The following is a 144,179-nucleotide window of genomic DNA, read 5'->3' as shown; positions in this document are numbered from 1 at the left end:
GTACCAAACAATTGCACAGATGCATTATTTGGTGTTCGTGCAATATTTTGGCAGGTGCTTCATGAACATCTGTGGTCTAGGGCCGGGAGCAATCCAGCTATCCTCATTAAACGAGAGCAGCGGTAGGCAGTCAGTCAGATATTCTGCTAAAGTTTTAACCATCCTCCACCCTCTGCGCAACGTCCTCAGTCAATGTCAGTGCCTCCTAAAATATGAAGAACAGAATAGAGACAAGTAGCTGTCATCCAAGAAGATTCAATAAGTCACCTGGGATTCAGTCTACCTCAGTATTGTCTATGCTGACTGACCTGGGAGATGCTTGGGATTGAACCTGGGACCTGTTAGAATTCCTGCTCCATGATTGCAGTCATGGGATTTTTGTCTATCACATGACGGTGTGTGTTTTGACTCCACAGAGTGGAAAGTGACGGAGACAGGATGTTTGTGTTACTGTGTTCCGTGAAGTGGGACTATTGTCCTTTGTTCTTTTCCTCTTTGCTGTCTGATGCTAGAGAGAGAGGGAGCCATGTTGCAGTGCTCTCTGTGTGTGTATATGTAAATAAAGTAGATTAGCCAAAATGCTGAGTTGCTGAGGTCTGTCATGCAAGATGTGCGAACTCTGCGGATCCCTAAGTGTGCCAGTGTCAGTTGGCATCAGTCGCTGTGATGTTCGGGCTGAAGAAAGCTTTTGAAGCTGCTGAATGATCAACCAGGAGGGAGAGAACATGCCCGTTGGACATGTGTCTCTGCCAGGGTCCTACTCGAGTGTAGGCTGAACTCCTGACAGGACCTGCATGCAAAGCAGATGCTCTACTACTAAGCTATGACCCTCCCCAAAATTTATAATACTGGCATATAGTATAGCATTAATGGAAAGAGATTGAGAGGGTGCCAAGCAATGCCAAGAACTTAGAGTTGTTACAAATGGTTGATAAACCATTGTTCTGAAAAACATGGGTGGAACATGAAGGAAGGAAGGTCTATATAAGAGGAAACAATTAGATGCAGAGCAATGGAAATATATTTTCATGTTTAATGTAGGAAAGCAATTAGTGAGCAAGGCTGAAATTTCTGTGCAAGATATTGTGATGAGAGTTTGGGCAATTTTGGTTTGAACGTCTTTTGACCTATTTACTGTTTATGGTCTGCTCCTTCCTGTAATCTCACAGTTAATGAACATCTATTCCCACCCCACTTTATGTTGATGCACACTGTCTATACAAGGCTAACAGGCACAGCCTATACACAGGGTGGAATGAAGTGGCAGATTGGACCATAATACTTCAGACTGCAGGGGGAAGAAGATCCAGAGGCATATTCCACTGTCTCTTGAGACAGATGAATGCCAACAAACCAGAAGGTGCTGAACCAAATAAGTACTGTGTCCAGTCCATGGAGAGGTCACTGAAATTAAAAAAATGAAATCTAACTACGTGGAATGCACCCCATTGGCTCCCTTTGTGCTAATGTAGCTAACACTTTTTGGACAAGAAGAGCAAACACATTTAGTGAAATAATGTTAGATAGTGTCATATCATATATCCGTTTTGCTTCCAATATTAAGTAAATGTTTGTTTCTTAACTTGTGTGGATCTGAAAGCCATTATGATTCAGAAATGGAATCCTGCAATACTTGAATAAACTTTCACCTAGGTCAACAGCCACTGTTTAGCAAACTGATCCTATAATGCAAAATGTGGCAGTGTATAAAAAATTAAATGGTTACAGCATGATAAACAGAGACAGTGCCAAGAATATCAAAATTGTTCTTTGCCTTAATAGAGCCAGAAAACTAACTTTTAGCATGTTGTAGATTGGCAGGGGGAAAGCCTCACTGCTTCCTTAGGATTTTATGAACCCAGAAGCCTTTTAGTCTTAATCTGCCTTTCTCTACTCGTACAGAACTCCCACTGGGAGTTCAAGGACGGGGCAGACTATTTGTTCAAAATAACTGAAATAAAGAAAGTACTAAAGCAGAAGTAAGCAAAATGTTTTATAGAAAGAAATTCCCTGGTTGCCGTAGTCAGCTGATGGATTGTCTATAAAAAGTGATGCACTTGATTTAACTTGACCACTCAGTTATCAGAATGATATTTGGTATGCACGTTATGTGGATGGGCGGAGGGGGGGATATAGTTTGGCCTAATTCACACTTCCTGAAACAATATATGAACTAAAACAAATTCAGTTCAAACTTCTCTGAATTTTCTAGTGCAGTTCTCCAACAAAAAAATTGTATAAAATGCAAATATTTGTGAAAATTAAATGCCATATATTAGGGAAACTTGCTTCCAGAATTATGTATATTAGGAGACTGGCACACTAAAATGAGTACTTGTGGTACCTCGGGTTAAGAACTTAATTTGTTCTGGAGGTCCATTCTTAACCTGAAACTGTTCTTAACCTGAGGTACTACTTTAGCTAATGGGGCCTCCCACTGCCGCGCGATTTCTGTTCTCATCCTGAAGCAAAGTTCTTAACCTGAGGTACTATTTCTGGGTTAACGGAATCTGTAACCTGAAGCGTCTGTAACCTGAAGCATATGTAACCCGAGGTACCACTGTAAATTTGGGTTTCTGAGTGATACTATTTGATTTAGGACAGATGTTGCTGGCACTACCTCTGGTGGCAGGGACTTTTGCATGCCATGCAGGTGCTGAGTGACAAGGAATATTCTTTCCATTGATTTGTTGTGCATTACTTTCACACGAAAGGGAAAACTCCTTGTAAGGTATGGAGATAAGCCCGAAAGGCAACACAGGTTTTATTTTGCGTCTGAGTTTACAGAGGTGTCCAACACACACACACACACACACACACACACACACACACCCTGAACTGGCACAAGTTCTTTAGGTCTCTGTAAGGCATGCATGGAGCCTCACCTCAGCCCCACTCCCACATTTCTCCAGTGAATTGAATCTTCGACTGAATATCCCGATGAAAGGAATCTAACATGAGTTTAGCAAAGGGCTCTGCATTTTATTATTTGTCTAGCCATTGCGGGACAGGAATGAGGGTGTGGGTCATTTGTGTGGAGAACATATGAATCCAGTTCTCCATGCCCAGCTGTACAGTGGAAATGTTATTACTTCAGAATCATGTGTTCATTTTTGGTCAAAGGCATGGTCTGCAATGTGAACAGCCATTGTTTAGTTTGGAGTTGAAAAGAGGAGGGCGAGACTGCTTCATTTGTGATGCCAACCCACAACCGGCTTTCACTGAGTGAGATATAAAATACTTCCAAGCATTTCTCAGGCCTGTATTCAATCACTCATTCAAACATATAAGAAGAGATGCTCAGATCTAAATATTATTTTCAGTCAGGAAGGCCACTCCCTACATGTGAGCCTACAAGCCTTTTGACTGAGCTGGAAGATTGCCTGCAAGGGAGTGTGGTACTTGGGCTCAAAATGGTTCACCTGCTGATTTATAGGTGGCTGCTGACTGCTTTCATCATGGGGTTTGGACCTCTGTATCTCCACTGTATCCAAACCAGAAGAAGCTGTGTCTATGCTGAACTGGAGGCTGGAGATATAATGGGCTGGATGAGGGCCATTACATTCAAGATGAATCTTGACGAGTGGGAGGTGCTGGTGGGTGATTGTTAGGTCTGGGAACTAGGTGTTTGGCCTGCTCTGGATTACCTCAAACCTCTCCTGAAGGATCCTCAATCCATCACTGTCATTGGAAGCCCACTTGGCTTCAATAGTCATGAGTGCCTATTGCCAGTTATGATTGGTTCAGACTTGAGATAGCTTAGCCAAAGTTTTGCATGCTCTGATAACTTCCCATCTCAATTACTGCAATGCACTCTACACAGGGCTACCATTGAAAACAGTCTGGAAACTACAGCTAGGGCAGGATTCTACTGCCAGAGTTATGACAAGCAACTCATGTGGTGCCATGTAACACCTGTTTGCGGATTATGCATTGGTTGCCTATATATGTGACTGGGCTCAATTCAAGGTCTTGCTGCTAACCTATAAAGCTGCAAGCATCCCCCCCAGATTGGCTAGGGCCTTCTCAGTAATTGTGCCTTCACTATGGAGCTCCTTCCCATTCGACGCGTGGATGTTACTGATGAATGCCATCACTTAATGGAAACATATCTGTCTCCCAGGCTCAGCCTTGTCTGGAGTGCAGAATTCTTTGTATGATATATTGCTGCTGTAATACTGCGATCTTTTAGCTGTCCTTTTGCTCCATGCACTGTGTTATTTTGTTTATCATTGGAGACTGCTTTTGGACTACATCTGCGGTGAAAAGTGGCCAACAAATTCTATAACTATATAAATATGTAACACTGATGGTTTTGTCATGCAAAGTGAAAACAGCAGAGGACTGTAGAATCACAGTAACAGCCGGATCCAAAATATATTTTTATTGGAAATAAAGTTTCCTTAGTTTAGCAGGATGGATTCCCCATTTTAAGCCCTTTCCCCCAGCCACTCTAGACCTCACACAATCAGACTGGAGGGGGGGAGAACCTGGGAGATGTTTGCAGGCCCTGCATCCTTTGTTACATCCCCAATGCTTGTGTTGCACATGCCAGGAGGTGATGATCTGCAGCAGGAAACCTGATGTACATATGTAGAGTCCCCAAATGAATCCTGCGTCATTAAGGTTCTAGGCATGCATACAGCAGGCTCTCTGTGGCAAAACTTGACCCTCCAATGTGGAGGCCCACATGACTAGACAACATGGATGCAATGGGTGGGTGGGGGAACTTAGGGCAAGTGAGCATGTGCCCCTCTCTTCCCTCACTGCATGACAGATAGAACACTTCTTTAGTTAAAATGGCAACCTATCTGTTTTGCAGACACCTGCCTGTCCTATGGCAAAATCTTCTTCATTCATTTCAGTGGAGGAAAGAGGTCTGTGCATGAAAATGGATGTGCGCACAGCCAAATACACATGGGGCTCTCATCTGAGGATGCATGAGAGTTTCTTTCTTTATCTTGTGCAAGATCCTTAGACAGATTGGAGAATTGGGTTCCGCCTCCTCCCCTGACCCACCCCCCAAGTTAACATCCACACCATCCATTTGAAGCACATGGCTTCCCCCAGTGAATCCTTGGGACTGTGGTTTGGTTTGTGTGCATAGTTTGCTTTTTCTGATGATTTGAATAAGCAATTGCTGGTGAAAAGAATCATGCCTGCAAACTCTGACGATAAGCCCAAATCCTAACCACTGTGTATCATAAAATGTTTAACACTCAGCCCAGAACATTTATTTCCTTTGCATATTCCTTTGGCTGAACATGTCATTTTGCTGCTAATGAAGAAACATGGATCCATGGCAGTGATATAATTTCTTCTTAATTAAGACTCAAGCTGGCCAAGTGCTTCCTGTTGTTTTGTTTAGCCACTCTTGTCTCCAACCTAAAAAGTCGGGGTTGCCAAACGTTATGTTGTTTTGGACCAGAAAATGGCACAAGGCATTGCTCTGTTGTCATGAGAGCAATACCTTTAATGAAAACAGAAATTAAATAGTTGACCCTCAGAGTCTTTCTTTTTAATGCCAGATATTGCATCAAAGACTTTTTGACGCTTATAAATAAATTAGGCCAGAATACAGTCTCATGTGTTTCTTTACTCATATGACATAATCTGCTTGTAAGAGTCCAACATATTTTGATCACTTGGGATTTATGAGAGTACAGTATGAAGAAAAACCTTCTCCTGCCCAGAAATCAGTTATTCCATTATTTTATAAAGTCAGATGGATTTTTAGTCTCCTCGTCTGTAGTGTCCTCCTAAAAATAACTGTTAGTTTTTTTAGTAGTTGATGAAAATGGATTGATTTGTCTGGGCTGCGGGAAATGGAGTCTCTTTCAGTTTTCCATACAGAAAAGTGTGTTGATCCACACTATTACCTGACTTACCTGTGCTGCAGAAAGCTCCCCCTGCAGATAAAAAAGTGCATAGTTTAAGGTGGTTGCTACACCCAGTCTAGCTACTGTCTTGATTTAGTGTAATGAGGAACCTGTAGCCTTCATAACGTGCTTGTGGCTGCAATCTGATGCACACCTACTGGGGAGCAAATGCCATTAAACCAGGTGGAACATACTTCTAAGTATATGTAGGATCATGTTGTAAGTATGTTAACTATTTGAAGTGTTTCTGAAACATACACATTTATTTGCTACATAGATGTCCAGCTACTGCTCACTTTCAGTTTCAAGGTGTGTAGCAGTGTATGCTCTGTTTTGCAAGCATGTTGGCTGCTATGATACAGTTTGCCACTGTTACAGAGCACTCAACATTCACACTTGAGTTCTTCCTCCTTCAGTTAGTCATAGAGAGTATGTGTCTTTCATGCTGGATTCGGTACATGTGGAGCCCTGTAACACAATGTTACAGTGGGGAATGTTGAAGATTCCGGAACCTCTTTTCCATCTCTTCCTCGAACAGTGTGTGCCCATTGAGCATGCTCAGTCCTCATTTCATAAAAACCAATGCCACAGAGACTTTCCTGCAGACCACAGCAATCCATTGGTCGCATAATGGATATGACTCTGGATCCCATTAAATGGGCCTAGATTTTTCACTCACTTTCAAAACATTTACATAGTCACTGTTACCTGGTATTGTGCCGCTCTATTATCAGCTGGTATGATTGTGGCAGCCAAGGTAGTTCTGAGAAAGTCTTAGAAAGGTATGTAAAATGCTAAATTCTCAGCACTGCCTCTATAAATTATCCAGCCCCTTTTCTGCAAATGATGACTGTGCCAGGGTTTATAATGGCCCGTCTCATATATGACACTGGCCCTTCAACATTCACACTTGAGTTCTTCCTCCTTCAGTTAGTCATAGAGAGTATGTGTCATTCACTCTTAAGCCAACCGAATTAGACACCAATGTCTCACACTCCCTGGAAAGATGTAGAGCTGCAACAAGCACTGGTTGTCTAGAGCTCATACACAAAAACTAAATCCTCTCAGATTTTCAGGATTTCCTGAACAGGGTTTCCAGCCCAGGAAGGGGATAAAGGATTTTCAGCGATGGCTGTGGAATCCCCACAATTCATCTCTTGCCGTCACTGCAAGTGTGATTAGAGTTTACAGTTCAATAGTTCAAAACATTTAGTCTACCATTTTTTTGTGAATAAGACTAATAAACATCTTAGCTAGAGTCTGAAATGGCCATCTTCCTGTGCGGCTGAGGTAGGGGATGGTCACTTGGTCCACCCACCTCTGGCCATGCTGAACCCTCCATTCAAGGTGGACCTTGCCCACAAGGCCAATCAGGGCAGGGGCATGGGGGCTGGGCCTTGCCCACCCCTGCTGTATTTAAGAGGGTTACCAAGTACAATCCCTCCTCTTTGCTGTATGTCATGGGATTTCCCACCCACCTAGTCTGTTAGAGGCCTACTCAGTGGGGTGGGTGGGTAAGTTGGCATATGGGCCTTGCTATGGTTTATTTGGTCACCATGGTATGGTAAATTGGCTTCAGGTTTGTGCCTACCTCATAGCCACTGTCACAACTTTGGTGGGCAAGGCATTGGGCTAGATCAGGGGTCCCCAAACTAAGGCCTGCGGGCTGAATAAGGCCTGAGGGACTCGTTTATCTGGCCTGCAGCTACCCTGCCACCTGCTGCCGCTACCCGCTCTTACCGGTGCTGCGCTGCGCTGCGCGGCTGCCCACTTCCAGGTTGAAGGAGCACCAGAAATAGCTTGTGCGCATGTGCAAGCGTTATTTGCGCATGCACACAAGCTATTTCTGGTGCACATCCGGGTTGCAGGAGGCCTGTGCACATGCACACAAGCTATTTCTGGTGCCCCTACGACCTGGAAGTGTGCCGGAATTAGCATGTGCGCACGCATATGGGCACGCGCTCCCCCACCCTCTGGCCTGCCATGTGCTTAGCGCTGGAGACACTGGCCCGAGGCGCAGTAAGTTTGCTGACCTCTGGGCTAGATCCTTAGTCGCAGGTGTATCCCATTAAAGGGGTCTAAAAGGGGTGACTCTGTCCAGGAGTCCACACAGGCACCTCTCCCAATGGCGGTCTGTGTGGGGTTGTGGCACCCGATCCATGTTGTGGGTCAACTCCCCAGCACAGGGTTCCCATCAGGCAGCCAATGGGCTACCTGATGCTGCCCAATACCTTAGCCAAACCTATTCTTACCTGTAATCAATAAACTTGTGGCCTAGTTCAACCCAATACCAGCCTTCTGTGTTCCTTCTCTCAGCCATCCTTGCACTGGCCACAGACATCATGTGCCTTTAGTGGCAAATATTATCCCCCGTCCAGAGCTTAGCAATAACAAATGAATATACCGTATTTTTCGCTCCATAACACGCACCCGACCATAACACGCACATAGTTTTTAGAGGAGGAAAATCCATAGGCATGCCACCCGTAGGCATTCCCTCCATAACACGCACAGACATTTCCCCTTACTTTTTAGGAGGGAAAAAGTGAGTGTTATGGTGCAAAAAATACGGTAATTCTGCATCAAAACTTCACCAGATTATAAGGGATGATCTTTTAAGAAGTTTTTTTTAAATTGGCAAATAATCAAATAAATCATGTATAAGCTAATGGGAATTTGGCCCAAATAAAACACATTTTTACTGGCCTGATTTTGCAAGTTTTGGAGCACTTCTTAGGCTTGTTTCTCATATTTCAAAGACTTGAAAGGACTCTCTTGGCCTCTCTGCCTTAAAAGAAATACAAATGTCTCCACTGAGCAGGCCGTGTATGGTTCTGGCTCCAAGACAGTCCTGAGTACGTCTGTAATCCAGAAAGGATCACTTCAATGGCCTGGCTTGGAGTGGATGTCCTTTGCCTCAAGTGGCAAAATGTTTTGAGCTGGCCCAGATGTCAAAGGTATACAGGGCTTCATATACAATTTGGCACAAGGCCTCCATTGTCACAACACACATAAATGTACTATTTGTCTTGTATATACATCTTTTGCAGCAAGTCACCATGTTGAATGTCTGTCTCTACTTAACTGCTCTGGGCCCAAGCAACAGGTGTGTCAGTACATCTGTGTGTCCGTTTGCAGCTGGCATTTTCAACTCCTTCATAAGAAAGTCTAAAGGATGCACTTCTGAAAACATGTGGCTTTAAACTGAATTAATTTAATCTGTGTTTGGTTTCTAGTGAAATGAAGCTGTTCCAAAGGTAGGGGGAAAGCCTTGTTGAAAAAAATTTAACCAAAGGGCAGTATATTTGCTCTCACACTCTGATGCAAAGAGCCACAGGGAATAAATGGAGAATTGGAAACTCTTACATGAATATGGCTCAAGTCCTAGCCATTTCTTAAAATATACATTGAATGGTCTACTGGTATGGAAAACACATCACTGTGAACTGCAAATGCTATTGAAAACCTTAGAGAAATGGCTTTGACCGTCCATAAATGGACAACTCATTTTTAACAAAGCGTATTTTGAACTAAGCAAGGGCTGAAAGGCTAGCAAAGGGTTCTTTTGATCAATACTTATTTACATTTTCTATTTATTAAAACATTTCCCATTTCCTCCCCATCCCTACCTATGAATGCAATAAAAACAAGGTTTTCAAAAGCTGACAAATGGAAGGTGAGTAAGTGGAAGGGCACCAGAGATGCTCTTCACCTGCAGTGCCATTTGGTCTCAGGCCAGCCGTGTCTTTTGGGAGTCAGACTGAGCCCCAGGCTGACAGCTGTCTATGCTTAATCTAGGGCAAAGCAGATAGCAATTACTACAAACAAACAAACAAACAAACAAACAAACAAACAAAACCCCAGGAAAGTTTTCAAAGGTATTCAGGGTTTTTGCAAACCTATTCTCATTTACCTAGAAGGAGGTTTTAACTGAAGTCCCTTGCAGTGGTGTCCAAACTTTTTTCAAAGAGAGCCAGATTTGATGAAGTGAAGGGCCATGAGGGCCGACCAAGGAGCTGACCAAAGTTGCTGACGGTTTTTTAGGATTGAAGTTGTTCAGCTTTTTTTAGGGTTGAAATTGTTGAAATTAACTGCCACAGGGGCCGGATTAAACCGACCGGCGGGCTGGATTAGGCCCCCAAAATGGATTTTGGACATACCTGCCATACGCATGTGTGTTTTTATAAGTACTCATTGCAAGGACGGCATAACACAAGCAACACCACCATGTTGTGTGTGTTTTTGCCACTTAAAGAGAGCAAGAAATAAAGATTTGATCGCAACAGTTGTTGGCCAAGCCTGCTTAGGAGCTATGTAAAAGCAACACATACAACCAATTTCCTGTTATTTTTCTTTGCAGCGTTGATCTAGGAGAATTTCTGGTTGCAGAGATTAGGAATGCAAAATTTTTCCACTCAGTCCTGTGCACTATTTAATCCCACATCTCACATATATGGAGTGAATAAACTTCCAGAGGGAAGTGCTTTGGAATGAATCAAGATTGCACTGCGGTATGTCCATTAGACTGGACACGGGCCCATTAATTAAACTGTCCTTAGACATATTGTCTTTGTCGTTCTATTTTATTTTCCACTTTAATCAAGTCAGAGACGGCAGCTTGAAGATAAATGTGTTTATAGACTGGATTTGGGCTGGTATTCCAAATTCCTTTTAGCTGTGAACAATGACATGACTTCACACATTGGCCACGCTGTCAGGCGGTGGGGTGGGGGTGGTGACAAAATATTGCCAGAAAGCTGCTCTGAGCAATGTGTACTGGTGCATATGGAATATTCACTTTATCCACACTGAGAATACTTACTCATGACACATCCCTCCACTTCGTTCGGAAAGCTCAGAGTAGCTTACGTGGAGTTCCCTGGCAAGGCTGGGATCTGCTTGATCTCAGCAACATCAATTCTCACAGTGTTCCTTGGGCCCCCATTCAAGCTACAAAGCACTTTCAAGAAAGCGATGTGCACAAAAGTGCAGAATCGCATTTTCAAGAGTGCACTGAAGTTTATTTCAGCTCCTTTCAGATGCTGCTAGTTTTGTATTCGTATTTTTAACTGCCCAGTTTCAACAGATAACAGAACTCCCATTGACATTTTATTTCTCCTAATTCTGCAGTCAGCTACTGTTCACAGTTCTCTCGAGCAGCTTCTATTTAACCTCTGTTTTTGCACAAAGTAATGCAAAAGGGAAGGGTGGATTTGACCCTGCCAAAATAATAATAATAATAATAAAAATCAAGTATTTCCAGACATTATAGAGTTTTGATTTTTTGTTTGGTTTTAAAGTTAGGGGGGAAATAGCCAGGATATAAAGAATATAAGTAGTATACCTTCAAAGTAAATGAATTATTTAATTGTACAAGACAGTGTTTTTACATTTAGGAATATTCTGCATTCAACCGAGATCCACTCAGACCAAAGTAGAAATGATACAGCCAAAGTTTGGGGCTTTTAAGTCACATTGACTGGAAAGTTAAGTAGATTCTCAAGTCTCTGCCACTGAAATGGGATTTAAAACCTATAATAACAACTAAGCAATAATAGCTTCTTCTGTGGAGTAAGCCCCTTTGAATTCAGTGAGACTGAGTTCCAAGTAAGCATGCTTAGGATTATGTTGTCCAGAATAACTTAAAAGTGCTTAACTTTGGTTGAGAAATGCTTTTGATTGAAATACATACATACATACATACATACATACATACATACATAGTCTATTTTATTCATCATAGCAATAAATAGCAATAAATTCTCTTCTATTGGTAACCTAATGTTGGTCGCCTTAACAGTAATATTTATCACATTAAAAGTCAAAATAAAAGTAAAACCAAAAACCCTTAGGTGCCTACAATACAGTTGGATTTACTTCATTTCTAAACAAAGCTAAAAATATCCCAAACAGATTTTCAGCCATATTTTTTTTTATCATCTTGCATAAAAGCAGAGAGATTTATATCTCCAAATCCTATGAAATCTATTTTTCCTTGTGGTTCACCCCTGCTGGGATATAATAAAACAGGTGTTTAGATATACATTCTTTTGTGAAAGTTTGTATGATAATTTGCCTACCCTAGGGCAGCTAGTAAAGAGTGAATGCTGGTTTAAAGTCCATTAACTCAGGAAAAAAGGCAACCTTTCCTTTCACACAAGACTCTACATTCCACCTTGGCATTGGTCAAATTGCCTGCAGGGTGAACTACGGACACCCAAAAGTACTTGATCTGCAGACAGCAATCTAACTGTCAATGCTTCCTCAGGTAGATCTGGGGGAAATGAAATGGTTAGTTACTCATTCTGTTATTCATCAGCCAAGGAAATGTTGGATAAAACTACATTGTGTTCATAAAGCTTTGTCACAGCCTCCTCTAGCCTATAGGCATTCAGGAGGAGTGTAAATGCTGAACCAATATAGCATTTTATGATATTTCCCCCCACTGTTAATTTCCTGTTTCATTTCAAAATGAGAAGCTACCTGGCTCCCAAAACCCATTTCAGCAGAGCCAATATGTTGTGATTTTCCTACGCATGTGACCATAAAATGCAATCAATCCTCTTGCTATTCAAAGGGGTCCCGGACAAAAATAATAGGAATTAAAAAGTGGCACTTCTGGTTTAACATGGAGGAAGTCCAAAATAAATTTCCTTTTTCTCACCACATTTGCTAGACTTAGAATGGAAATTATTCTCGTCAGCAGTTCTGGGTAAATGTTTTCATCCTGCAGAACATTATATATTAGGTGGTTTCTGCTCTTGTTTTTAACAACTTGACGACCATGTACAGTAAGTTGCCATTGTACCATAACGAGAGGCCCCCTTGGACACCACCACAATCCTACACATGTCTATTCAGAAATAAGCTAAGTATATGTAGAACTGGAGCCTTAATCTGCTTACTACATGCATGTGTTACACACCAATCTGTTCTTCACATTTCTGCCGCAGTTTGCAATTGGTTTTAAGAAAAGGATTCTCATGAAAATTCAACAGCATTTTAGTGCAAATTTCTCCTAACACATTTTTGTATACAGTTTTGTCTATTAGACATTTTCGCAAGCAATTTCCCCATCCACAATACATTTTAAATGCTATTTTAACTAATAAATCTGTTGTTATGCACACTTTCCACTACTATATGCATTTTGTACACACTGCGTGTCAGGACCCTTCCCTTTATGTTGAATAACAACACATGGACACCATATTTTAGGTTAATGGGGAAAAATTAAGCCACAACTTTATTGGTTACAGAATGTGAATGGTACAGTGGTACCTCGGGTTACATACGCTTCAGGTTACACACTCCGCTAACCCAGAAATAGTGCTTCAGGTTAAGAACTTTGCTTCAGGATGAGAACAGAAATTGGGCTTCGGCAGTGCGGCAGCAGCAGGAGGCCCCATTAGCTAAAGTGGTGCTTCAGGTTAAGAACAGTTTCAGGTTAAGAATGGACCTCCGGAACGAATTAAGTACTTAACCCGAGGTACCACTGTATTGGCTTAGGCACTGGAATAGAACCAACTATATTTGACTCCTGCCCACCTGCAGGAAGTCTCAGAAGTGTTAACCACCAGTAGGGGGAGCCCTGCTGATGCACTCAGGGTGTGACCGCACCCCTTGGATTCCTTTAACAGAATACCCTTTAGTATGGAGGGGCAGGTGATGGCCACACCTGCGCTCCCCCGAACAAGGTTTTACCAATGCCTAACCTCCAAACCTTACAAAGTTGTGATGATTGCTATGAGGCAGGTGAAAACCAAATGGCCAGTGCCAATTTGCCAAGTGGAAAAATTCCTGCCAGGCCCCTCAACGGCGTCTGACTGAGGTCCATAGCTGGAACAAGAGGGAGATCCCCTTGCCGCACTACAGTTTAAAAGGGGGTAAGCCACGCCCCCCGGCCGACCAGATTGGCAGCCGGGGGCCATGATGTGGGGCTTTGCCAGCCCCCGCTGTGTGTGGAGGCCAAGTGATCTGACCACAACACCATCCCACTCAGAAGTGGAATTGGTTTGTTTGGTTAGAGAACAGCATCATTCAGAGAAGTACGAATTTAGAATGAATTTTGAATTATAGACATGTTTAATGGACTGGTGATAACTGTCTTTGGGTGAGCGTATTAGTTAGAAAAACGTGAATCAGCTAGTTTCTCATTAAAATGCAAACAAAACCACATTCCTCCTCCATCCTTAGCTGTAGAACCATAGGGTGGAATTCAATACCCCATTCTTCCAATCAGCGCAAGCATTTCAGCTCGCCAGGTAGAATGATCCTCCTTTTGTCCGCCTGCACACTGTTCTGGGGGTTCTCCTGCCCCCCCAGCCAATTTTGAGAGAAGCACAAGGGGGAGGGAAACCTCATTGTTCAAATGGAAGTCTTTGCACAGGACTTCTTTTGATGAGACTGGTTAGGTGAATCCCCCCTCTAGTGTATTAACACTAGGCCCTAGTGTGGTGACATAGTTTAAACATTATGCCAGAGCCATGAAACCCTGCAGAGGGGTGTGTGTGTGTGTGTGTGTGTGTGTGTGTGTGTGTGTGTAAAACACCCCGAGTCATGCTTAAACCAGGCCTTATTCACATATGATTTTTCTAATTACATTGCCACTATAGATTTGATTCCCCTATCCAATGAATTTTGGTGCATGTCAGGAGTGCAAAGAAGTGAGTGGCTTGGAGAGGAAAGAGATAATGAGACTTTCCCACATTGGATGTGGCACAAAATATGAGATGAAGCCTTCACAAGTCCCATCTCATAGGAGGTTGCCTTGCATTATCCCATCTCAGACCACTAGTTTGTCTAGCCCAGTGTGGTACATTTTAATTAGGGTAGCCGGTTCACACAGGTTAAACTGTTTTTTAATGCTGGATTTATGAGATTTTCATTCTCATTTGGGGCATTTGTTTGTAAATACAGGATAGCATCCCAAGAGCAAAGAGTACTGGGGCCTCTCCAAAATGTCCCTTGCTTAATATTGACTTCATTTAGGCATGCAAAGTAGAAAATTACAAAGTCAGTTTAGGAAGGTATAATAATGTCCCCATCTTATGGAATGGCAGAAGTGTAAACTGAGATGGTAATTGCTCCCCACCACATTGCAGTGACATGTATTCAAAACCGGCAGGGAGCTATAGCTCCTATATTTCATGAAGAAGGAAACAGTTCCAATCTCTGGACTCTGCAGTGTGGTTGCTTTTAAAGAATGAGCTAGTGACTGATATAGAAGACATCTGCCTAGAGATCAGTACTGGTCAGAATAGACAGTACTGGGTAAAATTCTGGCCTAGTATGAGGCAGCTTCCTATGTATTTATGAATCCTTTGGCACACATGGAACCCTATCCTACACGTGGTTACTCAGATGTAAGTGCCATTAAATTCAGAAGAGTTTTCACCTAAAAGTGCATAGGATTTCAGCATCAAGCTTCTAGCTCTGTATGAGCAGTCACTCATATTGGTTTTAATGACTATGGACACCCAGTCCACCTAAAATTAAACACATATAAGTCTCATTCATTCTAGTGAGAAAGATTTAGCCACATATTTAACTCTCCATTTTAAAAAAGCTTGAGTTTGATTGGATTGTGTCTCATAACTGTCATTTTGGGCTATTTGATTTGTCAGCTGCATAAATGTTGTTATGATGAATAAAGCCCTTGGAACAGTGTTTCAAGTACTGTTGAACCAATGACAAAAAGAAAATGTCCCAGTACTGTAGATTAGGATCTGGACTCCAAAGTCAATTAACAGTCAGTGTTTTCCCTGGTGTTGGCTGAACAGACATGACCTCATGCTATTGAACGGCAGTTGCAAGCAAAACAGTTCAAAAATTATCAGACATATTACAAGCACATTCCAGAAATGAAGACAGTTGCCTTAACTGGACTGGGCACAGTTTTGTACAGAATGCCAAGTTCCTTGTTGCTATCCTTCTTCGTATTTGGAGAGAAAGGGCTTCCTTTGCATTATTTCTGGATATCTTTGTCTATAAGACATTGGATCAGGCCAGCATTGCACTCACTTGTCCTTGATGGGGATGGGGAGAAAGCTGGTTTAGTTCCCATTTTAATGTGACCTTACCATATTTTTCACTCTATAAGACACACCAGACCATAAGATGCACCTAGTTTTTGGAGGAGGAAAACAAGAAAAAAAATATTCTGAATCCCAGAAGCCAGAACAGCAAGAGGGATTGCTGCACAGCGATCCCTCTTGCTGTTCTGGCTTCTGGGATAGCTGCGCAGCCTGCATTCGCTCCGTAAGAGGCACAACATTTCCCCTTACTTTTTTAGGAGGGAAAAAGTGCATCTTATAGAGTGAAAAATACGGTACTTAATTCACACTTCTTCTTTTTAATATTTTTTATTAAAGTTTTCACAATACAATAAGATAATATCTAGATCAGATAGAATCAAATAAACAAGAAAGGAAAGAGAAAGTGAAATAGAGAAGAAGAAAAGGGGGGGAAAGAACAAAGGGAAAAGAAGGGGGGAATTCTGTTGGTTTACATTAGGAAAGGATTATTTAAGACATTCAGTCCATATTAGTAGCCATCTTCTCCGCTTTCTGTTAAAACATATTTCCTTAAAGTCAAAGTGTCTCATCAACATTCATTTCTTCTTCCCACAAGAAGTCCAAGAGGGAATCCCAAATTGTTATTAGTAGTGGTAACTAGCTTTGCCTCCTTGAAACAATATACAAACCGAAACACAGTGACCCTTCAAAATTAGCACTTCTATCAATTTAGTGACACAGTTCTGTAACCAAAACCATGTTGGTTCTAGGAACAAATAAGTATGAAAGAAGAATTCCCTGGATGCCAGATCCAAGTTTGGGGCAAATTCTATTTAGTGAGAGAACCCCAGCAGAGATTTAAAATCACATGCTAGAGGGATATTTTCACATAAATAAGTTTAACCCTCCCCTCCCCAGCTGCAATTCTGACAAAAATAGTCCCCACTCGTGAAGTTATTGGCACCGATGGGAGTTTTCTAAGCTAATTGCTGCATGAAAGGTGATTTCCCATGAGATCTAGGTTGCAAAGAGAAGAATTAAGTGCATTGCTCCCCTCCCTGCACTTAATACTGTCATAGTTTTGGAGTACCAGAATCTGTTAGTGAATGGTAGAAATTAATAAACGGGAGTATTTAGATAATATTTTGGGATATGAAGGGAAGATACAAGCTGCAGAACTGAGCTAAACAAGAAATTTCTGGGTTAGCTTATGCAAACCAGCTTGACCAGGCTAGCTAAGTGCAGAGCCATTGAGAAACAATGAGGACCCAGGTACTGGACCTCTGAGGTCATTGGCAATGCAAACAGCTATCCTCACCCCACCCCATCCCACTCAGAGAAGTGGGCAGAGACAGGAGATTTGGGAGGCTGCCAAGGTGACAGGGGGCATGATGTAGCAGGAAAAACAGAGAAGTTTGGAGAAGCAGAGGGGCCACTTAGCAAAGGTTATTGGGAAGGAGAAAGGAGGAGCCAGAACTCCAGGCAGAGGCCATGCAGGGCAGAACCATCTTGACAGGCTGGGACAGAGGCACAGAGATGATGTGCAGGATGCCTTGGGCTTCAGTGCTGTGCTGCTGTAGGGAACAAACCTCTCTGGAGATGTAATGCTGTGAACCCGCTTCCTCTACCTAGACCCAGGTGTATATACAGTGATACCTCTGGTTAAGAACTTAATTCGTTCTGGAGGTCCGTTCTTAACCTGAAACCGTTCTTAACCTGAGGTACCACTTTAGCTAATGGGGCCTCCCGTTGCCGCTGCACTACAGTGGCGCAATTTCTGTTCTTATCCTGAAGCAAATTTCTTAACCTGAGGTACTGTTTCTGGGTTAGCAGAGTCTGTAACCTGAAGTGACTGTAACCTGAAGCGTCTGTAACCCGAGGTACCACTGTAGATGTAAACCATATATCTCTGGCGTGCCTGAATTCTCAATGGAAACATAACCTGGAACCCCCTGGGATCTTGCTACCACTCAGCAGAGATTGGGAGTAGCATACAACCTTCATAACAATAATTGGGGAGTAATGTAATGTGCGGGACGCGGGTGGCGCTGTGGGTAAAAGCCTCAGCGCCTAGGGCTTGCCGATCGAAAGGTCGGCGGTTCGAATCCCCGTGGCGGGGTGCGCTCCCGCTGCTCGGTCCCAGCGCCTGCCAACCTAGCAGTTCGAAAGCACCCCCGGGTGCAAGTAGATAAATAGGGACCGCTTACTGGCGGGAAGGTAAACGGCGTTTCCATGTGCTGCGCTGGCTCGCCAGATGCAGCTTTGTCACGCTGGCCACGTGACCCGGAAGTGTCTCTGGACAGCGCTGGCTCCCGGCCTCTAGAGTGAGATGAGCGCACAACCCCAGAGTCTGTCAAGACTGGCCCGTACGGGCAGGGGTACCTTTACCTTTAATGTAATGTGCAGTTCAGTCCTTTCTGAAATCTAGATTTTGCCCTTCCTCCTGCCCTTCTCAGCCTGTTTCCCCTCTTCTCCACCCTTCGTTTTGCATCTACTCCTGGAACCAGCCATCTTGGCTATGCAATATACCAAGCCCCATGGGGGCAGTGGTAATGCTGTAGAAAATTTCCCTTCGCAGAATTATTATCAGTGTATTAAACAGGAGGGATATACAGCTTCCTCAGCAGACAGATAGGCTTATGTACTTTGTCTAGCTGAGATGAATACCCTGTCCTGTGATCCATCATGCCCCACCTGACCAGGCTCAAAGCTCTGACAACAGATGGAAGATGGAAAAATGCCCACATCTGGAATGCACATGACTGCCTGATGCAGGTGTCTCTGTGCAGCTTTGCTGCCCTCTTAGCCTTTTTATACAGGTATCCAGATCTGCCAATATTAAATGCCCTGGAGCACTGGGAATTTCCTTCCTATCTTTTTTTCCATGACTGGATGCAACTTTGTGTTATTGTACCATTCATTTTCATAAGGCAGAGCTTCATCTATAAAAAAGAACACTGTGGGAACAGACCTCCCCTTTCTTCATTAAGCCTGGTTATGTCAGCCCACTGATATTCTCTCATAGTATTTATATGCAATTTTGATGTTCGTTGTACTTTAAAAACAGCAGTTGGACAATGCTATTATCGGGGATAACCAAACTATCACAAAATACTGAACTAGCTTTCGGATTCTGATAAGTCTTATTTATCAGGCTAGTTGTTACACAAAATAAGGTGTGTGTATGGAAAACAGGAAATTAGGAAAGCAAAAAATAGGCTAGATGTTCTTGCCATGAAGCCTGCATTTAGATTCAGTCTCAAAATAGAGTTTGAATTAATCTCAGTTAGGTGCTTCAGGTATCAATATACACCTAGGATTCTAGGATAATGAAGCAATGGCTGGTCCCCATTTCCCCCATTTTTTAAAAAAGTTAAGTCTAACTGTTACCCAGATTTGTCCTACTTCAATCATTGTGTCCCACCAATTAGTATACACAAGGCTTGCTTCTGCGATAAATTCCCTAAAGTTTCCAGGCAAAATATGTGGTGAAGTTGACAATGGCTTTGCCAATGTCACTCAGTTCTGCTTTGAAACAGCAGCAATTTCAAATCCAAGAGGAACTCCATACCTGAATGATAACACTGTAATGGTGGAAGGGGAAGCAGCTAATGCAGTAAGCAAGGCTACATACACCATCACCTCCCAGGTGACAAACCTCACCTCCAAATCAGATGAGATAATAGTATATGTTATTCAGATCTCCAGTCATGATGTCATATTTGTGTCCATTGCTAAAACCTAGCAGTTTTCATTTGTTTATATGAGATGGAAAAAAACATCTGTATCTGGGCAGGAGGGAGTGCTATGGGACACTATCAAACTGGGAGTAATCAGACTGATCAAGGGGTGGAGGAAAGATTATAACATTTTGGGCCCTGTATTTTGGAAATACCTGCCAACCTAGCAGTTCGAAAGCACATCAAGTACAATTAGATAAATAGGTACTGCTCCGGCGGGAAGGTAAACAGCGTTTCCGTGCGCTGCTCTGGTTCGCCAGAAGCGGCTTAGTAATGCTGGCCACATGACCCGGAAGCTGTATGCCGGCTCCTTCGGCCAATAAAGCGAGATGAGCGCCGCAACCCCAGAGTCGGCCACGACTGGACCTAATGGTCAGGGGTCACTTTACCTTTACCTGTTTTAGAAATAAGGTACATAATAGAAGTGTACAAGAGGGTGGATAATAATAGCAGAACTCATAATACCAGAATTGAGGCCCATCCAATGAAAGTGAATGTTGGAAGATTCAGGGCAATCAAAAGAAATACTTCTTCATACAGTCCATAGATGCTCTTCCACAAGATGTCATCATGACTCCCAACTTGGATGGCTTTAAAAGACAAATTCATAGAGGATAAGGCTATCAGTGACTGCTAGTCAGAGGTGCCAATTTGTGAGGGAGATTTTTTTTTGGGGGGGGGACGTTGCATCAGGATGGTGTGCGTTACCTCAAGACATAACGCACGTGACACACCGACATTGCCTCAGGTCAGAGGAGCTAGGGATGCTGTGGCAGGGCAGATTCAATGGCCGGCAGTTCCTCCTCTTCTTGCCTAAGGAGGGGAAGCAGCAGCCCCTGGTAAGTGGTGGAGGATGAGGAGTCAGAGCCGCCGGCCAATGAAGCCACACTGCCACTGGATTCCCAACTCCTCTGACCTGACTTTTTTTAACACTGGAGGGGCTGCACCTCCCCAAACAAATATGGAGGGAGGCAAAAGGGTTTGGCCCCTGGAGTTGGTGCCTCTGCTGCTAGCCAGGATGGCCATGTTCTGTCTCCACTGTTGGAGGCAGTACCCTTCTGAACACCACTTGGACTCGGGTCCTGCTTGTGGGCATGTAGCTGACCATTGTGAGAACAGGATGCTTGGTAGCCTCTGGCCTGATCCAACAGGGCTTTTCTTATTCTTAGCCTTCCTGTGTTCATTCCTTTCCCTTTTTTTAATTGTTTCTGTTTATCTTAAGCCTGTAGGCAGGGTTTAGCTTCTTTCTTACCATGTAGGCAGTGGTAAGAAGTGATTTAAGAAGAGTGTAAATAATATGATGGTGGAAAGTCATGCACAGGGATGGGACAATTGTCCTCTTCCACTGAGCACACAATTTTGGGAGGGATGCACATGGAGTGGTGAGGGAGGGAGGGGACATCTGCCTAGCCAGCTAGATCAGCTGAATCAACCCTGGCGGTCAATGGGGTGACAGATGTCGCAGCCAGATCACCCTCAAAGGCATTTCCTATTGCGTATGCTCAGTGTTTTGCTGCTCACCAAAGAGAATGTGGAACAGCCTGCATATGTCAAGCACCATGAACATGACCATCACTGGAAATGTCTGTTCACAGGCAAAGACTTTGGTTAGCCAAGGCCATTGCTGAGGGATAGTGGAGGAATTATAGAAGGAAGTGACTGTGAGATGGGGCTGCCATTGTTTTATTGCCTTTCTCATAGCATCAATTTCCTTTATTTGCCTGTTTTACATGCTTGGATTTTGCCCTACTTAATGAGCGTCATTCATTTTAATGTATATGAATAAAATAAATGATACCATGCAGAAGAAGATGGGGGAAATCCCTTTTGGAACCATACCACTTCATTTTGTCCAGTGTTTGGACAGCTAGAGGGATAGTCAAAATATTTAACGTCTTCTACTTTGTATTATATATTTTGATGTTTTAAAAAATACAATTTAAGCTCCACGGCATATTTGAGAAAGCCCTACCAATGAAATTCATTAGTGCTTTAAGAAGAAAAAAGCAAAGTAGTTATTTGCCAAGCACATGTTATAGATTATCCATATTTCTTCTTTTTTTCATCATTTTTTCATTGTTCATAAGTCTCAAGACTGGAAACAAACCTTATGACATCTGGGCTTCAAGACAGAGGAATTACTGCATGTCTGAGACACATAACTGTTTTTTTGTTTAGTTTAGTTTTTTTGGTCCTTGCTCATAATATACTTACTTTACTTAGCTTTATGCTTTAAGTAACTGTGTTACAAGCAAATCCGCTGAAAACAAGGAATGAGTAAGGCAAATAGCTGATGCCCTTTCATGACCTTATGGGGAGGGAAAAGGAAGGATATGGCTTAGCTAGGATGGAAATCAAAACTATACAATGACTGGTTCAGGTTGCTAGCAGCTAACGCTGGCTCTCTGCCACTGTGCTGCTTCTCACTGTGTATCCCAAGTTTTAATGAAACCAAGTCATAACAAATATTTCAGCTTATTCCTGTTAATATGAAGGTTACCAAATTCCCAGCTTATTTGCCCAGCAAGGAAGCACTTTCTCAGGCATTTCGCATAAGGTTCATCTCGGGGCTATAGCTGTCACCTGCAAGGTATGATCCAGTCAAAGTGAAACACTTTTGGGGAGCAGAGGTGGAGCTAGCTGCCATGGCATGCTGTGTACCTGGGGGTGGGGCCATGGGGACGGGGCCAGTGTGCCAGGGGGCAGGGCAGCATCACAGGGGTGCGCTGCCTACAGCAAGGGTCCCAGGGGGTGAGACGCCCATGGGAACAAAGCGAGTCTCCCATGGGGGGTGGAGCAAGCTGCCCATGGCAGGCTGCTTCCTGGGCCCCCGCCGGGTGGGAGCCGTGCTGCTTTGCCAGCAGCCTTCCTCCCTTCTCTCTTTCTTTTGATAGCTCGGGGGAGGCTCCCCCCCAGGAAGCAGCCTAGGAGTGGAGGGCAACGGTGCACCGCCTGCCTGTGACTCTCCCCTGAGCTGTCAAAACAAAGGAGGAAGGGGGGAAAGCCGCCAGCAAGGCGGCGCAGCTCTGCCCCTTCCTCCGACGGCTCGGGGTAGGATTGGGAGTCGCAGGCAGGCAGGCAGCGTGCCGAATGTTGCCCCTCCTCAGTGATAACACCCGGGGCAGCCCGCCCCCACCGCCCCTTCCTCCGCCCTTGTTTGGGAGCCATTTATTTCAATGGGAGAGTTGAAACAAGTGATGGAATCTCTTTCATTGATATCCATGGGTCTTAATATATTAGTTTATTATTTTGTGTAGCTCATACCTGTTGTTGTTCTTCTCTGCCAATACAAAAATATACACTGTGCATACTGGTGTGTGTGTATCAATTTTCTTTTAATTCATTTCCGTGTCTCTCATCTAGGCCAGCCTCCTTGACTCACAGTGGCCAACCAGGTGTGCAAAGAAAGCCTGCAAGTAAGACCTTACAATTCATTAATTGCTAATAAGTAAGCCCGCATTTTGCATTTTTCTGGATGGAAATTCAAAGTGTAAGACAGGCAGTGACTGCTCATGGCCTATCAAACCCAGATACAAAGATGACATAATGTGTACTTTGGAGATGCTGGGTGATTACCAGGCCTTATTAATTTATTTTCCTTCTATAGTTCCCTATGTTCCTCTCTTGCTTTTTTTTCAAGAGAGAAATGATTTTGATTAAACCCTAATTAAATGAAGATATTTCTGAGGGAGGTTTTTTATAGATACCAGATGCTTCTTGACACCATCACTGATGGGACTTCCTTCAAGGCTTCTCATTTAGGCTGATTCACAGCACCAGAAGGAGCCAAAGGGAATCTTCTGCTCCAGCCACCCGCCCTATGGCAGAGCCATGCAACCCAAACAGGCCATCATAAATCCATGAGCAGAGATCTGGATCATGTTAGCATGCCCACCTTGCAGAACAAAGCTGCAGATGGTTAGTGCAGGTAGCTTCACACAGTGCAGTAAAGAAAGGGAAGAGGAAATGCCAATGAATTGCGCTTCCTCGTATTGTTCTCCTCATTTACAGTACGAAAAGGGCAAAGACTGGCATCTATTCAAAGGCAAGGATGGAGGTGGCAAACAAACAAAGGTTAGATTACTGCTGGCATTACGAAGGGTAGAAAAGGTGGAGAGGCCACTTCCTGACGAACGTTTTCCGGTCATGCTTCAAGACCTTGTACTCTCAAGGTGTTAACAAGCAGATCTAAGGTGATCCAGCTAGCTCAGAACAAAGGTGTTGACAGCTGCTTTGTTGGATATTAATAACACCTGTTGCACTAAGCCATTTACTATTTCCATTAAGTATGAAAAACACTGAATGCTTGACCTAAGCGTAGTGGGAGTCAGGCCAAGAGAGATTTAACTTTTGCTCAACAATGATTCCTGCTTGAGGTGAAAAGCAGCCAGCAATGTTAACTACTTTGATTTCCACAAGAATTAGCAGTCACAACTGTGTTCCTGTGAATATTGGGATGGCAGTTGACACAAATGGGTTATGGAGAGAAGGAGGAAGTATTAATCCTGATAAAAGCTCCGTTCATGGGGAGGGGGAGGAGGGAGAGCTTTCCAGCATGAATAACTTGTTTCATTTACTTTCATCCTGTTTTTTAGGCATCTACAGCAAAAATAATCCAGAGAATCAGTGCAGTGTAGCAGCTAGAGTTTTGAACTTCGAATGGAGAGACAAAGGGTTGTTGTTTGTTATTTTCCAGGGGGAACTCACAGGAACTCAGTTACGACACCGCTCAGGTGAGTTCCAGCAGCTCTCAAGTGGGCACCATTATAAGAGAACGAGGGAGGTGTTCGTGTTGAGTTCCGGCTCCTCTTTTTCTAGAAAAATAGCACTGGGACCCTAGTCCAGATTTCTGCTCACTCGTGAATCTCAGTGGGTCACCCTGAGTCAGGAACTGTCTGCTTAACCTGTCTCACTCACTGGCTATGTGGTGTAGTCATGAAGCCAAATCTGAGGGAGGGCATTAGATTTTCAGTCTTTACACTTCATCTCGTGGAGGTAGAGAGGTGGAGAAATGGTATTCAGCAGTTACAAATGGGAATGTGGCAGCCCCCCTCCCACTGCAATGCCAAATGGAAGCAGCCTTTTTCATAACTTGTAAATGGTATTCAGAAACAGGCCTTGAGGTCAATAACGTCGGTTAATTTTTGGCTGTTGCTTTCTTCACTTTTGTTAATTTTTGATAATCTCCCCACCCCCCACCAACTTGGGGGGGCCCAGTCAAGCCTGGCTGTAATTCAATAGCATCTGAAGAAGTAATGAAAAAAGATACATTCTGGAGTTTTTATCATTCAACTTTTATTCTACCGCTGCATTGTATTTGGACTGTGTCTTATTCAATGGATGTATAACATTAGAACCATTTATTACTTTACTCAGCTGATACATACTATTTAGACTATTTCTTACTTTTGTTTCTATGCCAGTTTTAGTTGCTTATTCCACTGAGACATGGCTTTCAATTCTTTTCTGTCCTCTTTTCATATATATATATATATATATATATATATATATATATATATATATATGAATGATATATGTATTTCATTACTAAGTTATTATCAGGGCTTTTTTCAGCTGGAACTCACCGGAACTCAGTTTCTAGAAAAATAGCACCGGTTATTATTGTCACCATTCATTGTTCGTATCTGAATTTGGGGCATTTGTCTTCTCCAAATTATAAGATGTCAAATGGCTTGAATAAGGAAAACCAAAAGGAGACACTCAAGAGTGCACAAAAATGAACATTTTTATCTGTGGATTATACAACCAGGGCCACCACAAATAAGAACAATAGGTGGGTTTTCTCCCACTCTATGTATGCTTCTAAATGTCATTGAGTGTGACATTAAAGAAAGCATGTATGCACACATAAGGAAAATATACAGGTGCATAATGGTGAAGCATGCTTTGCACACAAATTATAATCATGTAGCACAGGGCAGTTCTAAATTTCCCTTTTAGAAAGCCCTACTCCACAAACCATATTTTTAAAGTGTTGTGTGCACAGGGTAAGATAGCAGTTTGATAACAGCTTGGCTTGTTCCCTTTTCTTACAATATGAGAATGGAGAATGTAAACAGGCAGGTCTGCGCAGGCTATGTTGGAGCAGTACTGGTCATGTAACAGAGTTCATATTGAAGAGAGATCTAATGGATCTTACTCAATATTGTATTCCCCCCCTCCATGTCTCCAGTGCTTCATTCTCAAATTACTTCCAAGTTGGAGTGTGAGAATCTTCCATTTGAGTGTACCCTTGATTGGTGAGTGTGCACAGCTTTAGTTATAAAATCATAGAATCATAATTGTAGAGGTTCATCTAGTCCAACCCCCTGAAATGCAGGAATCTCACAGAAGACTATCTAATGCTGCAGTACTGATGTGCCAGGATACATTTCATGGGCACTGGAAAAAACCCAGTGGTTTCTGCATAATGCCTTCAAAGGAACTGCCAGTCTGCAGTGATTCCTGTATTTAGATCACTAAATGCATCCTTATAAGCTTTGCCATCAGATGAGAATGAACGAATAGAGGAGGTTGGAAGTGCAGATTTATGGGGAAAATCCTTGCATCATTGTAACATGTGCTATTTGTTTAGAAGACATTATTAGGGCTACACGTGCCCTGCCAAAAAGAAGTCCCAATTCTGCTCCAAGAAAGTTCAGATTACTGTGTACTACTTCTATTCCCAAAATAAAATCTGCAACGTTTATGCAAATGCAGTTTGCTTGATATAAATCTGTGTGATTTCTTTTGAATATGTGGAATGCCTTCCACAACTTCCCCAAGGAGGGGAAGAAAACAGCAGTGGTGCATTATGGGAGCAGCAGCTCACAGGTCAGGAAATATAGCTGGAGGCTGTTGTGAAAGGAAGTATAGCCACAGAAGGAACTGAATTTATGTCTTCTGAATAATGTGTGTAGACATTACATGTATGTATATTTCAATGACCATGTAGGCAGTGTTTTTTTCTGGGGTATGCAGTACCAGTACCTTTTTTCTTCTTCTTCAAATGTTAAAAGTGTGGCACTTTCTGTAACATTTAATGATAAGTACAGGCACACTTTTTTCTTTAAAAAAAAAAAGCAGTGCGTGTGGGCCCAAGTCTTCCATTTAACAAATGCAGAGACTTTCACAATCAACGCTATGTATCAGATTCCTTGTGAAACTCTGCATAAAGAAAAACACCACAGCCAAGCATTATACATACATTTTAATATAATGATAAATGGGATAATTCTATATTTGTCATCTGTTGTGTTCAACTTGTCAATCACCACATTTTCCCGTCTTCTCTTAAATTCATGGTTACAATCTGAAAGTAGATTGTACATGTGGCACAATGTGGAAATGAGTTTGGGACTTATACACACTCCTACTGTCCGTGCATGGAATCTTCAGTGATTTGCTGATGGGCAGTGAAATTGAAGAAACATTATGCTGAATATTTAGAAAGGTGGGGAGATTAAATTCTTGAACAGCTTTTCTGAGAAAATTGTCTTCCGGAAAATGCCTTATCAGTTAATGCTGACTGAAACTGTTAGAAACAGTACGTTTCCAAGCACAATTCAAAGTGTTGGTGCTGACCTTTAAAGCCCTAAACGGCCTCGGTCCAGTATATCTGAAGGAGCGTCTCCTCCCCCATCGTTCTGCCTGGACACTGAGGTCCAGCTCCGAGGGCCTTCTGGCGGTTCCCTCACTGCTAGAGGCCAAGTTACAGGAAACCAGGCAGAGGGCCTTCTCGGTAGTGGCGCCCGCCCTGTGGAACGCCCTCCCATCAGATGTCAAAGCGATAAACATCTACCTGACATTCAGAAGACATCTGAAGGCAGCCCTGTTCAGGGAAGTTTTTAATATGTGACATTTTAGTGGATCTTTCATCTTTGTTGGAAGCCGCTCAGAGTGGCTGGGGAAACCCAGCCAGATGGGCGGGGTACAAATAATAAATTATTATTATTATTATTATTATTATTATTATTATTATTATTAGTTCATATGGGTAGATAAAGGAAGCAAAAGGCTAAGAGAACTGGAAGGAACAGGCCATTGTTTCTGTCAATAATTTCATTCCTGGCATTTCCATGTGGGGTTGGGAGAAACTCCTGTCTGAAACCCCAGAGAGATCCTAGTTCGGGGTGGACAACCTTCTAGAAGTTGTTGGCCTACAACTCCCATCACCCCTGTTGGCCATGATACCTGTGACTGATGAGAACTGGAGTTCAACAATGTGTGGAGAGTAGCAGATTATCCACCACTGCTCTCTAGACAATACTGAGCTAGATCCACTATTGGTTTGACTCAGTATCAAGCAGCTTTCTATGTTCTATTATAAGAGCAAGATCCCGATGAAAACATCATTTAGGAGCTACTCAAAGAAATAATTGTGTACTATGAAAAGATTTAACTGCCAAGGCTTCTGCTGGAGGCGTTCTACAAATTTGGATATAAATGGTGGAAATAAAGCTTTGATTCAGAAACAGGATAATGAGAACACTCTTCAAAAATGTCCCTTTTTCTTAAAAAGCTGGACCATATCCCTGGGACATGGATTCTAGAAGAATAGGGAGGTGCCTCTGGAAAACTGTTTTGGAGGGAACTCAAAACACTTGAAGAAGAACATCACCTTTTGGATGCTCATTTGATGAGCTTCAACCACTATACTCTGCTGACAGTTACCACATCAAACTTATGGACTAACCTCTTGAGATAGCTGAGTCAGGTACATCCAGTAAAATATTTCCAGCTTGTTTTTAAAAAATAAAACCCCCCTCTTAAAATGAGTTTTCCAAGGTTTCCAGATGAATTTCTTAAATGCCAACAGCTGTTCCTATTGTTTTCAATCATGTTATTTTCCTACCGGTGAAGCAGTGTAGCTTCCCCTGTTGTCATTATTCAGTTGGACCTGTGGGTTTTTTTGGAAACATGTTTAGTCTTTCAGCTCTAGGAAATACATCCAATACTGCTGATGAAGTACATGCACCTCGACACGCAGCATGGTTCAAACTGTATTGATTATTGTAACATGTTCTTTGAGGGCAGAACCAAAATAAAAATGAAAATGAAAAATTTAACTGGTGCAAAATATTGGTGCCAAGTTGCTGTCTAGGACTAGACAGTTGGAGCATATTATTCCACTGCTATCTAACCTGCACTGGTTGCCTATTCACTTCTAGGTACAGTTAAAGGTGTTTGTCCGCCCCTATGAAGCCATAGATGAATTGGGACCTGGGTACATCAACAATTGCCTTCCGTTCAATTTCACAAGTGTCCTCACTGTTTGAAGTTCAGTAGAAGCCTACCAACAGCACGGCGTTTTGGGTGGTGGCACTAACTGGGTAGGATGCACCCCAGGTCCTAAATCATATAGGAAGCCTACCAGCCAGTGGTGGGGCAGAGACATCCTTCCAACATTTGTATCACTGCTGCTTACCTGGGGCAGAACAGCAGTGAGGTTGGAGCAATGTGGGCGCACTGATGGGATCACCACTTTTGTGATGGTGGACCTCCTACTGCCCCTCCCACATCCAGGTAAGTAGCGGTGATGCTGATGTCAGGAAAATGAGTGTGCTCTACTACATGCCCCACTACTAACATAGGCTTCCTTCTTCAGACCTCTGCATGCCAACATGTGGACTGGGGAGTGGACAGGATGCAATAGTGGAAATGAGGTCAACATGCATGGACCCACTCCCCACCCCTTACACAGCTGCAGTCTTGTTGGGGGTAAACATTCATATCTAGTTATTACAAGGATTCCAAGAAAAAGAGATGGAGAAGACCACCTCAAGGTTTCTGCCACTCCATGCCTGCCCTAGCCAGGACAATGTACCATCAAGTGCTCTGTGGGAAAGATCCTGGTGGCTTTTTAATATATTTAAAATATGTAATTTAGTGCTACTTGCAATCCATCTTTGAAGAAGTTGTATTCTGAAAGGTGGGGTGTAAATAATTGTAATGATTCTATAAATGGCAGAAAGCTGTTCTGAGTTATTTACATCTGAGCTAGGCCACAGGTGGTGGACATTATGCTAGCACAGTGATCATGTCGGATCCTGAACATGTATTTCCTGGCGCAACAGCTAATGAAATTTGGCCTAAAGGGGACGATATATTATAATGAACACTCCCACACAAAGAGCTTGACTATCCAACTCTGAAAGATTCTTGGATAAAAATAAGAACATACAATCAAAAAACATTCCTTCATGAGCTTGTAAAACAATCTCAGATTACATATTAGAGCAATTCAAAGTGGAAAAATGTTTATGGGAGAGGTCTATTAACTTTGCCTTTTAGTTTATTACGAATATTTGGAGAAATTAGTTTCACATTTCAGTCACAGTTTGGATGAAGCCGCATTTCAAGGAAACTAAAATGAAAGAGTCCAACTCTTTAAAACAGTAGAGAAGGAAAGCAGAAGAGGTGGAAATGCAGGATGGGGGACGGAATATTTGTAAGTCCTACCACACGGATCATAAGGTTTCTGTGGATTATTTTGGACAACACAATGACAGCCACCCAGTGCTCATCAAACTGTTGGGAAAGGGGGCCTAGGGTATCAGTAGGTCTTTGGCAGTTGCTTGAAGATGCCAGACCTGAAAGAGCCCGTAGCATTGGCTTCAGCTACTAAAACTCTTTGGGTGCTTCCCAATTGTTGCTATTTTCCAGTGAGATTCAAGTTCAGGTTTTGCATACATAGCTCATAGGGAGGTCTTGCAATAAGGAAAGGGAGAACATGAAGACACACACACACACACAGAGAGAGAGAGAGAGAGAGAGAGAGAGAGAGAGAGAGGAAAGTGTGGGGTGATGCTTGTTTTGACCCATCATCTAACCGTCCCACCAACAAATCAGAATGAATGCTTATTAACTGTAAGAACATATGAGGAGCTCTCATGGATCTGGCCAATGGCCCATCTAGTCCTGCATCCTGTAGATGCCTGTGGGAAGCCAGCCAGAAGGACCTAAGCACAACAACACTTTCCCCTCTTCTCACCTAATCTCCCTGCAAACAAATCAGGATGAATGCTCTATAAACGCCTACAAAAAGCTCCCAATACTCCTCCCCCAGGTACCTACTGAGAAGCTCCATTAGAAAAGCAACTGTACCAAGAGGAATCATCTAGGGAGGGATGCCAAATGTTGTCCTTGCTCAGGGTGCCTTGTTATCAAAACCTGCCCCTGCTGGAGATGGTGAAAGATCTGGGGACCCAAGGTTGAGGAACACTATTGCAGGCAATAGGCACAACCCTGAAGGAGAAGATGGTATATACAAGCTTAAGGACATGTTTGTATTGTTTTGGTGTGGTGGGAAGTCAACACTTATAAAGTTTATTTTGGAAAAGAAAGTATTGGGAACATACGTTGTCCATTTGTTTGTTTGTTTTTACTGCATAGATTTTACTGTATAGAGCAGGTTATATTGGGATGAATAAAAATAACATGAAGGCATGTTCCTTATTTAACTTTCCACTCACTGAGTGGGCTGTCTTTTCATTTCATAGTCCGCAGAGGGCAGAGGTATATGCTGCTTTCACTATAACAACATTGCAGAGATGGTATATATTTCCTTAGGGAATGCTTTATCTCCTTTTGTTTCAGTAAATCAGTGCACCTTCTTTTTGAGTACTCAAATAAAATATGACCGACCCACTTTCCTGTTCCACATAAAACATTTAAATACTAGTTTTATGTGCAAGCATTTCTGACGTATGGGTTGCATGACCTCATGCTCTATAGACATTATCCAGAGAGATATAACCAAAATCAATGCAATTAACAAATACTATTACGTGCTTTAGGAGAGCAATTATATGTTGGAGTCATCTGGAGCTGTGCTGAATAAAATGTTTCAACCTAGCTAAAACCACGTTCTTGGATTTAAGGAAACATGCAGCGTGATCATCTACATTGAGGGCTACACTGGTCATTACAGACCCCTCCAGGCATCCTTTTTATTGTGAAAGATTTGTGCTCAAGTTGGTATTGGGGCAGTTATTTGCAATCCTGCTTTCAATGCTTGTCCGTGCCTGCAACAGTTTCAGGGTGGACATCCCGCTTCTTCCCCAACCAGTGCACAACCCTGCTGAAATCCTGTAACTTTTTATTCCACAAATGTTCCAGTTTGGTTTTTGGGGGTTTTTTAATCCCACATTTGCTGTGTTACAGTGCAAGAATACTGCTCCAGATGGCAATAATGCCTATAGCCACTCCCAAGTCTGGAAGGGCCCTATGTTAAATGATGTGTTGTATTTAATATGCACTTCTAAAAATGGATTGGGGCATGATTGGGGCCACAGTGTTCAGGGAGAGTGAACTGAACTATTCCCCACCCCCTGCAATCCTAATGAACATTGCCCTACTCTGAGGCATTTGTCAATGGCAGCTTTCCACTGGATACAACTGAGCAAATGTGGAATTGCACCTGAAATCACATTTGGTTCCAGTAAGACCAGCTTTTCTCTGTATTTCAGCTTAAGTCATTTGTGACGCTGCCTCTTAAGCTCTAAAGACCATTGGGCATGGCTTTAATTTGCACAGAAGAAGAAGAGTTTGGATTTGATATCCCGCCTTTCACTCCTTTTAAGGAGTCTCAAAGCGGCTAACATTCTCCTTTCTCTTCCTCCCCCACAACAAACACTCTGTGAGGTGAGTGGGGCTGAGAGACTTCAAAGAAGTGTGACTATCCCAAGGTCACCCAGCAGCTGCATGTGGAGGAGCGGAGACGCGAACCCAGTTCCCCAGATTACAAGACTACCGCTCTTAACCACTGCACCACACTGGCTCTCACACTGTTATATTGCTGGGCTGCATCCAAACTGGGATATTAGTCACATTGATAAATGTACCAAATAAATCACCCCCATTGAAACATCACTTGCTCGGAGTCCGGTGCTGAATTCTTCTATTTTATACAAACATCAACATCATTACAGTTCAACAATACTCACAAGAAGAGAAGCCTGGTTCTTTACATGGTTAATGTATTGTGCATAGTATATTTTTCACAGATTTTTTTTTAGAAGACTTGTTAATTAATAGCACCTTTTACATAAAACCTTCCCATACACATAGTCATCTAAATCAACAAGAAAACCTCAGTTCTAAGAAATACTTTTGCAAGCATACAGTACTGGTGGTTGTTGGCTGCTTTTTATAAGTTGAATTTACATAGTGACCTGGTATATCGTGGAGCAATGTGCAAACCCACAGGAGAAGTCTTGAGTAACATTGATCGGTTCTCATGGGCATTTAAGTAACACGGCATGACTGCATAGCAACATTCTGAAGCATAAGACTCTGCCAGTGGAAGGCAGCAGAGAATCCCGTTAATAGCAGTGGAAAGTGGTTAGCATTCCGTAATGCAAGCAAAGCATGCTTAAGTCATTCCTTGCAAGATACATCACCATTCCAATTTTTCGTGGCTAACCGAATATATGAGGTTTCAGTGAGCACAGGTAGCACCCATTGTAGATACATCTCCATGCCTTTTAGAGGCAAGGAGAAGGAAGGCAGAACTCCTGTCTGTGCTCTAAAGCAGAGTAATCAAGCAGCACCATAGACTTAGGTTTACAAAAGTCTACACAACATGGAGTTTCATCCGCGTCTATCGTCGACTCTTGACTAGTTCCATCCTTTCCATGTTTCCGTTTTTTCCTCTCTTTGCCAAACCAACTGCTCAGAGTCCTCCAATGACAGTCATTCAAAAGGCACTGCTGGCTGGACTGCGCTGAATCGTTGCAGGAAGACCTCGGCACAGTTACCATTTCCCTGGAATAGGCACACCACACTCATACCAGCCCACATAGTAGTAAGGCGTCATGTACCCAATGCGTCCAAACGATACAGGCTCTTGCCGATATTGGCGATAATAACCTGTAGGAGTCAAAATAATGGCATTTAGTATCTTAGCACCATCATCATAGGATGTCAGTTTGCATTTCTTAGTGCAGAAAGTATTGATCTGATGTGTAGAGAGCTTTCCTATTCTAATTAATTCAAGAGGGTTCTGGAAGTATCACTGTCTGAAAGAAACAAGCTGAAGGTTCATGGTGTTTGGGTTATTCCTTCAGAGAAGCTGAGTACAGCTGGCTTAAACTGGTTCTGTTATCTCAGTCAAGATCATGCTGACTATAATAGTGAGGCCAGAAGGATCCTGGGTTCCACTTTCACTTTCTATCTCTCTTTCCTTCTGGTGTGGTGTTCTGTAAGGTTTAGATTTGTTCTAAGTTATTGTAAGTTTAAGTTGAGTCTGCTGCAACTGGATTTCTTATCGACAGTGCTAATCCTGAATGTATTGGATTTGTGACCATTATGCTCATTTGCCTTCAGTGGCAGTAAAGCTCTGCTGGATGAAATATAATTGCCTCTGGTCTATTTTGGGGGATCCTGCAACATACTTAAGTTTTTGCTCTGCTAACTATAAGTTGGAGTTCTGCTCTGGATCAATATTGAGTAGAATTTCATGACACGGGAATATTATGGTAAAGTGTGGTCTAATCCTGCTGTCTGGGAAATCACCTCAAATGATTGCCACTGTATTCTTGCATATGGCACACAACTTTCTGTTGGGCATTCTTGAAACAGTTGCATAGAAAAGGATACGTAACTGTTCCAAGAAGCACCTTAGATGCCCAACAGAAAGAGTCCCCTTCCTCTTGGGTAATCAGTACTGTTTCTAGACCTACAATTCATTCACACCCAATACCCAGCTTTGTTCTGCACATATTGCTCCATATTTCGGGTTTCCTGCATCTCCCAGTGCTGTGGCACAGAAACTGGTACTTCATACTTCACAAAGCAAGAACAAGAGTGGCATGGGAAGATCCAGCCATGTCGTTTCCTGAATTTGACAGGCTGAAGAAGTTCAGTTACTTGTGATGACGCTAACTGCATTCTGCGTGGCTATGAGTGTGCTAGCTGGAGAAAAAATAACTTTTTGTCCATGCAATTTGAGTGCTGGGAAAATGAGATTTCCCTACAGCATATGCATCTCTTTGTGGCAAGGTGTAAGGATGCCCCAGAATAATTTGGGGTCATTTGGATAATTAAGGTCCCCAAAATATGCTTACCTAGGAAAGGACTTTAGTTTCCCATAGAGGAGTAAGGAAAATGAGGGAGGCTGGATATCAGCACTCACAATTCAAACAGAAGTCAAAGGTATCAGGGTAAAAGCAACATCAAAAAAGCTATTTGTAAAGAAAAAGTGGCTGCTTAAAGCATTAGCAGACTTCCCAACATTGTTTTCCACACATGTGGTGTTCTATCTGATCACTGTGCCAGTTCCTTACTTTCCTTGTGTCTCATATTTCTGCTTTTTAGAGCCAGCAACCAGGCACATCTGGATTAGCTGCCCTTGCTTAGATTGCAAAGCACAGCATGATCCTGTGACTCCTGCATTTTCTGCCCTCAGAACAAAAGGGTTATAAAAGCACCACCATTCTCACAACCTGTGCCTCAAAACCCATCAAAGGTGAGCGGACAATTTATAGCGCAGAATCAATTCAATGCATTTGTGTGATGATTGCTTTGCTTGCAACTGCAATATGTGAGTTTGTTGAGAATCATAAATGCTGAGCACCTGCAATCTGCAAGCTGCCTACAGTCCATTCCACCACTGCTGTGTAATGTAGATTTCTGGTGCTCCATACTACCAATTTTGCTTTCTTTTTTACCTTGAATTGGAGGCAGGGCTTCTACATATGACTGCGGCCCTGTTCTTCCATCCAAGTGTGAATCCACAAACTGGCAATGATCTTCACCTCTTCCCCAGCTATCCCCGATGCTGTAAAATGTATCTGAAAAAGGTGCACATGGGGTTAGAACTTGCAACTGCAGCAACACAGCAAGGGCAGAGGGTCATGAGAAAGAAGAGTCATCTGAAAACATTTGAAAATGGATGGGGGTTGTTCCCTGTTGAGCTCTTTTAGATTGGAGCGATACACTTAACCAGGTTACTCAAACCTGAGTATCTCTGGGTTGTAAAGATGAAATATCAGCAGACTCTGCTGAGGCTGGCAGAGGCATCAGACTTTCAAGTTAGGGGCCAGCTCTGTTTAAATTTAGCAAAGACAAAAATTCTATCTGCACTCAAAAATTAAAGGTGAGGAAGTGCTTTAAAATGTCAGTCCAAAAGTCCATACATCCTCATCCAGGCACCCTCATCCAGACATTTAAAGGTTTTAGAATGTCTCTGGTTTAAATAGTTTGCCTAAGCAACAGATTACAGTTGAATTTTCGGTCTAATGAGAGGGCAAGGAAGGGCTCAGACAGAAGTAATGCTAATCTAGAAATGAAGGGTGCAGGTCTCGAAAGTGGGCTTATTTGCTATTTTTGAATATAGCTGAAATAATAGGAGCGTTATGGTAAAAGAATCCACTGGCACAGTATGAAAGGAAGCCAGTGGTCCTCGCCAACATTCCTGAAGTCAGTAAAACAGATTTTTATGTCTGCTATTGGCTGAGAATCCCACTTGAAGATCTCGTGTCTTCTCCTTTTTTGAGTTCATTTTGCCACTGTGCTAGTAGCTGCTTTCAGAGGCAAAGACTCCCTTCTCATTGCATTAAGTGCAATTAGTTGATGTACAGTTAAGAATGCACATCAACTAATTGCACTTAATGCAATGGGAAAGCTTTGCCTCTTAAAGCAGCTACCAGCACAGTGGTAGAATGAACTAAAGGAGGAGTAATTTTAAAAATGTAATTAAGAATGCAGTGACCAGAGAAGGAATGTCCGCTGGGAGTAGCGCAGAAAGAAGAAACGCCATGGTGCATCTGCAGCAGCACATCTGGGCGTCTTCATCTGCCCCAGCTACAACAAAACATGTCTCTCCCATACCAGTCTCTACAGCCACAGCAGGCGCTGCAATTGTCCAACAGCTTGACTTCACCCCCAAAGGAGCACTCCTCCTTTGTCTCCCAAGACAGACGGACACCAACAATTAAGAATGCACATTATTGTGAAGTAGCAGCATATTCTCATCAGAAGAGGGAAGCACACACTTCAGAGCAGGGGGAGCAATACTGAAGTTGGCTTAGAAAATTGAACTGAGCTTTAGCGATTCAACTAGGATTGGATGAACCTATGAATTTCTGGCCCCAGTCATTTTTGCATGTGTTCCCTCATAAGTCTTTTTATTTCTGCTATAAATATTTTAAATCTGCACAAAAAGCACATTCAAATATGCATTTTAAGTGCATTTCCCTCTCAAAATATGCATTTTTAGTATTTTCTCTCATGCTACATATGTCAAAACTTTGCAAACTGGTGCCTGAGCTTCCTTCCCCACCACTTTCTCCCTTTTCCTTTTGTGTCACGTCTTTTGGATTGTAAACCTGAGGGCAGACATTTTGGGGTAGAAACACCCAATCAACCAACTTGGGCAGTACTTTATATCTTTTAGGTTACAGCTAAGGCTCCATAGAATGCAAATGGAAGGCTCTAAATCAGGCTGGGGACAGAAGTCACAACATCCACACGCCTAGACACTATTTCACTTTTAAGTAAGACCCCAAATCATCAACCACAGTTACCCCAATGTAAGCACACACAGAGCAAGAATGGCCAGCCACACTTCATGTGATTATATGCAAGACCCCATTTGAAAAAGTCTTAAGCACGGCTTCTTTTCACCACACTCAATTCCTCCAATAACCTAAAAATCACCCTCCCCTGCAAAAGTGGGGCAGCATTTCCCTACCAATTTCTAGGAAAGGATAAATTCTTGATATGTTGGAGGGATGGGGGTTTACCAGCAGCAATGTTCACACAAAATATGGAATTTTGGCTCAGCCATAATTCTGTTGACCCAGATACATACCTCTTAGGTCATCGCTGAGGTAAATCTTGTATCTCAATGAATTGCAAAGAACAACACCTACAAATTTTCTGTACCATGTCCGTTTCACATATTGCTTGCCACTGCATTCGGAATATGTGGGGTCATATTTAAAGCTGAATGGGATCCAGATTGGTTCACCACCTAAGAAAAGAGTTAAAGTAACAGACTTAAAAGTTCTGTTATCAAGTTTCTTAGCTTGTTTATGTTAACCATCATATCTTAATTGATGTTCTATTTTCAGAGGCCATAAAAAGTCTTCATAACCAACATATGAATCCATCCCTAAAGACATTTTCTTGGAAGTCTCTTGATTTTACCTAATGGAGCTGACTTACAATTAAATATGTTTAGGACTGTAGCCCAAGTCACAAATGGCATAAACCTCATATTCTCCACCGAGCCTTCAGGGCAGTTGTCAATATCTTAGAATGAAGTAATAGTATATTGTAATATAGCATCATGTCATTGTGTTAGTGAAATTGAGATGTGCTTTGTTTCCTTGGTACTTAACAGAATGGTGTGTCCAACATTACCACCCAATGCTTTTAACTTTTTAAAGTATATTAACATTATAATCTTAATACAGTTTAATGTGTTTGAAATCCAGGTCAGCTGTAAAATAATACTGTTAGGATAGCTGCAGCAATGGGCATTTTAAAGATGATTTCTCATCAAAACAAATATTTAAGCACTACTTTATTTTTGTGGTTCTGTATTTCTTTTTAAAAAGGAAAAGGAAATGAAGAAAGCTAAAGCCAACAAATCATAAAAGGGTTATTGACTTCGGTGTGCACTATTATCTGTTAACTTGATATTTTAAAATGAGACTAGAAACATAAGCACTTTTGAGGGGTTTTTTTTCTGAACTGAAATTCTGTTTTGTTCCCCCTCCCCTAAAGCTAACATTAAATCAAAACAGATTGCACAAAAGCAAGAAAGCCAAGTAGGTCTTTTCTGAACAGCAACTGTTGTTAGCCATTTCAAACTATGTTGTGGCAATAAGTAAATGCCGCCACTTATTGACAGCCCAATCCACTATCTGGTTATACAGAAGCACTTGGATTTAAAAAAGGCAATCTCATAGGTCCCTTGTATTATGATGATGCTTCCAAATGAGGGAGTGGGTCCCTGGTTCCTTTCCCGTGGTTGTCTATAGTCTATGCCACTGCAAAAGGTCTCAAAGTGATCTGAGTGGCGACAAGCTGTGGTGGCTGGTATGGTGGGAATGCACTGCTCACCTGACCGCCACCTGGCTGAGTTGCTGCAGCACACTGGGATTGGAAGGGGCGCAGTAGTGGCATGGTGGAAGCTTACCAGCAGGAGTGCCTGAGTGGCTCCACTCTGCCACTGGTACCTAGCCAACTTGCCACCACATCCCTTCCTGTCCTAGCATGCTAACAGAGGTCAAGTGAGCGACACAGCCTCACCACGACATCTGCCACTGCTGGTAAGGCAGTAACCACAACCAGGGTACCATGGATCAGAAAACTACTTCAGTGTGGATTCAAAGGCCCTATTCAAGGATTGACCCTCGCCTGCTCTGTGACCTCCTCCCTTCTCTTATGTCTTTGCTGCCCAGTTCATGTGCCTCTCATGTGCTATAAGGGGACCTTGTGGGGAGCATGCTGGCTCCGATGGCCTTTTAAATGCATTTCTGGGAGCAGGGGCTACTGGTTTGTTTTCATTTTCATTCCATTGTGTATTTTGTGTTCTCATTTTGTATTTTTATGTTGTGAACCACCCTGTGATATTCGGATAAAGGGCGGTGTATCATTCAAATAAATAAATGGATAAATATAATGCAAAGAAATCTCATACAAGCAAAGCATGTTATCTCCACTGCAGAAGCTGCCCTTACAAAAAGAGGTGCAGAGACTGGGCAACAAGAACGCAAAAGAGGGAGTGGAGCTAGCAAGTGCCCCTGCCTCCTTCTCATGCAATCATACAAGAGGGGGGGTGCCTGAAAAGGGTTAATGTTCACCACCTCTATAAGCTTGTGAGAATTTGTGAAGACTCAAGCTGACATCAGTTGTCCTGATTCAAAGTCCCATGAGCTCTGGTGTGTAAACATAGGCAGCAGAGCGCCAACCAGATCATTTCAGATGTAAATCGTAGTTTTGTGAATACGTAGGGAGCTGCCCCATTGACTGAAATAAATAGGGCAGTGTCCATGTGGGGGGTAGAGTCCTGTGCCTGCCCCAGAGCCCCCACGCCTGCAGTAAATCACTTGATCGGGCGATAGGCACTAAATACTTGGACTTCGTAAGTGTTGGATCAGACTATAAAAATATCAGCACAGACTGAACACGTAAAAGAATTCTCGGCTACAAGCTGTAAATAGATCAAACAGTAAAATCTATGTTGCTTCTATAATAACTGCTACTCTACCCACGAACGGGACAAGGGAAGGTTACAATGTGAAAGTTGTTGTTTCCTTGTTTTCACAGCATTTCCCCTGTGCTCTGTCTCCCTTATGCTGTTGGCAACTGTTCCATGGGATGGGAAACACATTTTTAAAAGGAGAAAAGACAAAGCAACATTTGGTCTTTTCTTTAATCGAGTCTTTTGACTCCAAAAGAAGCACACCATAATCCTGTAAACACACATAAATTCGTGAATAACATGCAGGAGTAGTCTCATTGAGTTTGGCTGAGATGGGCTTCAGTACAACTGACTTGAGTTTAATGGGACTTCTTTTGTACCCAAAAAGTTTTTTCACATGTGCCATTCTTTCCAGCATTTCAGCCAGAATATTCTCAGTGCGGACAAAACAATGAACTGTTCGTGGAAAGAAAACTACACAATGAATGTGAATCAGAGCACTCAACATTCCCTCGCTATTCATCAGCATAGTGTCTCCCCATGAACAAATCTCAGTGAAACTGGCTATCCTTCGCCATAGTTGGTGCTGTGAAGCATGCCATGTGGTTTTCATTATACGTTCAGTTCTGCTTGGAAGAGTTATTTGGCACTTCTGAGTTATCAGGCACAAAACTCTGGGGTAAATTATCATTCCAATAATAATTTTAAGTCTAAATAGTAGCAGATAATTGCATGTAAATATATCTTAGTTCACATTTCCCATTAAGTAAAGGTAAAGGTACCCCTGCCCGTACGGGCCAGTCGTGTCCGACTCTAGGGTTGTGCGCCCATCTCACTTAAGAGGCTGGGGGCCAGCACTGTCCGGAGACACTTCCGGGTCACGTGGCCAGCGTGACGAAGCTGCTCTGGCGAGCCAGCACCAGCGCAGCACACGGAAACGCCGTTTACCTTCCCGCTATAAAGCGGTACCTATTTATCTACTTGCACTTAGGGGTGCTTTCGAACTGCTAGGTGGGCAGGAGCTGGGACCGAAAGACGGGAGCTCACCCTGCCGCGGGGATTCGAACCGCCGACCATGCGATCGGCAAGCCCTAGGCACTGAGGTTTTACCCACAGCGCCACCCGGGTCCCTACATTTCCCATTAAAGTCCCTTAAAAGACAGAGATAGTGTGGGGAACATCAGAGGCTGGATGTGGCCCTCCAGACCTATCTATGTGGCCCTCAGAACACCTATTCTCTCCAGGCCACACACCCCTCAGTGGCCTGCTTCAAACCCTGAGTGTTTTTGCCTAGCTGGATTGTGTCCTTGAGCTCTGAGACTGCCACTTTCTTGTCAGGGCAGAGGAGAAAGAGGGTATGTAGAAACTAGCCTACTCTACAAAGGTAAACTACGTTTGTTCCTCTGCCCACATTCGCCTCCAGCCCAGCCTGTGGCTCTTGGAAGGTTTCCCAGAAGGGAAGGTGTCCCTCAAGCTCAAAAATGTTCCCTATTTTTATGCAAAAATATGTTTTGGAAATCTAGCAGCTTTCAAAATGCTTCAAACTGTGTGGTAAAAGTGGGGTATATGTGTTTTTAATCAGCCTTGAAAATATCCCATGAAAGTTACTAGCCTGCAAAATCTTTTAGTTGCCTGCCGGGAGCTGGCAGAGGAGGGGAACAGAACTCCAGATCACCTTCAGCAGCCCCCTGAACTTCTCTTATTACTAATGCACATCTTTGCAAGATGTCAGAGAGGAAGCTTCCTACCTCCAGCAACCTCCCTGGTTTCTATGCTGGGTGCAGAGGAGAGACAGGACACTGGTAGTGGCATATGTGGTTCGATGGATCTGCACTCCCTGTTGCTGCTGGGGCAGCAGCAATGTCTGGGCTTGGAGGACACACCACCCCATCCCAGACTGGTCCAGGTAAACAGCAAAGATCTGAGTACTGGGTGGGTGGTCCTGCCCTAGTATGCAAACCACTCCTGTAGAGAGCTCTGTCCCTTCTCCACCCAACCACATGCAATTCCTTGTTACTTGTGCTTACCAGGCCAGTGCATAAATGCAAGGCTGTTCTAAATAAATAAATTTAAATGGATATATAAGACAGTTAAAAACGGACATACAGCAATGCACTATCCAAACTTTAAAACTCAGTATCCTGTCTCCAGAACTTGACTGCCCCAGAAAACATAAAGGAAGCAGATAACAGAATCAGGTGAAAGGGCAGTTTTCCGCACTCTTGTTTATTCGTAAAACTTATATCCCTCTCTCCCTTTCAAAGGAAGTCAATAATTTTAAATTTCTCTGTCAGCTGTACAATGTCACAACCTTAAGTTTTGCAGTACTCAGGACAAGATAATATCTGAAAACAGCAAGGAGACTTACCCGGTGGTCTGACAATAAGTAGAGGATTATCTATAAAGAGGGAACAAGAAAATGCATGAGTGGCTTACACTGAAGATTTATATCCCCTGAAGCCAAAATAAAAACCAAAATGCTACATCAAAAATGGTGGGTTGCAAAAGTTAATTTTCTTATTCCTGTTTATTTTGAAAGCAAAAATACTCCCACGCAAGTCAGTCTACAAAAAAATAGTTGAGTATGCAATATTCCTTATTTTTTTAAAAAAAGTATTTACATTATGTTTGCCTTTATAACCATCCCTTTTCATTTATGTGAGTGAAATTAGCATATTTGTTTATTATGGATTTGTTTTTTTGAAACGTGGCAATGTTTCGATTGCACGTCATGGGGAAGGTAGAGAAAACCATGTTGTGTTGAGCAGTAACTTAGCAACCATGAAATGTCAAGCTAGCCAACCATTTGAATAATAAGCCAACCATTTCAGCAGGGGATGATGATGGCAAATAACTCTTGCATCATCTGCAACGATAGCAAGCTGTAAAGTGCTGAATGGGGATCAATGAAGAGAAACACAATTACAATATGGAACAGGGAAAGGTGGTGCTCCAAATTAACCATTCAGAAAACTCTACTCTCATGAAAATGTGAAAGAATGTGCAAAGAGGGCTAGGCTTGCTTTTTGCCATCACTCCTGGTTGCTAGCCATGTGTTGAGAGCACTAGATTGGATAGACAGTCAGGATTCCTTCTCCCCTTGCAGGGAGGAGCTCTTGCGCATAGATTGGCATGTACATAAAGCCCTTTCCAAATCTGCAGATGGCAGTGGTGGGGCAAGCGTGCCAGATTCAGCAGGTGGCATAGCATGGCTAGATCATGCTGCCCTGTAACACACAGGCACCCCCCACACATACGTGGTGTGATTAGCTACTGCTTTTCAGCAAGACAAAATTATTCTTAGGACTAAGCGGAATGCTTTCATCCATTCCCGCGACACACTTTAAAAAGTAATGCAACACATTCCTTACTTACTAACAAAACACTAACCTGGCTGTTGCCCAATTTCATAACTCTCAAGACTGTTTGTTGTAAGAATTCTAGTCCATTAATCAGTTACCGTATTTTTCTGTGCATAAGACGCCCCCATGTATAAGACAACCCCTATTTTTTTTAGCCCAAAATTAAGAAATAAATATTTTAAACACCAAACAGAACAACTTTGATATTTTATTAAATATTCAAAATACTGGTATATTTAGCACCATATATTTAAACATCAAACAGTGAGGCAAGCTGTGTAATGGCGGCTGCTCCTGTCAGCTCAGTGCAACTCCACTGTAGCTGCAGCTCCAGCTCTCCAGACTGTTTGTTGCACTTTCGTCTCAGTATTTACGGTATGTACCGTATTTACTCCACAAGCGCCGGCAGATGCAAATGCTGATCGAGGAGCTGCGACTGCCAGAGCTGCCTGAGTGAGTGCGCTTGGGGAATGAGGGGTCTGGGTAGCCAAGGGGCAGCTGAGGGAACTGGGTGGAAGGGACAATGTCCGGAGTGGGGGCTGCTGGGGGGGCAGTAGCAGACCAGGGTTTGTCGTGAGGCCAATAGTGAGGGGAGGCTGGGGGGGGGGAATATGGATGGTGGCATGTATTTATTTATATATTTAATTGCAACATTCCCTGTATAAGACGACCTCCAATTCTAAACTTAAAAAAACTGGGGGGAAATGTTGTCTTATACACGGAAAAATACGGTAATTGCTCTATTAAGTCTGCATGAGCAAAATCAGTGATTCTGAAGCAAGAAGCATTGCTTTTGGATGCTGCGTACATGTATTGCAGTGGACACTACAGTGGTACCTCAGGTTAAGTACTTAATTCGTTCCGGAGGTCCATACTTAACCTGAAACTGTTCTTAACCTGAAGCACCACTTTAGCTGCCGCGCCGCCGGAGCCCGATTTCTGTTCTCATCCTGAAGCAAAGTTCTTAACCTGAAGCACTATTTCTGGGTTAGCGGAGTGTGTAACCTGAAGCGTATGTAACCTGAAGCGTATGTAACCCGAGGTACCACTGTATCTAAGAACAGACATTCCCTCCAATGTAAGAGAAAAGGAGGGACATCGTTTTTAAGGCTGTGCTTGCCACCTTCAGTTTCTATACCTACCGTACTTGTATTAAAAATGATGTGCTTTAAAAATATACTGCCTAGTTAATCAGCAACATCTTTTAGTATTTATTTTTTTAAATTCTACCTGATTAAGGCAGCAATCCACCTACCTGGGGGTAAATCCCACTGAACTCAATAGGACCTTTTTCTAAGTAGACAAGTACAGGGCTGAACTCTTAATCGTTTAAATGTTACAGCCCTCCTATAAATCCATTATATAAAACGCTTTACTTGATTTTGAAGTTTTTAACTTTCAAGAATACCATTTTGATAGCTAAAAGTGCCTATAAATTCTATGGCAAGAACTCTAGAATCAGGTTTAGGGGGTGAACGGGAATAAAAAACAACTTATTGGAGGGCCCAAGTCTGTGGCAGTAATGGCCAGTGATTATCCTGAGTTTGTTAAGGGATCAACACATTGTATTTTGATGTTTAACTGTGCTGGCTGGCCTTTGAGCAACCATCTCAGCAAAAATAAAAGAAATAAAATATTTAACTATGCTTTAAAAGAAAAAAACCTCTTTAAAAAGCCTTGTCAAAGAAATATCGCCATTATGAAACAGGAACAAGCTTCAACCAAAAGAGTAAAAAACTGAAATGGAAAATTGTTTCCCATATTCCTTCCAGACAATTACCTCCAGCTGCTCAGCTGCTCACAATTAAAAAACTAATTTTAAGTGTCTCGCCAATTTAGCAAAGGCACACTCAACATCCTTTTTTATTTATTTTTTTAATTTAACCTCCCGATTCTCAGGGCAATGACATCCAAGTTCACACCAGGCAGCTCTGAAGACAATTGGCCTGCACAAGGAACTAGTCAGAAATGTTAGTCAAGAGTTGGCTTCCTCTACTAGAAATGGAAAAAGCTACATGACCTCCCATTTGGCAGAGGATGATTGGAACCCTGACATGTCATCTTGATTCTGCAAGGTTCATGTTGAACCTCTGGATTGTACCAGCTACTGCTTCTATCACCTGCTGAAAACCATGCTTTACTTTTCTATGCATGCTTACACCATTTGTCAGGATGCAATCAGGAGGAATGATCTATGAATTAGCCACATGCTTTTGAATGATCCCGGGAGATTCCTTTCTGTTCTGATCCCCCCATACCACCAAATTATCTTGCTCCTGGGTCTTCTTTGTCCCTGTTTTCTGCTTTATTGCCTGCCCAACAAGCCTGCCTCCATCCACCCTGTCTCCATCTTTTCTATTTCGAAAGATAGAGCTGGTTCACACATCCAGCAACCTAATGTGAGCACTTCCTGTCTGTGGGATTAGCACAGAGGTGGGATAATGGCAGCCATCAAATGTACTGACTGACCCATATTTACCATAAAGGTTGACTCTTGAGCTTTGATTCTTTGGCAGAAATTCCAAACACATGCATGGTTTAATTTGGGGGTAGCCAACATGGTGCCCATCAGTCCCAGCCAGCATTTCCAGTGGTCAGAAATTATGGGAGTGCAGTCCAAAACAACTGGAAGGCACCATGATGGCTGCCGCTGCTTTAATTCCTTTGACATTGCCGCTAGATTTAGTGACCTTGAAATGCAACCTTGTCTACAATACATCCCACCGCCAGTTGTCTTCTTTGGGGCTAATTCTCTTTTCTTCAATTCTCTCTTCACCTACGCTCTACTATTGGGGCCTATACTGTATATTGGGTCCTATAGTAACCTGTTCCTTAACCACTTTCTTCCATCAAAATCTAGTCTTCCTTCATTCCTTCCAAAAATCACAATGATTCCTGGACTCTTTCTACTCACTTGGTTATATTCAGGGGACTTAAACAATATTATTCTATACATTTCATGGTGTATTTTTAGATTTTCAACTATGGCAACCTGCCCTGTAGCTTCAGGCAGAGTTGGGAAAACATTAGCAGGGAGGAACACTGCAAGAATGTCAGGTCATGTTCTTTACAAATATAATTAGTGAAAGTCTGGGATTTTCTGAAATCAATGGAAGTTTTTAAAAGCAAGAACATAATTCCATAGCATGGAGGTAAAATGTTCACATTTGTGAAACCATACCTGATTCTGTGATGTAGGAGATTGAGGAGCTTATAGGTCCGTAACCATAGGGATTCTTTGCTTGGACTCTAAAGTAATACCTAAAGAAGAGAAAGAGAAGGGCAGAGAGAACACAACCATCCATGAAAATGGCACTAAACCCATTTATGATAATGAAGTTAGGGAAATGTCAAACAGATAGTCGCTGTGTGACATAGTATCTAAAGCGCATTGGCCCTTGCAGTTCACCATACAAGGAAATGCCACAATTTACATTGTAGTAAGGTAGCTTATCTAGATCTAAGTCCACAATTATGATGAGGAAACTATCGTACTGCACCCTATAGATTTCCAATAGTGCAGATCAGAATTTGTAGCTAGCTGGACTATTGGGCTTGAAGGAAGGTCAAGATGCATTTCTTTCCAAAATGTAGCAGTAATTGCTTCATACCAGGTACTGGGGAACTGGATAGACTACCAGATACTAAAGGTAACCAGAGAGAGACAAAGGCATGTGTCAGTTTACAGACTTGGCAGACTTTGGACTCAGCTAGACTGGTAAAGAAAAAGTGATTTATATGTGTTGTATATGCGATAGAGTGGGACACGGGTGGTGCTGTGGTCTAAACCACTGAGCCTAGGGCTTGCCGATCGGAAGGTCGGCGGCTCGAATCCCCGCGACAGGGTGAGTTCTCGTTGCTCAGTCCCAGCTACTGCCCACCTAGCAGTTCGAAAGCACGTCAAAGTCCAAGTAGATAAATAGGTACCGCTCCAGCGGGAAGGTAAATGGCGTTTCCATGCACTGCTCTGGTTTCACCAGAAGCGGCTTAGTCATGCTGGCCACATGACCCGGAAAAACTGTCTGCAGACAAACGTTGGCTCCCTCGGCCAGTAAAGTGAGATGAGTGCTGCAACCCCAGAGTCGTTCACGACTGGACTTAACTGTCAGAGGTCCTTTACCTTTACCTTTTTTATATGCGATAGAACTTTGCCCCACCAGTTGGCGACATAGAGTCCCATTTTTCTCTACCTGTTTTCCCTGTTTAAATTTACAATGTGTTTAACTGAAACACTTCTCAGTCCAGGCTGAGATTCTGAATAGTGGACCACAAGCTATCAATTTAATAAACCCCCAGTTTACCAAAGATTAGGAATTTTGCAATGCGACTACTTCCCTGTACAACAGTCAATTTCAATGGAGCTGAATCTGCTGTCAAAATTACAAAGGAGCTTAAAAAGAAAACATCAGAAAATACACTACAGCATGTAACTTGTTATCCTGAAGTGGAGAAATACTACAGCTGTAGCTGTAAACTCATGCTCAGTGCAGAAGAATGATTCACAGATAATCAGAAACACAAAAGGTGCAAGCTAAAGCCAACCACAACAACCACACTGGAGAAGCCAGATACTGGTTCCTTCTACCGCTGACTGCTCTGATAAAGCTTCCACCTCACACAGGGCAAGAGAAGACTAAGCAGCATGCAGAATTCCCCACCCACCAGGAAACACTCAAAGAAAATAACAATGGAAGCAAGAGTTTCCACTGTGCTGTCACTACAATTGTATATACTACTAGCCGCATGAAACCCTGTGAATGGTACAAAGGCAATGGACCAGATGATCTGCTCATTTTATTATTGTACCATAACCAAAATGTCAATAGTAAAAAAAACCCCAACCCTAATTACTCAAAGCACATATTGCTTGGAGAATTGTTTAATTTATATTGCGTTTTTTAATATGAATAGAGCATTGGGGGTGCTATGATAAATGGCCCTCTGATCCAAAAGGGGGAGGCTGCGGAAAATCTATCACCTGACATGCATCAAGGAACTCTATTTGCAACTCCAGGTGATAGGTCAGAGTATTGAGGGAGGAGTCAGAGTAGCAGCTCGGGAACCACCTTCTGCTGCATAGTCAACAGAGACCTGGATACTGTGAGTTCAGGTCACTGGGTGCTATTAAAACAAGTCTTGCTGGATCCTGCACTTGCAGACACACACACACACACACACACACTTCCCACCCCAACAAGAAAAAACCACTCGCATTCTCTAATTACCAGCATCGATTTGGCCACTTCATTTGCTTCTTATCCAAATGCAAGTCTTGCCAAAAGAACAGCATCCCCTGAAGGTTTCAAACCACATGACCTTCCTAACTGACTGGCTCAGGCAGGGAAAATGCCACCAAAATTTGGATTATTTCACTTGGCAATATTCCTTTCAACTTCTAACTAGGTTAAATGCTGCATTGCCTAGAAAAACCTAAGACAATTACCGTTCCGAGTCCTAGGCCTCCAGGCTATTACTAAGGCTGGAGACAAGGCATTTTTCAGAGAGCTGAAGGTGGTATGATAGAGGAGACAATGCTTATGGCATGTGCTGCAAAAAACACACACAACCCAATAAGAATACAAAATATATGATTCTTTATGAAATGTGTGTGTAGAAGTATGCAACAGTGGTCCTATCATGCCACCCTCAACTATCTGAAAAGCTAATCCCCTGTGTATTCTTATATCCCCAAAGAAAAGGACTAACTTGCTATAATAACCAAAAATTCCATTGTGTTCCATTGTGTTGCTTCTAGTGCCAATGGAAATATGACAGAAAATCCATGGGGTTAGAAGTGGTTATGCAAACCCTGGGAGGACGACTTTTGGTGGTCTCAAACTAGGATCATCCTTGCTGTGTGTGTCTTATAGACACACTCTTTTCCTATTGCTGTATATTTCCTCTTTCCTCTCAGGAACCTGCCCATACTTTAGGGTCTTCATAACCCTGTTCTGGGTGTCTTTGCCCTTCCAGAGCTTAGGAATGTAGAAAGCTGACTTATGCTGAGTTAGGTCATTGGTCCAAAAAGCTCAGCATCGTCTACATCAGGGTTTCACAAGCTTCTGCATTCATTGACCCCCTTGTCGAGCATATAAAGTTGCCATCGACCCCTACCCCACTTCTTAGGAATGTAAATGAAATAAAATCAAGAAATATCAATATATAATCTACATTTATTAATCATCCATCACCATTACTAGAAATCATATAATGCAAAAACTAATGAATACTGTTGTATTAACACAGAGTTTCCTCACTGGGAAGGCATAGATGTTCTGTACATGCCTATGCCCTTTATTTATTAGCCTCATAGCCACCGAGTTATAGTCCTGGCATGTGGTGACAGGGATGCTATCCTTCTTGGTGATGGAGCAACAAGTGTGGAATATTCTTCCTAGAGATGCGCTTCCTTAAGAAAGCACCTGCCATATTCCACTCAGCAAGGGTACCTGGAGAAGATAGGCAAATCTTCAGGTACCCAGGTCCAACCAGTACTTTGAATTCCACTCAGTGCATAGTTCTGGTTATTTGATTTTTAAAAATATTGCTGTACAGTGGAACCTCGGTTTTCGAGTGTCTCAGAAGCCGAACAATTTGGAACCCAAATGCCAAAAACCCGGAAGTAATTGCTTCCGTTTTCAAACGCACCTCAGAAGTCAAATGGCTTCCGAGGCGCGTTTCTCCATTTTTTCAATGGATTTTGCCAACCGCCCATTGATCCTCGGTTTTTGAACGTTTTGGAAGTTGTACAGTCTTCTGGAACAGATTACGTTCTAAACCTGAGGTTCCACTGTATTAATTAATTACATATGCCTATGGGTATTGTAAAATAATGAAAAACAAGCTATTCGTTTTCTTCATCATCATCGAACTCTGACCTACCTGCAAAGGATCAGTAGCCTTCAACCTTTTCAGACCTGAAGCCCAGCTTTAGCTCTAACATGTACAGTATCCTGGGACCCACTCCATTTTTTTCATTATGCATTTCTAACCTGGTGAGAACCACTTCAGATGAAGCCAAGTTGAAGGCCAATATACTAGAATCAAGTTTCACTCACAGCAGCAGCAGCAATTCAAAAAGTGTCATCAGGCATGTGGTTTGGGTGTGCGTGTAGACACTGTTTACTTGGACTATTAAAAAGGTTTTGATAGACTCCCTCATGAGCAAAGCTAACGGGAAGAGGAGAAATCTTCTTATTGACTGGTGACTAGTTAAAGAACAGGAAGCCAAGAGTAGGAAGAAATAGGTACGGTATTGCTCACAATGGAGGGATGTATTCAGTTGGGTCCACCAAGGCTTGAAAAGAGGGTAGACAAATTCATAGAGGACAAGGCTATCATTGGCTACTAATCAAGGATAGATAGGATTTCCAGTGTCAGAAGCAGCATGGCTTTGAATATCTGTCGCTAGGGATCAAGAGTGGGAGAGTGCTCTTGCACCCATGTCCTGCTTGCTAACTTCCCATAGGCATCTGGGTGGCCACTGCAAGAACAGGATGACAGCTTTGTACTGATCGAGCAGGATTCTTCTTATGTTCTCACAAAGAAGAAGGGATTGCTTAAAGGTTTGTTTGTTTGTTTTTTAGTAGATGGTGTCATCTGAATTATTCCCCTGTCCCTATCTGGCACAAAGCAAACATCAACAGAGTTATAGATCTTTATGCCACAAGTCTTTCTATCTCCTTTTCTCATGACCAACGTTTAATTATTTTTTCCACTTGTCTGCAAACTGATCTGAATGTAATTAAGGGCCGTGTGATGCCTGCAGGGAAAATAAAAACAACCCCCTCATAACTTTCTTCTCCATGTAATCCTAGCTGTGGCAGACGAAAACCACATAAAAGCTTGGAACGGAGGAGAGCTATGTTTTCTTTTCTTCCCCTTTGTTTCCCTGACACAGTCCATTGCAATGTGGAAACATTCACCAGCGGTTTAAACATAGGCCCTCATTCTTTTCTGCGGCTGAATGGGCTTTCCGCAGCTCAAGGAGTGCAAGCTAGGATTCAAAGCAACCAGCTATATCCCCTTAACGTTGGAATGGGAGCCCACCACATTTCATTTCTCTGTCTATCAGATTTGTAGGCTGCCTTGCCCCCAAGGAACTCAGAGTGTTATATAGGGGATTATCTCATGTTATCTCCACCATATCCCTTTGAAGTAGTATATGGCAAGAGAGGAAAAGTTGCCCAAGGCCTCCAGCACCACCTTTCATGCTCCCCAAATCTGGGGAAGTGATGAGGGATGGTGATACGGCTCTGTGCACTTTGAATTCAAAAGCTACCGTGTTTTCCGCTCTATAAGATGCACCTAGTTTTTGGAGGAGGAAAACAAGAAAAAAAATATTCTGAATCCCAGAAGCCAGAACAGCAAGAGGGATGACTGCGCAGCGAAAGCAGCAACCCCTCTTGCTGTTCTGGCTTCTGGGATAGCTGCGCAGCCTGCATTCGCTCCATAAGACGCACACACATTTCCCCTTACTTTTTAGGAGGGAAAAGGTGAGTCTTATAGAGCAAAAAATACGGTACCAAGGAGCAAGAGCTGTTGAAGTGACCTAGGAGGATACTTTTTGCTCAGAGTGGAAGGAGCAGGTGCGACTGCCTGTCCACCCAGCACCACCGCAGACAGCCTCTCTCTAGCAGCAGCTTTTGCCGAATGATTGTCCACCATGATGAATGTCTATGCCGGGGGCGGGGATGATGTCGCCACCCAGTTGCTGCAGAGCCACACTTCCTATCAACTCCAGAAAGCATGGCCAACAGCTAAAGTTGATGGGAGCTCAGCCACATCTGGAAGGCCACAGGTTGCCAGCTCCTGGTCTAAATTATGACATATTTACTGCAAGAATCTCAGGCTCTGGTACAAGACAGAGCCAAGATGGTTGATGTTATGTACTGAGTTGAATAGGATCCAAAATGCAGCAGTCTGATTGGTCCTAGAACAATAGGAGTCAGAATGCAGCAGTCTGATTGGTCCTAGAGCAATGCAGCAGTATGATTGGTCCACAGGAGCCACCCAATCCAGCTCCAGGTAGAAGTGAATCTACAACCTGATTGGCCTATAGGAGAATCCCGGAATTAGCCAATCACGTGCAGCTCATTGTGTAAATAATGTATATAAAGCAGATATTTTGGGGGAACTTTCATTCCTCCTCATCACTATGAGCTGAATAAAGAGCATGAAATCCACTCTCGACTCTGAGTATATTTCACTTGATTCTGATATGATAACTCAGAGGCAAAGTGTCTGCCTTGCATGCGGAAAGTCAATCCTTGGGAGTTCCAGGTGGGGATAAGGAAAATTTGAAACCCTGGAGAGCTGCTGCTTCCGAGTGAGGACAATACCAAGCAGCTTCCTACATTCCTAAGAATGGACACAATATTTTTTAAGGGGAGAAAAGAGTGCCCCCAAATTTAATTTACAAAAAAGCCGACTGAGCAGTTTAGCCATGCCCAATGGGAATCACTAAGGGCCACAAATACTTCCTCATGGTGTTCTAAATGGATGTGAAGATGGGCCACAGAGCTTTGTGAGACCAGAGACTGAGTTGATGAGAAAGCTGCTTGGCAGCTGCACAGCTGCTTAATTTCCATGCATGAGAGCACAAAATTAAGTGGTGTGATTATGCAAACACTTGGGTCTGCTTAAATCCTAGAAGAGAGCTCCAAGTGGCTCGTACGCTAGAAGTCTTCAGGCTTGCCAGGAGCTCTTAACATCCAAGTCCTATGACTTGCCCACAACAAAACAGGAGTCTGAACTGCCAATGGACTTTCTTTCTTTTTTTGAAATGGCAAACAAATAGCAATCCCATGCTGCTTTCTAGGCACTCAGCCATGCACTTATTTATATTGCTGCTTTGAAATCATTGCTTGAAGGAGGAACTAGGCGTCACAAGAGACACAGAGCTCACTGCTACTGATGTACCTCTTTCCATTTTATCATCAAGCTTGATGCAATGCGTGACGCAGGTAACATCATTGCCCCGCATGCTGCTCCACTCTGCTTCATTGGCTGTTGGAGAACAAGCAATGCACAATGTGCTGACAACTCAAGGCACCTTCTGCTAATGTTTTAAGTAATTTAGATGGAAGGGAGAGACACACAGAGTGGTGGCAGGTCTCATAGCATCCAGTTCCACCCTGACAACCATTTCACACACACACCATTTCATACACTCCTGTAATCAAAAGTTCTGCACATTTTCATGTGTGACGATAGACATGTGCACTATTTTATCCCAGGGGTCCTTATAGGACAATGGGAATTCATCCTGATTTGCTTGTGCCCCAAGGGCTCTTCTGATGCAGACAGAGGCTGGACAAAAAAACCACCAGAATCAATGTAGATATTGTGGCTTAGAGCTGTGGGTTAATTTAAGCAGCCAATGAAACGCTGAATGATTTACAGTCATATTTGGCAAATCGCATTCTATTTGTATACACTTTCCAATTCCAACAACTGGAAATGAATTATTTTCCGGGAAAGTCAGAGAAGACACCATCACAAATCTTCCCTTCGAAGCTTTCTGTCATAGACCAGAATGCTGGAAAGGCAAGGCAATGTTGTGTTTGAATGTGAACACGCAAGTGGTAATATAATTAATTCTCCTATGAAAATACATCACCACACAACTGTGTAAAACAAGTGCTTAATTTAACTGCAACTGCTTGAATTTATTCCAAACAGCAATGTTCTACCATGGCTCCCTCCAGAGTCAAGATGTTAAAAACATCACTCAGCTTAATTACTGTTTCTAAAAACACATTTTAAAAAGTGATTTCATAGCACCAGAGAGAAACTAGGAACTGGGCACAAAAGGAGCCCTTAATTTTAGTTGGTGAGAGTTGAATCAGGTACTAAACATACTACAGTGGTACCTCGGATTAACAACTGAATTTGTTCCGGAGGTCCGTTCTTAACCTGAAACTGTTCTTATACTGAAGCACCACTTTAGCTAATGGGGCCTCTTGCTGCCACTGTGCTGTCACTGCATGATTTCTGTTCTCATCCTGAAGCAAAGTTCTTATCCCGAGGCAATACTTCTGGGTTAGCGGAGTCTGTAAGCTGAAGCGTCTTTAACCTGAAGCGTATGTAACCCGAGGTACCACTGTGAAATCATGCTGATTTATATAGTTGGATATATGGCCTTGATTTCTTTTCTTAAAAAAAGATTTCTGCATTGCAGGGGGTTGGACTAGATGACCCTTGGGTCCCTTCCAACTTTATGATTCTTTGCTTCTATCTCACCTTGCTATCAAATGGTAGTCAAGGTAGCTTAGGCAAAAAAGATCTAACAGCATAATCCTATACATGTCTACTCAGAAGTTCACTTCCATTAAGTTCATTCCCTGGTGAGCTTAATATAGGAGTTCAACTGATATTCCATTCAGACATAACATTCCCAATATTTCAAACCAAATACAAATATGAAACAGAAAATAATCAAAACCCACCTCAAACAGAAACCACCAGAATAAATGGCATAATTAAAGAACTATCCACAGTTAAGTCCCACCCAAAGCTCAACTAAATAAAACAGCTTTCACTTGGTGCCTAAAATATATTAAATTTGGTGCCCAGTAAATATATATGGGGAAGGTGCTCCATAGCCCGGATACTGTTACAGAAACAGCTGCCAATATGACAGTTACCCTGTTAAATTCCAAGTAAGTGCTCATCCCTTCCTTCTCATCAACTGGAAGACTGAATGATGTAGTTGTCTTGCTCACAATACAGGATCACGCCTATGTTTCAGAGGTGAGGAACCTCCAGCCCAAGAGCCTAACTATGCCCCCTACATCTCCCCATGATGTGATATATGTTCCTAGGTGTGGAGCAGGTAAATATATGGCTCAGCCAAAAGCAATGTGCAGGCACCTGCAGAGTCCTGTGCAAATGGCTTTGCAAGACTTGCAGAATTGTTCAGTTCCTCAGAGATAAGGTCTTGCAAACAGATTAGGATTTACAAATGCAGGACAATAATAAGCATTTAAATCTTACATTAAAGCAATGGAAATCCATGCATCTACCTATTGTTGTTGTTGTATTCCTTTTAGCATATATTTCACTAAATCATCAGCATTTGAATGCATTGAAATATATCTATCCTAGTTTTCTTAGCTTTACTTTCACCTAAACGATAGCTTGGAAATCCACTTTGGAGAGGTATACATATGCCCAATCCTAAATGCTTGTTATTCAGAGCTACAACCGGCCTTGGTAACTTGCTTTCCCCAAATCAGAGTCCCCTCACAATATGGACATAATCATGAACACATGGTTTTAGTCAAGCTCCATCTTCCAGTTCGTGTTTGCCCAATTACAGAAATATTGCCAGTGGTTGAGGAGCTATTTTTATGATATGTATTTATTTCAGCCTGTGGGGTTCAGAGAAAACACAAATGATATTGGCTGGTGGTGCACATGTTTCTGTGCCAAAGAAAAATAATCATCCCACCCCTATGTATTCCTATACCCATGCTTCTCTATTAAAAGCCACTTGGTTCGTAAGGAACAGCTTGACATCAGTAATCTCTGACTGAAGTGATGATACACTCACTTTAATGGAGACTTTAATAAACCCAGTGGACTATCATATAAAGCCCCATTTCCCTATATTGGCTGTCACTGCTTTTGTTTGAACAGATTAATGAAGTGGGAGTTGCTCTGCCAAGATCTTTGCTTGTATCTCCTCCCAGTATGGGTGTGTTATTGCTATAATTCGGAAGTGCCAAAAGGAGGACAATTCCAATACAATTTCAAGACTGAACACAATAATTCTGCCCCAGCTATACTGAGAGATTGATAAAAAAAAACAAATGATTTGGGTAGTTGAGTTACCAATTAAACTCAGTAGCAGCCACCAGATACTTCAAAGGTTTTTTAAAATCATTTTAACCACCTAAAGGATTCAAAAAAAAAAGGACCTCTCAAGGAAAGGCATACTTTAAGATAGGTATTACAATAGGCAAGGTCCTTCTTCTCAAATGACAACAACACCCAAAGCAGGACTGCCTCTGATGATCTTAGCATCTAGGGAAATGCATATGGAGAAATTGGTTATGGCGGCTAGAAAAAGCCACACACACACACACAATTGACAGCAAGGCAGCTGAAAGCCTCTCCAGCTTTGTAGCATTAGTAGGCCTCTCATCTGCCAGTTTTCTTTCTTCCTCCTACCCAACCTGTAAGTCTGGGAAAGTATGGAAAAAGAGCAGACGAGAGGCCCTCCATAACTTTTCTGCTCTCAGCAATGAAGGTTTCTGAGCATGCTTGGACCCTCCACACTCAACAGGAACTCTGGAAATCATAGAATCCACCCCACCTCCCGGTAAATGAATTAGAAGGAATTTAAAATATGTTTCCAGAGTTATCATTGGAAGAAATTCTGCAACGGTTTGTGAGCAGCCTTCAGCTTTAGCATAGACTGCTTCCCCTCCACCCCACATGCATATATCTCTAACAATTTGGTACATTATGAAAGGAAAGGGGAGGAGGGGAACTGGCAGATGAGAGAGTTGGTGCTGAGCCATTACAAGCCAAGGTGAAATTTGAGGGTGACAAGGATGGTTTTTCAATGGCTTGGTGACTTCTGAACTCTATTTTCGTGAAATTATTTTCCATTCCTAACACTAACATACCGTATTTTTCCATCTATAAGGCACCCCCATGTATAACAAGCCCCCTATTTTGGGGGACTCCGATTTAAGAAAATGGGGGGAAGATACTATCCGTGTATAAGACGAGCCCATATTTTTAACATTATTTTACAGTAAAAAACATAGTCATAGACGGAAAAGTACGGTATGTACCTATTTTATCATTAGGCCACAAACAATTTCAAACTACATTCCGAAAACATATCAGTACCTTGTATTCGGCTTCAGGTTTTCAATGGGCAAATTAGTGCTTCCTGCAGTCTTAGTTGACCACTTGTTCCTGATGAAGTCGTCGTAAGATGCACTGTAAACTAAATATCCTGCCAAGGAAAGGGGAGAATATGTCCATCATCCATTTGAACACTTATTTACTCCCCTACCTGCCCTTTGTCTCCATCCCGAAGGGGCAAAAAGATCCTGTTAGGGGAGACAGTTCCTCTGAAGCCAAGAAAGGCCCATCAAGACTTTCCTTCTTTTTTCAACTATTTGAAAAATATCACTCAGCCAAAATTTTATTTGAAAAGAACTTTCAGTTACAGAATTGGGGCAGGGAGGTGAAAAAGGTGTGAAAAGAAAGGAGAGGGCGTTTTTTAGCCTCTCCTTTAACTTCTGGCAGTTTCTTTCTCTTTCTTTCTTTCTTTCTTTCTTTCAACTCTTTGTAGGAGAGGAGTGATGTCAGCACAGGAAAATTCACACCCCATCCTAACTTCTTTCAACAGTATACTCTTTGACACTTCTTCTACTTCTGCACTGAAGCAGAAAGCTAAGCCTGCTGGCAACTCCCAAACAGACACACCTTCACACAGGTTATCAGAATTACCTTGTAGGTGCTCCACCTGTCCATGTCCAGCAGCAACCTTCACAGCTTACAATACGCTCTTTATTCACTTCATTGGGATTAGTTGTTTACATTCCACATTGCATTTGCGATATGTTATTTTCTCTTCGGCTGGCTTTGAGCCAATGCACCTGGTAGTCTTTTCTTGAGCTTTCACAAAGCTGGAAATCACCAACCCACTAACCTAATCTTAAACTAGATCAATCTATTTTCAGAGACATTGGCATGTGGTCATTAATATCTTAGCAAGTTTTAAAACACCAAATAATATAACGTTGGTGTTATGGAAAGGTTTTGTAGTCTGCAATTTCTTTTTGCAGCCACTAGACAAATCGGAAACTGAAACAGAGCATCTGTTGCTGTTTCATTCAACTGTTAACTGTAGTTAACAGCTAGAAACATGTTTAATTCCAAATACTGCTTCAAACCCACACTGTGTTGAGCTCCCTGTAACTTGCACCTGATCAGAATCCAGAACTGGTGCTCAGAGTTGCCTCATCTACCACTACTGCCTTTTACACTGGGCAAAATGACTTTGCTCTGGGTGGGCAGTGCAAGACAAAACAACCATCAGTTCCCAGTCCAATATTAATGGCCAAGAAATGGAATAACTGTACCTGTGACCAGATCCCCCTGAGTAGGCTTAGCCCAGTCGACAATCACAAAGGAATGGCAGCCTTCCACCGCTACTATGGTGATATTGTGAGGGGCATTCTGAGGACGCATCTCTATGCCTTTTAGGTCACTGGGTATGAGCTCGGCCAGGCTCTCCACTTGGAAGTGTTCTAGTGCCTCTGTCAAAGAGCAAGGAGCTGCTGGGTCTTTGTTTAGATAAGTCACATAAGGAGCTGGAAGAGACAGAGAAAGAGAATATTCACTCCAAAAGTCTGTACAGACACATGGATTATTAAAAAAGAATTCCTGACGTTCAAAAGAATTTTTTCCAGTGTATTGAAACTGCAAACTAGATAAAGTATACATTTGTTTTTTAAACAGTGTAAATTAGACATTCATTTCCTGGATTTAGAATTTGTGTATTTTCCTACCATTTGCTAAAATTTTCAAGGATACAGAGTGATGCCATCTGGAAAGCTCCAGCCTAGTGCTGAGGAAACCACCAGCATGGCAAATATTCATTGTGACTAAGCCACATTCTGATGGCAATAGATGGAGAGCAACAAGGAACTGGTGCGTATTAGGGTTTGTTTCTGATGCTCAGCAGCAATGCGGGATGTTGCACTAATGCTTTCTATGAAGGATCAGCAACTGGTGGCCCCTGGGATAATTCTGGCCGCTTTAGGGACTCTATTTGCTCCCCCGGCAGTTGCCAACCTAGAAGCAAGAGGCTGTATGAAATGAGCGTGGTCATGCCATAAGCCCTCTTTGGGGAATAGTAGTAGGGCTGAGACTCTGCACCTTCTAAAGTGGCCTGCTAACTTAGAGGATAAGCAACCTGTTCCTGTGTCATTTGGATCAGCCAAGTGACCTCTGTAGGGTGCACTGACTTCGCTCTGCCTCAGCTTCGTCTGCATTCAGTAACACCGCTGCACTTACTGATTGGTTGGGATCATTTCAAGGAAAGGAGGACATAAAATGGCACTGAAAATGCAGTAGTCAGGGGAAACAGTGGTAGCAAACTTAGTGTGGCAAAATTAGCCACACTAAAAAGAAAGAAAAAGAGAGAGAAAAGGAATACAAATTGGTATGGAGGAGAACCATATTGGCCCCCCTCAAAGCCTATAAATGTCTCCCCCCCCCAAAAAAAAAACACAACGCCACACACGTGTGAATGAACATTTGGCGTACAATCTATAAATTGTATTTCTATTTTATAACAACATGATGCTCACTCCAACGTTGCTCAGGAATTAATAGGCACATTTATTCCCTCAAAGGTCATCTTCAAGTTGAAAGATGTTTTACTGTAGTCACTAGAAATGTTTATTCAGCGACAGTTTACAGATTTTGCTAGATGGGTAATTTTTTCCTCTTTCTCCCCTTAAATGCCTTGAAATGTTTATATAAGAGCAATGTTCTTAGTTTATCTTGTTAGATTTCATGCCCTCCAGGGAGCTATTTTCCAGAATGTGTCATGTATTTATCTTTAGACACTCCAAGGGCTCTCTATTCCCAAATGACTGAGAAACCCTGTCCAGGAGAGGAGAGGGAGGCCAGTCAACTGCTCAAAAGAGATTAGCTGAACAGCTAGTCAAAGTCTTGATTGGTATAAAACCATTTTATGACACACACACACACACACACACACACACACACACACACTCTCTCTCTCTCTCTCTATATATATATATATATAAATACTAATTAGGTCACTAACTCTGCCAAGTGACATCTAAGGACTCTGGGGTGGACATTTACATCATTGTCCCTGCAGAGCCCTCATCAATCACCACTGTTGGAAAGAATCAGGGGCTGCAGAATGTCTGTCGTCAGTTTGCGGAGGAGCAACACTTCAAAGCCTATCCATAACATTTCTGTGAACATTTCCATTTCTGTGAACAGCACACTAGAAGCAAGCCTCGCTGCTGCTCAATTCAGTTGTGAATTGCCAAAATTTACAATAGAAACAGATTGATAGCCCAAAGCAGAATGCCCAGTTGGGCCTTCAAGGACACAGAGGCCTCCATTGGCTATTTCCGAAGTGGGTGAGGAGGAAAGGAGACAAAGTGCATACTTTGCAAGCACCTGCCCATAAAAAAGCACATTGAGATTTGTGTAAAATGCTTCTTTTTGTTTTTACAATCAAGCGATATACAAATTTTATGAAATAAAAATAAAGCAATGCCTTCTCACAATTGAGAACTCTGAGGAATCTGTAACTGTTACCCCTGTTGGGAAATTTTATTGTCACCCCAATGTTTACTTCCTTCTTTGTTTCTTCAGCTACTTTTCTTTTTGTACAATGGGACTTTTAACCCAGAGATAAGATTTGTCCTGACCACTGTTGCAAAATCTTAAGATTTCTCTCTCCTCCCCCACCTTAAAAAAGGGTTTTCCTTGTAGGCCTAAACTAGAAATTCAAAGGAGTGCTTTATTCCACATTATGTAGCAAACTTTAATGAAACAAATACACATCATTTCAAACAACAGGGGATCAGATGTTTGCAATTACACCAAGACGCAGAGTCTCTTAATATCTTAATATCTCTGACTTTATGTTTGTTCTCTCTCTCTCTTATAAGTATGGTTTGCTTTCTGTTAAGAAAATCTAATGAAACTCAGTTCATTACTTTCTAGCTTCTCCCTTCCAGGAAGGTTGACTTTGGAGCAGAAGTGTAGCAATAAAACCTATTTAAGTCCAGATGAAGCTGAATCAGTTTCAAAAGAGGGAAAATGACTTGCCTGGTGAAGTGCAAATGTAGGACTGAGAATCATTCATACCTTTCTTTCTGCATAAGGTAAAGGTAAAGGTACCCCTGCCCGTACGGGTCAGTCTTGACAAACTCTAGGGTTGTGCGCCCATCTCACTCTAGAGGCCGGGAGCCAGCGCTGTCCGGAGACACTTCCGGGTCACGTAGCCAGCGTGACATCGCTGCTCTGGCGAGCCAGAGCCGCACACGGAACACCGTTTACCTTCCCGCTAGTAAGTGGTCCCTATTTATCTACTTGCCCTCGGGGGTGCTTTTGAACTGCTAGGTTGGCAGGCGCTGGGACCGAGCAGCGGGAGCGCACCCCGCTGCGGGGATTCGAACCGCCGACCTTTCGATCGGCAAGCCCTAGGCGCTGAGGCTTTTACCCACAGCGCCACCCGCGTCCCGTTTCTTTCTGCATAGACCATCTCTTTTCCTATAAGTCAATAGTTTCTGCATTTGCATCTGGCGTGATTATTGGATTTTAGGAAAATATTTCCCTATCAGAATGTGGGAACATGCACACACTCACTATTTCTAACTTAAGTGTCCCTATTTGGACCATTCTTCTGCATTACGTGTTTCCTTCTTCTTAAAGACAGCATTTCTTCAGCTGATTTCTCTTCCAAGTAGTGTTAGAATTTGGCATACTGACCAAATGATCAAGGGGTGAGAACAACACCCTTATAAAGAAAGGTTAATCGTCCTCAAAATCTTTTACCATGTGTCAGTCTGCTTGTGAACATAATGTGTCTTTTCCCCCTCAATGGTTCTTTAACTGAGGGTTTGTTTATCTTTTGAGAAGGGGGACTGCTTCCATAATTTAGCCACTAGATCCTAAGCAATAAATAGCTCATAGCCACTTCCCTCCTAAAACACATTGCTTAGTGACAACATACAGGATACAGTAGTAAAATGATAACACGTGATTCTTTGAATCGTACTGATTGCTTACCAGTGAAACGCCTCTTTCCAGCAGCGTCATATTCTAACAGAGGATCCGAGCCCACCACACTGAACTCGGGCAATGCTTCTGTGGTGGTGGTCGCGGCAGTGGTTGTGGTGGTTGTGGGCGCCAAAGTGGTTTCAAAAAGCTCATAATCTAAATAAGAAAGAGGATGAGGAGCATCAAAGGAACATCCTTATGAAAATTCCTCAGTGAATTTTTCCCAACATACATGTTTGTATTATGGGATCATTTTTGCAAAGCATTTCCCCTAATATAATGCATGTTAATCTTTTCTACACTAATATGTGGACTTTTACGCACACTTGGCTGGAGAACTGCACTGCAAAATTTGGAGAAGAGCCAACTGTGAAGGCTAGCTGTGTTTCAGTTCGCATATTGTTTCTGAAAGTGCAAATCAGGTAAGTTCTCCTGTAACAGGCGCTCACCGCTTTCCTGGTGGGTGTCAATTGCAGACCCTCGCTCCCCACGTCCTTCCCAGAAGCTGGAAGGCACATGGTCACTGGCTGGTGGAGATTTCCCTCCACTGCCCCCGTGCCAGCACAGTTATGGGGGTGTGACTTCCTGCACAGTAAGCCAGGTTCAAACGGGCCAATCAGGACCCAGGTTGTGAGGGAATTCCTTGCTGGCCAGCCAGCTACTGCCCACTGCCATGCCAAGCCAGATAGTAACACATAAAAGGTTAGCCGTGCATGGCTTCTGCAGCGCAGTGTTTGCCTGAGTCTAGTTATCTAGTTATCGGCGATGGGAGGATGGCACTGTGACTGGTTCCGCAAATGTAAACTGAATCAAATTTCTGCTGCCTCCCTACCCTGGTCCCCTCTCTATTTTCCTTTAGATGCCAAACAAAGGCTGTCCTGTGTACCTGGGCTTTTGGCATTTCCTTTCTCGTTCTGCCCAAGTTGTGTCTGCTTAGGTTTGGCAGCTGGGCAGCTGGGACTGTTTTAATTTGTGGTGACTTGCTTTATTGGCAACATTACTTTCCAGCTGCTTTGTTTTGCATCTCTTAATCCACTTTTTCCTTTGAGCTTGTTTGAATGGCTTGTCTTAAGCACTTGTTAGTTACTTCAAATGTTGTTTGTGGGGAGGAAGGCAGTGTACATATGTTGCAATGAAATAAATAAAATTGGGGCATGCCCAAGGATACTATTCTGAAACAGGGTGACCATGTGCCCTACTTTATGGAGGGCAGTCCTCTATTTGAAGACATCCTCTGCATGAGACCTGCCCAGTCAAAGGGAGAAAAGGAGTCTTGAAGTTGCCCATCCACATTTAGCATGTGGACAACACACTGAGCAAGTACACGTGGCCATAGTCTTGGCCACTGTACTGTACTTTTATTCATATTATAGTACTTCTAAATGTTAGGATATGCACACTTTATGCAAATGTGTGTCTTTTTCACACTTCCTTTGGGTGATGCATGCCCTCTATTTGGCAATATTTAACTGAATACCTACTACAAAAACTCTGAAAGAACTAGGATTTGGTAAATAAGGCTAAACTGAGAAACAGACAAATCAGAAGATCAGGTTTTTTAATTTAAAAAAAACCCTGGATCTTTCCCACTTATGCAGAAAGAAGATGTAGGTCAAATGTTGACAGCAATTCTTGTAAATCGCTTCAGGACTGTCTGTTGTGGGTAACAATTCAGAAATTCAATGAATCAGCTAGCTAATTAAACTACCCACCTGCTACCCCCAAGCCTAAGACTTACTTTCTTGCAGTCTGTCTCCCTGCCTCCCTTTCCTCTTTGGCCAAGCTCTAATATATGAAGTGAGCTGGGTCGAAAGAAAAGCACTTGTACACAAGGTTACAGAAGAGTGAAGCCATGGATGGAGATAGATTTCAGTAACCCTCAGTCATGCATTCCTTTGGCTGTTGGAATAAGCCCAGTCCTTTCTACATCAGAGCAGATCCTTGTTTCAACATGAAATCAATTTCAGGTTTGTTTGTTTTTAAATAAAAGCTCCTCATTACACAAGTGGACCTGCCACCTTCACTTCTGATGGTGCTCACCGAGGCAAGACAATTTGAACATATTCCTCCAATCCTGACCCAATTGCACTGGCTGCCAATTAGTTTCTGAGACCAATTCAAAGTGCTGGTTTTGACCTATAAAACCTTAAATGGCTCAGGACCCCAGTACCTCTAGGACCACCTTTCTCCATATGAACCTACCTGGACCCTGAGATCATCTTCTGAGGACCTTCATCATGTGCCTCCTCCACGAGAGGTCTGGAGGGTGGCAACATGAAAACAGGCCTTTTCTGAAGTGGCTCCCCATTTGTTGGATGCTTTCCCCAGGGAGGTTTGGCTGGTGTCTTCATTATACACCTTTAGGCGCTGGGCAAAACATTCCTCTCTTCAACCAGGCCTTTGGCTGATTGACATCTATCCAATACACTTTAAAATGTGTTGTGGGAGTGGGAATTATTGGTTTGTTTTTATTCTTTTTTATTACATATTTTGTGTTTTTTATCTTTTATTTTTATGTTGTGAGATCTACTGATGAAGGCCGGTGGTATAATAATAATAATAAATAATAATAATAGGTGGTTGTTGTTCTGAGAGCCTGAGAGTACTAAAAACAGAACAGCAAGCTACATTTTCTTGTTCAGATGTATTTAGACCTGAGTGTTGGCTCTATGCTATCAGATCACAGTGCAGAAAGGAAAGGGATTCAAAGCACTTCAGAAAAGGACTTTTACCTCCATCATATATCACATATGACTCTGTAGTTCCCGCCACATCTGCATCAAGCCCTGAGAATGTATCTATGGAAAGAAGAAGACATCGGAATGAAGAAGCAGGTCCCCCTTTGCCCTAGAGGTTTCCTAACAACAGTGCACCCAGTGCAAAGCTTTATTTTTCCTATACAAATGGATGACAGATCATCACTTGTATGGGAGCTAGTAAAGGTGCTATGCTCATGAGCAAGCTTGCTCCTATCTGCATAGTTCTATTCTAGTATATTCTGTCCCTTGGTTATGTTAGAAAGTGACAGAATGTTGGGCACTGGGGCTTTTACATATAGATTATTGTTAAATGTATGCCTTCCTTTAAAACATTAATTACAGATACTATTCTGTAAGAAGCGCAACTGTGCAAACAATTAGATTTAAACCTATGACTATAACAGCCTAGTAATATTTGCCATATATTTTTCTATCCAGTGCTATCATAATACATTTTATAGTTATCCGTAAACAAGTTAATAGTTTTTGATGTCAACCAGATTCCCAAATATTTCACTTTTTTAAAAAGCCTATTTATGGCAACTCTTCATAAAACAGACTCTAATCCACTGCTTAAAAAATGTTAATATTAATCTGATTCATGGTAAAGCAAATGGTTAATGCCTGGCTGATCAAGTTCAATTTTCAGTAGCAAACAAGCAGATGTAAACGATATCTGAGCAATAGCATTGTTTTTGAAGCATAACCAGTATTTTATTTCCTGGTTCTGCCCTTACATTTTATATATTTCAAAAGCAGTTTAATTAATGTAACTGTTGTTTCCATGTCAAAGCAAACCCTGGGGAGCAGGGAGTAACAGAAAAATGGTTCATTCTTCTACAAAAGTGTTGCCAGCATTTCTGCTTACGAGCATATTAACCACATCATTTTCACTTGAAGCTTGTCCCCTGACGGTACATCCATCCACTCACTTACCCCCCCCCCCACACAACAAGCTTACAGAAAGTCTATTGGGCATCAATCCAGTGAATTCTGAATGCACTGAACAAAGCTAATTGAGAGAAACACTAGCTTTACCAAGCATCTTTAAAAGAAAAAATAAAAATTAACACAGCCAGCAAATTACTGAAACTCGGATATGCAGGAAATATGAAAAGACTGGTCCTTTAATACTTTCATGCTTATTACTGTTCTTCAAGTTTATAGGCCTATATTTTCCAGTAATGTGATAGCAGCAGTTATAAAAGTGGCTTTTAATGGCTTTGTTGACTAAAGTTCCTCAAAGAAGTTGAGCCGTCTGGAGTTTCAGTGCCACATAAGCTTGGGCTCCTCGTGTATTCTCTGACTATAAAATAGAATCATATCTGGTAAAGTCATCTTTATAAATCCTGAGCAGGAAATTGGACCAAAGGGTTAGTAGAACCCACAGCAGCATTTTTCACACCACATTTTCTTAGCCTGTTTGGAAACATGTCAATATATCGGATTCCTGAGAAATGACAGTGTATTCTATTGAGTATACTGCTTTGTTTTTCCATCTTGAGAGAACATTCTGGAACATTCTTAGCAGGCTAATTTTTACTGCATTTGGTAGCAATATACATAATGTAAGACTGCATCCATCTTCAGATGTGGTTCTTGAGTAGTGGTCTTTTTTGCAATGCTCTCTCCATTATTGCTTTTGTCAACCAGCCAGCCGAAGTTCAGCAGAGCTCGTACATTTATCCTTCATGGAAATGTTCATAACACTCCAGGTGCCTTGCTACACTGCTCAGGTGTTTCAGTGTGTAAGAAGCAAAAATAGCTCAGGCAGCATTCTGTTTTTCCATACTTCCATCTGAATTACAGGAAGAAGAGCCCTTGAAATCTTGGACTTCTCAACAGGGACAGCTGTTTATCTTGCAGAGCATCAGTCCCTCAATAGATTTGCTTTACTCCATAAATGATATTGTGTGGTTAGCAATGCTAGGGCCAGGCCAGCTGGAGAAGTGGTAGCTGAAAAGAATACACACAGAGAGAGAAATCAAATTCCAAAATATTACTTAGGCAAATATCACCCTAAGCACGTACATATCCAAAGCAAGAAGTCTGTGCATGCTTATTCATTAATTTTGGTTTGAGGAGCAGCTCTGATCACATATGTGCACTTGCACAAATTGTGTTCCACAGAGCAGGCTCTAACAATGCAATATATGTGGAAAGCCCCTCACTGATGTTGGAGCTCCATATATGCCTCTGAGCTCCCATGGGGCTTGAGATCAGGGATGCAAACAAGAGAGAAAAAATAATGACATAGACTTGGATAACATTTAGCTGCGAGTCCTGTATGACCTGGTCCCTGTTTTCTGTCTTGCTCATTCCCACCTCGCCTGAGAAAATGGGGCTCTGACTGACTCCAGCTACAAAGGCAGCGGTGGCAGCTACTGATTTCAGTTTCGGTTTTAGTTTATTTATATGCCACATTTCCACAGTGAACTATGCCAAAAGCAGCTCTCAACACACACCAATATACATCAGAATATGTAACACTTGAAAAAATCCAATTCCAACAAACTAAAATAAGACAAAATCAACAATTCAATTTTATAATAATATTGCAATGTGCAGAGAAAACCACAAAGGTATTTACTATAACTTGGTTTGGTTCAGATACAATGTATGCAATTGTGCAATTGACTTCCAACAAGCACACAGAGCACGAACAAGACTGAGTGTATGGGGGTGGGAGGACTCATTTAATTTCACTGCACACAGGTGGTGTAGTGATAATAAAGGTTTATTATGTGTACAAGGGTTCACGCGAAGCATTATATTTGAAATACTAAGGTATTCCTTGGTGAGGGACAGTTGGCTGTTATTTAGTTCCCTCTGAGTGGAATATGGAATGTCCTAGCAACTCTCAGCATCCTTAAGAAACTACAGTTCCCATGATTCTTTGAGGGGGGAGCCATTACTGTTTAAAGTGGTATGATACTGCTTTAAATGTATAGTGCAGATAGCCCCTAACAGGCAAAAGAACAAAACAAAGTGCCTGGATTCATCTGGGATGAAAGGTGGGATAGAAATTTAAAAAATATATTTCCTGCACATCAAGAGGCAAAAACAGCCTGCCTCAGCGGGGGCTGGATCTTCTCACCAGACTAGGTGGTTCACAGCTGGCTCCCTCATCTCTCCTCCAGAGAGCCCGGCCAATAGTGCTAATGAACCATAGTAATTTCATTCAGATTTATTTATTTTTAAAACACCCTCAAACAGAGATTACTCACCTAGTACAAATTTGGAGAGAGGGGAGTCATTTCCTTCTTGTTTTTCTTGCTGAGATTCTGCTTCCTCTTTCGGGTTCATGGTCAGCTGCTCGGTTCTTTCCTTCTAGCCTCTTCTTTGTGCTCCATGCTAATCCCGCTCTTGTTCCTTGATACTAAATCCATTTAGTGGCCATTTTTATAAGTAATTCCTTAAGAGTATTTTATTATCCAGCTAAATGCAGGAAGCCATTTCATGATGTGGTGTTCCAGGGTGAAGGCATTGAAATTCGAATGGATATATAATACGGATGGTGACAAGATAATACACATTCAATGTCCTGACTGCCTTGATATTTATGGAATGGTTAACCTACCATAGTGCATCTTTACAATCGTTGATTTGATTCATTGGTCATTTCCCTTGAAGTCTCAAAGTGACTTGCAAAAATAAAATTTCAGTGCATAGTACAAAAACAGTCAAAACTAGATTAGCAACACTAGAAATGATCAAGTGACCACTTGGTAAATCAGTCATCTGTACAGACTTGCCAAATCTTACCACACTTCTCCCCTTTGACAAGAAATGGGATTCACCCAACTTCTTAACATCTGGCAAGTAGTGACATGCACTCAATGGTAGATGACCACATTGTAAATGGTGGGCTCCATGATGGTAGTGGCAGGGATACAATATGAAGCAGAGGATGCTGACCTCAATATCAGGCTTGGGGAATCCATGGCCCTCCAGATGCTGTTGGACTCCAACAACCATTAGCTTCAACCAGCATTGGTCAGGGATAATGGGAGCTGTAGTCCAAAAAACATCTTACAACCATAGGCTCCCCTTCCCTGTTCTATATGATAAACGCATCATTTAGGTCAAGGCCTTACCCTAATGCAGTGGTTCCCAACCTTTTTTCTTGGCCATGCCCCACCTATGCACCTCTAAAATCCTGATGCCCATGACGTATAAGTCTTATTCTTCAAAAAGTGAACTCCTGTTCACGTGGAGGAAGCCTCAAAGGCCATTCACTGTTAAAAACTCATTCTCAAATTGCCCCCCTGTGGAGCGTGTGCCCCACGTTGGGAACCACGGCCCTAATGTCTTAACAACAAAGCAGCCGGCAGGTTTGTGTGCTATTTTGGCATACCCACCCAATACTCATTAGGGATGAGATTTAGTTTTACACAACTAAAGACCAGGATGTGCTTCTCCTCCTGGTTTTAAAGGATGGTATGCAATATTCTTCCATCTCTGCTAACTCAAGCAGCATGATGATTCATCACAACAGAAAACGGGAGGAAATGGGAGGGGGCACATCTTGGTTTGTTGCTTCATCCATGGCCAGTGTTCCTATAAGGTACCTGTCACCCAAATCTTACCTGTCTGCACTGCTGCTAGAACTATTTAAATAGAAATACCACATATATATACACATAAACTAGCATAAAAGTCAGTACCTTCAGAATTGCATTCAGGCAGACCGTCAAATCCTAACACAATATTCCCCTCTTCATCATACTCTGCGTAAGTCCCAGGTGGGCAGGTAGGCTGTGGTTTCTCAGTTGGTGGCTCAGTAGTCGTTGGTTCAGGAGTGGTTGGTTCAGGAGTGGTAGTAGTAGTGGCAGTAGTTGTCCTCACGGTGGTTGTGGTGGTGGAAGGAGTGGTTGTTTTTTTAACCATTTCAAGGCCTATCAGGGGCTTCCCTCCAAGGCTGATGATTGGTTTATCTTGTGCATTTGCTACAGGTTTGCTAAATCTCCCATGCCCAAACAACGGCAAACCATCTGGGCTTACTACAGGAGCTCCTTTGGAATCTAAAAGAACAAAAGAAGGCAAAAATTTACCTCAGATACAGTTAATACCATGAAGTTTTGCTTCGTGGCCTTTGAGGGACTACTGGGGCAGAGGCAGAGGGATTGTTAGGAAGAATAGGTACATACTTCTGTTGCAATAAAGCTAGCAAGATATAGGGGCTGCCCTGTAACTTAAGAAGAGACACGCTGAATCAGGCCAAAGGCCCATTTAGTCCAACATCTTGTTCTCACATGGGCAAACCATATTCTCATGGGAAGCCCACAAGCACGACCTGAATGCAGCAGCACTCTCCTCACCTGCAGTTCCCAGCAAATGATATTCATAGGCATGCTGCATTAGTATCTAGAGAATACCAAACACACACACACAATTTCCCATCTTTTCCATAGCTTTGTATTGTATAGATTGCTATGCCAGTGGGCTCTCTTCAGCTCATCAGATTGAAAAAGTATCACGTAACTCAGTAGAACAGGGATGGGGAAGATGCAGCCTTTCCAATGTTGTTGAACTCCCAGCTGTCCTGGCCAGCATAGTCAATGGTCATGGATAATGAGGGGGTTTGAAGTCCAGTGACACCTGCAGAGCCACAGGTCTCCTCTCCTGTGTTACAAGTACCCATACTCTGAATAACCCACATTCCACCCCGTGTTCATATTGCTGCTTACCAACAATAGTCCGGCCATCTCCTCCTAATTTCACTCTGAGAGGTTTCCCCTGGGAATCTTGGAGGTACCTTCCTTCAACATTCAGCACCAGCCCTCGGTCAAGATCTACAATCTAAAAGCAACGTGTAGATTGAAAGGCTCTCCAACATGCAATAATATAACGTTAAATCTTAAAAGTATTTTGTATTTTCAAATAAGGTCACCCTACCCACTTTATTCCTTGTGGACCATTTATTATTTTCTGTCCATTTCGCTTTCCATTAGTACCAGGAACTACTTTATTATTTTGATCTGGTTTTGTGGTTAGATTGGGCCTGCCACCATTTCCTGAAATATATACAACACAAAGCATGCATTATCCATTACTTTGTCTGTCCATTCAGTAAAATTATAGTTCCAAATATTTATAATAACACAATATATATTTATTTAATAAAATTGGTATGCTATAAAACTATAAAACCCCAAAGCTGTTTAATAAAACATATGTTAACATATGAATGTATTTTATATACATACTTGTACAATATATTCATTTATGAAATAATGCAGGTATTCCATTGGGATGCAGATTTAAAAAGCAACTTGCAGTGATTCTAACAGTTAGCATACATACACTGATTAAACTATACAAGCCCAATTATATTCAGTGGGAATAAACTGGATATATGTCCAACACACTGGTACAGATTTGTGATTTTTATGGTCTGACATTAGGGACCACTACGATTTTACTATGGGCTTCTTTACACATTATATTTAGGCATGGGATATTCTTATGTCATAGTAGATTTCACCTACGGATGTTTTTTTTCCTGTTTTTCATCAAAATTCTACATACTAGCTAGATATACAGGATTTGTGTGACTAATAATAAATCAACTTAAGGAATAAAATTCAGTTGACCTATCAGGAGATACCCTGAATAAAACTATGAAAGTCTCTGAATACTCACCCACTAGTGATCAGGTCTACCTAATATTAGGTTTGAATTGAATAATCTTCTGCAGAAATAGTGAATTAGGACACACTAGGGAGACATTCTGAGAGAAATGGCCAGCTGGGAGCAATGAGATTTGGGGATGGGCCAAAATGAGGCAAGGAATTAAAGAGCCCCTTAGCAAAGTAGGTGAACTGATAGACAGTTTCAGAACAAAACTATTTCCACTGATGAGATCTCAAAGCACAATGTTTGGGAGCATCTTATAATAACACATTTTCTCCATAAAAGGATTAGGATGGGAGGAACACCCAGTTAACAAGCATTAATACAAGCATCACCAATGCATTACCTTGCCTGTTAGGAAGCCTAAGCTGCTGTCGTTGAGAAGGGTTGGATAACCTTGAGTTTTGTGTTCGTTGATTGGAGGACACTGAGGATGAAGAATGTGTTGGAGAAGCAGAGTGACTGGGATGAAGCTGAGAAGATCCAGAAGTAGAACCAGAGGAACGTGGTGAAGCCAAGTTCACTTTAGGCAATGTATTCAGTTTGTTAGAAGACTGGGAAGTCCTAGAAGTTAAAGCAGTAGATCTACTCAATGCAGTGTTCGATGTTTTAGAAGTGGGCTGTTCCTGTTCCTCCTCTTCATCTTGTTTGTACACTTCCTCTTCAGCAAATTTTGCTTTGGGGGGCAATGCAGGGCTTGGTGATTTACTTTTATCACCAGCAACATTGTTATTTAGGCTTTGACTGCCCCCAGAAACCGAAGAAGATGGCCACTTTGCTGCTGGAGATGTTGGATTTTCCTCCATTTCTGACTGGTCATAATCCTCATAATCATCATCCCTGTTTATCAACTGATGTGTTTTAGAGGATGACATTTTGGGAGAAAGTTCGACTTTTGTTGGGGCTGGCTGCAGGAGTCCATATTTTTTGTCTGTCTGAGATCCTGTCCTAGTAGGGACTCTGGAGCCAGATGGATAACGGGGCACTGAAGGATGAGTTTGTCTCAGAGAAGTTGAGGATGATTTTGAAAATAAAGAAGTTTCTCTGCTGTAGTGATGGTCTTTGTCTAGGTCTCTGTTAGAGGTAGATGCTGGCTGAACAGATTTGGATTGATGGGGAGATGCTGGCAATTTATAGGCATCAGATGTATCTTCACTAGATGCAATAATCTTTGACCCAGCATGTCTTCCTGGTGACAGACCTAAACCTCTGGAGGAGGTTAAAGACTCTCGCTGAGTTGAAGATCTTTGCCCAGATTTACTGGTCTGAGACTCAGAATGCTTTGAAAGAGAGCTGGTTCTTCCCTGAGATATTCTCCTAGATGGAGAGACTTCTTTGGCAGGTATTGAATAAGAACCCTTCTGTTCCTCTTTATCACTTGCCTCTTTATAATAGTTTTCCTCCAAACTGTCATCATCTCTGTCTTCTAGTTTTTCATTACTCTGGTGGGATGATCTTGTAAGGTGGCTTCTTGAATGTTGCGACTGATCTGTTGATGCTTTTGAGGAATAGCTGGTTTCTGGATGAAGAGTTTTACGGGATAAAGCATGAGACCTTCCCATCAATGGTTTTTTAGACAAAGGTGAGGCTTGCTTCGACTTAGGAGGTGTATCTTTGCTCTCGAGATGGTCAGGTTGATATTTAGACGCAGGAGGCTGTAAAGGAACTGACTTTTCCATAGATGTCCTTAATAAAGAATCAGAAGATGCAGATGAGCCTCTGGACCTTGAACTATGGCCATTTGTTAACTGAGAAGAAACACCGGAATGATGGTTTGTTCTGCTTAATGAAGGGGATTGGCTAGACACTGAAGACACAGCATCAGAGTGTTGAACTTTAAGTGAAGAATCTATATCTGTAGCTTCTCGTTCTTTGCTATAGTTTTCTTGTATAACTCTGTGATGATTCTTAGGTTCAGCCAGAGAACTCCTCCTTTTGGTATAGTCCACTGAAGAAGATTGTTTAGAAAAGGATGGTGAATAAGCATTAGGAAGAGTTGAAGGCAGAGGACTTTCATCTTCATCCTCCAGTTCTTTGTCTTTATTGGAACTGGACCTGTGATTACTGCCTGATGCCAAACGTAAACTGGACTGAGGTTGAACCTTTGAGGACTGTGTAGTAGAGGGGCCTTTTGGGGGTGGAGTCCTCGTGCCATATATATTACTGCCTTTGTTGGCAAATCTGTTGGCAGTAAGGGCTGATCTATATTTGAACAAATTAAAGCGTTCAGATGCAGACAAACTTGAAGAGGACCTAGAACTGAATCTAGAAGATGGCCTTCTTCTGTTCTCTTCATCTTCTCCATCATTTTCACCAGTATTAGCATCAGAACCTTCTTTTCCCTCAGCCTTACGTTTAGCAGATGAGCTATGTGAGTGAGGTAAAGTATGAGTAGCAGCAGCAGCAACCGCAGAAACTCTCGGATCTCGTGGCACATGGCGGTTAGAGTGCAGGAGAGGCCTCGTTTGCACAGATGCAGATGAACTGCCCTGAGGAGAAGAGAGCCTAGAACCTGGTCTTTGCTCTCTTTTTTCGGTTTCTTTGCTTTTATCAGCGTCAAAAGCATCACTGGTATCAGGGGGAACTAGTTTATAAGAGGGATGGTGTGAATGACTTTGAGAATTTGAGGCTGCAGATGATACAGAAGGAAGGAATGGTTTTGAGGGGTGATTCTGAACTACCTTCCGAGATCCAGATGCCTGCTGATTTGAATGTGAAACTGAATGCTTAACTTCTGGAAGTTTAGGTTTTTCCTCTGAACTGTCAACTTGATCATTACTTTCATTATCAACTGGCAGATTATCCAGCGTGGCTTCATGGGAAGAAGGTAGTTTAGAGCTGCTCTGTCTTAGATTTTTTGTTTCAATTTTGGGATAGTTAGGGATGGAAGATAACGAAGGGTGTGGTGAGAGGGAGGGTGGTGATGACCGATGCTTATCAGTGCTTGCCTGCCCTGTTCTTACAGGTGTGCGTGACCTATGAGGTGTTTTACCTGAGGAAATGACAGAGTGTGGAGGTTTAATTGGGGAGTGTGACTTCACACTGCTCTTAACATCCTGATTTTGTGGCTGCACTGTTGCAGCTTCTTTGGAGGGACTGTGGTCAGCAGTGTCTTCTCTGGAGAGAGAATCAGTTTCTAGCTCTGCTCCCTTTCTAGAAGACACCTGAGACTTGGTAGGGACTCTGCTCCCAGCTAGGAGTTTGTTCTTTAAGTCAGAAGCAGAACTTTTTGAATCTCTGCCACCAAGAAAAGTAGATGAATGACCCAAAGTTTGCTTAGAGGAAGAGGACGGTGATGAGGCAGAAGAGGTGTGAACAGAGGAAGAAGGTGCAGAATTCTTAGATGCTTTCGGTTCCAAATCCGCTTCAATATTTGTTTGTTGATCAATATTTGATTCACCTATATTGGCTACAACAGAAGAGAGGGGCAGGGGGAGGGAAGGAGATTAAACATAGAAATCTATAAAAGTAACCAACTGTTATTAAAAGAAAATGAAAATAGCTTGCCTAATGAAACATTCTGGCAGCAATCCCAAACCATGTTTTAAATTATGGTGATTCAAAGCCCTTGTCCTAAATCTACGGTTCTCGTTCACATAGCCATGGAAGAAACACAGTAATGAATATTCACAAATAGTAAAAAATGGACAATTTGAAATGTTATGAGGTTGCATTTTAAGACAAAATTTTAGTATGAAATGTGAGGGCCTAAGACTTGTAAGCTTTTTCATTTGTTTTGCTTCTTGCAGGAATCAGTTGTGAAATGTCAAAAAATTAAATGCCACTGCAGATCAAATCTATCCATCGCAGAGACAAACAGAACAATTCAAACCAGGAAGCAGTGAGGTTCTCATCCCCTCACAGAATCTGCAGGGCTTTAGATACAGTAGAAGAAACAGTAGTGGTAGCTTCCTACCTAGCTGGCCAAAGCTAGGGCCCCCATGGGTAGAGCCACCCCACCTTCCAATTTGGCAACAGCCCTCTCTGCCAATGGAGGCCAATGTAGAGGTGACTATTCAGCATCCTAACCAGCCATCAACACAGATTGCACTCTAAAGGCAACTGTAGAATTCTGATGAGAATGTCCATTTCTACACTGAAATCTAATATACTTTAGCCAACTTGTAGAATGTTTACATGGCCCACCCACTCCAAAGTCACCACTCCAGAGCGATCCAATGGCTTTTAATGGAACATAAGGCAAAATAGCAAAGAGGAAACTGGCTGGTTGAACTGTGACAACATCATACTTACTTGCTGGCATGGCAACACTGAAGGCTTTAGACTGAGGCCCTTGGCCCCTCCTGTTTGCGGCACGAATTTTGAAAATATAGCGCTCCCCAGGCTGCAGATCTTCCACTAGGGCGGATGTCGTATCTCCCGGGTAGGAAATGGACTTTGCTCCGAAGGGCTTGAGAGCGGGGGCGTATGAGAGAATGTATTCTGAAATGATTTGGCAGACGGTTGGAAGGAGGAAACTGAAAACAATCCTGTTTCCAGCGGACAGACTGTATGGGTAGGATGAATTAGAACGTGCATTACTAAAATTAATACACTGGCAATGCACGTCAAGTCAACAGCTGGGGCATCAAAGACATTATATACATAGTAAGTTGAGCAAACATTCCGTCAGCCTTTTTAGTTGCAAATGTCCAAATATATTAAACTAAATACCCAACTCCCTCACTCACTATTTATCATTTATATTACCACCCCTACCTTGGACATCATAAGATTTTGCAAATAACACAGTGAATCAGCTGTTTATTAAAAAAATAAGAGTTGATAAAAGGCACATAGTCCATGGCTATATATTAATGCTGATGGACCTATGGCCCATGGGCTTAAATAGGCTTGCCAGACCTCTGAGGTTGGTCTGCCATGACATTTTCAGTGAACCATGCCCACCTTTCCCTGGTTCAACATCATATGCCATCAAGCATAGGAAGGTTAAAGCCAGATGTGCACTCTTAACTCTTCCAGCTATTGCTTGAAGTGTCAATCATTTGATATCTTAGAGCCTTACACCTCAACCAGCCCTGAATGTAAAAATAACCAAGAACAGCTCCATGTCATTTTTAGAGTTGCATTTAGATATTACTATTACCTTTTAAAATTATGAGTTGTATCCAACGAAGTCGTCCCATTCACACAAGTACTTCTGCTTGCAAAACAGAACTTCTCTTTCCTCTTCTCTCCCAAATCTGTTGTAGGGGTTCCACCAACCCTCTGGAGCAGATTTTCAGGAGGGAGGGAGGGAGGGAGGGGACAGGGAAGAGAAGTTCTGTTTTGCAAGCAGAAGTCAATGTGCAGATGAGATGACTTCACTGGATACAACCCAGTGCCCATAGCAATGAAGATGTACTCCTTTCTGCACTGCCAAGGTAAGGCAACAAACTACAGTCAACGTGAGAGCAGCCCACACCATAGTTGCTGGCTCCTCCTCATGCCAGCATCATCCCTCTCAGAAACTGGGGCACAGCTGACACAAGGCATTGGCACTTCCTCAACAGCATGGGAAGCAGCAGGGCTTCAGATCAGGAATCAATGAGAAGAGATACAGCTAACTGGAGAAGGAAGGCAATAGGTAGGTTAGGACAGTATTTTTCCTCTCTGTTGCCACTTGACTCATCTGGAGCTTGTGCTCACAATGCTTCACTTTGGAGTTTGGCTTCACACCAGAAGGCTATGTCATTTTGGTTCTCTCTGTTTCTCATTTTTCTGATCTTAAATTCTCCAGGTTTCTGCCACAATTTGTGTTTGTTTTTAATCTTCATGAAATTTCATCAGCATTTTGATGTGAATTTCTTATAATAAACACATTTCTGTATGCAGTTTTGAGTAACGTACACATTTTTGCAAGCAAACCATTTTTCTAATAGAATTTGTTTTTGTATGTTAGTTTCACCTATGTATTAATTTTTATACACCCTCCCCAATATATGCATTTTTGTAAATGCTGGTTTGTTGGAGGACAGAGCTGCAAAATTAAGAGAAGTGTGAATTTCAAAAGATTACTGTATTTTGGTTCCCATATTTTGGAAAGTGAATATTTGACAGATTTCCCTTTAGATTCAAATTGAATCAATCAGTTTGTAAGAGATATTAATGCCCTCCCCCAACTCTACATTCACCCCAAAGAAAGATCACATGAGCCCCTCCACTCCACAACTGATTTGCTGTGTAAAAATGCTTCCTCTGCAGAATTTAACTCTGAATTCTTGATCCCAAAGCATCAGTCCCTTTTCTGCAGTACCAGAAGTGGAGCAATTGCTTTGCATGAGCTGCTGTATTCAGAATTTGCTTCTGTATATATAAAAAGTGGTGCCTATGGTGATAACTCAAAACAACAGAAAATTCAAAATAAAGACAAGTGGATAATACTTTCTTTGAGAAATATAGACTCTACCAGCCGTTTATAGGACACATAATATCACGGCTTGCCAGCAATAGCTACACGGGGCACGTGTTCTTCCAAAATAGGCAATATTTGGATAGATGAACAAAATTCATCTAGTGTTAACAGAAGGAGTCAGAGTTTCTGTGCAAATTAAAAATAGACCTCTCTTGTGGCTGCTTTCACCACCCTGTATAATCCAGTCCCTTCCAGTTCAGCCTTCTTGACCCACACCTTGGTTCCATGCTGGTCTGTCTGCACAACCTTCCCCTCTATGTTGGGTTATGGTGTAGAATTTGGAACTTGCCCATAGATCATGCTGATGGCTAGAAATGCCTTAAACAAAGGTAGCAAAGAGAATCAAGCAGTCAAAGAAAATCTGAGGGACTGTGGCTCAATGAAAGTTACGGGAATTCTCTCTTATTGGTCCCTCACAAAACTAAAATCCATGGGAGAAAAGGAAAATCTACCAGGCCATTTTAGATCTGTGGTGTAGCTGAGCACTCAGGAGTCAAGGTCAAAATGTCCCATAGCTGAAAGTCCTCTGTTTGCAGCACTGCAAACAACCGAAGACATTTCAGCCTGCCAGCAGACCACCAGGCAATAAGAGCATATCACCTAGAACAGGGCTAGAGAACCAGCAGCCCTCTAGATGTTGTTGGACTATAACCCAATCAACATTGATCCTTGGCAATTCTGGCTGTGGTTGATGGGAGTCAGAGTTCAAGAAGATATGGAGAGCCACAGAACCCCCAGCCCTGGACCTAGAGCAGAGCAGCAGGATTTTCAAGCCACAAACAGAAGCTGAGTACATTATAGCCACTGGATTTTCAGGACTGAATATGTGGTTTCCTTCATCTTTGCTCAGCAGCTCTACCTGAGCTGTAGCTTAGAACCTCTCATGTTAGTTTGTTAATGTATTAATTGCCTTTCATATTAATTTCAAGCTGATTTACAGTTGTTCTGCTATACATACAGTAAATTCTATGTGGTCGCCACCTACCTTTCACTTTTCCTTCACTCTCTGGAAGAGCATCCCAGGTAGCAGCAACAGTTGCTGTTTTGCCTTTAATTGGCCAAACATTCAGGTTTTCTGGAGCACCAGTGGGAGCTGTGACATATACAACAGACCAAAAAGGAAAAGGGGAAAAGGAATAGTAAAAATAAGCAATGGAGTTGGGCGGTGGAATCCACGCATTTGAAAAGAGGTAGGTACCACCTGAAGCAAATTGAAAGCATCCCCATTTTTATCAGCTGTGTTGTTGTTATTGTTGTTTTATTAAAAATCCAGATTCTGCAAAACACTTTGGAAATGGACTAAAGCAGCCTTCCACAACCTGGTTCCCTCCAGGTGTTGTTGGACTCCATGATCCCTGAGCCAGGATGTTCCATGGTCAGGGATGATGGGAGCTGGAGTCAAAAACAACTGGAGGGAACAAAGATGGGAAAGACTGGACTAAAAGAACCCAAACAAAACCAGCCTCTTTTTCTTACTTGTGTATATGGCACTGACACCATCATACACAAATGTTCATGTGAGTTTAGGGCCCAAAAAGACATCACAGTAAAATGTACACCCAAAATAGTAGAAGTACATTTACCTACTCCTCATTCTCTATTATGCCTGTCAAAACTTGCCCATGCTATGAAGTTTCCACATTTTCTGACCACTTCCAAGGGGCGATGATGTAGAGTGAGTTGGGGACAGAAACAAAGAATGGTGTGACATCACAGCACAAGATATGTGCTATTAGATATTACAGTAGAAGAGAGGGGAGCAAAATGATTGTGGCAGGATTCACCTGACGAGTCCCATCAGTGGAAGCCCTGTGCAATGACTTCCAGTTGTACAATGGGGCTTTCCCCTTTCCCTCCCCCTGCGCTCCCTCATTCCCATCCCCAAATTGGCTCAGGGGGTGTCAGGAGAACTCCCAGAACTGTACACAATGGGAGAAGAGGGGGGATTGTTCCATCAGTCAAGCTGAAAGACTTGTGCTGGTGGAACACATTGAATTCCTCCCATGAAATCCATCTGGGCAGCATGTACCCATATGGTGGAACGTCATATATGGCCCTCAAACACAATTCTTTTCAGTTGGGTAATCAATTGCTGAGTCACTAAGAAATGAGATGTTGAATGGTGTAGAATTCTGTGTAAAGGAGCCCCAAGTAGTCGCAGCTCCAACCCCAAGCAATTAACTCGTATAAATCACATTCTTAAATATAATACATACCTGCTTCTGGGGTTCTCTGATAAACTGAGGCACTCCACTTGCCTTCCCTTTCTCCCTGCGAGATTCGAACTGCAAATTCATACATAGTGTCTGGAATCAGTTTATCTACCAACACCCTTCTGTTGGGTATTTGTTTGTAATCCCACCTCGCTGATTCCCCTTTCTCTCGATAACGGACAGTGTACTGCCTTAGAATAAAACATGGAAGAATGCATTGTTAACTACAGTCACAAGATATAAAGCACAACTATAACTGTTCAGCTCATCACAAGTCCATTGGACTATACTCACCAGAAGTACAAGTTAAATGTTTGGGGGGACATAGCAATTCTGAGTCACAATAATAAGGCCATGATCACATTTCCTCAAACATAGGAGTGTCATTAAAATTAATCGTGTGTCACATGATCTTCTACACTAAATCATAGTGTCTGGAATTTCCCAGACATACCCAAACTACCGCAGTCAGAAGCAGTGTCCGGGCAGAAAATGGGAAAATGTCTGGGAAAATCCGGACGTATGGCAACACCCATTCCGGGAGTCATTTTTGTTGATCTTCCTGAAAAATACCTCAAAAATGTCATTTTTGTGATTTTGCCAAACAAAAAAGCTCAGCAACTTTGACCAAAAAAAGCTCAAAACTTTGCCCAAGAAAGCTCAACAACTTTTGTGTCCAGATTTTCACTTTTTAAAATATAGCAACCCGAATGGTTCTCATGCTTCTGTAAGAGCTTGCACAAGCAGCTCCAATTAAGTTTCACTGTCTTTGCTCAATGCTCCAGCATGACGTGTTTGAAAAAACGCTTCCAAATGGAAATGCAAGAGTGGTTCACCCAGTGGAGCAAAGCCAGAACAATAGCCTCCCTGCAGCAGCATCACTGCCACTTATTGGGAGGGGTGTGGTGGTAGCAAGATCAGAGCTGTTGCAGGTGCACCAGTGGGAGTGACAGACTGACTCTACAGGTGCTTGCCTAGTCCTGGCATTGCTGCTGCCTTGTCCCTAGAGCTGCGGCTCTGCCCTACCAAGCAAACCACTCCTCAATAAATGGGCACTGAAGAAAAGGGCCCTCAGTGTGGCAAATATACCTAAGGAACCCCCAATATGGAGCCAGCACTGGGTAAGGCAACTTCTGTAAGGCCTTTTATATATCTCTCTCTCTTCCTTGTCCTCATCTATTTCATGTGCTGAATTAAAAACAATCCTTATAGAAGAAAAACAATACCACTTCTGGAAAATGAAGGCGTGACCATCCACAACAATACTTTTCACACCTTATCTGCAATGAAAAAGGGACACCAGTCTGCTAGGCAGTACACTGAGGTTGAGGAGGTCAAATACCCACCAAGATGCGCTAGACATGCCGTGAATTGGCACTAGTACAGCCTTATTACTCATGTACAAAAGAAGGTATGAAACCACTCGCTTTATTTTATCCTGAAGTGATCCCCTGACCATGCCATCTTTCAGTAGTTTCATACAGGTTGGACTTGGAACACCTCTGGAATATCTAGATGCAAACAAAATAATCTCTAGTACCTAGAGGAGACAGGCTTCTTCTGTTTCTCATAGATGGGATCTGTCCAGGTAACAAGCACGGACTGAGAAGACATTACACGAACAGCGATGTCTTTTGTCTCCTCCAGCTCATCCTCTTCTGAAATACAACCACAACAGTGTGTCAGTAATGAGAATTCTGGACATCATCATTATTAGCATTGGCCTCTTATTGCACCAGAACTACATGATGCTTCTATATTGGGCCATGCTTAATGGTCCTGCTTACATAATTATCCTGATTAGCCCCTTAGCCCACTCAACCTCAGATGGGCGACCTCAATCAGGGCCTTCTTTCTTTACTATTATGGCCACTTACAGGCTGGCTACTCATGTTAGTAAACCATGATCAATAGCTCAAATGGCTGGAGTTAAATACCAGTAATTTATAGCAGGCATAGTCTCAAAAATATAGAATACTGTGATTCATTTGTTTCCCCCCCCCCAACCCTAAATTAGAAATGTCCGTATCAATCTTAAAATGCAGTAAAGCAGGGATGGAGAAGCCTGTGGCCCTCCAGATGTTATTGGACTCCTGAGTGAACCCAACTAGCCTCCACACATCTGGGAACAGGCTGCAAGACTGGTAGAGGGCACAGTATCCAATTAAGTGTGAATCCTAGCAGGTTTCTTCTTTAAAAATATTGAATGATAGTTCCACACCAGCCTTCTTTAGTTTCCATAGCCACCCATGGATGTGGCACAATTCCCTGTGATGAAGGCCATGGGCTGAAGCCAGTATGAACTACTCAACACACACCAACACTATACAAGTCAACCAGCTAAAACCAAAGTCTCTGCTTCCTATCTTGCACCACCTGTTCCCAATTCATCACTAAGTAACTAGGATTTCATCTCTTTCCCCCGGGGACAAATTAAATCAGATAGTTTAAGACTGTACCACATGAAGATAAGATTATTCCATTACATCTGCATTGGCTATGCTGCAGCCAATATGAGTTTTGCTTTTTAAGATTAAGCTGATTGTCATTTCCTTCCTTCAAGGCAAGCTCCTTCACCTTGCTCCACATATTCCTACATGCATTGCCGGACTGGCAGAACAGCCATCTTGAGGTTAGAACTTGGACAAGAGCTTCTAACCTCAATTTCCCACTAGTTGCTCTTCCCACCTCAGCTCAGGGTGACTTCATTTGCCATTGTTCCATCTTGAGCTAACAAGTTACAGCTGGATTTGCTGCACTGTTTACACCGAAATTAAACCAGCTTCTCTTCTGAGTCTCAGTTTGAGTATGAAGTAGCAGTCATGCAGCGTGTAGTGAATTATAATGCCATACCTCACATGCAATTCTGTTGGGTTGAAATAAACGACAGACGAGTAGCAAGTGTCATATGGGAGGCATCTCTCGAGCAAGTCTCGGGGAGTCCCTTTTATTGAATATTACAGCATTGCCACATATGTGCTTATTGCTGATTGGTTAACACAAGTACAAAGCAAAGGTTGCATATAAGCATTAATCATGAATAGATTAAAGGGTGGGAAAGGGAACACAGAACTAGACAGGCATGAAAACCTCCTTATTAAACTATAACTAGTGATTGATATAGCAAGACTTAAACAATTACTAGTGATTGATATAGCAAGACTTAAAAGGACATAACAATTACGTCCCGATAGATGTGGTCAACTATGCATTAAGAACAGGTCAGGGTACAATGTTTTCATGAACTCAATGTGAACTGAACATTCTAGGGTGATGAGGGAATATCTCAGCTTAGAACGGTTTTTCCCGAGTCATGTGCAGAAGCAAAACTTCCCATCATGCCACAGTCATGTGCAGAAGCAAAGCTTCCCTTCACAATTCTCTCAAAGAGGAATCACCTTTGGGGTTTCCACACCAGTATGCTTTCCTGTAGGAAATTCCTCAGCTGTTCTACTCTGAAATTCCTCTACATTTTACTATGCAAACCCATCAGACAAATTTTGATAACTTCTATTGGTTGGGATAGCTCAGTTGGAAGAACATGAGATACTTCGAACCCCACATTGGGCAAAAGATTCCTGCATTGCAGGGGGTTGGACTAGATGATCCTCGCAGTCCCTTCCAACTCTACAATTCTATGATTCTATCTTCTCTTTGTCTGGCGATTCAGTGAGCAGTTTATTGATGTTTTTCTTAAAATGTGGCACACAACTTCTAAAGATGTGGAGTATGTAACATCAGAACCAAATGAGGCTTAAACAAAGTACAAGTTTTCCCTTCATTTGAAGCTCTTTTGCTTAAATTGACCCCTAATATTTGAAATTGGACCCCTCTGACTAATTAACTGAAGCTTGGGACAATTAAACCAATAAAACCTACCGGTTCTAATACTGTTGCCAAGTTTTATCTCCACTAAACTGTTGTAAGTGGAGTAACGCTTGGCTTGCTAACGCTCAATTTAGCTGAAACATTACAAAAATTATAAGCTACCTATTCTATGAAGTTACTGCAACTTAGTTTGAGTAATTCAACATAATAGTAGTCATACTCAGAGTGGACCCAGTGAAAGTAATGTGCATGATGAATTTGGGCTCATTAATTTCAATAGGTCAACTTTGAGGAGAACTTAGTTGGATACAAGCCATTGCCTTTTTCGTCCTGGTCAAGATTTTCCTTTTGCTTAATTAAACACCTACAACTGCTTACATAGCAGATCATAACACATGCAGTCAAATTCTAGATATAAGTGTATTAGACACTTTCAGGAATCTGCTCTAATGAGTGAATTAACCCACTGAACCAAATTACTAGGGAGAAGGAATCAGCACAAACATTTCCACTTGCCCAGCAGAACACACCCACACCCCACTGTGCACTGTTCTGGGCATTCTCCTGACCCTCTAGAGTGGCACAGGGGATGGCACGGGGGATGGCACGGGGCCGGGGAGCCCTATTGCACTATTGGGTGTGCTTGCATTGGCTCCCGCTAGGGTGCCCAGTTAATTGGATCCAACCCAATGCTTGATCATCCCAAACAAAAGTGCCAAACCTTATTTGGTGCGAAATAAACTTTGGCCTTGACTTACCTAATCTTTTAACCTCATGACTTCTTTCTTCTTTTGGCAGTGGCTTATAACTCATCTTTCTGCTGCTCTCTCCATATCCCAAGAGGTAACCTGGATATCTACGTAGGTTCCTTGAACCTGAAGAATGGGGTGGCCTCCACCGAACAAACGCCCTGTCAGCTGATGATGGTCGGCCGCGCACTCTTAAAGGTCTGCTTGGCACTTCCTTCTCTTCAAAAAAACGTAAAAACACACAAACACACAAATCAAGAGTTAGTCTTAAGCGCTCTTCATGTGTTAACTATTTAACATAGGAGGCACCTTTTCATTTTCTTTTTTTTTTACCTTCGCGATTTATTCATTGAGCAGACAAGTTTGACAAATGGTGAATCTGAGATAAGGCTAGAGAAATGAAGCAGTGGTGCAGGGGGGATAAATAATCAATTCATCACTTTAAGGCTCCTGTGGGGCTTCCCGATTCTACACCACTCCCAAGGAGGCTTGGGGTTCACCAGGTTGACAACCATTGAAGGGATTAGGAGGTGCCAGCAGCCACTGGCGGAGGAAGAGGGGTGCAGGGGGTCACACTGCCCCTCGCAACATAATCCCAGTGGGGTGCCATCACGGCTGCCCCCCCACCCACGCTGGGCACTACACCCCGCAGGCTGCATGCCATGCCCCCAGGACACGAACCACACCCCTGCGGGCAGCGCATCCTGCCCCTGGATGCACGCCAGCCCACCTGCACTCCATCCCCTGGTGCCAGAGCATGAAGCTCCACCACTGCCAGCAGCTCGTTCCTCCACTCCCTGAGAATCTGAGGATACAGCAAGGGCAGCTACCATACACCCACCCATTATTGAAAGGAGTTTGGTTGCTTAGCTTTGATAAGGCCTGGTGGTCTATAAAGAACTGTAAGGTTTTGAGTGGTTGGGAAGGAAAGGGCTGAACGCTCACTTTTCTACCTCTTCCCTTCCCTTCCCAACTGGAAGTCAACCACGGGTGTTTTACATGATTAAAAAAAAACACATAGAACTACATTTTCTGGAGAGTACCCATGCTATGTTACTGTAGAGGAAGGGAGTATAGAGAAAAAATCAGGGAGGAATGGCTACAAAATGCAAAAGGACTGTGACAATTCTATATAAAGCTTAAGGTAAGTAAACTGACTATTCAGAACAACAGCTGAGAAACACCAATTATTGCTGTTGCAAATGGTCACAGTGCTTGTTTTAAGCTGTACATAGAATGGTCCCAGACAATTATTATTTTTACATTTCATAGTCATTTGGCCCCATTATTTTCTCTACCCATGTATATCGCATGCCAGCTGAAGATGTGGATTCTAGTTTGCAAAGTCTTACTCCGTAATCAGTCTGTTAGTCTCTACAGACTTTTTGTTGTCAGAGCTATATACAATATGTAGCTGTGCCCTATCATAAGATATGAAACAAGATAAACAATCACATTCCTTTAGACCAAATATGAAAAGCCTTTGGCCTGCATGAGGAGGGGAAGGCTTATCCCTTCCTTCTCTAGTCATAATATCTCCCCCCCCCCAAAAAAAACCCCTCACAATCATGGCTATTATTGTTGTTGGCATCTGTCTGCCTTGAAAGCATTAGTAAAAAAAAAAAGGCAGTACCCTTTGGTGCCAATGAGAACTTTTGTACAAAACTTTGTAGCACTGCAAGGGGGTGTGATTGGTGCTTACAGCTAGGGAGGGAAGCGATAAACATTCTCTCTTTGTGCACTGTGGCTCCAGTAACAACTGGAATCCCTCTATGCCTGTAACTGAGTCAAGAAAAATGGAGCTGGAGCTTCATGCTATGCATAAAGCGCAAGGTATAGTTTGGCCCCAAGAAAGCAAAAACGGAAAGAATGCTTGCAGATGAATTTGCAGATCTAGGCTGTGTACCAAACCAGTGTCAAACAGAGTTGAAGCCAGATTCATAACCAGTTATTCATGCACTTGGAAACATTAATCTTGTTCTCAAAGAGAAAAACTGAAATGGAAGATGGTGCAAACTGGAGTACTGGCGAGTGCAGACGAAGTGACAGATTGGGTAAACTCTTTGGTGGTTGCAGAGTTAACGTCTTCAATCCAAGAGATTTAAATTTGACAGCACACTACAAGCTTCTTACATACAAGCTGTCACAAGCCAAGTACTTAAATATATTGAATGCACAAACAAGATACTGGCAGCTGATGCTAGATTAAGAACCAGCCAACTGACACAAGACAATGCACTGAAGGTTGATAGAACTTCAGCAGGGTGCCTTTAGGAATTTCCTCCACCCAAGAATCTTTCAAAGGAAAACCCATTAATTATTAGAAGGGTTACAGTACAGATGGGGAGCTTATTGCACTCCAGGTGTTGTAGGACTCCAACTCCCATCATGCCTGATGACTGGCTAAGCTGGCTGGGGCTGGTGGGAGTTGGAGCCCAGAACCACCTGGAGGGCCATAGGTTCTCCAGCCCTGAATTACCAGGTGTCAAAATCATTCCTGTTGATACACTAATGCATGGCTCTATGTGGAAAAAACAAAACCAGACAACACAGCTGCAAAGATGCAGAAAGAAAAACCCAGAAACTAAATCAACATAAAATGCAGATAAAGATCAGCAATATTACTTTTTTGGCCTTATACTGGCTCCAAAAGAAATAAAACCAGATCTAAGGCAAAACTGCAGCAATATAACAACTGGAAACCTCAACATCCATGTCAGAGATGGAAACTATATTGGGAATGTTTAACTGTTTAGTCAGATTTTCTCCAGGATTAGCAGTGATAACTTTACTTTACACAAGTGGCGGAGGCTTAGGGATGAAAAGAAATGTTTGTAATTGTGGTAGATTGTGCAAATATCCATCAATGCATCTATGGTGGAACAACAGTTATGGTGAAGACAGACCACAAGCCACTGGAGAACATACTGAAGAAGCCTCAAGTTGAGGTGCCAACTTGAGCCAGATTGTTTCAGCCAGATTGTAAACAATGTTTTCCCCTGCTTCTGAAATATCGTCTGAAAAATTAGCTATAAACCAAGGACAGAAATACATCAAGCAAACTTTTCAACCAAAACATTTCTACCTAGAAAGAATGCTATACAGCAGTGGGTGGGAAACTCATAGCCCCCCAGGTGTTGTCAGGATAGACCTCCCATCAGTTAGCTGGGACTGATGGATGCTGAAGTCCAACAACCGCTGAAGGGCCATAGGTTAACTGCCTCTGCAACAAAGGAAGATGTTCTGGAGCAGCAAGTACACTTGATGTCATGGACAGGTTGGACACAGAGGAATGGTGGGAGGAATCAGCCGGGGAACCACCAAGGGAAGAAGGCTCAGAGCCTGGGGAGTAGTGGTGTTACAACGATGAGTGGTCAGAGATAGAAGAGGGAGAAGACTGGGAAGGGGTAACAGGGCTTAGTGAGCTGGGAGAAGTCCAGAATCAGAAGCTGAAACAGGTGAGTGGGAGAAGGGAGGCCAAGAGGCAGAGATCAGTCAGGCTGGTGAAGAGCCATGGGTGTCTCCCCATCCTGCTGTGACAAACTCTCTTCCCCCATTGTCTCCCAGAACCAGAAGAGAGCTGAAATGGGCAGAGCAGTGGCAGGCTGAACATGCAGGGGCAGTCTCTGATTGTTAGGAAACCCCTGGAGAGGAAGGGGCTTTGACAGCTGTGGTGTGGGGAGGTGAGGACTTTCAGTCTCGGCAACTGTGGCCAGACCTACCAGAGATGAGCTGCTGTGCTCATTAGGCCTGACACTCAGCCCAGTCTGTGAAGATTGTGTTTTTGCTAATAAAGTGTTAACTCCAACTTTGACCGTATGATTTACTGCCGACTCGCTCTTTGACACATGATATTCACAAGCATTCCAGCCACTGAAGAGAAAATGGAAGAAATAAGAAACAAAGATGAAACTAAGAAAAAGTTTATAAGGATGATAAAAGGAGATTGGCCCAAAATCAAGTTTCAAGAGCAATGGGAAATTAAGGACTTCTGGAGCATCAAAGCAGAGTTAACAACAGAAAGGGGACTTGTACTCCAAGGAGAATGAATCGTTATTCCAAAAACCACTGACACCAGGCATATTAAAGAAGATTCAGACAGGATGCTTTGGCATTGTATTGTGCAAAAAAAGCAGGGGGAGGGAAATGACATACTAAATTGGCCAGGCATGAATACTCAGATATGGTGTCCAGATGTTCCACGTGTTTGGAATATCAGAAAGGAAATGCCAGGAGCCAATGACACTTAGAGACATCCCTGACAGTTTATGGGAAGGAACTGAAACTGATTTGTTCAGAGGTGAACAAAACAAGAACCATACCCTCCAACATTTATCCGATGAAAATAGGGACATCCTATTATTATTATTATTTATACCCCACCCAGCCCATCTGACTGGGTTGCCCCAGCCACTCTGGGCAGCTTCCAACATAAACAAAAACATAATAAAAACTTTAAACATTTTAAAACCTCCCTGTACAGGGCTGCCTTCAAATGGCTCAGGGGTCAGATAACTCCAAACCCACCAACATTTCTCCAATGAAAATAGGGTCATCCTAAGGAAAAGTGGGACATTCCAGGATCAAATCAGAAACCAGGACAGTTTCTGTAAATCTGAGACTATCCCTGGAAAATAGGGACAATAATATGCCCATTGTGGCATATTATAACAGATACCCTGAAATCATGGTTGCAAGATGTTTGCAAGCATGGTAGTTCTAGGAAGGCACAAGTTACATAGTACAGTATTTTTCCGTGTATAAGACGCCCCCAAGTGTAAGACGCCCCCTATTTTGGGGGACTCCAAATTAAGATAACACCACCTCAGCACTACCCATGTATAAGACGAGCCCCAATTTTAAAACTAATTTTTGGGTAAAAAAAACAAAACCCTAGTCTTATACACGGAAAAATACGGTATATATCCAACAACAATTCTCAGGATACACCAGCTAAATTTGCATCATTTGTTAAACATACAGTCACCAGCCATTACTTCCAACAAGCAAATAGGTAATGTGATGTGCAGATAGGAAAAAGGGGGTTGGGGAGACAAAAAAGAGAACAAATGTCAACACACATTCCCAAGCATTTTGAACTACGGAGACACACAAATTGTGGAAGAAGCATCTCCAACACAGGCTGTGAATGGGTAGAAGATGGAAATCTCACTTTCAAGCCACAAATAGACATCCATAAAAGAAATGGAATAATAGGAAAACATTATGAATTATAGACTGAAGCAGACTCCCCCCAATTAAGGGGGAAAAGAAATCCCTTAAACAGCCCAATGAAGGCTATGCATGCTCAGAAGCCATGCATGGAATGCTAGATGGGGGGAGGGGGGCAAACACAAAGCCTGATGAAGACTGAGCATGCTCCATAGCAATAGAATGCTCATTGACTGTGAGAGAAGGGGGAATAGAATGGAGTGAGTGGAATGCTGATCAGGCAGTACTCCATACTGCAACATTTTGCTGCAGGCCTCACCTATATTTACTCAAAGCATTCTAACCTTTCCCTATCCCCTTTAAAACTACAAACTGATGTTCTAGGCAGCTATTACATACAATAAAGTACCTGGCAAACAGATCGCCCTTTCAGCAACCACTGCCCTTTCTTCAATTAAAAACCTTGCAGACAGCCTTTTTATTTCCTGTATTTTCTTTTAAAAGTTGTAAATTGTCTTTGAAAAGTGCAGCTAACTACTACAGTATGTTCATTTTGTATTCCTCCAGCAACCCATAGAAGTAGTTATAGGCCAAGGTTTACCAGCCAGTTAAGTCTAGATTACAGGCTTGTAATGCAACTCACAAAGAATGCAACAGTAGGCACGAGTCCTATGAACAATAATGCAATTTTGCCAGCAACGCAGGGCTGTTCAATATTCTATTATGTAGCAGGTTTTATTCTAAGGTCTTTAAATGCATCACGTTCAAGATCTACAGACCTTGCACATCCACATACTGCTATCTCTCCTGGCTCTTCATTCTGCAATAAATGAGTCTTATTTACGAAGACTGAATACATTCCTACTGGCCACATAATATCACTGAACTTTTGCTAGCTTGGTTTGGCAGGAAGGGAGTCTGCAGTTGATCAGTTTTGCCTCCACCAATAAACGTCACAGCTTTCCAACTGGAATTAGTATAAAGAGTTTTCACGGGACAAAGGATACAAAAGGAACCAAATCAGCCAGAAAGTCATATGGAAAAAATTGCATTTAAAACAAATGCGGCTTTAGGCAAAGAACTGCTTATCTGCTCAAATTTTCACTGCAGGCTCTCCTTTTTTAAAAAACAAAACAAAACCAAACACCATCTGTGTAGGTCTTAGCAGACATTCTTAAATCTGCAGAAGACTACTGGCTGAATTGGGATTCAGTCCTGCTGCAGCGCCTTCTCCCAGAGATAGAGTGTGTTCTACTTTACAGATATCACTCCTCTATTTGAAGGGCTGTCCAGTCCAAGCTCAGCTGAAAAATATAGACCCATAATAAGGGCGAGCAGCAGAAGCCCATCAACAGCTAGAGCTTGGACAGCATATTAAGCAGGTACACAGGTCACATGCTCATAGATTTCTTCACTAGAGTATTCTATTCTGATTTAAATTCCTAAATATGCATGGGTACATACATGAGCATATGTAAATTTTACGCAAATATGTGCCCTCTTTTTTGGTGATGTTGTCTGCTTTTTTTGCTTTTTTGGCATCTGGCCACCCTACCAAGAGAACCAGTTTGCCCAAATGAGCCATCAAGAGAGCTGCTGCCTCTCCACTGGCCTCCCCTGCTATATTCACCAGTTGTGGTCAGTGATAGATGGTCGTCCCCCCCTGCATCTATCCAAGACCTATGCTTTTACAAACAAATCAATGGAGGAAAAGATTTATCACAGACTACAAGACTTGGTGGCTATATGCTACCTTGAGGATCATGGACACCATACCTCTGAACACCAGTCATTAGGAAATAGCAAGGACTATTGCCTCATGCCCTGGTTGTGAGCTTCCCGTAGGCATCTTGCTGGACATTGTGGTCCTCCCCACCCTTTATCTTCACATACTTGTGAGGTAGGCTATAGACTGAGAGTGGGGCTGTCTCCCACTCTGAACCTGGGTCTCCCCAGCCATGATTTAATGCTCTATACCACATTATACTGGCTTGCAACCTCAAAGGCTATATGGCAAGCTATGACAATATTGCCGAAAAGACTTATCTGGGAAACTATATTCAAGTTAACGGCATGTAGCATGATTCCTATGCACCCTTTTCCAGGAAGAACTGTATATAACTTTTTAGAAAATATGCACAGGATTTTTACGCACAGATGTGAGAATCTCAAAATAGGGAAGGCAGGCTAACTCACAGCAGTCCCACAGAGCAAGCATTTCACTAGACCACACACACAACACGAGATGTAGTCATATACAACTAATCCCTTCAAAATAAGGGGTGGGGGGATGGCTGTATCTTGTTGCCTTTCTAAACTTTGCACAGACTTGATTCATCTATTATTTATAGAGTACACTATGCATCTGACTCTTCAAACATATATTTTGGAGAAGAAGAATTATTTTTCTTCTTTTTAAAAAAGGCAAACAAACAAACCACTCAAACAAGCAGTCACACCACAGCTATTCTGTTATAATATTCCAAGGGTCTGCCAACCCAAGAACTTCCACCAGTGGAATCCAGGACCCAGAATGCATTCTGTGTAGAAAAACTGTGGAGCTAGCAAGTCTGAAAGCCAACCTAACCACTCCAAAGTGGCTGCTGAGTTGCAAAGACCACCAGGTTTTCAATGGCAGAAATGGTTTGCATAAGCAGAAATGTGTCCTGATAAGACAGCAAAGCAGAATTATGCTTGCAAACAATGGAAGAATGGAAGGAAGATCGGAGTGGAAAGGAAACACATTAAAATGTGATTTATACAAAATAAATAGTACAGTAAATAGTGATGGATGCAACTATGAAGTGTCCAGGCCTACACAGAAGCAAGTAAATGCCACACAAATAGCAAAATGACAAGCCTAAGATGCTAGAGACCAGGGTGGTTTCTATACCAGGTTAACCTGTGTGTCCTCCCCAAAGAATCCTGGCTCTGGGAATTCCATTAAGCACTCCTGCCTGTCACATGTACATGACCTGCTGTAGCATAGAGATGGCATTTACAAATCCCAGGTTAAGTCTGAAGCATAGATATGTCAAAAGAAGTTTATTGGAGCATGACTTTTCACTGATAACTCTGTGTTTATCTAGAAAAGTTCCTGCAGCATTAAGCCAGGGATGGTGAGACTCCCGACATCTGGAGATCCACAGGTTCCCCATCCCTGAGTTAAGCTCTTTTTGTACTTGGGTAGCAGATCAAAGTATTCACCAAGCTTTTGAACAGATCTCAAACATAATAAAAGAGATTAGAGTATATTCCCAAGCAACAAGAAAACTCTCCCCTCACGCTAAGATTGATCCCGAAGTTTGTTTAAGCTAGGGCCTAACTACACGTTATGTTAATGGTGTGATTTAAAGCCTTGTGGGTTTTAAAGAATAATAATAATAAATACCAGATGAAAGGGGAGAGATTACCCTCAGCAACACAGTGTTTACATCTCCTCTCTGAAGCTACATTATCAGCAAAAATCACTGGAGTTCTGTCTTCTTTTCCATCTGACTATACAGATGGAAATGCTATCTATCTATCAGATGGAAATTTTCTATCTGCTCAGTGTTAACTCCTATAAAAATCATGAAAGCCATGCCATGGGATCTCTCAAGTATGTATGTATGTATGTATGTATGTATGTATGTATGTATTTATTTGTTTGTTTGTTTGTTTGTTTGTTTGTTCGTTTGTTTATTTGCAAGCCTCTGCAGGGAGGAGAAACTGGATTGAGACCATGTTGCTGGGTGGAGTTAAGCCTTCTCCTGTTCTGTTTTTAATGATGTAAATGCCTCCAACATCTTGCCCTGTTGTAAGATATGACTGTGTTCCCTATTGAGGCAAATTATAGCAACTTTGGGAGGCGGATTTGCATTAGGGGAGGGGAAGCATGGTGAAAAGGATTAAAAAATCCACCCCTCAGCACTGCAGTCCTGATCTAACTCCATCACTACCTCCCTGGATGCTTGTTACAAAAAATAATAATAATAATAATAAAGAGAAATATGTAATCACACATCATCAACACCTCATCCTGCTTAGTGCTAAATCTCTCCCAGTAGCTTTAAATGTGCCCTTTGTTTTACCCTATGTTTGGAAACGGTGGGGTAAAAGTGAAGCTTTGGTCTCACTTTCTGAAACTTTCTTCAGAGCCTTTAACTGCTGCTAAACCTTTCTTTTTTTGTTTGAAGAAAAGGACGCGCTTGGGATGAGCCAACGCTGAGAGGAGCTGCAGAATTCCAGCTGTCCAATATCAGCCCAGAAGATAGCTGCGACTCTCCTTTCCGAAGCTAAGAGCAGCATTCCATCTTGTTCTTGCAACACATTCTGTATCCCATCCCTGATCCAGCAAGGCGGATCTATTTTGTGGGCAGCAGCACAATCTTCCACATGCAGCTTGCCTTTCAGTGCCGGGTCCACGAGGGCAAACACTCACAGAGGGGCAACCCATGCCTAGCACCCAGAGGGTCTCTGCCTCACTAGATTGACTTTCAAGGTTCCTTCCAGATCTAAAGTTCCATAGTTCTGCACAGCAGAAAACTTGCCACTACTGCATGTACATGTATCATGGAGGTGCAACCTATCCCAGCTCCCTGGCATGCACAGGGTGGCAAGCATACATTTGTTACATGCATATGTCATGCTGTTATATGAACATGTAAAACATTGGAGTGTAGTGTACATGGTAAATATGTACTGTCTCAAGTAGAGCTGGGGAAGAAATTTGATTCAGTTTGGATCTGAATCGATCAGATCTGCTATTTGCGGGCCTACGCACAGTGTCCCCTGAGAACCAGAAAGGGGGGCAGTAATGTAGCAGCAACAAAAACGACATGACAAGATCTTGGGATTAAATTGGCCACAACCTTATTGATTACAGATGATAGTAGACTTTACTGGGGTACCCTGAGAATTTCAACTTTTTCAGACCCCAAACTTGGACATGCACCATCCAGGGCACATTCCTGAGTGAATCCCAGGACCCTGGGGAAAAAACCCACTTTTTTAGGGGGAGATCTCACACAGCACCCAAAACCATGTGTTTTTGGCACCACACAGTATCACATCCCCCAAAAAAGCACTTTTTCAGGGCAAGACTGCAGTGCAAGAGCACGCAAGGTTATGGTACCCAAAATGGCCGTCGCAATCTCACAAGAAAAAATGGAATGTCCTGTTTTTTCTGGGGCGCTTGGCAGGTATGAGAAGGGTGGGGTTCCAATATTGTCCTTTGTCCCAGGCAGCAAAATACCCCTGGTTGGCCCTGATGTCTGCCAGGGTACATATACTTGAGAGGATATCTCCACCAAGGGCACCATCAAGCCTTTTAAAAGCCAAATTGAGAAGAAGGACATAATTAGCTACAGCATGCTTAGCTTGCGGCCCATGGTGTTTATTATGTTCTTCTCAGTGTTCTATACTTCTCAAGAGGCAACCTATTTCATACATCTGTTTTACACAGAGCCCTAATTCTGGCTTGCCGTCTTAAGTTTTCAAGAGTTTGAAATGTGCCGGTTATGAAAATATGGTACATCTGAAAGAGAAGAACGTTGACATTTAAAAGCAGAGCACAGTATATAAAAGTTTGCATTAATTTACAGAGTTTTTATATGAGTCTGTTATTCATCCAGGAAGAAGTCTGCTAGAGGAGTCTATTGCCCTTCTAGAGATTAAGGGGCAGGGATAAAAGAAAAGAAGTATAAAAAATGAGACTTCTAGTTACAAGAAAGAGGATATCAGCTACACTTTCTGATGGTAAGAGCTGCTCAGCAGTGGAGCACAGTCCCTCAGAAGGTGGTGGTCTCTCCTTCCTTGAAGGTTTTAAAGCAACCTCTGTTGAATGGCCATCTGTCATGGATGCTTTAGCTGATATTCCTGCATTGCAGGGGGTTGGACTAGATGACCCTCAGGGTCACTTCCAATGCTACAGTTCTATTATTCTCCCCCATCCCTAATCCAGAGTTAGGGCAATGATTCCTGAACAGGCATTGCCCTCCCTGTCCTAGTGATGCTGGCATATAGCCAAAGCTGCCTGCCTATATAATGACATTATGAGGAAGAAGGTGCTATAAAAACAAACCACAGTTCCAAAGCAGCAGAGCAGCAGCACTGCAAACATCAGTGGACAGGCATGAAATCTAGCTTTCTGAATAAGTGTTTTGATTCCTCTCACCCTCCCTTTCACACACCTTTTTACTTAAATTATTTGTTCGTATTACACCTGCCTTTCTAAGCAAAATGCCAATTCAAGGCAGCTTTTAAAAAATCCTAAAATAAATAATAGCAAAGTGAGGTAAGATAAACAAGCAGCAAAGCAATAAAAAGAGCAGAAACCTACCAGAGAATTAACAGCAACCAAAAATGCCCACCAAAAAACAACACAGTTTTCAATGCCTGCTTAAAATATATTCATGGCAGAACTTTCAACTCAGCCGTTATTGTTCCTATTATTTTTCCATGGCAACAGTTGCATTGGAGAACAATTAATCTTGGCAGCTGATTTCTGTGGAGATTGTCCTTAATAGAGCCATTTTGAGCCCGTTCCCACAACCATTTTAGCTGGGGATATTGTCCTCATGTAGCAACCGTGTGTTTACAGGGAAGCAGCCAAGCGAGTTTTCAGGACCCACCCGATTCTTGCAACTGTAATCTGTTTCAAGACTGAATTTCAAATTGTTGTAAGCCACCCTGCATAGTTAATAAAAAAACAGTCATAATGGCAAGACTGATGATGCAGGTATCTTTTCAAGGGGTAGTTTCACAATTCTCGCTATGTGTGTGAATGGGGATAGGTTGTGGGCCGCTATCAGGTGGCGCTGCTGGGATGCATAGAGTGGGTGTAGCATCCTACAGTCGTGAAGATGGTATCTGGTCTTTCAGAGGCCCTGCCTGGACTGTCAGGGAATGCAGAACAAGAAATCTGCAGATCTGAGTCAAAGCAGTGGAGAAGATTTTCCAGCCCAAAAGCTGTATTCCCTCCTGCACAAGCTTATGGGAGCCAACATATCAGCGATAGGCAACAGAGGCAACAGGGCAATAAGTGTAAATTTTACCTTTGTGCAATAGGCCCATTTTTAAACACACACACTTCCTATCCTCCTTTCAGGCAAGAAAGGGCTGTAATCAGAGTTTGGGGACAGATTCCAGCCAGGGGAAAACCCACAAGGAGGATATGAAACAAGGCCCTTGATAGATGTAGCCTGCAGGGGGAGAGTGTGGATGGGAAGGGTTGTAACCTGAGGAAGAGTCTGGGCCTGAGGTTCACCACACCCTGACCTAACCTTTAGTAATACCTGAGAAGGTGTGTGCAGAGGATTTAGAACTCCCTTCAAGTTCACCAGGAAATAGAAATTCTTACTCTCAGCCATTCTAACAGGCAGGCAGTTAGAAGCCTCTGCATCAGCCTAACCAGGTCCAAATATCATCAGCCTGGTCCTTCCCACTTTGAGGGCTTCTGATGGGATGGCTGAGAAAAACCTTATCCTGAGACTAGGGGGGGGAGGTCTTTGCCAGTCAGACTAGACAATCCTGAACTAGACCGATGGCATGATAAGGCCGCGAAATGCTTGAACAGGAATAAACAAGCATTCAGCCAAAGCAAATGAGCCAAATGCCTTTAACTAATAGATAGGTAGATTTTCTAGAACAAATTAATTGAAACTCTGCCTCCCATACGCCATCTTCAGGAACCCACTGTCCTAATGCTTTGCTATGTAGATACTGTCCCCCCTCCCCATAAAGAAAATACATATCTATGTCTGCCACTGATGATTAAGGAAGTTGACCTCTTTTGGAATATAGCCCATCAGTTTAAAGGATTAAGCCAACCTCTGTGTAAATTATTTGTCTGTCGCAGAGCAATTACTTTTTTTGCACAGAAAGAGGAATTCTTCCATTGGTTGCCATAAGACAATGGGAAAGCATGCCAGAATTCACCGTGCTGATGCCAAGAATTTTGGGCAGCACATCTGTGGCCAGCGGTAAGCCTGATTTATATGTAATTGTTCATTATAAAGCTTGAGATCCGGTTGCCTGGCTTTCCATATTACTTTTTTTAAAAAGTCTTTTTTGGAAAATTAAAAGATTTGGAAACCAATGCAAAAGCCTCTTTGCAGGGGCTTCTTAAAGCTAAGCACAGTAGTACGGACCTTTTTGTCTCATCCAAATAATAGATGTGGTCAGTCATTCCAACATTAGTTAAGAACAATTAGGAGAGAACAGAATGGGAAGTCAATTAACTTCTCCACAATCTAGTTCATACCCATTCCAATGTCTAGCATGGCTGTCACTAAAGAGATAACAAAAAAACAAAAAACCTTATACCAGTAGTTGGAGATTGGTCATTCTCTCATTTCCTCATTTCCCACTTAGGAGTCCAGTTCTTTACATTTCCACATCAGTTTATGAACTCAAAAACAAGCAAACAAGTCCTCATGAAAATTCAGCTACATTTTAGTGCAAATTTGGCCAAACACACATTTTTGTATCAATTTTTGCCTAATACATTTTACAAAGCGATCTCCCCTTGCATAATGTAGGGGTTGCCATATTTCAAAAAGGGAAATTCCTAACACCTGAAAAGTTTTTGGAAACAAACCCAATTTTTATTTTCATACATTTCAATAATTTAACAATCATTTTAATATTTCAATGGGAGCAATCCCAAATTGTTGAGTTTTTCAGTCTTGCAACAGATTACAGTTGCAAGAATCGGGTGGGTCCTGAAAACTCCTGCCCCCCCCCAATGTGATTTTAAGCTTTTGGAGCTGTTTCCACTGCTTTCCCCATCATGTTGCCATACATCCAGGTTTCCCCTGACATTTTTCATGATTTGGCATGCGCAGGAGCACTCTATTGCATCACGTGCATGCGTAGAAGTGGTGCTCTACTTACAGACTTTTCGGGGTGCGATCGGCACCCCGGAACGGATCGTGTCTGTAAGTAGAGGTACCACTGTATATGCAATTTTGTACGCATTACTTGGCTTGAGAACTACAATGAAAAGTTCAAAAAAAAGTATGAATTGTGAAGGATCACAGTATTGTTCACATATTGTTTTATAAAGTACATATTGTTTTATAAAGTACAAATTAGGTATATTTGCCTATAGATGCAAACTGAATTGAATTTCTCTCCCATCCCTACTAGTAGTAATGGAGAGGCAAGGTGATTGGATTGAAGGGCTTTCAGAGGATTGTCCTCTCTTTGAAAGCATGTTCTCTTTGAAGGGCTATCTGGCCCAGCGTGGTTTCATGGGAGGGTAACAGGCCTTGAAGTTGCTCCTCCACAGTTAGCACCTGAGCCGGCATGCACATAGGACCCTCGGACATGTTATCCTCACAGCAACCACGTGAAATGAAGTAAGTTAGGTTAGTGCTGATTTGGAAGCCCCACCAACTTCCACGGCAACTAGGTCTGCAGTCAGAGATGGAGCGATGGTGACTGGCTGTCCTTTTAAGTGTTCCAAGGAAGTGATAGAAAATGTAGCTACAGAGTCTCCTGCCTGATGATCACATCAACCCCTCTGCCCTCCTCTTCTTTTGACGGAAGTCCTGGTGGCTGCAAGACAGGCAGAGCAGAGGAAACTACAGATGCTTCCTCTCTTAGTACCTCAACCCATGTAATCAGACATACACTTTTGAATGTACAATGGTACCTCTGGTTCCGAACGGGATCCATTCCAGAGGCCCATTTGCAACATGAAAAGAGCACAACCTGAAGCGCCGTATCTGCGCAGGTGCACGGCGTGATTTGATGCTTGTGTGCATGCGCAAAGCACGATTTAGCGCTTCTGTGCATGCACAAGTAGCGAAACCCGGAAGTAACCCTTTCTGGTACTTCCAGGTCGCTGCGGGACGTAACCTGAAAGAGCGTAACATGAAGCAAACATAACATGAGGTATGACTATTGATAAACCATGTTTTTTTGTTACAGGAAAGGGCCTAGGCAGGATCTGCTGTGGGGTGAGGAGAAAGAAGTGTGCGCCATGCAGCCTACCCTGCACTCCTGAAGTGCATCATCAGTGCTAAAGTAAGAATCAGCTGCCATTCTGATTGGCTTCTGGATATTAAATGGGTGCAGACATCTTGCCCACCTCAGGCAGTGAAATGTCTTGGGGCCTGTCAGGTTTTGCAGTTGCTCCTAACCTTCCCCTCCCCTGGCACAGCCACAAGGAGAAGATTGGGAACTTACTTTATCTGAGTTATTCCGCGGGCCAAACTACTGTGAAGTTTATACCAATATGGGAAGGTAAAGATGCTGCTCTTGCACTAAGCCAAGTTTCTTCTGACTTCACTCAGAAGAATTTCAAAGGTTGACCATCACTCTCAGGGAAAACTACAAAAACAGGAGTGCACCAACAATAAAAACAGGGCAAAGAAGGAGAAATGGTAAAGTGAATGATTAAAGAACTCTTCCACCTCACTTTCCACACACATAGCCAAAACTGGAAATCTTATTAACTGTACCTTTCTGTGTAAGATGCATGTCATTTTGCAATTCATTGCAGACTTCCACACTGCTAATTTTTCCAGTCATTATTCTACAAATGCAAGTATTGCTTATTCAGCTAATTCACTAAAGTCTTGTTGGTCCCCCCTCAAAAAACAACAACTAGGTCTCACATGAAGAGCAATATAAAACATGGGAAGTGACAAAATGCCACAATCAAGACAATCACTTTGAAGGCACATCACTTTTCATTTCCTTGGGACAGACCACAGCTCACTGGTACAGCACTGTTCTGGCTCTGACTTGCAGACTTGATCCTCAGGACTCCATTATGATTGAATACTTTATTCTAAAATTCACTACAGTGCCCAGAAATAATTCAAATGACAGGCTATACAATCAGAAAACACGGAAGGGCTCTGGTACATGGCTAGGAGTAAGACATTTTCCCAACACTTGACACGTCCCAATGACTCTCCTTTTGAAAAGAGGGGTGGGGATAGTCATTCACGTGGTTGGCATCCCAAGTCTTGGGACTAGGCAAGCAAATGAGCTCTTGCCCATGTAGGCTGAGTGCATCCTAGGAGGTAGAGACAATGGGGAAAGATCACTGCCAGATGTACCCTTAGGTGCCCCCCTGAGAAGGAAGGCTGTTCCCTGACAGAGAGCAGGGCTGGAGCCATATCAGCCAGCTGGGATGTCACACCAGGGCCATCCAGTGATTCTGTGACGGGTTGTTCTGGCAACCCACTCAATCCCTCCCCTGGGTCCAGCTGGGTCCACCACCTGCCAATCTGCTGAGCCCCTTCCCAGGGTATGAGTCTTCCAACATGCCCTGGTCACTGCCTCCCACTTTGCTGGGCCACTCTCCTCGGTTGGACTCCTCCAGTTCCCCAATCTTCTCTCACTCCTCTCCATCTGACTTCTGCCGGGAGAGAAATGAAGGCACAGACCCATTACATCCAAGGCAAACGCTTCAAATAATCAGACAATCAGATGCAACTGATCACTTTGAATTCCATGAATGCATTCAGATGCAGGATTCCTCCAGGATTGTTTGCAGCAAAGCACAGCTTATCATTACTCCTGAACAGTCAAACTATGGTTTGTGCTTGCCTGCAAATTTGGTTCACATACCTGGGTCGAAGTTTGGCTTGCAGGAGGGCACAAACCAGTTTGCCTTTTTGCACCCTCCACAGATCACACTATTGTTTGATTAAAAAAAAAAAAGACTGAAAGAAGGTAATTGTCATAATTAAGGGGTTGAGGAAGTGAAAGGTAAGGGTGTGTCAGTCCAAGACTCCTTGGGGCTCTCCACATAACGCCAAACCACAATTTGGGATTATGTCTGAACGCATTCCTTCAGTTCTGTAAAGTCACTGTTTGTGTAAATTGGTTCTTAATTCCATTGACTTCCAACTAAGCCATTTCCTTGGACTTTCTGTTAAAACAATGAGACTTAGTTAAATGTGCTTGGGGCTGGAGTGTCAGCCAATAATAATACAAATACTCAACCTTAAATGACTTGCAGATCAAGCTGTTTGTTTCCACTCCATAAGTGGAACTTGGTTCATGTCACCCATGCCATAAATATTACACACATGGTTTTAATTGAAAGCTATGCAGGTTCCCATGTGGCGTGCAAGATTTAATCATAGGCACTGTTCCTTCAAGTCCAATCATAATAAGAAATATATAGGTAAGAGTTTTATTTTATTCTTTAAACAGCCTTCAACATTTAGATTTACCAGGTGAACTCTCAGCTCCGCCAACTGGGCAGCTCGCTCCACTGTGGTTTTATGCTGTAACCGGTTCAAAATACATGGCCCCAGACTACGAAGCATATGGTTTGCATCAGGCCACTGTTTCAATTCTCAAGGGACTTCAGTAGATGGTTTGATTTAGCACTGAGTAAAACAGAAACTCAGCAGCAGTGTATAGCTGATCTATGACTTCTAATAAGGAACCATATAGATGTAGCTATAGATAGGTATGCTCTCCAGAAAGTGGAGAGTTATCCCTGGACTTTGGTGCGGGCTGGGTGGGGGAGATAGCTGCTACCACAAAAATATGATTTCACAGTGCTTCAGAGTAACCCAACTCCCAAGGCATTGAGGGAGGCAGGAATTCAAGATGTAGCAGAAACGTACCTGGTGCTAGGGAAAATGTTTTTTTTAAAAAAGGATTGTGATCAAGGGGCGAGCTTCCCCCAAGGCAGTCCTTAACCCTGGAGCTGGCCCCACATTTGCCAAACACCTTAACGACTGATTTAATCTATTGACCAATTTCACCATATATCAGGCCAAGGGCTTTACATTAGTGTTTTCAGTATAGGTAGAATATATTCATTTGTCTTGTTTAACATCCTAAAATGCCCAGTCCCAAAGCTTTGCTAAGTTGGTTTTATATTCTTCCACTGTAGTAGATTGTGTTTGCGTTCTGCCTCCCCTTTCTCATTAGGGTGCAGTAACATGCTAAAAACACAGCCAATTCCTGAGTAGCAAGCTGCATGAGGTCTTCAAATGGACTAGGGTCTGAGACACCTTGAAACCTTCTCCTTTTATGTTTCACAAGGAAGCTTATTATACTGGGAGGGATGATCTGCTGACAATGTTTCATCATCATGGGCATAGGATGGTCCTGAGACCTAATCCCTAAATGTGTGTTTCTTTCAAGAGCATCTTGGGGCAAGCTTGACACATTTCTGTTCTGACTAGTCCCAGGTGAGACACATTTCTATTTAATGTGGTAAGATGCGTTTCTATTTCAATTCGAGTGATAACTCCTGAATTTCCATACTTGCATGTAAATTAGTATATGCTAATTTTATGCTAGTCTGTGCCCTCATTTACATTGTTTGGTGATACATTTCCTCTTTTTTTAGCAATGCTCAAATGGCCAACCTATTTCCAAACTACTCTGAATCTCCTCCAAGTCCCTTGCAGAAGTTCCCATTTTCATTGCAACGATGAATGCAAGAAAATTGCCAGGGGAGAATTGAAAAGTAGCCTTATTTTGTTGTTAAGATGATGAAGGCCTCATTGGGCTGGAAAGCATGTTGCTGGCTTTTATGGTATGACCACAGTCACACAGATACCCAGATGCACATAAACATCTAACGGTGTCACAGTACAGAGCACTGATCTGTGCTTCTGGATTACATTTCAGCTCTCGTCTTAAGAACATGAGACTCTCTCAACTACGGCACTGGAGCTACTTACAAAGGTTAAGACAGTCTACTGAGGTTTTCTACTTCACTGATTTTGTAAGAAGACCCTCTGCAGTGATGAGACCAAGACTAAACAATTGCAAAGGGGTTTTCTGACTAAGTTGTAATGGTGCCTTGCTGACTCATTTTTCATATTTTTATGTTGAGTTTTAATGCTGTAATCCAAACTATCTTACACTGGGCTGTGTGTGGTGTGTGTATTAAGCAAAGAGATCCTTCCACTCGCTTCTGCCAACTCAGACAGCCTCCTGCCAATCACTGCCAGCAGAGTGGTGCAAGGGTGGGGCTGAACTGGTGCTGGCTGGCATCAGGCTTTAACATTCTCTGCCACCACCTTATACCACTGCCACTTTGAGAGCTGGGATACAGATGTGGCGGTGGCTCCATGGCTCCCCAGAGCCCTGATGTTGGCGGCAGGGAGTTAGAATTCATTCTCCTTTAAGTAGGGATAGAAGGGTCTGTCCACTTCAGTTCTCAGTTTCTCATTTTCCTCATCTTAAATCTCCACATATTGCAGCAAAATGTGAATTTTTGTTTGGGGAGGGGGACCCCTAACAAGTATTCATTAGTAACAAAGTGTTGGTGTTGTCCTTTAAAGCCCTAAACGGCCTCGGCCCAGTATACCTGAAGGAGCGTCTCCACCCCCATCGTTCTGCCTGGACGCTGAGGTCCAGCGCCGAGGGCCTTCTGGCGGTTCCCTCATTGCGAGAAGCAAAGCTACAGGGAACCAGGCAGAGGGCCTTCTCAGTAGTGGCGCCCGCCCTGTGGAACGCCCTCCCATCAGATGTCAAAGTGATAAACAACTAACTGACATTCAGAAGACATCTTAAGGCAGCCCTGTTCAGGGAAGTTTTTAATCTGTGACATTTTAGTGTATTTTTGGTCTCTGTGGAAGCCGCCCAGAGTGGCTGGGGAAACCCAGCCAGATGGGCGTGGTACAAATAATAAATTATTATTATTATTATTAGTGCAAATTTCTCCTAACCAAAGCACTTTTCTAAAAGCACTTTTCTAGTTTTGACTAACACACACATTTTTGCAAGCAATTCCCATCAATAGAATGTGTATTTGCTTGCTATTTTCTCTAATACCATCATTTTTATGCACATTTCCCCCAAACAAATGCATTATCGCAAACATTGTTTGGTTGGAGAACTGCATCGCAACATTCAGATAATGTTGGAGGACAGCTATGTTTTCTTCTTCACATATTGTTTTGGAAAGTGTGGTTTGGATAGATTTGGCATTAAATGAATATCAAATCAAATTTCTCCTCCTTGTCTAAAGTTAAGTGAAATGAAAATTATCCACATGGCTGCCCCAATGGCAGTGTTCTTGGTGTGCAGCAGAGGTGGGGAACTCCAGGTATTGTTTGATTCCCACTCTCACCAGCCCCAGCCAATTGGCCAATGGTCAGGGATGATGGGAGCTGTAGTCCAGCTTTATCTGTTGTGCAGGATAGATTTTGTCTGGTATAATGGAAAGGGGAAAAGGAACTGAATCCATTCAGTCTCTGGGCTGGGCTGAATGCTGCTTCGCCCTGTGAAATGATGCCAAAACACCTACCGACAGCTGCTGCATCTATGCTCAAAGTGCACCCTTCTGTGGGGAAGAATGGTAAGTACGGATGCACCTGATAAGATGTATCATGACAGAAAATATGCTTCTGATGCCAAGAAAATGTCACCTCCTGCTATTACAATTCTTCTCTGTTGAAATATATTATAATTCATGACCTAACTCTTAAAATATGATACCAGAGAAAGACAGGCATGCTGGTTTTTACCAGGTATTCTCTCATCTTGCCTCTACATGAGAGGAAATTCTCTTTTTGCTCAGTGGGCTCTGGGTTTAGCTCTCTCCAGACTAACCACAAGCGGTAACTAATAGCTGACGGCTTGTGGTTTGTCTGGTTTGAACTAAACCATGAGCCCAGGTTCAAACAACACACTAAGCCAGGCTTCCTCAACCTCGGCCCTCCAGATGTTTTGAGACTACAATTCCCATCATCCCTGACCACTGGTTCTTCTAGCTAGGGATCATGGGAGTTGTAGGCTAAAAACATCTGGAGGCCCGAGGTTGAGGAAGCCTGCACTAAGCCAATCCATGGTTTAGCTCAGCAAAACAACCAGGGAGGAGCAAAGCAGCTGTGATCTCCACTCCAGGAACCCATTCACACTAAACAATGGTTTGCCCTAGCATGATGTGTGAACCAAGCTACAATACTCTGCACATGAAGATAAATCAAATGGTACAGAGTTCTGGAGTTCACACTGCAGAGATGTTTAGCTGCACAATTTTTTTTATTAAGAAAACCCTCCAAATGCTGACCTATGTAGCATGGCTGGGTAAAAGCTAGCCTGGGGAAAGGAGTGTTAAATGACATATAACATTAAAAACACAGTTTAGCACTGTGCCATTACTTTAAAGCTATAAATAGCAGCTGTAGAGGGGAGAACTGATGCAGGGGGTGGGTTTTTAAACTCTTTTTCCATGGCACTGTCCCAATGAAAATCCCTCTTCTCCCAAAACTGCGATTGGTGTCAGGAGAAACATACCATTGAGGACTGCAAGGGAGCATCTCTCTGGATGAAAAAGGTAGCTTCAGGGAGATTTAAATCAATTATTATTATTATTATTATTATTATTATTATTATTATTATTATACCGCCCTTCATCTGAAGATCCCAGAGCAGTTCACAAGATAAAAATACAGGATACAACTAAACAATAACTCCCCTCCCACAAACACAGGGTAGGAGGAAATGGTTTAAACACCTATCCATTACCATGGCTCCAGTCCTGATGCTCTGACACCTGCAGCCACTACTTAAAGCTGGGCTGGGGATCCTGCGGCTCTTGAGATGTTGCTGAACTCCAACTGTCATCAACCCCAGCTAGCATGGCCAAAGGCTTATGGGAGCTGTACATTTGGAGGGCCCCTAGTTCCCCATCCCCGATTTAAAGTTCAAAAAAGAAGCACACAACACCAACCTAAGTTGAATATAGTCCATCTCCCTAAAATGCACTTGGTTTCTGAAGGAAGCTTTCAAGCTTACAACCCTTCAATTGCGACTTGAAACCAGAAGTTTTCAAGAACTTCTAAAAGCAGCAGGTATAAATTGGGTCTCCCCCAAACATTCATGTGTCTTGGGTTACAATGATTAGGCCTGACTGCAAGACGATTCTTCCACCCAGTGTTGCAACAACAAGATTTTTTTTTCAATCCAAGAAAGATTCACATGTTTATGTAAAGTCTTTCCATTCCATCTCTAAAGTACAAGTTTAACTTTCCACTGGGTTCTGCCAAAATTCTCTTGGAGGCTGAAGAAAAAGTCAGGGCACACAAATTCAAGCTTTAACATGCATTCAGCGAAGAAAGCAAATATATGTCCAGCAGATCATCAAAAATCCATGAGTTTCAACCAGTGAAACTTTGCCAAAGGTAACAGTGTTGGAAACGGCATTCACTTTTAAAACTTCCTCCTTTATAAGCAATTGTCAAATATCATGCTGGAGAATGTCAAAACTGACACCTTAGACAGGCAAAGGGAAAATAACTCCTCTCTGTTTCTGTAAGACACAGACTGAAGTGCTTTCCCTTAATATCCATGTTATCAATACCGTTCGTGACTCACGTTGGTTTGAATTAAATTTGTCACTTGTTTTTTTAATCAGGTATACGTTCTCACACATGCTTTCTCCAGGTGCAAAGAAGCAAGCTGCTTTATTTAAAAGTAGATAGATAGATGATAGATAGATAGATAGATAGATAGATAGATATAGATAGATAATAGATAGATAGATTGATTGATTGATAGATAGATAGATGATAGATAGATAGAGATGATAGATAGATAGATGATAGATAGATAGATATAGATAGATATAGATAGATAGATGACAGATAGATAGATAGATAGATAGATAGATGATAGATAGATAGATAGATAGATGATAGATAGATAGATAGATGATAGATAGATGATAGATATAGATATAGATAGATGGAACTTCACAAATATATTAATGGTGCTTTGGGGGCTCTGGACACAGAGCAGAATATCTTCAAGTCAGACAATTGTCAGAGACAGAGATCGCCTAACTGAGTAACAGCTTTTCCCTAGAAAGTAAGAGGCCAGCAGTGTTACTACTCTCCAAATGCTTGGGATGCACAAAGGTCATTGATCTCAAGCAAGCTGTCTCTCTAAATAGTAGAGCATAGCTTGGACAATTAAATACAGGGGGGTTCTCCTTGCTTTAACCTTTTATTATAAGCATATATTTTGTCGTATATCAACAAAACCGGATCGATCAAAAGGGTCATGGGTAAGGATGGATACAAATGCCAATTATATCATCCATTCATTCAGTCCTGCCCAGAATGCCTGTCAAAGAAAGATAGATGAATATGCAGTCCCTCTGTGCATTATTGTATACCACCCCCTCTCTGGGAGGGGAGCAAAGATTCAGCTCCTCAAAATTCAGACTGAACTTTAACTGGGAAGTCTTGAAGAGAGAGAGAGAAACAAACATGCCCTCCCTCAATTTAGTTCAGAATTCCAACTAGCTCTGATTAGCAAAGATTAGATAATTGTTCCCACCCACCCCCAAACGCTCCTTCTCCATGACTCATCTGGCTTCCTATTTTCTCCACACCTTTACAATTTTGGGAAACTTTCTGAACACAGCCTGACTGTGAAACCCTTGCTATCTCTTCTGTCACATGAGTCAAAGAGAAAGAAAGGGACAGTCACCAGATTGAGAAGAGGCAGTTGCCAGTGCCAAACGTATTTGTGGAATTCTGCTTATTATTTGGTTAAAGTAAAAAGACTTTGGTTCAGGGAGACCTGGGCTGAAATTCCTATTTAAAATACGGAACGTATTGGGCAGATTAGTCATCATTGTTCAGTCTAAACTATTTTGCAGTGTTCTTGCAAAGTTAAAATAGGATAGTCCTACATGCAGAGGAATGGAAAGACTCCCTCAAATATAAATTTGCATTCAGTATTATATGCTGTGGCAAGTGGGAAGGATATCAAAGACCATCATGAGGTAAAATTCCTTTTGTGAGTACCTGGAGAGTAGAAGTGGCACTCGAAGTGGGTGACGTACCTGCAATACAGTCCTCCCACCAGCTGGGGCACTGCACCTACCAGGATATGGATGGGGCCAGGCGAGCTGGCTGTCAAGGTCAGGGGAGTTTTGGTTTGCTGCCAATCTGGAGATTCCATGTTAAAAAATCTTTATTATTATTATTATTATTATTATTATTATTATTATTATTATTATTTCTTTTTGATTTATGTGAAAACATTATTTCAAAACCTATTAAATTAAACAAAGAGATAAAGATGAAACAGTTGCATCAAAATGAAAATTAAACCCACACACATGTGGGTACAATAATTATTATATTGGCACACTCTGACTAGAAAGAAAAAAGGTCCTAATCATATGCTATTTAGATTTCTGGTGTCAAACCCACCCTTTTAGAATGATGGGCACAAATCAGAGGTAAGCAATGTAACACTCCACTTAGAATCAATAAGAGATATTTAAGCAGGTGCAACACTTTCCTGTGGGAATTAATAGCCAGAAAAAAAACATTGATTTCACTTGGATTGTGGCCATTCATTTCATCTCTGCACTGTGCCTATTTCCGAACACATGTTGTGAGACTAATTAATTCCATGTAAACAACACAACTTTCGCCTGCCAGTTTTTCAGACGTTTTCATTGCAGCGAAGAAACTGGAGTTAGAATACAGCAGCCTCGGCCAACCTGGTGTCATCAAGATATTTTTGAGTAAAACTCCCATCGGGCCCAGCCAGCCCTGTACACTGGAGTTGTACTCTAAAGCAACTGGAGGGCACCAGGTTGGCAAAGGCTGGAATACAGGTCACATTCATGTTTATAATTGCCGCTTCTGCTGTTCCATTTCCGTAGCGTTTTGCACATCTGCTGTTTTTTTGGGAGCATCCTCTGATCACTGCCACCAGGCCTGGTACCAATGACCCCTGGGAGGTTGCCCCACCCCACCCTACCCCATCTCCCAGATGAACCTCACAGCAAAGAGAAGAACCTAAGAAGAGACCTGACAAGTCAAAGGCAAACAAAGGCAAGCAAACAAAACACTGTTATTTTAGCATCCACTGCCCTAAGAGTTCTACTGAATGGGGTCATAATTAGAGACACACCAAGTGTCTCAATTTTCCAGGGACAGTCTTGGAATTACAGAAGCAATCTTGGTTTCTGATTTGATCCTTGACTGTCTCGGAGAAATGTTGGAGGGGACATAATTATACGCTCCCCCCCCCCGATAATTTTTATAGTTTTCCATGTAAATTCAAGAACAACATATAACTACAGTAACTTGTCCAGTGGTACAATCTTATTAAGTTTCATATGCAGTACACAAGCAATACTTTTATTTATGCATTATCAATTCAAGTATCCTCTCCACAGAGATTCTGGTTTGGGTGGTATAATTATAATCAGGGATGTGGCCCTCCAGATAAAGTTGAATTCCAGCTCCTGTCAGCCACAGCTTGCAAGGCCCGGTCATGGATGATGGGCGCCAGCAGCTCACAGAAAAGGTGGAGTGGCTTTGTGGCGCTTCAGGTGTTGTTGCCCTTCAGCCAGGGCCGTCTTACCCATAGGCACTAGGGGTGCGGGGCACACGGGTACCGAGCTCTCAGAGGCACCAGGCTGAGAGTCCAGGGCCCGAGAGTTGAGTCCGGGGAAGAGCCCACCCATCAGTCAGATCACCACGGTGGGCTCTTCTGCTGTGGGTGGCTCTGCGCCGCGAGTTCAGGGGCAACCGAGCCAGCAAGATGCTGAGGCAGCCGGCCAGCTCCACCCTCATGCACGCCTGGGACTGAGCAACCGGGGGGGGCACCGGGCGGATCTTTGCACCCAGGCGCCGCATATACTTAAGACAACCCTGCCTTCAGCACTTCAGGTGTTGTTGGATGAAACTCCATCATCCCCATCAGCACCTCAGCACCTCCCACCATCCCCTTCAGCACCAACAACATGGGGCAGTGTGACACACTAATAGGGATGGGAGAAGAAAACTAGATTCTCACACACACCGGGGGGGGGGGTGCTCCTGTACATTTTGCCTCATATCTCAGGTTCTTTAAATGCTAGAATGTTAGTATTTTTATATCGTGTATCCAAAGCAGCGACCAAAGGAGGAATGACCGCTGGGAGAAGCACAGAGAAGAAATATTGTGATGCGTCTGCCGCAGCACAACTGGACACCCTCACCTGCTCCAGCTGCAACAAAACACATCTCTCTCGCATCAGTCTCTACAACCACAGCAGGAGCTGTAGCTGTCCAACAGCTTGACCTCACCCCCAAAGGCACATGCCTCCATTGTTTCCTGGACTGCAGACTGATGCCAGCAATCCAGTCCTTTCAAAAAGTTAAACCTGGCAACGGCTCATAGGGGGAGTGGGAAACCGCTTCCCTTTGCCCACTCCCCTTAGAGAGAGACCCACAATCTCCAGTACGGTGGGTGGTTATTACCAGGGAGATGATAATGTGTGGTAATGTGTCGGCTTTTCTTTGGCTTTTTTATTTTTGCTGACCTATTTTATTGGATCACTTTGATTTCACATGTATGCTGCTTTTATACATTTGCTGTTCTTATGCATCAGTTACTTTATGTTTTTTAACTGTGATCTTGTGTTTGAAGGGCAGGGTACAAATCTTAATAAACACGCAAGTAGGCTGTTTTTAAAGCATGCCCCTGTTTATGACTGTGAAATGCTGTAGCAGATGGGAGAATTACCCTTTGCAAGCACTCCTGTGCTTCCTTTTCTAACAAGCACAGTTTCTAATAGGATACGGGGCTTAGTAGCAGACTGTTCAGTTGTGCAGAGGTTTGATTTGAGACACCTAGTGGCAGCCTGAGTGCAATGCTAAATTGTTCATTTCTTCTGGGTCTTTGACATTTGTCTCCCTGTATTTTTGCAAACTCGTCTCGACCCTACAGCTACAGTAGACCAGGAATCAAAATAACTTAAACCGCATGTGAAATAATAGTCATGTTTTTGCAAGGTCAGCATCCGCTTAACTTTACACAACGTAATTAGCCCTACACAGGCCAAGGGACGTGGGTGGCGCTGTGGGTAAAACCTCAGCGCCTAGGACTTGCCGATCGCATGGTCGGCAGTTCGAATCCCCGCGGCAGGGTGCACTCCCGTCGTTCAGTCCCAGCGTCTGCCAACCTAGCAGTTCGAAAGCACCCCCGGGTGCAAGTAGATAAATAGGGACCGCTTACCAGCAGGAAGGTAAACGGCGTTCTGTGTGCTGCGCTGGCTCGTCAGATGCAGCTTGTCACGCTGGCCACGTGACCCGGAAGTGTCTGCGGACAGCGCTAGCTCCCAGCCTATAGAGTGAGATGAGCGCACAACCCCAGAGTCTGGCAAGACTGGCCCGTACGGGCAGGGGTACCTTTACCTTTAGGCCAAGTATGAACCAGCCTTGCATTGGGGCAAGATTATTTTCCAGTGCTAGAAAAAAAAACCTTTATATTTGAGCAAGGTGTAAGACTGGGGTGCGGAAAGTCAGACCTGGGGTCTACATGTGACCATCCAATCCTCTCTAATGGGCCTGCAGGACTCACACACTCTCCCAAGGCCATGTCCCTCATTGGCCTTACTTCGCACACTTCCCCTGAGAGTTTTGTTTTTGTTTTTGCCTAGTCTGATAACACCTCTTGCTTATTTGGGTGGAAGATGGGGAGGGTTGAGCAAGTCTGTGTAGAAACTAGCATCCTGGGCAAAGACACAATTCATGTTCATTGCCCTGCCCACTTTTGCCTCTGACCTCGCCCACCTGGCCTGCTGGGAAGTTGCTCAGAATGGAATGCAGCCCCTGGTCTGAAACAGGTTCCTCACCCCTGGCATGAAAGAAAACGTGGGAATGACGTTACTATGGAGTGGAACTTTTATCCCCAACCGAAGACCTTTACATAGATAAGACCTGTGCAGACTTTCCCCCCTGGGATATCCTTCCCCTCACTTCAGGCCTCCAGCTCTTGTCCCTCATCCTGAGGAACCCTGAACTGAGACAAGCAGGGAATTCCATAGCTATAGCACTGCAACACAGAAGGGAAACTTCTGCAGAGATCTGAGGATTTGTAATTATACGATTGCAACATGGCAGTGTTTAACAAACAAACAATAACCCTCCCCACAAAGCGAAGTGTTCTAGTGTAAGAATCGACTCGAATGCTTTCAAAGCCATGTGTGATGAACTGCAGATTTTAACATTTTAGGCAGAAGGAGGGATACATAAATTAACTGATGTTATGTAATAATAAGAATTACTCACTCTCTGCATGAGCGAAGCGGTGCTTTGAAAAGCTGCTGTTTGCATGTGAGCAAAGGGCACAACCTAACTTCCAGCTGAGCAAACTTAGCAGCACAATCCTGTGCATATCTACTCAGAAGTAAGTTTGACTAAGTTTAATGGAGCTTATTTATTTGATTGTTTAATGTAATACATTTCTATACCACCTTTATCATCCAATAATCTCAAGGCAGTATACGTGGTTCTCCTCCTTCCCATTTCACCCTCACAACAACCCTGTGAGGTAGGTCAGGCTAAGAAATGGTGACTGGCCCAAGGTCACCCAGTGAGTTTCGTGGCTGAGTGGGGATTTGAACCCTGGTCTCCCAGGTCCTAGTCCAACACTCTAACCATTACGCCACACCGGCACTTCCAAGTAAGTGTGCAAAGGAATGGAACCAGGCAGTGCAATCCTAAGTGGGGTCAGGAAAGAGCAGCATGGCACCAGCCTGGGTAGAAGATGAGGGTGCAATTTCTTATAAATTTTCATTATGCCAGCTCTAGGATGACATAGCTGAGCGGATCCTATGAGTTGGCCCTTCAGGGTATCTGGACCCAACACTGCTGGTGCCCCACCTTTAAATGCTCCATGTTGCTACCGCTAACAGGATAATCACCAGTGGCAGCTTTCTGACAACATAGGCAAACCTGGGACCTCCTGCACAGTTGACCCATCTGAACCGGTAGTATTCCTCACTGCCACCAGAGGCCAGTAGAGAGCCAACTATGTGATCCTAGCCACAAGTCAGTCGTCAGCACTGGGTTACTGGAATTGCAATCAGTAAATTTTTAAAAAGAAAATAAGCTTTTTTGTTATTGTTTCAAAAATCAAGTTGCTGTATTTTTGTAGCGTTGGCATGACTTCACTTTTTATTTTTTTATTTGTTTATTCAGACAACTTATATACTGCTTATAGTTTAGCCGGGAAAATTTCTAAGCAATTTCCAATGTAACTTAAAACATAAATGAAAACCAAATATAAAAGATACTTTTGAAAATCCACATAAAATACCAGTATTGACAATGAAATAGGGCATCCTCTAAAGCTTGATCAACTTCATCCTTACAACAAAAAAACCCACATTTTAGAACACAGTTAGCAATGAAAATTATCCTCAGAACAACCGAATTAAATATTTCAAGGGAAAATTAATGAGAAAAATAAAAAGTGTGCATTTTAAAATCATGTGATCAATAACTAAGAAAAAGAAAAAGAGGCTCACTCTTTCCAAATGTCTACTCAACAAACCAATCCAATTAAATTCACATCTCTCTATACAACGATAAACACAAATTAATCTAATGGCAGCTAAATATAACAGTCCACACAGTTCCACTGAAGCACACTGTCACACCAGTGCCCACACATCAACCAATGTACTCAAACGTCATTCTTCTAGCACATTTTCTAATCACACCATCTAAACTCTGAAACCACTAAGCTTGATTTGATCTCACATTCTCAGTCAACAGCCCACTCGCATGTCTACACCAAGAGACGCAGACAAAACCTGGACAAATACTGGAACACAAAACAAGTGATAATACACAAACACCCGAGGGGGGCGATATTCATTCCATGTGTTCACATCCAATAACTGTAAAAGTAAGAGCTATGATTTAGACATGAGTTTATTGGTATAATTTGATCTTGTTGTCACTCTAGTTTTCCTTGATGATGAAGAAGAGCGAGATATGAAATATTTTTTAAAATAAATGCAGTAATAAATAATAGCAAGAGACACCTATATATATATATATATATATATATATATATATATATGAGTACCACAGACCAAGAATTCTAGGAATTCATAGAAAATTAATTCTTCAAGCATCCTCTGCTTTACTTGCTCATGACTCACTAAAGTCCTACAAGTTCTGCCCCCAAACTGTCAGTTTCTGCTCAATCTCACCTGTCCTGGCTCCACCCATGCCCAGGGAGCCAGAACTTTTTCAATAAAAAAATAGCAACCCTATTGATGACTTGCTAGCTACCAAGGTGCAAGTCCCTGTGCTGTTGGGATCTGGTTTGGACTGACATGCTCTCAAGCAGGTAGAGAAGGGGAGGAGGAAACAGAGGGGAGTCTTAATAGGGGAGCATGGATAGCCCCTTTCTGCCCCAACTTCAGCCACTTGGGAAAGGAGAGCAGGGATGCTGTCTCTCCCCCCTCCCTGCCAGACCTAGGGGCAGTTTTGAGCTGCCAAGGGAAGAGGTGAGACAGGAACTTGACCAGGAGGGTGTGGTCTTGTGACCTAGAACCAGCGGCCACCTTTGCAGATGGGAGCCAGCCCACCTGCCCTGACAGAGCATGTGTTTGCAATCCTGATATTTCCATATGGCAAGCAAGTCTCATGAGTGAGCATGCCAGGGCTCATCTTTAAAAGCTTGGAGGGTGGAGCATGGAAAGTTGTTGGGACATCTTCATTGCTTCCATCCAATTCTGAACTTCTTGCTCTGCTCTTGAACGCCTGAACTGGGACTTCTGAGCCTTGTGTCTGCTGCTGAGCCTGTACTGTTACCTGCCTGAATAAAGATCCCTTTCTTACTTACAAGTAAGAGCTTCTGCTTACATGTTTTGGGGCAGGAGGTAGGGAACTTACTTCTACTACTGAAGCAAAATATGTTTGGTGGAATCAAACCTATGTGAGCACACATATACAAGTGAAAACTATGGGACTTTTGCATGCCTGGCTAGCAGGACTGAAACATAACTGACATTCCCATGGAATTGCATGGCCCATAAAGAGACACCAGAAATATTCTATGATGAAAAGAATGCCATCCCATTCCGGTCCAACATTTCTTAACAGCAGCACGGCCTGAAGGAACATCAAGTAGGGCTGCCATATTTCAAACAGTGAAAATCCAGACAGAAAGTCTGTTGAGTGTTTTTGTGCCGTACATCTGGATTTTCCCATACATTGTTTTCTGTGCTACCACTCACCACAGTAATTTCAGCTTTTCATTCTTATTTTTGAAAAGGATGCTAATATTTTTTAGAAAGGAAGTGGAAGCACTGTGGGTTGCCAAACTACGCAGTGTTCTTTCAGCACAGTGAAGGTCTCTTGAACTTTGTCAGATACAGGAAAAGGAATCGAGGGAAAGCGTGTGAAGCTGGGCTTCCTGACGTGCAAATCAATCTAACAGCTCAAGGAGGTGCTTTCCTCAGTGGTGTCCCGGTGTGTTGCTTATTGCCAAGCAGCAGAACTGCCTTGGAATGTCTTTGATGATCAAGTGTAGGCAAAGTGTGTGTAAGATCAGGCCCTCTAGATGTTGCTGGACCAACTCCCATCAGCCCCAGCCAGCCTGGCAGGTGGTCAAGGATGCTGAGACTTACAATCCAGCAATATCAGGAGTGCCACAGGTTCCCTATGCCTGTATTAAATGATGCCAATACCAGGTAAAGCTCATGTGGCTCCCCACTCCTGCCACAACTTATTCCTTTGTTACCCTTTTTATTCTCCAGACAGGAATCTTCTGCTACTAACTGCTGCCCAACAGGTAGAAATCCACAGGAGAATATTGGCCCATCACTATGCAGCCTAAAGAGGACTGATTGTGCTCAGTGGTCACTGAATGCAGAGTGTCTGTTGCAGGATAGCTCGGTCAGTAGAGCAATTGACTCTTAATCTCAGGGTTGTGGATTAGAGCTGCACTGCAGAGGGTTGGATTAGATGACCTTTGTGGTCCCTTCCAGTTACATGATTCTATGATGGAATACAGTAGAGAGAATGAATGCAGCCTAAACCTATCTATTCTGGATTTTCATTTCAGCTAGATCTTAAACAATGGTGAAGTAGAGGGTAATTGAGTAAAACCCATTTGATGAATTAACAACTAAGATTTCCTAAGAAAACATCTTTACAAAAAAAAAAAAAGAGGAGGGGTATTTATTTCTGGATTTGTCTCCAGCAGGGATCAGGAACCTACGCTCCCAGATATTGTTGGACCCCAATAAGCCAATGTTCATGGATAATGCAAGTTGTAGTCTGACAACATTTGGAAGGCCACAAGTTCCCCATCCCTGGTCTGCAGTAAAGGAGGCTAAAGTTGCAAACCTATAGACATTTACTTGGAAAGACCCCTTCACACACATTGAACTCAATGGGATGTACTTCTGAGTAGACATGCATAGAATGGTACTGTTAAACACTTGAGCCATCATCCATTATAACATATGACATCCGCTTTGAGAACAATCAAGACTACCCAAGAAGGCACCCAATACAACAGGCAGTAATATATAAAAAGTCAGTGATTCATGCATGTTGTTTTGCACGGAATGCTAAATTGCCCATCTTTCCAACCAGAGCAAAGGGCTGCTTGCTTCAGAGCTGAATTCACCTCCCAAGCCTGATGGATGAACAGAAAGTTCTGGGAAGCAAGCAAATATTTTACACAGAACAGATTAATCAGACTCCTAAATCCAAAGCAAAGGCAGAGCACTCCCCCCACCTCCACCACCTTGCTAATCCCACCGGTTTATCCAAAAGTATTTTATCTTTGATCTGCCCATCCATACGCTGCAAATCCTGTGTTAATGTGGTGGATCTGAGCCTCAGCGCAAGACTCTCAGGCTAGAGCTCTCCAGCTAAAACATTCCATCAATCTCTGGAGTGATTTATAGGCTACGGGGTGAATGGGAGGGGCAAAGGGGAGGGCACACCAGTGGGAAGCCCAACAGAAGCTTGCAAGCCACAGCAAACAACCCTGATTCCAGAAAGGCAGCAGGAGCCTGGAGGGAGGAAGAAAATATCTTTGAAAGGGTTACAGGTGTTTTAGCCATAGGCTCCCCAAACAGGACATTCCATATTATATTATGGCTCTCCGGTGCTCCCCTCCCTGGAAACCAATGTCCTGTTGCTCACTTCCAAAAGAAACAGTTCTCAAGGAGTTGAAAAAATGCACAGGGAAAGGTTGTGGGTTTTTTTTTTTCTTCTTGCCACATTTATTCGGTCCATTATGATTTAGGACATTGTGTCAAAAGAAAGCAACTACTAGCCAATCACACAAACTTCTGCCTTAGGAAATCAGCCATGGTGCAGATCACGTAACTCATTATGTTAGCATCGTTGAATTATTGTTCATTAAAAGCAAGGGAGGAAAAGCCTGCAAATTAGCTGGGGTGGTTCCCCACCCCGCGCCCGCTTTCCTGACATAGACATAATGAGCCTGTGCTTATTTTCTTGAGAATATGTCTCGGTGCTTCGATGAAACTTGCTTCCAAGCAAGTAATCACGGCTTCAGGTTCAGCCCCCTTGTCTTTGCAATTACGATCAACGCCTGCCGTCAAGGAACTGGCCCCGTGGGCAAGTTGGGAGCTCAGAATTCCTGCACTTGGTTGCGTGTGGAACTTGTAGCAACACATACAGCTTATTTCTCCCATTCCTGTAAGGCAGGAAGGGGGGGAGCAGAATGCACAGACCCAGGGGAAGAGAAAGTACCAAGGAACAGAGGGAAGGAACCACATTATAAACACAAACAGAAGCCAACGCAGGGAAAGTGAGTTTACGCAGGAGTTTCTACAGAGTCACGCCATTGGTGCATCAAGCTCAGCATCCCCTACACGCGCGGGCAACGCTTCTCTGGGATTTCAGGCAGAGTTCTCTTCCAGCCCTACCTGGACATGCAACCTGGGACCTTCTGCAGGCCACAGCACTGAGCCACAGCACTTCCCCTCTGCGATGGCAATCGTGAGGGCAAGCCTCCATTTGCCACGCCTGTACAAAGCTGCCTTGTACAGAGTCAGACCATCTAGCCCAATACTGTCCCACACTGACTGGCAGCAGCTCCATGTTGCCTGCCTGGTCGTCTGCCTGCTCCTTCCCCAGAGCTCAAAGGGAACTGCTCTCGAAGAATTGCAATCTTTGCATTCCAGGACAAGGCAGTTCCCTTCCCAGACGAAGGGCTGGGATGCTCTGCGGCAGCCTTTGCGAACACCCCCCCCAAACGCTTTAATAATAATAATTTTATTATTTATATGCCAGCCATCTGACTGGGCTGCCCCAGCCCTGATGGGAGTTGTAGTCCGAAGCCTCAGGAGGGCGCCAGCTTGGCAAAGGCTAAACTGTAGCAGATTCCAGTTAGGGTTTTTGTTCATTGTGTCACTGGGCGATCAGCGGCTGCGGGGAACCCTGAACCCTAAAAGAGGAGCAGGAGGGATCTGAGGAGCAGGTGGGGCTGAGGTTCAAGAGCGAAAAATGCCTCGCCAGCGGGACGTTTCGTTTTGCGCTGAAGCTGTGGTTGACTTTCAACAGCGTTCCCCACGTTTTGTAAATGAAAAGATTTTCCTGGGGAAGTGAGGCTCTGACTAGATCCCCTTTCCCGGAATACACAGACAAGGGCGACGGCTGAACCCTTTTCCCCTCCGCCACCGAGGTGCTTTTACAGGGAGCCCAGGCTAGACGGGGATCCCTGCCCCGAGGGCTTCCCAATATCAGGAGGGAAAATAATCGAAGATGGAAAGTAGATAAAAGAAATATAGTCGGCGATCCCTGCCCCGAGGGCTTCACAATGTCTAGAGGAGAGGGAATCGAAGATGGAAAGTAGACAGAAGAAATATAGACGGGGATCCCTGCCCCGAGGACTTCACAATATCAGGAGGGGGGGAATCGAAGATGGAAAGTAGATAGAAGAAATATAGACGGGGATCCCTGCCCCGAGGACTTCACAATATCTGGAAGGGGGAAATCAAAGGTGGAGAGTAGATAAAAGAAATATAGAGACGGGGGGGGGGTAAAGTTCTCCATTTATGCTGGATATGGAGAGGGCTGTCCCTGGCATTAAAACGCAGAGAGCACCTCATCGCCCCCTTTTCGAGGATGGAGACCCCCTCACTGGGGAGAAATAAGTGGGGTGGGAGGGGGCCGTACCTGGTGCGGCGGAGTGGAGCAGAGCAGCCAGGAGCAGGAGCAGCGCCCAGGACGACAGCAGGAGGATCCGCGGAGCCGGGCCGGCGGCGGCGGCGGCAGCCATGGGTCTGGGGTGTGCAAGGGTCCGCGGTGCGCGGGGAGGGGGCTCCGCAGTGCCAAGCCCGCGCCGAGATCGCCGTGCAGCTCCCCTCGGGTCCAAGCGGCAGCGATCAAGGCGCGCTCCGTCGGTGCCGCCGTCGCCGCTCGCCGCTTCTCTTCATTGCTGCATCTCCCGAAAGTTCGCCGTTCCCGCGGCTGCGCTGCCTCCCGCGGGTCTCTGCCTTGCGCTCGCTCTCCCCGCGCCCATGTCTCCCCCTACTGGCCGACGGCGATATTGCCAGCACGGCGGCGGCCAAGTGTCATCCTGAGCAAGGTTACCGCTAGGTGGTCGTAGGATTCTGGGCTGTACCAACTCAGGCCGCAAGGGAGGAGAGGATAGGCTGGAGTGTTCCTCGTGGAAAAATAAATAAGCGAACAAACAGACGCCTTGCATTTGGTAAAGAAGTATATCGGAAGAGGGCTGAACCGCCCTGAGACCTCCGGGTATAGAGGCGGTATATAAATTCAATTAATAATAATAATAATGCCCTCCTCCACTCTCAAATGCTGACACAAGGTTAGCAAGTGTGCAGGAGGGAGCAGGGATTTGAACCTACGGTTTCCCGATCTCACCTCTGCCACTGCTATATCACCGAGGTGGTTTCCAGTGTGTCATTCATGTGCATACCATAACTGTGTATGTCTGCACAGTTAAAGCATATTAAAGAGCTCTGTCTCCCTAGCACAACAAATCTACTTCTTTTTAAACTTATTGTGGTTTGGAAAGTCATAGGGAAATGCACTGAAAAGCGTGGGGTGAACAACTGATGACTAGGAAGATGTACCCAGCAAGCACCCAGAGTAAATGTGCGGTGGACACTTATTGCTGTATAACCTCCCCACCGATAGGGTTGCCGTATTTCAAAAAGTAAAGTTGTTGCAAGTTGTTGAACTTTTTTTAAGGAAGACCCCAAAATTGTTGAGTGTTTTTGTACAAAAAATGGTCCCCAAAAGGAGTGATTTTGACTTGCCTAAGATCCAGGATAAAGCGTCGCCTTTTGGAAATCCCCCCCCCCCCCAGATGTCAACTGCGCCTTTGAAGTCCCATTAACAGGAAAATCCGGACATATGGCAGCCGTACTCAACCAACAAATCAGAACGAGTGCTCAATAAAGACCGGATATAGTCAGACCTCTGTGTCAGCTTTGTGCAAGTAAATCTGGATGGGTGCTAATTAAAAACAGGTGGTCTGGAGTAGCACAGCAAGATGGATCCAATTAATGGGCCTTAAGTTGTTACCATGAGTTGTGACTAAGGCTGCACTCTTAACTCCATAGCTCAGTGGTAGAGCATTTGCCTTGCATTCAAAACACCCCAGGTTCAATTCCCAGCATCTCCAGTCAGGTCAAGGGTTTGAGGCCCACATTGGGCAAAAGAATCCTGCACTGCAGGAGGTAGGACTAGATGGCCCTCAAGATCCCTTCCAACTCGTAATTCTATGAAAACCCTGGAGGGCTGCTGCCATACAGTGTAGAGAGTAGTGCTCTAGATGGACCAGTAGGTCTAACTCAGCATAGGCAGCTTCCTCTGTCAGGTCCAATTAATTCAATAGGATTGATTTCTGCATACGCATGGTTAGGGCTGCACTGTTAAGTCCCTTTGATTTCAGTGGATTGACTCAAAGCATACTAAGTCTGGATCCATCCCAGTAAGGTAATGGTCAGTCCAGCATAAGACTCAGGGGCTCAGTAGGCAATTGGCTCTGCCCTCCAAGTCACAACTTTGCAACTGACTCTATCTGATTGCCTCCAGGCTTCCATTGAAAGACCACGATTGGATCCTGCAAGCCTGAAGACTGTTTGTGCCAGCTCTGTCTTATGATATCAACACCTCCTAAAGTGGTGGGCCTGTGGGGTGGGACCTGTGAACCTCCAGAAGTTTCTGGAACTACAGCTCCCATCATCCCTGACCATAGACCATGATGGCTGGGGTTGATGGGAGTTGGAGTTCAGCAACATCTTGAGGGCCACTGGTTCCTCAGAGTCAATTAAAGAAGCACAAAACATACAGTGATGGTTTCCTAGCCTGGCAGGTCTTTATTTCCTTCAGAATCTCTCCTAAGATGTACCTGATGAAGCCTACTGAATTCTTTCTCTCCCCCTTTCCTTCCTGGAATGCCCTTGTCATATTTCTGGGCAACACAATGATGGATGAAACAAAAGGAAGTTCAAGGTGCAGATTTGTTTATTCCCTGCTCCCCTCCTGAATTTGATGCATTCCAAAAATTATTTTAATGTTAATGGTCTTCTTAATCCTTTCTGCAGTGCACCTATCCAGTTGGATACCAGACTGTACAGTTATCTGCAGGAAGCAGGTCATCACTCTTTATCCAGTGACACAATGCGTAGCTGTTAATGCATATCTCAGATAAAAGTGCCCCTCAAACTAAACATTGCAAAGTTTAGCAATGCTAAATTCAGCTAATCCTAACAATAACAGTCCTCCACACCTCCTGTGTGTCGTCCTGTGCCAGGCAGCAGTAAAAGACACAGCCAAATTGACAAAAACATTAAAATCCTCAAAGTTGTACACACGCTGCACTTTCCCTATATAGAAAGCACTTCCACATAGCGGAGAAAGGTATGAAAACTTGTATGTAGAACATCATAAGTGATGACAGCACATGAGTATTTTGTTGCATTCAAATCTGAGGACACATGCATGTGTCTGGGAATTGCAGTTTGTTAAGGGGGTGTTGGGAACTGTAGCTCTGTGAGAGATTAAATTACAGTTCCCGTGATTCTTTGGGGGAAATTGTGCTCTTTAAATCTATGGTGTATTGATGTTTTGGCAATGTGCAGAGTTATTTACATGGTAGCACTTAAATAGTTAATTTTATAATGAATGATTTTAGAGTGTTGTTTGTGCTGTACTTTTGTACTGTTTTATTGTTGTTAGCCGCCCAGAGCCCGGCTTCAGCTGGGGAGGGCGGGATATAAATAAAATTATTATTATTATTATTATTATTATTATTATTATTATTATTATTATTATTATTATAAAAGGCATGCAGTTAATAAGCATTCTAGAATCAGCTGGCATTCCTAAAAATTACTGTGTGGTCGTTTCCCTAATATATCTCTGTGGAGACAGCTAGCCTATCTAGTGGAAGAATGGTGGAGCAAAGGAGTGGGAGGATCAGTCTCCCTGACAGTTGTCTACCTTTGAACCTGTCTACCTTTACAAACTTTTACCCTCGGAGAAGATCTGAAGGAAGGCTGGGTGGAGGGATGACAAATGGAATTCCTCACAGAATGGAACTCTGCCTGGGTGCCACATTTCAATAAGCACCAGCTTGTATCCATGGTTATATGGAATTTGTTTTGCTCAGTTACCTTAGTTAGGCCAGTAGTGGGGTGTGTAATGGAGGGTGGCGTGTCAAAGCACACCCATAATTTAAAAGGCTCATCAGAAACAGACACGGCATTCGGAAAGAAGAGGCATGTCCAAACTTCAGATTGGAACTGATGGTTAGCATTGCTAGAGCTGCAAAAATTATTGTCGCCGCGTAAGAAATAAGTCAATCATCTATCCAAATTTTGCCTGCCTTTTACAGCCAGTGAAAATTCTGCCACTGTTTTTAATGGGAAGTGTGGGTGAAGCTCCTATTCAGATGGTTTTCTGATGTGCCATTGTCCACATGTTCAGGCAAGAGAAGGGGACAATCTCCATTGCTGTGTGATGACCTCCAGATATTATAGGCCAGTGGTCAGGGATCATGGGAGTTGTAGTCCACAGCATCTGGAGGACGGCATCACACTGGTCCACCTATCTCGGTGCTGTCTATACTAACTGGCAGCGCCTCTCCAGCATTGCAGAAAGGAATCTTGCCCATCTCTCTCAGCAGTCAGCAGTCAGCAACTGAACCCAGGGCCTATTAAAGGCCCAGCATGTGCTGCCCTACTGAGCTATGGCTCCACCTCATGAGGGTTATTCCTCACACAATTATAATTATGGTAGCTCAAAACTCAACAACAGAAGTGCTATCTGTGTGGTGAGCTCCCTTCCAGCTATCAGAAGTGACCTAACTTCTGAAGTGAATCTGTCAAAGTTGTGTATGTTTCTAATTTGGGGGAGAGAAAAAAGTATGCTCTATCCCAGTACTAGGGAAAGGACATTGTTAAAATCACCTGAATGGATTAATACAGTGGTACCTCAGCTTACAGACACTTCAGGTTACAGATGCTTCAGGATACAGACTCTGCTAACCCAGAAATAGTACCTCGGGTTAAGAACTTTGCTTCAGATGAGAACAGAAATTGCGCGGTGGTGACAGCAGGAGGAGGCCCCATTAGCTAAAGTGGTACCTCAGGTTAAGAACAGTTTCAGGTTAAGAACGGACCTCCAGAACGAATTAAGTTCTTAACCTGAGGTACCACTGTACATGCAAATGAAAAATGACCTGCTCCTTCTCCCCCTTCCTCTGGAGAGTAGAGATGGCAACTCCAACCTGTTGAGATAATGGGGATTTCATCTCTCAGCATACATTTCAGACTCCCTGGTAATGCAGGGTTAGAAAGATGGATGGCTTCTCAATGGCCAATGATTTAAATATCCCATCAATAGCCTGCCTGGTGTTTATATTAACTCCACTGAGGGTGTAAAGGGAATCGTTTTTTGGAAGGTCTGCGATCCAAAAGCATGGTTCACATTTGCAGCTATTTCCCAGCTCAAGCAACAACAACAGAATTCCGCTTGATTCCGACTCTTCCATAAATTACACTTCTTCTGAGTGAATGATACAAACCAGTTGTTCCCTGAAAGTGATGTGGAAAGCAATCGGGTCAGTGTATTAATGCTAAAAGAATGTGGCTTCCTTGCTCAAGTTTTATTAAAAAGAAATAAACAGAGGTGGCATGCAGGGAAAGATGGCCTTGTCATGTAGGCCTCCTTTTGGAAAATAGCCCTGCGATCCATTGCTAGTTCTTGAGAAAATGATCTGCCAGCTTAAAACTAAGCTGTCAAAGGGTAAAATGTACAACTCAACAGCAAGGCAGTGTGTAGCACAAAATAACTGGTTATCTCGTGCAATGATAATGAGGTCATTGTCCTTGTAAAGGAGGTTGATAAACATCGCTGTGCTCTAAATGGTCTTTGATGGAGTTGACCAAGAGGTTAGAATCATTACCCATATCCTTCTGCTTCCAGAGAATGATCAGAAGAACTCATTTCTTCCACCAGCAACTGAATGCCAACAGGAAGTTTGCAATTTGCTGAACTGAAAAGGACTACAGATTCTTTAATCAAACTATTTATCCATACCACATAAATCCATGTTTTGTTCTTAGAGTTGGCAGGCAATAAAGGAAAACCATGTACCACGTCAGTAGGGCTGAAGGGGTGAGGAGAAAAAAAGAACATGTTCATGAATGTAATACTTTTGAAAATGGCCAGCAGATACCACTAGATTTTTTTTTGGGGGGGGGAATACAGATTCTTGTTTCCTATTTCCTGGACACACCATGGCTGGTGCATATTTACCCTGGCATCCAGTCTTTCTTGAGTAGAGTCTCGTTGTTGTTTAGTCGTTTAGTTGTGTCCGACTCTTCGTGACCCCATGGACCAGAGCATGCCAGGCACTCCTGTCTTCCACTGCCTCCCGCAGTTTGGTCAAACTCATGCTGGTAGCTTCAAGAACACTGTCCAACCATCTGATCCTCTGTCGTCCCCTTCTCCTTGTGTCCTCAATCTTTCCCAACATCAGCATTTTTTTCCAGGGAGTCTTCTCTTCTCATGAGGTGGCCAAAGTATTGGAGCCTCAGCTTCACGATCTGTCCTTCCAGTGAGCACTCAGGGCTGATTTCCTTCAGAATGGATAGGTTTGATCTTCTTGCAGTCCATGGGACTCTCAAGAGTCTCCTCCAGCACCATAATTCAAAAGCATCAATTCTTCGGCGATCAGCCTTCTTTATGGTCCAACTCTCACTTCCATACTACTGGGAAAACCATAGCTTTAACTATACAGACCTTTGTTGCCAAGGTGATGTCTCTGCTTTGTAAGATGCTGTCTAGGTTTGTCATTGCTTTTCTGAGTAGCGTCTAGACCTGAGCAAATGACTATAGAGGCAGAAAGAATGGCTCTCTGCTTCCTCTTTTTCAAATCCATAATTGCTAAGGAATCTTTAGTGATGGACCTTGTCAAAAGCTTTCTGGAAGTCCAAATATGTAATATCTACTGCCCAGATGCTTGTTGAAAATTTCAAAGAACTCTAAAATATTGGAAAAGCAGGACTTGGGTTTAGGCTTACAGAAGCCATGCTGATATTCCCAGCAGTGCTTGTTCTCTTAAAAACTAATAATGATTTCTGCACATTTACCCCAAACAGATCTATTTATTTTTATTTATTCATTGCCTTTGTATCCCAGCTTTCCTCCACAGAACCCAAGATGGCATACATGGTACTCCCCCTCCTCATTTAACCCCCACAACAACCTTGTGAGGTAGGTTAGGCTGAGCAGCAGCAACAGACTCAAAGCCGTCCCTGAGTTTCATGTCTGGGGACCTGAACCATGGTCTCCCAAGTCCTAGTCTGACACTCTAACCACTATGAAACACTGTTGTTAGGATAGCTGGCCTACAACCGCCCATCACATTTTTTAAAAGAAGGCATTGCATTGGCTACTTTACAATCTTCAAATAAGAAGGCTGGTTTTAGGGGCAAGCTGAACATTTTCATTACTAAGCCACCTCTTGCCTTCTCTGTTTCACTAGTTCCATCAGTGGTCCTTCCCAAATAAAGCATTTCAGAACTGGGTATGTATCTAACATCTTCCAAAGTCCTTCTGGCTGGTTTCCTGCTTTTGATGTACTTCAAGACATATGTATTGTTTGTCTTAATGCTTTTGGTAACATGCTCCTCACATTCCTTTCTCACTTGCCCTGTTGTCAACCTTACGCATTTTCCAAATAAAATATTACTGAGTTTCCACAGGCTTGTTTGCTCTGTCTTCTCTCTCCCTCCTTTATTCATTCATCCCTGCTTAAATCCAGAGTTCTGAACTTTCCATGTGATAAATGGCTTTTTAGAGAATATTACAAGCAGCCACTAATGCTCAGAAATGTGATATTTTAGGTGCCAGTCCTATATGCCCAAGGATAGGGACAGAGGAGAAATTTAATTCAGTAGGCATTAATAGCTGACTCTACGAAATTTGCATGTTCCAAAACAATATGCAAACCACAACACAAAGATCCTTCAAAATTTGTCCACTTGAGTTTTGTGATGTAGTTCTCCAGCCAATGTTTACTTTTTTTTTAAAAAAAGCATGCCTTAGGAGACAGTGTGCATAAAAACAAATATATTGGTGAAAATAACATACAAACATACATTATAATACAGGAAACTGCTTTCAGAAATGTGTACATTAGTCAAAACTGCAGGTAAAAATCTGTTTTATTGAGAGAAATTGGCACTAAGGTGTTGATGAATATTCATGAGGATTCTTATTTTAAAACCCACAGACTCCTGCAAAATGTAGGGAACTTTATTTAAGATTTGAGAAATGAGAAACTGGGTGAATCAAAATGGAAAGATCCTTCCATCCCTACCTGGGAGTAAGTCCCATTGAACTCTATGGTGTTCTTTCCAAGAAGACGTGCTGCTAAGAGTTCATTTATGTTGTCTTCAGTGTGATCCAAGTCTTTCCTAGATCTATTTTTTTAAAAAAAACCTTTAAAAATGGTCTCTGGTCTACTATTTGTAATGTGATTCATTAAGGTGAGCAGAAAAAGTAGCCTGCCTTTCTCTTGGGTTTTAAATTAATTTTTAAAGTAAGAAATGCAAATAAAGTAGTGTGTATGTACACACACACACACACACACACACACACCAGGGATACTACATTGGACAGGGTATTTTCTATGGTGGCACCAATCCTACAGAACACTTTGCTGAATGAGGTCTGTCAGGTCTCATCACTACGCTGTTCAGCTGATTGGTGAAGACGTGACTTTTAAACAAAGCATTTCTTCATTGTGTAATTTTTGCTTGCTCAGTTATGTTACTTTTGTGCTACTGGAATTTGTTAAATAGGTTGGATATAATTCATTTATTAATTTGAATATATATTGGTGGTTTTTTGAGGATTATGTCTTGCTTACTCTGTTTTCATTATTGTCTGTTAGCTACCTTGATTTCCTTTGGAGAAACAGACCATTTTCACTGAAATCATAGAAATCAATAATAGAATCATTGAAATGAATGACTAAATAAAATTGGGGAGGTTGGTTCCCCTCTGTGCCCTCCTGTGGATAAAAAGCTGTACCCATTTTAATATCCCCTTTTGTGATAACTTACCATCCCTCTGGTGGCCCACTAGGAATAATTTTTACATTTTTCACATTCCTCTTTCTGTGTACACAGGTTCTTTCAGCTTCAAGCTGTCTAACACGTATCTGAAGGAAGTCAAAATGAGTAAGTCAACATTTCAGTCACTGGGGGGCAGCACAGCCCACAAGAATTCTAGACCCAATGTATGAAAAACTGCAGTGGGAAGAACAGTGGCCATGCTATCTAAGGAAGACATCACAGTACAGTAATATGTTTTATTGGACTGATGTCTTCTAGTGAAACAGCATTCAAGCCTTTGAGTATTGCAAGGTGCTTCTTCAGAAGGTAAAAGCATAAAGTGGTGTGTGGTTTACAAAGCAAATGATCTGAGCTGACACGCTGACGGAATTGATTGAAATACAAATATAGTGCAGTCACTTTCAGGGCCGTCTTAAGCATATCCGGCACTGTGGTGCAAAGATCCCTCCGGCACCCCACCCCCCGTTTCCCAGAGTTATCAACCTTTTCCCAAGCCTCTGCGGGGATAGCTCTCCTCCCATGGGGGCTTGGGAAGGAAGCTGCACGTCTGCCAGCCATAAAGTTGGCAGGGCGCAGCTGCCGGGCATGCAGGAGGGAAAGGGGAGGCTGTCAGCAAGGCTCCTCCACTCGCTGGGGCGCCCCGAGAGGTCGTGCCCTGGCGCAATGTGCCAGTAAACCCAATGGGAAAGACGGCTCTGATCACTTTAAGCAAAACAATATCTTAGTGTTGGCCATACAGCTGTGGTTTGCCTCTGCTTCCCTGGAGAGAGAGAAATATATAGGCATGGGAAAGACAGATAGGCATGGGAAACTCCCAGTTTGCATGCTGTTTCCTGGGGTGGTGCTGCTGCAATGACCATAGTATTATTGGTATGGCATGCAGGAACCACCTCTTATTAAACTGCAGCATAAATAAACCCTAATACCAAAGTCTTGTGCAAGCTTAAAAACTTGGATAAAAAGCTTCTGACAGTCAAATTAACAATACTAGGCTACATTGACAAATACCCTGACTTGGTATTGGCCAGCTTTCCAGATTCCTATGGTATCATATGCTTTCATGGACCATTTCATCAGATGCATGAAGTGCCCACTTAAGTGCTTAGGCATATATACTCTGATTACAGAGGAAAAAATGAACAAAGTTAGGCCAAAAGGTCAAGCAATGCAAGAGGCAGCAGTTTGTGGGTCATAGCACTGTGGTTTTGTTTTTTTACATTGCAAACTGCCCTGTGATCCTCAGATGGAGGGCAGCAGAGAAATCCAGTAAATAAATAAAAGTAATAAATTCAATGCAGATCACAGAAGACTATAGGACTGGATTCAAATCTGATACAAGACACAAACAATGAGACTGTGACTCATTCATAGCTGGGGGCACACTTCTGTTTTTGTTCTGCCTTGTAGCCTAAAACAAATAGACATGAACCAATCTTGTTATCGTCCCATATTTCTAACTTGTACCGTGCAATTGGTACAAGTGAGAAACAATTGGATACAGTACATGCAGTTGGGTTTCACGTTTATTTATTTTGGATGGCTTTGGCCTGATTGAGTCTGAAAGGCCAGTGGTGGTTGGTGGTGACAGTGTTATAACTGATACCGCACCTTCCTAACTAGTCATGGAGTCCATTTGGTCAGCCATACATGCCTCAGTTAAAATACAGGAACCATTCAGGGGAATTTGCCACAGTGCTGTGTTATTGTTCCATCAAAGGGAAAGGCTGGCAGCAGAATTAACCCAGATGCAAAGGAAGCAATGGAAGGCTCAAATGATGCTTCGCACAGGCTTCAAAACATCTTTGCCCTGGGCTCGGCAGGGCATACAGCAAACACACCTCGTGTGACTATTTGTTTTTGTCTGAAAGTGATTTAGACTTTGTCCCAGGAAGCAAATTAACATGTTCCAAGCAGTCTGCCCATTGATCTTTAGCTCTTGCAGTGCTGGGGACACTTTATTTCAGTAACCCTAGAATCATAGAATCATAGAGTTGGAAGAGACCACAAGGGCCATCGAGTCCAACCCTCTGCCAAGCAGGAAACACCACCAGAGCTCTCCTGACATATGGTTGTCAAGCCTCTGCTTAAAGACCTCCAAAGAAGGAGACTCCACCACACTCCTTGGCAGCAAATTCCACTGTCGAACAGCTCTTACTGTCAGGAAGTTCTTCCTAATGTTTAGGTGGAATCTTCTTTCTTGTAGTTTGGATCCATTGCTCCGTGTCCGCTTCTCTGGAGCAGCAGAAAACAACCTTTCTCCCTCCTCTATGTGACATCCTTTTATATATTTGAACATGGCTATCATATCACCCCTTAACCTCCTCTTCTCCAGGCTAAACATGCCCAGCTCCCTTAGCCGTTCCTCATAAGGCATCGTTTCCAGGCCTTTGACCATTTTGGTTGCCCTCCTCTGGACACGTTCCAGTTTGTCAGTGTCCTTCTTGAACTGTGGTGCCCAGAACTGGACACATTACTCCAGGTGAGGTCTGACCAGAGCAGAATACAGTGGCACTATTACCTCCCTTGATCTAGATGCTATACTCCTATTGATGCAGCCCAGAATTGCATTGGCTTTTTTAGCTGCCGCGTCACACTGTTGGCTCATGTCAAGTTTGTGGTCCACCAAGACTCCTAGATCCTTTTCACATGTACTGCTCTCAAGCCAGGTGTCACCCATCTTGTATTTGTGCCTCTCATTTTTTTGCCCAAGTGCAATACTTTACATTTCTCCCTGTTAAAATTCATCTTGTTTGTTTTGGCCCAGTTCTCTAATCTGTCAAGGTCGTTTTGAAGTGTGATCCTGTCCTCTGGGGTGTTAGCCACCCCTCCCAGTTTGGTGTCATCTGCAAATTTGATCAGGATGCCCTTGAGTCCATCATCCAAGTCATTGATAAAGATGTTGAATAAGACCGGGCCCAAGACAGAACCCTGTGGCACCCCACTAGTCACTCTTCTCCAGGATGAAGAGGAACCATTGATGAGCACCCTTTGGGTTCGGTCAGTCAGCCAGTTACAAATCCACTGAGTGGTAGCATAGTCAAGACCGCATTTTACCAGCTTCTTTACAAGAATATCATGGGGCACCTTGTCAAATGCCTTGCTGAAATCAAGGTAGGCTACATCCACTGCGTTCCCTTCATCTACCAGGCTTGTAATTCTGTCAAAAAACGAGATCAGGTTAGTCTGACATGACTTATTTTTCAGAAATCCATGCTGACTATTGGTGATCACAGCATTCCTTTCTAGGTGCTCACAGACTGTTTGCTTAATGATCTGCTCCAGAATCTTCCCTGGTATTGATGTCAGACTGACTGGGCGGTAATTATTTGGGTCCTCTCTTTTCCCCTTTTTGAAAATAGGGACAACATTTGCCCTCCTCCAGTCTGCCGGGACTTCGCCTGTTCTCCAGGAATTCTCAAAGATGACTGCCAGTGGTTCTGAGATCACATCTGCCAGTTCTTTTAATACTCTTGGATGCAGTTCATCTGGCCCTGAAGACTTGAATACACCTAAACTAGCCAAGTATTCTTGTACTATCTCCTTAGTTATCCTGGGCTGTGTTTCCTCTGCTGAATCATTTGCTCCAAATTCTTCAGGTCGGGCATTGTTTTCTTTATCGGAGAAGACTGAGGCAAAGAAGGCATTGAGGAGTTCAGCACACCCTAAGTGTGCCCGGCACTCCAAGAGAGCTCTGAAGTGTGTGTGTGTGTGTGTGTGTGTGTGTGTGTGTGTGTGTGTGTCAGGCTCGCTTAACCACAAAAGCTGTCAGAATAGCTCTCATACTTAGTTGGTGCAGTGGGGATTCATCTGTATTACACAGCGCCTTCAAGTCTTGTTGAGGCAGGGGGTGGTGGTGCCAATGCTTGAAAGGTGAGAAGGTAGAGCAACCTACTGGAGCAACATCAGAGTTTTTGCTTCATAGTAGCAGCTTTAATAGTAAAATGGGGCACAGTCTCTTCCAGCTGGATAATGACTGACATAACAGACTCTCTGGAGAGGGATGGGCAACAGTCCTTTTCTATCTTCCAGCAATATCATTTTGATATCTGCTGCTGGTTTTCTTGTTGCAGCTACAATTTACACAACATTAAAAGAACAATCATAGAATTGTAGAGGGAAGGGACCCTGAGGATCACCTAGTGTCCAACGCAGGAATCTCAACTAAAGCATCCAAGGCAGATGGCCCTCCAACCTCTGCTTAAAAACCTCCAAGGAAGGAGAGTCTGCCATCTTTGAAGGGAGTCTGTTCCACTGTCAAACAGCTCTTACCATCAGAAAGCTCTTCCTGATGTTTAGTTGTAATCTCCCTTCTGGTAACTTGGAAGCCATTGGTTCAGGTCCTGCCCTCTGCAGCAGGAGAAAACAAGCTTGCTCCAGCTTCCATGTGACAGCCCTTGAGATATTTAGAGATGGGTATCATATCTCCTGTTAGTCTTCTCTTTTCCAGGCTAAACATATCCAACTCCTTCAACCATTCCTCGAAAGGCTTGGTATCCAGACCTTTGCCTTGACCATCTTGCTCACCCTCCTCTGCACTCATTCCAGCTTGTCAATGTCCTTCTTAAATTGCAACGACCAGAACTGGATACAGGACTCCAGGTGTGGTCTGACCAAGGCAGAACATATACATCGGCCTTGTCTTGCCTCAGCAATGGACTGGATGAGAGCCAAGAAACTGAAGTTCAACAAATCTTTGGCAAGGGCATTCACATATTCGAAGCTTAGCAGTTTTATCCTTTTTTTCTGCCATTCCGATTGGGAGTGTACATGAGGTATGTTTACCATTCAGGCTCTAAAATTAGAAGCAGACTTGTCAAGTTGCTACCTTCTTATGACATTAGCCTGGAGCACAGCCCTTCTCCAGCTGGAAAAAAAGCAGTGTGTCAGAAATGAAAGCAAAATATGTGCTTTTGATGATCGCTTGATCTTCTTTCATGTAGTTAAGGACTTAAGACTTGCTTCTTACTCATAGCCAATATTCAGTGCACCTCTAAGATATTGTCAAGCTTTTTGTAGCCCTTCAGACATAAGATGGTTAATAAGAAGATCAAAATGAAGTTCCCAACATTTTCTGGAATGGACTCCTTTTCTTAAATATGTATTGCATGCAGAAATTCAGCAGAATCCACTTCTCCCATTACATTAAGAATCCACTTCTCCCATTAAGAACGGTTTCAGGTTAAGAACGGACCTCCAGAATGAATTAAGTTCTTAACCCGAGGTACCACTTTAGCTAATGGGGCCTCCTGCTGCCGCTGCGCCACCATCGCACGATTTCTGTTCTCATCCTGAAGCAAAGTTCTTAACCCAAGGTATTATTTCTGGTTTAGCAGAGTCTGTAATCTGAAGCATCTGTAACCTGAAGTGTCTGTAACCCGAGGTACCACTGAACTTCATCACCATGCAAAGGAAATTTATATCCAATGGGCTCTCAGACATGGGCTCCTTTACTGACCAACTACCTGATTCTGAACCTGCTGGTGCTAATGCTCTTGAATTGGGGCTGGTTAACCCCCACCCACCCCTGCTACTGCTTTCTATGTAAAATGGGGCTCCTCACACAGATCAACAGAACTATGTCTAATCCACTGTTTCGGAGTGAAGTGTGGAGGGGAAGCTTTGGTGGCAATATAAAAACAAATAACCCAATGAGTACACAAGCATCTGTGTTAAAAAAAATTGTCGATTTGTCTATTCCATCAAATGTTTCAGTCCAAGAAAGTGATACTTTCCTTTTCATTCCAATTAGTTTTAAACAGGAAACTTTGTGGTAGACCTGCTTTGTGTCTGATTGTTAAGCATCTTGCATGGCTCATTGTTCCTCAAAGACAACCTTTTCACCTGAATCAGGAAATATAGGCAACCAGCGCTCTGCAAAACCTGCTTTTATATTTTGCAGTCACAGTTACAAGCATCATATGCCGCTGCAGTTTGATTAGTGTAATCAGATTTCATTTAATCAAAGGGTGCTATTCAGTGCTAACCCTACTCAGAGTAGACCCATTTAAGTTAATGGATAAGACTGAGGACTTATCTACATTTTCATTTTTCCTCTGATTTCTAAGCAGAGGTTGGAGAAGTTTTTATTTTGTCCTGCCCCTTTCCCCAGGAAAACTCACTGTTTGCTGCTGAATCAGAACAAACATCAGTCTGCAGGCATCAAAGACCCAATTGATGTTTGTGCCGATTCAGGAGTAAGCAGCAAGAAGTGGCAGGACAAAAGAAAAACCTCTCAGACCCACGCCTAGAGAACATGGGGCAAATGGAAGTGTGGATGAACCTTGACTTAGGTTCACTAATTTCTATGGGTCTGGCAAGTGGTCTTTTTTTTTTGCCCCCATTCATGATCAGTCACCAAAATGGGGAAGGGAAATATGGAAAGGAAGCCACATTTTAGCTCAGACACAGGAAAAACATCTTCCACGCCATGTGCCACTCAAATGTATTGTTGTGGGTGTCATGTTTTACTCCAAGGCAATGTGCAGCATGTTGTAAGAACTCTTGCCCAAGTATCACCAGAGGCAAACTCTCATAAATGAGCTGATAATCCCTTGTCTTTCTGACATTTGCACTTGCTGCAATGAGAACGAAGAGGTGCAATTGTTTCCCATCTTTCTTATTATACAGCTACATTGAATTGTAGGCTCCAGTGCTCACCCCTTTCTGCATCTTGTCTCGTGGGATTTTAGCTGGAGGAAAAACCAACAGGTAGCTTTTAAAACCAACGTATTATAGGAAGTGTCATGTGGTTATTAAGTAATGATTTGCTGTCAAGAAACACAGATTCCATCAGGCTTGATACTCCTTTGCTACTGCATGCTTCTTTGTGCACAAACACAGTTTGAAAATGTAAAATATGGGAGCCAAACGAGATCTGAGTGTGAGAACTTTGATTTCTGCCAAGCAGCTTTCCCCCTCTGGATTACTGCAAAATGCACACAGGCCACCCTAGATAGGTGGTCCTGGCTCAAAGGCATTATGGTTTTTTTTTAAATAATATTTTTTATTGATTTTCAAGAATATAAGCATACAACATAAAACAATACAAAATCCAAATATCGGATTACTCTGAATCTCCTGACTTCTATTTTCAACTGCATATCAGTACTTCTCCAGTTTTTCATCTTCCTAAATTATCTATACGTTCTGTTACATTACAAGTGTATTTAAAATCCTGCTAATGTTTTGACCTGCTTACAATGGTTTTGTATATGCATTATAAACATTTCCCATTCTTTTTTAAATTTCTTGTCTTCTTGATTCCTGAGCTTTCCAGTTAGTTTTGCCTTTTCGGCATAGTCCATCAACTTGATTTGCCATCCTGCATTATGAAAGATTTCACTGGTGGTGAAGGAGTGAGCTGTACCACAGTGCTACGAGCCATCCATTGCAGGGGGCAGAAGCATCTACACTTAGAGTGGTCATGTGCCCTATTTTACAGCAGACGCTCGTCTGTTTCAAGGGCTGTCAAGATATATTCCTCTATTTGAAGGGCTGGTCCAGGTCTGCTTCAAAGCTAAAAGTATCAAAGGAAGGAAGAACAACACGGGCCTCAAAGTTACCCCTCAACCTTTAACGCTGGAGAAGCAGGCTGACAACCTGATCACCTGTTCACTGTCTTCCTCACTATGGCCAGATGTGTTGTTTTTCTATTTCAATTACAGAAATTATTTCTAAATTTACATCTCTACATAAGAATTAGCTCGTGAAAGATCTGTGCCCTCTTTTTTGGTGGGTGATGAATAGTCTCTTTTTTCAGTGATACACCAGATCTTCACTGCCCAATGGGAGGCACCAGCACAGACCACAAACAGTGTGATCCTAAACACGTCCGCTTAGATGCAAGGCATATTTAATTCCGTGGAATTTACTCCAACATGAGGATTGCAGCCTAATGTTCCTGCTTCTCAGATCCAACCATTTAGTGCAAATTTCCTGACCTCTTTTTTCTTCACCAGTAAATGAGGCCCGGAACTGGCAAAAAACAAGGAAGCTAGAGGCACACATCTTGGCTAGAGGTCAGTACATTTTCTTCTGAAGTCTTTCCATGAGCACCAATGCAGGGGTAATGAAAGGAGATTGGTACCTTGTGGGAAATCAGAAGATGAGGTTCATTGGAGAGGACAAGCTCTTTTGCTGCCAGGATGAGAAATGAATAGGTTTGTTGTACTGCATGCATCTGTGACAAAAGACACGTTTCAAGAGATGAATGAGCCAATGCTCCGCTGGGAAAGAACACCAGGGAAAATGCATTTAACTCTTCCCTTGTTCATCAGAGATGCATCTCTACTGCATAGGCAGTCCATTAAAAGGAGTTATTTTCAATAGTAGTCCATTCTTCAGCTGGACCATTTCATCTGCTTATTATATTTATACCTTACCCCTGGGCTCAAGGCAGCTTACAGCAATTGCCCCCCCTCTCTCCCCCTTAATCTCTCTCCCCAAAGGATTCATAAACCTCAGGTGAGGAGATAGCATCAGCAGTTGGCATCATCTGGTACCCAAGGCTCACATCCTACCAACAGTCCTGCTCTATCTCCAAGCAGGGAAGCCCACTTTTAGCTATTCCCCTGTCAGCTGGGCAGCATCAAGGGAATGTCAAGGAGCAGAACATTTTACAGCTCACCTCCCATAATTATGATGGAAATCCTTCCCCGCCCCTGAGGGAAGGTATAAATTTCCTCCAGCATCTGATGCCCTTAGAAGGCTGCAAAATTTCTTGCATTGTGAAGGAATGCTGCCGTCCTTTCCCCCCAGTCAAGTCTTGCACGTGATGATCAGGGTGTTGCATGAGGTGGTGCAACTCTCATGCCGCCCCTTTCCATCTCATTCTTACACAGCCCCTTCCAGCACTTGATCACAGTCTCCCCTTGCCAGACATATGCCACACATTCAAAACAGCACTTTCTTCTTCCTCGCTAGTCCTCTGTTCCTTCTCTCCAACCCTCCTGACATTCCCCTTTAAATGCAAACAGAATCAAATTTATTCCCCATCCCTGGTCCTGAGTGGCGGTTTCCCAGAAGCCCTCATTAACCTTGCTATGAATCTGGTGAGCCTCTAGTTATTAGCTTGCACTGACTTGTGGGTGTTAAAGGTCAGAATGGTTTGTGAAGTGACAAATGTGTGGGCAATTGTCTTATATCTCTACTTTTGGTTCTCTTTCTTGTGTGTCACTCAAGGCCCGTCTCTTCATCAAATGTTATGTTACGGCTCCACTTCTTCATTTCACAGAGGATTCTATTTGACTTTTAAAACTCTATTGTTATTGTTATTGGCATCATTAGCATTTTTTGTCACTTTACACAATAAATTGCCTAAGTCTCAAAGTGACTTAGCAGCAACAACAAATGCAAACAAATAAAATAACTTAAAAGCCAGATTAGAATGATGCAATACAATACAAATTTATTAAAACGTTCAGCCAGCTATGCAGCAAGAAGCACAAGTCCTACTCCACCTGGCTAAAGGATGATCACAGTAAGGCCTAACTTAACCTCTAAAAGCTGATATTCTGTCAACCTGTGAGTTTACACATGACCAATTCTGAAACATAGTAATAACCAGTAAGTCTGAGATTTTTCCCACATAGTTCCTTAATGGAATTGTTGGCTAATGACTTGGTTAGAAGTAATGAATTGATACAGGCATTAATCACCTGACAGCCTTAATTTGTAATATTTGTAAATATTTGTAAAACAACAACAACAACAACAAACTACTTGGTTTGTATAGGAAGTTTCAGCCTCCTAAGATACCTTGGCCAATGCAAAGTCCTCTAGAAGATAGTAGTAGTGATAACTAATATGTATAGGGATGCATTACATCAGTCAAGATGCAGCAGAGCAACATATGTTTGTCGTGTTCTGCCTTCACACAGGCACAGCTACTAGAATCTCAGAGCAGACAAGGTCCAAAAATATGTTCTTTAATACAAGCGACTAATCAAATTAAGAAAAAGTCCTTGCAATCTGCCCACTCTGTCGTGAAATGAAGCCATGTGGGCGACTTTAGCTCTGACACATGAGTCAATAACACCCCCTACACACAGAAAAACCCCTCAGGGCTCTCGTTTACTGAAAAATCAAATACCACTATACCTTAATCCTTATTTGCACAGGCTTCTGTATTACAGTATTTGACACATTTACAAGTATCTAGGATAGAAACTTGTTGAATGTGACCCAGATTCCCAGCAGTGACTTGGACACTGACTCAAAGAGAGAGGATCCAGATGAGACAGAATGGCCAGTAACACAGGCCAAAGAAGCAAAGAATCATCAAGCCTGAGTCCATCAAGTACCTCCTAAGCCAGAGATCCCTAATGCGGATGCCCCAGCAAGCGGCAGCAGCCTCATCTGAAATCCTGCTCATCACTACAGGCAGTGCACCCAGTGATAGATAACAGAGATGAGGCAGAGTGTCAGGCTCCAAGCCAAAAGGCTGGAGCAACTCTTTTTCATGAGGTGGGTAGGGCCTAAGAAGGGTTGTCAGGTCCAGGGTATATGCAAGGATACACATAATACCATGCATTCATTGGAATAAGTCATCTTACTCCCTGGACCACCCTTGTTTCCAGATGGTCCCTGCCTGTCTCTGGTTTTCCACTCTAGGCTAGGTGTTCCCAAATAGCTTCATGTGCTTCATTCATGTGGTCCATGGCTTATCTGTAAAAATACTCTTTAAAATCGTACAGTGAAGATCTGGCCACTGCAGATCCGGAGCCAGTGACTCTGTTTTCATTTTTTAATTTCTTATTATATTGCAATTTCAAATTTACAGGTAAAAGGCATCTTTTCCTTTACATTTACACACATAGTCTACTTATTCTTCTATACATGCTCATATAATGAGGGACTTTCCCCTACCTCTTAACAGCTTCATCTTCTCTCTTTATTTATTTATTTTTTTAGTACTATGTTCTAATATACCTTCAACCTTCTCTTTATATAGGATATCTCCACTAATTGTCTTTTCCTTTGTGAAATTTACTCTAGGCACACCCAAGTTTTAATTTGGGAACCATGTTTGCATATATAATTTTTAAAATTTATATACCAGCCACTCTATTTTAAAAAAGGGTGAAGCTTAATATAGAAAAGGGTGACCCAAACAGCTGGAGTTTCTTCACTGAAAGGAAAGGCTTTGGGGATTTTTTTAGCTAAACTGGAAGTTTGGGGCTTTTTAGTTTAGAAAAAAAAAAGTGAAGTGACAGAGGTGCCTAAAATTTCACATGATGTGGATAAATTTGAAAATGTTTTCTCCCTCTCTCATTATACTAGAATCTGTTCTGATCTCATCCCATGCTGCAGAACTAATCGGCTAGAGTTTCAGGGCAAACAAGGAAAGTACTTCCTGACTTATAATATTCACTGCCACAATATGTGGGGACTGATAACCACTGACTTGCATGGTTTTGAAAGGGAATTGAATGAATTCATGGAGGATGACTATAAGTCGTGATGGCTGTAAGTGTCTATAAAAGTCATGATGGTAATGTGCTAGCTCCAAGTTCATAGGAAGTATGCCTCTGATGGTGTAATCCTATACATCAGACATCCCCAAACTCGGCCCTCTAGATGTTTTGGGACTACAACTCCCATCATCCCTAGCTAACAAGACCAGTGGTCAGGGATGATGGGAACTGTAGTCCCAAAATGTCTGGAGGGCTGAGTTTGGGGGTGCCTGCTATACATGTTTGCTCAGAAGTAAGTCTCATTGTGTTCAATGGGTCTTACTGCCAAATACATCTGCCTAGGATTACATTATGAGGCTGTGTACACATTGTCATTTTATTCTGGCTCCAGCCCACTCCCACCTCTGGTGTTTGAAGCCAAGTACACATGGTGCCAGCCACAAACCATCTGCATCCTGCAGCTTTTTGAGAAATACACCTGTCTGATGCACTTTCCCTCAGACCAGGTTCCATCCAATTTGAGAATAAAAGCTGTTTGTGAAGCTGAGATGTGTACATTCCAGACAGCTGTTGCGCATGCTCTGATGTTAGTGCATGCACAGATGACAGCTTCGGTGAACTGGAGTTCAGCATGAGAAAATAAATCAAGTGATGGGCATGGGGGGGAGACATCCCCCCCCCAATGCATACAGTAACTTTATAAAGCAGCTTGAAACACAGTGGGGAGAAACAGCCTAGCTGCCCTTCAAGCCAATAGCCCAAATTACTAGTTGCTGAAAAATAACAGAGGAAGCTATTGCTCTCGTGTCCTGCCCGCACAAGACGCACCTGCTTGACTATTTAGGGTTGCTTTATTTTGAAGAGCAAAAAAGCGGACACATTTGCCAAATTCTACTTTTAACTATGGATCGCTATGACGACTCTACCCATGAAAAATAGGGTGTGTCCTGGGAAAAGAGGACATATAGCAATCCTACTATTCTGTAAAAATAGAATGGTGCACTAGGCTTATGATCTGATCCAGCAAAGGCTCTTCTTTAGTTGTTCTGTTTTTGTGAAAGTCCTGCCTCCTCCATTGTATACTGAAATCTCATGCATGGCTCATGCAAATAAAATGGAACTGCATTGGCTGGGTAGGCAAATTGCCTGATAAGCAAATGGTAGTTTGGTGTAAGTTTTTTTTTCCTTTTGTCATTGTCTTAGTCAACTTCAAGAACTGAGTGCTAACTTCTGACTTAGAACTGACCTGTTGCGTTCAGGGAAGCCAACAAAACAAGGATCAAATTAACATAAAGTTAAAACGGAAGAATTTTTTATTGGTGAAATCAGCGCCCAAATTGTTTCTATAAAATGAAACTGACTTCCCAGGAAGGAACCTGCTTCTTCATTAGAATGATATTGTACAGTGGTACCTCATGTTAAGAACTAAATTCGTTCCAGAGGTCCGTTCTTAACCTGAAACTGTTCTTAACCTGAGGTACCTCTTTAGCTAATGGGGCCTCCCGCTGCTGCAACACCACCGCCACACGATTTCTGTTCTCATCCTGAAGCAAAGTTCTTAACCCAAGGTACCACTGTAATGCCAGAAGAGTAATTATACATTTTGCGAGTAATGGGAAGAAATGTGGAAGATCCAGCAGAACCATTTCTGGATGCTTGACAATCACAGATGTCCAGATTTGGCATTTTCATACCTTGTATCTTCAAGCATCTTAGGAGATGGTAGGAACTCACAAGGTTATGATTGGACAAGTAATCTTAAGATCTTTTTTGGACAGCTCTATGTGGGATTTCCATAAGGAGAGAAATCAAAATGCAAAGCAGGGTTTTGTCTTCACTTGCCCTGAGGGCCATGCAGGAATGTATTTTTGCTACTTCCTTTCAACGTTGGTGTAGGAAACCTTTTTATTTCAAAGAGCACATAGAGCTAAGCCTGGAGCTGTCAAGTTGTAATTCCTACTGCTAACCTCTTCGTATTTTCTTAGTATTGTGGTGGAAACAGAGGGAATTAAGTCACCCATTAGTCCCACTGAAATGAATGGGAGACAAGTTAGTCATGGCTAAACTTGTCCAGTTCATTTCAGTGGGACTAATTCATGACTAAGTTCCTCTGAATCCAGCTCATTGCAATTGCAGCATGTTTGCTTTTTATAGCACAAAAAGCCTTGTATCTGACATGGCTTGGAAAGAAACAAAAAAATCAGTGCCGTTTTGAAATGTTCAGTCTGCCTTCTTGATTCAAGAAGATCCCCATGATTCCAGGAACTATCATGCAAATTTTGGTTATGATATCTTAAGAGGTGCCCAAATGCATAGACAACAGATTTTTTAAAATTGCCCAGAATCAAGGCATGTTCTCATATGTAGCATGTGGCCTCTGGTGGGGCTTGATTATGCTGTTCTAGAACCACTTGCTTACTGTTAGTTCCTTCTTCTGTAGCATTTTCCTTGGCTTAATTATTTAAGTCTCTGATTGTAGCAGCCCATGCGCATTAATAGATCTGTTGATGTCACGCCTTGCAGAAATGGGAGGTCCTTCCTGATATTATAGTTTATACTCTGCTAGCTGGGTTCCCTCCCCCCAAAAAATGTGAAAATCATTTTCAAAGCTATAACAGTCTAGGAAATGGCGCTTTTAGAGTAATTAACCAATTCATTATTATTGCCGTCTGAATAGATCCAGAATGTCTTTACCCCAGGTGTGCTTTGATGTTATAATATATGTCAGCACTCCAGAAAACAATCTTCACCATCAGCCTTTAGTTCAATTCGGTTGAATTAAATAGATGGTCTCTCTCACACACACCCAATCCACATTGCTCCATACTCCACTTTGAACCCGCAACACAAAAGGGAAAGGGCTACTGTTGCTTACCTGATATTATATTAATCAGAAACATCAAGGACATCTGGCTGTATAATGTTGAATGTTAACCATTGATTTTGTTCTCTTTATTTTAATTCTGTTTCTAAATTAAGATTAATGCACTAGCTACAGATAATGAACCAAACATCTGCAAAGGTATAGTGAACCTAACACGTTTCATCCTGTGCATGTATGAATGATGCTAGGGCGTCGTGGTTTGCTAATTTGTATTTATATTTGCATTTTTTCTGTAAAGCCCAATAAAAGCTGTATTAAAAAAACAAACTAGATTTGGCATTACTGACTTATGACTTTGATAATCATAATAAAACAGAGTCCTAAATCAGAGCCCTTTGCTAAATGTTGCCAGACATAATGCCATCAGATAACAATGCATTGGTGTCATTCAAAATACTATGTTGACTCTCAAGATTGAGCTCCTGTTTACTACAATCATGTTTCTAACAAAAAAACCCAAAATAGCACACCTGTTTCATATATGTTTAAAGTCAAATTTCCCCAGTTGGTTGTAAACAGAATTTGGGGAAATCCTGCCCTTAATCAACTGTAACCAAGCTCTCTGGGGGCTTTCTCAAAGTTCTGACACTCGAGGGATGTAGAAAGGTCAAACTGAAAATGAAACTTTCTGCTGCTTTATTTGGAACAGAGTGAATGAATCACACAAAGATGTTTTTGCTCATTTCCTGCGGCTGCACATAGCTGAAACAAGTAAGAGAAACCTTGTGTTATTGCTACACAGAATATTCACCGGTTTTTATTTGGGGTAGAAACTGTCGTTTCATTGGGGTAGGTTCCCCACACCCCTGGAAATGATTAAAATGTGTTGATAGTCACCTTTTCTCTCTTCTGTTCAGTGCCATTGCTTCTCTTAGCTGCTACTGTCTTTTTTTCCTTTGGCAGCTTCTTCTTCATCCAGTCTGGATTAGTCACATGGGTGATTCCACCCAATCAGAGATAATACTGTGAACGCTAAATAGCAAATTGGATTTGGCCCAGCGCAGTGTGTAAGTCAGCATTTTTTCATGGAATGCAAAAAGAAGGGGAGGATTCTTATTTTTATTTTTTAGCACTGCCAAAAAAATTTTTTAAAGCATCTGTGAGTAATTTCATCTCAGCTTTAATTACCCATGGAAAAAGCAGAGGTTGAATGCAGAGGTTTGTTTTGAACAAGGTAAACTGCTGCCCTGATCTTTTTATGCTGACTTTGGCTACAATGTTTCCTTGTGAATAACTACTTGTATGCAGATAACACCTAGCTATTTTGGCTCAGATCTTCACGTGTGCTTCATTGGAGACATGGAGCTGGGTGGCTTTAAAAAGAGGATTAGGCTATCAGCAGTTACTCGCCACAACGGTTACCGGTATGTTCTACCTCCACTTAGCTGCCCCATGTACTCAAATATCTGGGATAACTTAACCCATCCACTTTGTGTCCAGAAACTGACCCTCTTGAATTTAAATTAGAGATCCTTGTGGGTAGTAGAATTCTGTGTATTCACTGGAGCCTCAGCATCTAAAGCAGATTAGTAGACCAAGCAGTGTATATAACTCAAGGTCTGTCAGATTATATTTGTTTGACCCCAGTAAATACCACTGCATATTGTTCACCCTAATCTTAAAGGAAGGACGGTCTTAGACAATTAATGTACCGGTATTTGCTTTAGAAGAAAAGGCAAGAGTCCATACTACAGTATAACACTCATGTGTGTGTCAAAAATGAGGTGCCAGTACTCATATCTTGAACAGTGGGTGCCAGCAAAAAAATGGCTGTCATGTACATAAAAAAAGAGA

General features: G+C 42.8%; 1 protein-coding gene across 1 annotated transcript; it reads right to left on the bottom strand.

The window, feature by feature from the left end:
- Positions 1-32,527: 32,527 nt before the first annotated feature.
- Positions 32,528-119,970, bottom strand: FNDC1 (fibronectin type III domain containing 1). The gene is made up of 19 exons (XM_053382299.1): positions 119,641-119,970; positions 84,572-84,781; positions 81,526-81,643; positions 79,989-80,176; positions 78,758-78,865; positions 75,612-75,800; positions 71,704-74,766; positions 70,620-70,738; positions 70,412-70,523; positions 69,389-69,745; positions 64,695-64,760; positions 61,972-62,118; positions 58,266-58,496; positions 57,022-57,130; positions 46,337-46,416; positions 42,162-42,191; positions 37,451-37,612; positions 35,307-35,429; positions 32,528-33,507 (listed from the first exon to the last, which is right to left on the bottom strand). The coding sequence occupies exons 1-19, from the start codon at positions 119,741-119,743 to the stop codon at positions 33,392-33,394; spliced, it is 5,631 nt and encodes a 1,876-aa protein (XP_053238274.1). The 5' UTR covers positions 119,744-119,970; the 3' UTR covers positions 32,528-33,391.
- Between the last annotated feature and the right edge of the window lie 24,209 nt (positions 119,971-144,179).

Source organism: Podarcis raffonei, chromosome 3 (assembly GCF_027172205.1).
Source record: "Podarcis raffonei isolate rPodRaf1 chromosome 3, rPodRaf1.pri, whole genome shotgun sequence".
Lineage (NCBI taxonomy): Eukaryota > Metazoa > Chordata > Lepidosauria > Squamata > Lacertidae > Podarcis > Podarcis raffonei.
The sequence above is the reverse complement of the archived record's forward strand: the minus strand, read 5'-3'. Positions and strand labels throughout refer to the sequence as shown.

Excerpts from the sequence above, each read along its gene's own strand:
- FNDC1 (XM_053382299.1), bottom strand. The coding sequence starts at position 119,743 with ATGGCTGCCGCCGCCGCCGCCGGCCCGGCTCCGCGGATCCTCCTGCTG. Across the intron at positions 74,767-75,611 it reads CAGTGTTGCCATGCCAGCAA|CCAATATAGGTGAATCAAAT; the intron begins GTAAGTATGATG and ends CTTCTGTTGTAG. Across the intron at positions 69,746-70,411 it reads AGATGGCCGGACTATTGTTG|ATTCCAAAGGAGCTCCTGTA; the intron begins GTAAGCAGCAAT and ends TTGTTCTTTTAG.